The 121,896-nt window shown below is 46.1% G+C and overlaps 1 protein-coding gene and 2 long non-coding RNA genes across 4 annotated transcripts; 2 read left to right on the plus strand and 1 right to left on the minus strand.

Moving 5' to 3' along the window:
- Window positions 1–27,460: 27,460 nt before the first annotated feature.
- Window positions 27,461–28,707, minus strand: LOC119087852. The gene is made up of 2 exons (XR_005091343.1): window positions 28,620–28,707; window positions 27,461–27,871 (listed from the first exon to the last, which is right to left on the minus strand). It is a non-coding gene; the product is annotated as an uncharacterized LOC119087852 (long non-coding RNA).
- Window positions 28,708–39,635: 10,928 nt separating this feature from the next.
- LOC119087853 lies at window positions 39,636–44,315 on the plus strand. Of its 2 annotated transcripts, none has more exons than XR_005091344.1 (5): window positions 39,636–39,905; window positions 40,064–40,208; window positions 40,322–40,426; window positions 43,716–43,897; window positions 44,033–44,315. It is a non-coding gene; the product is annotated as an uncharacterized LOC119087853 (long non-coding RNA). The 2 variants fall into 2 exon arrangements; XR_005091345.1 differs by having other exon boundaries at window positions 40,333–40,426.
- A 365-nt stretch (window positions 44,316–44,680) lies between these two features.
- Itga6 (integrin subunit alpha 6) lies at window positions 44,681–115,393 on the plus strand. The gene is given in 26 exon segments (XM_028885729.2): window positions 44,681–44,912; window positions 76,061–76,185; window positions 77,830–77,909; window positions 79,020–79,275; window positions 81,432–81,563; window positions 84,398–84,608; window positions 85,243–85,436; window positions 85,560–85,648; window positions 86,590–86,708; window positions 92,686–92,784; window positions 93,028–93,089; window positions 97,163–97,323; window positions 97,488–97,512; window positions 97,515–97,630; window positions 98,636–98,751; window positions 98,860–99,049; window positions 99,145–99,228; window positions 99,336–99,415; window positions 99,569–99,646; window positions 99,733–99,835; window positions 101,096–101,269; window positions 103,672–103,770; window positions 103,865–103,975; window positions 104,063–104,161; window positions 107,332–107,457; window positions 112,812–115,393. Coding segments are annotated over 26 exon segments (3,276 nt in total). The 5' UTR covers window positions 44,681–44,730; the 3' UTR covers window positions 112,977–115,393.
- Window positions 115,394–121,896: the final 6,503 nt, after the last annotated feature.

A 121,896-nucleotide genomic window follows, 5' to 3' on the forward strand; every position in this document is an offset into this window, starting at 1 on the left:
AAACAACAAACCAATAACTACAAAAGATTAGTAGATGCAAATAGATAGTTCACTAAATCCCTGAGGCCCTCCCCAGGACAGGACTGTGTCCACTGCCTGGCAGAGTCAGCGTTTCTATTTAGAGGCAAACCCTAGACAAAGAGACGTTTGCCATAAACTGTTCCAGCAATGTGACACGACTTTTCTGTCACAGAGGTCACACTGCCATTGGTCTCTCACTTCCTCTTCAGCCGCCTGGATTTCAGCAATCTTTGTGATGCGGAAACCCACCCCCACCCCCTACCCACCCCCGCGCGCGCGCGCGCGCGCCGTTCCTCACTCTAAATGACAAGGATGGTTGTGATCCGTCCCATCTTCTCACGGTTATAATCTGGATTTTAGAAGGTACCCCAAGTCCTCTAATCCTCCTAGGTCTTCCCAGGTTCTTTCTTTTCTTTTTAGAGGGGCGCATTAGGAGCTCAGACACAGGACTCACTCCCAGTGTGGGAGCTTGTAGGTCACAGTGACATCCAACGGATTCATTAACATAGCAATCGGACGAGAGAATGGAAGGCCCGGCTTCCGGTGAATGCCAAGCTTTGTTTTAAATCCTCGTCGAATCTTAATGGGACCGGGAGGGAGCCGGGGATCTGAGACCCTCTTTTGCAAAGCGGGGAGGCACCAAGCCTAGGGACGGAGCTGCAAGGGTGGATGGAAAACCTCGCCTTGCAAAGCCCGTGGCTAAGGAGCGAGCGAGCGCTGCAGAGGTGGGGGTGGAGGTAAGGGGGTGTTCACCCCAAATCGCAGCACTAGAGACTGGCTTCCCAAGCTCCAGCTTCACTGCAGCCGGCAAAAGCATCTCACTTTCCCTTTCTTACTTCCTTTTTATTTTTCTGGAGGTAAGACCTCACTAAGTATCCATGGCTGGCCTGGAACTCATTATATAGAGCAGACTGGCCTCAAACTCACAGAGGTTCACCTGTCCGCTAGCACCTCGCTTGTTTTTTTTTTTTTTTTAATGAGGTTAGCTGGTGGTTCTCCTGGGCTTTATTCTGTTAGAACACAGCGCCTTTCTCCTTCCCTGTTTTCCAGAGCCAAGGGGTGTCCCTGTAACTTACAGGTACTCCCATAGATTTTGGCTTTGGTTTTGAGACGCAGGAAAGTCAGTTGTACACAAATTCTGTGAAGCAAGCGTGAGGGGACCTAATACCTTCGCATCTGTTTCTTCTTCCGATGTAGCTTTCTGGATGCCTCTTGTAGGTTTTGACCCCAGCATCCTCGGACAACAGAAAGCCTCCACATGCAGGGTCTGAGTCATGGGCCATCTTGAACACATGACCACAGTGGGGGAACAAAACTTATATGTAGAGTTTAAGAAATTCAAATTTTAGCCAAAGGACAATGGCAGGAATCTTCGAGGTTCAGGAGATGAGGGGTCCTTCTTTTTCCCCCATGTACTTTTTGTCTAGAAGTTCTAGGAAATCTGTAAAATTGCTTATTCTAGAAGTCTCAACTGAAAGACAATCCTGAACTATCTCCCCCTATACTATGCACTGTGGCTAGCCAACTTTCTACTGTCATAAAGGGGTGCCTGCTATGAATACAGAACTTGGGACTTAAGGGCTCAACCAGCAAATGAGCTTGCCATTCTCTGACTACAGATCATCAAACCGGGTAGGAGGTTGCACATTTGCTTTCGAAGCGACCCTGCTGTCTTTCCTAGGCAGTTTATTTCGGTGATGGTGAGTGTTACAGAAAACTGCTATGGGTGCATCCCCCTCAACACCCTCCTCTACTTCTTTTGATCAAAGAGAAAAACCAGATCCCAAGGGAAGAAAGGAGTGGAAATCACGGTCACTGATGCTTCCTTAGGAGACTCTAAGATGTATGCTTCCTAATCACGATGGGGGAGAGGGGTGTCCCTCTTGGGCTGTTAAGGGACTGGGGAACCAAGAGTAAGTAGGGTAGTTTGGTGATGTCTGAGAAGGGCCAGCTTGGGAATACTTCTCCGAAGCACATCGAGGATGGCACAGCTAACTGGCAGATGCAGGAGCTGGTGAGGTATAGACTGCCTGGGAATCTGCAGCTCTGGAAGAAGCATGCATTCCTGCCACTGGGCCTTCTAAAGAGCCGCCAGGAAGGGCTGCCATGTCCGACTCCAGACCCACTCACTCTGGGTCTTGTGTAATTCTGCACACTGAGTCTGCCTATCCCAGCCCCAGCCCAAGGGCAATACTTACCTCCTCCTGCACTTGGCCTGCCTTTTGTCAGTCACGCAGCCAACTGTGGGCAGAGCAGTGGGTCTGTGAAGGTCAAGAGATGTCCAGGGTGAGAAGCAGACTCTTCGTGGTTTTGCCGCATATGAAACATCAGGCAGAACAGCCCATTGCCCCAATACAGGCTGATAACCAAAGAAGAAGTGTGCGCTTTTGAAATCTGAACTTTTAAACTCTACATCTTGGAGATTTTCCACTAGACCTTCCCTGCTCGTAGGCGTCTCTCTACGTGGTCCAAGTCCGTGCGTGTGATGTCAAGGGTAATAGTTCACCTTCTAGGACCGGTTGGCTCATCAGACCTGGAGGTTCTTTCAGGCTGCATCATGTGTTGGTGGCCGACACAAGAATCGATACGAAATCTCATCAGAGCCCAGAATGGAGGATGCGTGGTTCTTGCAGAACAGGAAATGGTTTAGCAACTGGGACCATGCAGAACTTCTCCATGGCTTATTTTGTTATTCCCCTTGAGTGACAATTTTGTCTCTCCCTCATTAGAGGGTCTCACCTTTCTTTGTCTTCTCCCAGCATCCCCCCACCAGCAGTGGAACAGTCTATCTCCCATGCTTTTGTTTTGTTTTTTTCGTTTTTCCTGTCAGTGACTCCAGTGCAGGGACGCTCATGCCTCCTGTTCACTCACATCTTTGCTCTATGTGGGGAATCTCAGGGCCCCCTGCCAGTCGCCATTCTTCTACTTTATATGAAACTCTCTACGAGGTCCTGTTTTGATGTGGACAATTGTCTAAATGTCACGCAGAGTCTCTTGCCAACCTGTAGATTCCCTGCTTGGGTGACCCTTAGGAAGGTTTAAGGATAATCTCAGATAAGCGTGGGCTGGTCTTACTTGATGACTCCCTCTAGGACACATGACGAAGTAAAACAAGGCTGGAGTGATAACTCAGTAAAATGTTTTGCCTTGCAAGCAGGAGGACCTGAGTTCGATCCCCCAGAACCCACGTGGGGGGTGGGGGGAGCACTATCTGGTGGTGTGAGTTTGTAATCTCAGTTTTGGAGAAGCAGAGCCAGCCTAGCCTACTTGGCCAGTTCTAGGCCAAGTGAGAGACCCTGTCTCAGTGCCAGAGGGATGACAGCCAAGATTGTCCTCTGGCCGCTAGGTGCATGCACGTACCTGTGCACACGCACATGCACCTGCCCATGTACACAGATAATACCCCCTCCTCCAAAAAAAAAAAGTATAAAAAGAGAGAAAATAAAATTTTATACTACTCCACAAAAACCTAAAAGTGCCACAGATTTGTAGCATCCTGGGAGCCACCTCTTAGCACGGTCCCTATCACACTACGACAACAGCAGGATCTGCAGCTTGCTGGCCTGAAAGCAACAGCCAGCTACTCACTGTCTGCTGTCATTTTGTTAAAAAAAAAAAACAAAAAAAAAACAAAAAAACTTTGCTCTAGACCATGAATACTAAAATTCACTGAAGGAAGTGGAGGGAGGGAGCCGCATTATTTAAACTCTTTCAAACTTGCCTGAATGAAGTGCTTCACCCAGCCCCGCAGAGAACAGGCTGGTGCTGACCCTCGGGGCATCCATAAGATGACCTCAGAGCTTTATTCGCCTAGTCTGTTTTCTATGAAGGAGAAAGGCTGGAGCTGAACCAATGAAACAAAGAAGTGAGTTCATCCCCTCTCCCGCCCCAAGCCCTTTAATCTTCGGTGGAGTCCTGATTCCAGATCATTTCCACCAGAGAAGTTTTCAAAGCATCCGCACGTAATGTCACCGTAAAATATGATAAGATCATCCTCTGCCTTTAAAGGCAAAACTCATTTCCTAGAGCTTTTTTGAGTTTCCATTTCTTCTTCCGTAATTACTACCTATGTCATCAGGAATGGGCTCTAAATATTCCGCGCCCCCCCCCATTCCCTCCGGTGCCTCAAAATGCCCCCCACCGTCTGGCAGTCAAGCGGAGCAAGCACAGTGTTTCCTTGCAGGCCGCTGGCAGCCCCTGTGATCAAGTGAGGGTTGTTCGCTCTTTGGGATCCAAGTAATGACCTGTCAGCGTCTCAGGCAACAGGCAGAATCCAGAGAAGTAACAGTACAAGGAAACGGGCATCTTCTGCAGGACGGTGGCTTCGCCGTCTTCCCTTTGGCCATTTATTCTTTCTTTAGAAAGCAGATAAGGAGGTCTTATTTGTTGAGAAGGAGTGTGTGCATTAGCTGCCATGGTAACGTATGTTACTATTGGCACTGTCCAGGCCAATTAAGTTCGGTTCAGATTGCTCGTGTTCTTTCTCTGGTCTGAAAAAGCCACTCAAGTCAGAGCCTGATAAGTATCTTGAGAGCACTAAAGCGTCAGGCTCGGATGTCCCTCCGCTGACTCTCTGGGAAACCTTACCATATGCAGTGTGTTCCCACTCCTCTCCCCTAAGACTCTGGGAGAAGCCTGAGCCTCAAACTCTGCCCTGCTCTGGATAGGGGTGAGCTTGCCATACTGTCTGTGTCTGTACCTGCCCTGTACACTCTGCGGTTACATTCCGAGCCTCCTGTTTGCTTCTTTAAAAATCTCTTTTTCCAGGCTTTTGCTCAGGTCTGTGGTCCCAGGTCTCCTATCCCTTCAGTGCCAAAGTTGTCTGTCTGTGTGATCTCTTCATTTACCCCTCAGTCCCTGTTCTATCCCTCCATCCTGCAGGCTGTCTTTGGTTCAGGGATACTGTCCTTAAGGCACTTACACTTCTCGTTAATTTATTTGGAAGAGGGCAGGCTTTGTGATAGGAGATAATTTGTTCCCTTTTTCCACTATATCCCACCAGCGTATCAAACTCAGATTATCAGGCTTGACGGGCAGCACCTGTATGTCTTGAGCCATCTTGCCAGCCCAGGAACTGATATTTTAATGGATAAGATTGTAGTGGGTAGCCATTCCAGCTTGGATCTGGAAGTAATTGAGACTCTGGCACTGTCACGCCTACGAGGCGGAGCGAGGGGAGGCGCCGGGGACCCGAGAGCTGGATGGGTCAGCGCTCTCTCTGGGCGCTCTCTCGGTGCCGGGACGCTGACCGGTGCAGATTGACTGTGCAGAGCTCCGGAGAACACCGCTGGACTGCGTTACACCTTCCCCAGACCCTGCGACCTACCCATTACTTAATTTGTGAGTTACGCCATTAAATAAATATCTTTTAACTACGTGAGTGGCAAAATAATTTTCCAATATAAGATAGACAAATTTTAAAAGGCCACCAGTTTTATAAATGGGTCCTATAAAATTGACAGATGAGGCCTTCACATAAAACATTCCATTCCTGTTCCTGGGGTGCAGATCTCTGGGTTCCCCCTATTCCTTCAACAAATAGTACAATTCCCCCAAGGATGTGTTATAGGATATTTGTACACTGTATGACTGGTGTAGTAAAAAGCTGAAGGTCAACATCTAGGCAGGAGAGAATAGGCAGGACTAAGGGCAAAGAGAGGATTCTGGGAAGAAGAAAGGCGGAGTCTCCAGCCAGATGTGGAGGAAGCAGGATGGGCAATACGGAGATGAGATAACGAGACATGTGGAAGAATGGAGATTAAAAAATATGGGTTAATTTAAGTTATAACAACTAGTTAGGAACAAGCCTAAGCTAAGGCCGAGCATTCATAATTAATACTAAGTCTCCATGTCATTATTTGCGGGCTGGCGGTCCCGATGAGAAAGTACAACTACAAGGATAAGGGCATGTTCCTACCTGAGGATCCCAGTTGGAGTGGGTATACTGCAGATGGCATTGAGTGTTGGGACTCTCTCCTTCGATTCATCATTTCCTGGAAGCATCTGCTACTTTACGGTGGGTTCTGAGTAAGATTCCTTTGGAAGTAACCCACAGACTAGAGAGATGGTTGAAAACTTATCCAGGTTTTCTGGGGCACAGTAACTACTGCGTTGTCGCTTCTGTGGGTTTGAGGGGCGATGCTTGGGGAAAAGGGCGCTTAATCCAGTCTTGGGGGTGTGGCATGGCTCTGGAAAGGTTTTCCATACAAAGTGACTTCTGAGTAAGTGTAAGGTGGCACGTGGTGATTGTGTGTCTTCTAGGCAGAGGCCCCAGTGTGTGGAAAGCCCCCAGAAGAAAGCAAAGAAAATCTGGTTCCTTCAGAGAAGTGACAAGGCAGCACAGTGGAACTCCCCAAGATGGCGGTTGCTTGGCTCAGAAGAGAGTCACTCAAGGCAGTCATAAGCTGTCAAATGGTTATATTCTCTGCTGGGGGAGAGCCCTTTGTCCCCAGTTGCCTACTCAGGCACAGTCAGTCAGTTGGGAGCCAGCATGAATCTGTATCAGTGTCTTCTCACAGTGAAGGGAATTCTTAAAAGCCACGAGCTCAAGGTACTTAAGTTTTCATCCTATTTTTATTCACTGTGAAAATGGAAGGGAGGTGTTGTTGTTGATGCTATTGCTAAAGTATCATTATAGGATTCAAAGAAAAAAGGCAAAGGCTGAGTAATTGTTTATGTGATTATTTATGGCTTCTTATCTAAGATCAAAAACTTTTAGGCCCCCTGAAGGAAAAGGGAAGTGGTTGTTTCCTGTACATAAACTTGCTTCGTCACAATTGACAATTTGAAGACCATAATAAGCAGTATAGGATGTGATGGCTTTTCCCCTTGGAAAGGGGTAACTCTTTTAAAAAGACCTCTGGCAGAGCTATTTGGTTTTGATGGGGCCCAGGTTCCCTCCCTGTGACCATCTTGGTGCTGAAATCTCTTAACGGAAGGGAAGCTTCGCTTGTGTTTGATGCTGGTGGAGGTTCAGTCCTTAGTACAGGAAAACGGGGTCTTAGGAATCTGGGAGGCTGATGAGAAAGAGCAGATTGCTGTGAAGCAAATGTCAGCGTGACTCCACATCCAGTCTCTCAGGCTGGGTCTTGTGGGAACTGCGTTCTGAGACAGTGGTGAGGGTTAAAGTTCAGCAGTGCAACATGGACTGGGTTTGAAGTTCAAGGGTTTGGGAGGCAAGCTCCCCCTCCCCTCACCCTCCCCTCACCCCACCCCCAGATCCAGAGCTGTGGTGGAAGGATGAGAATGTGAAGGATGAGAGGGGACAGGAAGTCCTACATGACCTTAGCTCACCTCTTCAGGCTGCTTTTCTGCTCAGCTCTCTGGCCATAGGCAACTGGGCACAAAAGGCTCTCCCTCTGCAGAGGATTTAACCATGTGACAGTGGGTGACTGTGGTGAGTGACTCTCCTCTGAGCCAAGCATCCACCATCTTGGGGCGTTCCACTGCGCTGCCTTGCTAACAATCATCCCAGCCAGGCTGGTTGACACCTCAGCCTGTAGGTGCAGAGTAGGAAGGGATGAGATTTTCTCCTGAGTGTCCAGCTACTCTCTGCTGCTTGCCCAGGCCGCATGTGCCCTGGCGGGTTATCGGTAGGGGACCAGGGATGATTCCATCTCTGTGGCTACAGAGATGCCCTCATCTCTGTGTGATTCAGCCTGTGGGGTTGGGGGGGGGGAGGCCCCCACTCCTGTAATCCCTCACCTAGACTATGTAAGAAAGCTCAATAAACTCATTGGTTCTCCAGAATGACCTTTGACAGAATTGTGCCTCAGTTTACCTTTGGAACTTTGAAGTGGGGGCAGATGTTGCTCTGTTTCCCCCAGGGAAGGAATTTTAGCAACAATGATGGAATAGAACCCTCTCAACTATGAGAAGTCTTTGGATTAAAACACACTGTCCAACATGAGCAGTAGCTCCAATGATTTCATTTTGAATATTTAAACTTCCACATCTCTCCAAGCCATACAAACCTGCTATTGTCTTTTGTGTGTCTTTTCTTATTTTAAATTTTAGCCAGGCATGGTGGTCTATGCCTTTGATCAGCACTCGGGAGGCAGAGGCAGGCAGATCTCTGTCTAGGTGAGTTCTAAGATAACCAGTGAATATATAGAGAGACACTGTCTGAAAACAAAACAAAACAAAACAAAAAGAATTTTAAATATTTTGGGTTGATTTGTTCTATTTTATGTGTTTGAACATTTTGTTTGTTTGTTTGTTTGTTTTTGTTTTTTTGAGACAGGATCTGTCTGTGTAGACTTGGCTGTCCTGGAATTCACTCTGTAGACCAGGATGGCCTCAAACTAGACCAGATGTCCTCCTGCCTCTGCTTCCTGAGTGCTGGGATTAAAGGTGTACGCCACCACTGCCCAGCTGTGTATGAGCATTTTACCTGCATATATGCATACACCTAATATTCATGGAGGCCAGAAGAGGACATTGGATCCTATTGTTGGTTTTTTTACTCTTTGGGGGCCCACCATCCAGCTCCCAAATAAATCCCTGGAAACTTATTCTTACTTATAAATGCCCAGACTTAGCTTGGCTTATTTCTAGCCAGCTTTTCTTAAATTATCCCATCTATCTTTTGCCTCTGGGCTTTTACCTTTCTCTATTCTACATATCTTTCTTTCCTTCTTACTCTGTGGCTGGCTGTATGGCTGGGTGGCTGGGTAGCTGGGTGGCTGTATGGCTGGGTGGCTGGCCCCTGGCCTCCTCCTCTCCTTCTCATTTTCTCCCTCCTCCCTCCTCTCTCTTCTTTCTTCTTCTCTTGAGCCTAGATTTCTCCTTCTATTTATTCTCTCTGTCTGGCAGCTCCACCTATTTCTCTCATCCTGTCTAGCTAGCCTTTCTGCTTTACTAGACCAATCAGGTGTTTTAGACAGACCAAATAGCACAGCTTCACAGAGTTAAGTAAATGCAACATAAAAGAATGCAGCACATCTTTGCGTCATTAAACAAATATTCCACAGCATAAACAAATGTAACACATCTTAAACTAATATTCTACAACAGGATCCCTTGGAACTGGAGATATAGACAACTGTGAGCTGACATGTCGTTGCTGGGAACTGAATCCAGGTCCTCTGCAAGAGCAGTAAGTGCTATTAACCCCACACTCTGTATATCTTAAGCTGGTTTATTCTACATAGCTTTCCTGTGGGAAGTAAGGACCAAAAACATGAGCTGTCAATGTGAGGGATAAATATTTGTCATGTAAGTACTGATAGATATAGACAGTTGTGTTTGGGGAAAAAAAGAGTCATTTTATCATGGAGAATAATAGAGATTACTATTAAAAGAAGAAAAGAAGTCGGGTGGTGGTGGTGGCACATGTCTTTAATTCCAGCCCTGGGAGGCAGAGGCAGGTGGATCTCTGTGAGTTCAAGGCCAGCCTGGTCTACACAAAGAAACCATGTCTCGAAAAAAAAAAAAAAAAAAAAACAAAAAGAAGAAAAGAATTTTATGTATTTGAATAATTCAAAATAGTTGCCTTAATATTTGGCATCATTTACATACACTTATAATATTTATAACTTCAGAAATATATATTTGCAATTTAAATGTTATGGTATTGTCAAATGTGCTGTGTAGTAAAGCTTATTTTACAAATGCATCAAGGTACAAGGCTCAATTCTGGAGGGCCTTTGTGAAACCACCTTATATTGTTCAGTTGGGTTAGCTGACCATATTGTTCAGTTGGGTTAGCTGGCCTATATTGTTTAGTTGGGTTAGCTGATCCATATTGTTCAGTTGGGTTAGCTGACCCATATTGTTTAGCTGGGTTAGCTGACCATATTGTTCAGTTGGGTTAGCTGACCCATATTGTTGTTGGTAGCTGGGTTAGCTGACCATATTGTTTAGTTCTGCTGGTTCAGTTTTAGCTGACCATATTGTTCAGTTGGGTTAGCTGACCCATATTGTTCAGTTGAACAACAGAAGGAGGAGTTCCGTCCTGATTGACAGGAGCCTGCTCCCCTGGATCCTTTTAAGACATAAGAAGCAGCTCTCATGAAAAGAGCCATACAGTGAGAGGCACAAGATGTCCATTTAGCTGTGTCCGGCTACGTAATAGGTTTCTAATTCCTGGAAATTCACGTCAACTCTTTTCCTCCTGTACAAAATAGAAATAATGGTAATACCTGGTCATCCATCTAACAAAATGAGCTAATGAGCAGGAAGAACTATTACACACAACACACACACACACACACACACACACACACACACACACACAAACAAATGAGGATGCTCTGTTTCATTCTACTATCCCATTCCATGAATGGTAACTACTCATCATGGCTTCAGGAAGGAAAAAAGAGCTAAAGAACTGATACAGGACTCAGAAGGATAAGAAGGTAAACAAAATATAAATTAAACACCCTAGAGCTGGCTATGGTGGAACATGCCTTTAATCCCAGCACTCAGGAGGCAGGGGCAGGCAGATCTCTGTGGTTAGAGGCCAGCCTGGTCTACAGAGTGAGTTCCAGGACAGCCAGGGCTACACAGAGAAACTCTGTCTAAAAAAAAAAAAACCCAAACCGAAATGAAACAAGACACCCTAGACAACACATACAGTCAGATTTAAACCCAATGACATGGAATTTGGATTAGCAATAAAATTTTTCTTTTTCTTTTTCTCTAAAAATTTGTTAAAACATCAAAAATGGGGTTGGCAGGATGGCTCAGCAGGTAAGGGTGTTTACAAGCCCAAGGCCCAGATTCAATCCCCGGAACTCCCATGGTGGAAGGAACCACTCCAGAAGCTGCCCTCTGATTTCCATGCAAGTGCTGTGCCCCCTCCCACCATAAATAAATGTCAAAACAATTTTTAGTTGCTGAAATGGCCAATAAAGGAAGGCTCTGGTTCCTCTCTGGGAGCCTTAAAAACAAGAATGGTGCTACCTTATAGCATGTCGTCCTCAGTGCGGTATGAACAACACAGAGCCAAAGGATAAGAAATACATGGACGATGCTTGGTGCAACTTGAAGCATTCCTTCCGGGGACCACAGAATCCTGAGACTCACATTGGAGCCCCACTCACCCTCTGGATACATTAGACGGAAAAGACATCTCTTCACCGTTTTCTTGTTCCTTCGTAAGTTCAGGTGTTTTGTGGCATTTCTGCCCAGGCTGAGGACCATGGAAGTCATTTGCTTCGGGACTAGCCAAACATACAACTATGTTCTCAAAAACACATGGGTGCATGTAGATCTCGTCCATTTCTCCGTGTCTTTTTTTGGGGTCCCGTTTTCCAGGTAGCCTCACTGGTGATGTGAGTAGCAGTCCAGTCATCCTTGTTCCACATCTAGCATCTTCCTATGAGTGAGTACATACCATATTTGTCTTTCTGAGTCTGGGTTACCTCACTCAGGATGATTTTTTCTAGATCCATCCATTTGCCTGCAAACCGTATGATGTCATTGTTTTTCTCTGCTGAGTAGTATTCCATTGTGTATATGTGCCACAATTTATTTATCCATTCTTCAGTTGAAGGGCATCTAGGTTGTTTCCAGGTTTTGGCTATTACAAACAATGCTGATATGAACATAGCTGAGCAAGTGCTCTTGTGGTATGATTGAGCATTTCTTGGGTATATGCCCAGGAGTGGTATAGCTGGATCTTGGGGAGATTGATTCCCAATTTTCTAAGAAAGCACCATATTGATTTCCAAAGTGGTTGTACAAGCTTGCATTCCCACCAGCAGTGGAGGAGAGTTCCCCTAGTTCCACATCCTCTCCAGCAAGGGCGACGGTCGAGGGAAAGAGAGTGGGAGATCCTAGCTGGATCAAGAAAAGAGAGGGAGAACAAGGAATAGGAGACCATGGTAAATGAAGACCACATGAGAAGGTGAGAAGGGGAGGAAGCAGAGAGCTAGGGAGGCCCACAGAGATCCACAAAGATACCCCCGCAAAAGACTGCTGGCAATGGTCGCGAGACGGCAGGAACTGACCTACTCTGGTGATGGGATGGCCAGACACCCTGATAGTTGTGCCATAATCCCCATCCAAGGACTGAGGAATCTGAATGCAGACATCCACGGCTGGGCCCCTGGTGGAGCACTGGGAGTCTAATTAGTGAGAAAGAAGAGGGTTTATATGAGCTAGAATTGTTGAAGCCAAGGTTGGATAAAGCACCGGGACAAATAACCAAATGAATGGAAGCACAGGATCTATGAACCAAAGGCTGAGGGGCCCCCAATTGGATCAGGCCCCCTGAATGCGTGAGACAGTCATTTGGCTTGATCTGTTTGGGAGGCAGCTGTGCATTGGTGCTGGGTCCTGGGCTCGTTGCATGAGTTGGCTGTTTGAATCCTGGGACTTATGCAGGGACACTTGGCTCGGTCTGGGAGGGGGGGAATGGACCTGCCTGGACTGAGTCTACCAGGTCGACCCCGGTCCTCGTGGGAGACCTTGATCTGGAGGAGGTGGGAATGGGGGGTGGGCTGGGGGGAGGGGGGCGAGAGGGGGAGAACAGGGGAATCTGAGGCTATTATGTTGAACTGAATGGTGTTGTAAAATAATAATAATAATTAAAAAAAAAAAAACCATGGGTGCTCCATTCCTGCTGTGGTCAACGATTCCATCCCAGCACCATCTAGAGTGTTATATGGGCCCAGGGAACACATCTAGAAGTTAAAGTCTTTATGTCAGTGGGGTGTGGCTTGGAGATTCCTGGGACATGTTTGGCATGAAACCCGAAACACTGAAACATAAGGATAACACTTAACTTGGTTGTCTTCCAGATCCCGGAAAACGTGAACAGGCCCTTCAAAATGGCCAAATGCAGACCCTGTCCAGGAAGACAAAGAATGGTCTTCCCAAAGGGCCCTACCTGCTGCAGCTGTTCTGGAATGTGCCTGAATAGACACCATGCATTAAACCTAGTTTCCATTCACAAGAGAGCTGAGAGTCTGCGGCTGGGCACAGACCTACGGCAGGCTTGCCAATCTGGCTGTCAGTCAGCCTGCCTTACTGTTACTGTTGTTGCCTTATCCTCCTTTGGCTGTGGGAAGCCGAGTCCAGGCCCAGAGAATGCACTGGTGGACCTTGTAGTTTCCAATGGTAATCCTTGAGTCAGACCCATTCCTGAAACGGCACTGCTATTTCTTAGATTTCTTTCCCATCTGGTGATACCGTAGCTTGGAGCATGTACTATTTTTCCAGCCTTCTTCGTTGGCGAGTCTGTCTTTGTGTGGAGCCAGCAGGGAACATGGCAGGCGTAGGAGGGAGTTTCTGTTGTAACTGTCTATTTTTAGTGGCTCATAAACTCAGTATTCCTTGGCCTGAAGCGGCACACGCTTGGTGTCAGCCCAAAGGGGAAGTCACTTTGGAAAGTTTGAGAAAAATCCTCTCCATGATTGCTTGGGCTGGGGAAGGGAGACAGAAATAAGTGGACTTTGGGAAAACCAGGTCTGTAACTTTGTGTCCGTGTGGAAGTGGCTTCTGGAACCATACGGAGGATCTTCTATCAGAACCCAGGTAGAGGAGAAGCCACTGGACTGAACATGTAGGATGCTCTTTAATAGGCTACCTTCTAGCTGGGCATGATGTCACATGTCTTTAATCCCAGGACTCAGGGAGGTAGAGGCAGGCAGATCTCTGTGAGCTCAAATCCAGCCTGGTCTATAGAAGGAGGTTCCAGGACAGCCAGGGCTACACAGAAAAACCCTGTCTTGAAAAACAAAAAAACAAAACAAAAAGGCTGTCTTTTGGTCCCAGGAAAGAGGCAGCACAGAGTTGGAGGTGGGAGATGATACCTGGGCTGTCAACCGGCTACCTGTGATTAAAAAAAAAAGACAAAGAACTGGATCCAAACGCAAGCAGCTTAAGCTCTTCCTAATTGTGTGACCTCCGCGGCAGAGCCGATCCTTCCCGGGGTTCTGTCGGTGTCTCTGTCAAATGAAGCAATGCTTCTCTAGCTCAAATTCAGGCTTCAGATGAAAGTACTTGGATAATTTGGGGAAATTGTGTTCGTGTTTTATAGACGTTGCTGGCGAGTGGTCCCAGAGACCCAAGCACAGGTTCTTCTTGAAGTCCTTATGTGGGAGAACAGAAAAGTGCAGTTTGAGAGTGCAGATATATGGAGGAGTTCATGTTTCTGAAGGTTGGAGAAGCAGGAGCCATTGAAACAAAAATGAGTTTCAGCAGCAGGTCCATGTCGGTTTCCAGAAGGGAAGCTACGTGTCTATTAAAGCAAAGGAAAACCAAGCTGAATCCTGTCTTCCCTAAGTGAACAAGAAGTCATTTGTTTACTTATTCATCTATTTATTTCTCCAACTAATATTTATTGAGTACCCACAAGCGGACAGGTTTCCTCCTTGGAATGGAAAAGGATACGCCTGGGGAAAGGCAGACGTGAAGAGAGACCGCTGGTGGGCTGTCTTCTCACAGAAGGCCCTAGAGCATGGAGGAGCAGAGTGACCCGGGAGGATGCCAGGATGGAGACTGAAACAGCTGGCCGGGTGCCACCCCACCTACACCATTCTGTCCTCTGTTCCCATGGGAAGCTCTGCGTTCCCACACGGCCTCAGCCAGGAAGGTCAGTGTGGACACATCTGTGTGTGGCAGGGTGTGGCTGATAAGCGCCAGCTGCAGGACCCTGCTTGGCCCGAAGTACAACCTCCTCCATATCAGCTACAGATATCAGCAAAATGGCAGACTGTCCCTGAACCTGACCGGGGCCAGCTCCTGAGAAGGAGAGAAGAGAAGAGTGACCAGGTTTCGTGGCACCCAGGCTCCCCAGACCTGGTGTCAGGAACAGTGCAGCTCGAAGTAGTGGAGGAGAGGCTTGGCCCCAGCAGGGAGGGATATCTATTCCTTCTTCTTTTTCAAACTATAATTATCAACACATCTTAGTTATATAAATGAGATGGACTCACTGTCACACACACACACACACACACACACACACACACACACACACACACTACACTACACTGCACATCACTCACTATGATAGTCCAACATGCACATCTGTCACACATCCATCATGTTCTTCCTCCTTCCAGCCTTCCTCCTTCCCATCCCCCTACCCCCCTCCCTTTCCCATTCCCTGGTAATCTCTCTTTTTGAGGTCATCTTTTTGAGGGCTGGAAGAACTACCTATATTTTCACTAAACAGAGGAAACAATAACAAAACTTTGGTGTGTGTGTGTGTGTAAAATCAGTACATATTAGAATTCCCCTTTTCCCTCAGAGTTTCTCTGAGGTGGTGCTCAAGCAGCTGGTCCATGAACAACACTTTGAATAACTAGGTTTTACTTTAGTCTTTCCTGGGAATGAAAGTTATCATGAAACAAGCTGGAGCAAGGGTACATCTCAGTGCAGACAGCAAAAGAAGGTCATGTGCCCCTAGGGAGTTTTGTTTTGTTTGTTTGTTTGTTTTGTTTTTTTATCCTCTGCCCCCACTCCCATAGACTAGGGAGCAGGTTTGAAACAAAGAATCAAGACCCGGCAGGTCTATCCTCTATTCACTAATGTGTAGGTCAGAGTCACCACAATGCTTCCGCTCATGGGGACTGGTCTAAGATGCAGCAGGTCCGTGGGAGGTGGAACAGAGGACATTGATCGTGCTTAGGGATTGCTTCTTGTGGTCTCTAAGGGCAGCTCTACCTGACCCTTCTGGAGCTTTTTTCTTTTGGGAAAGCAAATGACGCTTCATTGCTTAAACCAGTGGTTTTCAGTCTGGTTGGCCACTGGAGTCTGATACAGGTGCGCCTTAGGTATGGACTTTGATTGGGCGGTCCAAGGTTGGACTCAGATTTAGGTCACCTTTAAAGGTCCCTGGGTGGTCCTGATATGCTGCTGAGATGGACTCCTGTTGACTTAAGCTCATTCGAGCTAGCAGTCCATCATGAGGACAAGGAGGCCATGAGGCGGTCCTCAGTGAGTTCTCAGGAACCATTTACGTGGGAGAGAGGCAGCCTGGGTAGGAGGCTGGGGTGGAGGAGAGTTGGGGGACAGTGATCCAGCTTCAGCAACTTCCGCTCCCAACAACCAGTCATCAGATGGTGACCTCTGAATTATGGGCAGTGCTCTGTCTTGTTTCGGTTTTTTAGTTGAGGTTGTAAGTTAAGGTTAGTTCTTATTCCAGACTATGTGTTCCTTATGGGTAGGGCTGGATCCGATACCTCTTTCATTTCTTCCAAAGTACCAGCCACTGTGTGTGTGCTTCTGCTGGCATCCCAAGATGCAAGTGATTGATGGGCATCCAAGCATGTGCCACAGTGGGTTGGCCTCGTCTTTCAGATCTGTCTTTGCTCCTCCCTCCCAGCTGATAAAAGAATCTTTAAGGCAGTTAGTTCACTGGGTTCTCAGCATGTGTTTGGGAGGAGGGGAAAGATGATCCACCAACTGCTTATTTTATAGTTCAGACCCACTTCTTAGTCAAGGATGCGTGGAATGTGCCAAGAGGGGGGATCTAGGGGTTCACGAACTCTCTTGCCACTTCAGGGTTAACAGCTTGTTCTCATGAAAGAGAAATAACTGCTAGTTATTTTTTTTTCCCCTCAAGTTCAGGCCCTTTCTCAGAAATGCAGTTGCCTGTGGAAAACTGACACTCCCTCACAGGTCCTCAACAGCTGTCAGCCCCAGAGCAATAATAATTACCCTCAGCTTTCTTGCCGAAATTCCAGTGATGGTCCCTGCCAGGGGCAGGGAACAGATGCGATGATGCGCCAGGAGCCTCCCCACACTCTCTGGGTGGTATCCTCTCCCTGTCCCTCAGGAGGACAGGCCCTGGGCCGCTTCCAGGCAGACCTTCTGCAGTGAGTATGTGTGAGGCATCCCGTGGGGTAGGTGGGTGTAGATAGATAGAGCCCAAGGCGAGTCACGGGGTGGCTTTCCCAGAGCGCAGAGAGACTCAAGCACAATAAAGAGCGGATTGATGGTCAATAGACATTTGCTTTGTCAGGAGAAATATGTACCTGGGAGTTCATTAAGATACAGAAAATCTGCACAAGCACAAAATGCTTTCATTGTGTGTGTGTGTGTGTGTGTGTGTGTGTGGCCAGGGTGGGCGCTATAGCATACTAAGAGGTTGTCTGTGACAAGCAAGGAATCCAGAGTTTCACCATGGTCTTCCAAACTTAGGTTGCTGCTATATGTAATCTGGGACAACTCAGTTGGCTTCTTTGGGCCTTACATTTCCCATGACTGGGTACCTACCTTCCTCTAGCAATATTTTTACAGTCCACCCAATTATTCATTAGTGAAGGTCAGTAACCCTCAAGTGACATTGTGTGGGGAACTAATTACAGTGATTGGAAAAAATGGTAGGGGGCACTTTCCAAGTGACTTGAACCTACGCAGATGCCAATTCTTTTATTTCATGGAGATTTGGCAGAAAGAAAAGGCTAATTGGGAAGAAATCGTGGCCTCCTAGGTGTAAGCTTGGCATATGAAATGACTTTCCCCTTGGCTTAGTGAGATTAGTGAGATAGAGAATTCATTTCCTAACTCATTGGGGAGTTTCTGTTCCTACCCCTGTTTTTCCCTGATCCAGAGGTCACAGGGACAGAGATGGACCAGTCAAGCCCAGAGGGTGCTTATTGCACTAGGTACATAGACATGCCTGGCCAGAATGTCCCTCCCGGGTCATTCCAGAGAGGAAGGATCTAGCCAGTTCTCCCCAGCTGGCTCTGAAATCCGTTGCCTCGGTGATTGATTTTGCCATCTGACTCCAGTGGACATGCATGCCAGGAGTAATAGAGACATCTTTCAAGAGTGTGATAATCCCACTTCCTGGAAGGGTTTCCAAACACCCCTCTTCACACTTGTACACTTGGCTATAGATCCTTGTGTTAATAGTCTGAAAACATCCCTCAGTGTTATAATAACATGGGCTTCTACATTTTTCTAGAATGTGAAGGATCTAGAAACCATGGTTTATATATACCTTGCTTCCACAGTATTGAGATTTGTATATACCTCTCTGTTGCCATGTATCATTTTATATATATATGTATTTGTGTATGTATATACATATATATATATATATATGATTTCTTTTAGTTCTTGAGATTATAATTACGTCATTTCACCCTTCCCTTTCCTCCCTCCAAACCTTCCCATATTCCCTCCTTGCTATCTTTCCAGTTCATGGCATCTTTTTCATTAATTGTTTTACACACACACACACACACACACACACACACACACACACACACACACACACAAATAGTTAGCCCTGAAAACATACATACAGGTAACAATATATAGCCTGAACAGGTTTGACTTGTGTATATAGTATACATTTTAAAAATTATTGTATTTTAATTATGTATATATGTGTGGGTATGTGCAGGTGAGTGCAGGCACCTATGGAGGCCAGAAGAGCGAGTCAGATTCCTCAAGCTGGAGTTACAGGTGGTTGTGCACCATCTGACATGGGTGATGGGAACCAGTGTGGGTCCTCTGAAACAGCAGTGTGCTCTCTTATATGGCCCCATATAGTTCAATAGCAGGTAGTCCCTAACTTCCAGTGGTTCAACTGATCTTCAACTGTAAGACAGTATGAAGGTATACCCATATCATTCTACTTTCACTGTTAATACAGTATTTAATAAATTATATTAGATATTCAAAACCTTATCATACAACAGACTTTGTATGGGACAATTTTGTCCAACTGTAGACTCAATGTTCTAAGGCTAAGCTAGGCGAGGCTAAACAATCTTCTAGTAGGTTAAGTGTATTGGATGCAATTTTGACTTAAAGATGGCTCAACTTAATGATGATTTTACTGGCACACATCTCCATCATAAGTGGAGGAACATCTGTTTGTATTTGTGTTCTTCTCACTTAGTAACTATCAGAAGGGCCAGAACAGCGCCTTACTTAGCCTGATGCACTTGGCCCTTAACAGTGGGAAGTTCTTAGCATGCTGCAAGTATGTTGTTGGAATGGTCGCTTGCATGGACAACATCACAGACTTTTAGTCATTTTCCAGGAAAAGTGAGACCACTGAGAGTCAAAATATAAAGAACTGTGAGGTTAATAACTTAAGACAGCAATAAGGGACAAATATTTGACTGCATCCTTAGAGCTGGAGTTAACTTTTGTTGCTAGAATAATAACAATTTTGATGAAATTAGCTTTGTGTCTTACAAATAAGTTTTCAAAGCTTTCTGTGTTGAAGTAATCTTACAATATGTAAACTGTGTGTGCACTATCTACTATAAATATTTAATAAAAAAACAAGTTTCATAATAAATAGAGTAAATGTAAATACCTTTTAACTTTTTGAATTTTATTATATCAAACCAAGCTGTGTCTTTTTTTTTTGTTTTTGTTTTTTGTTTTTGGGTTTTCAAGACAGGCTTTCTCTGTGTAGCTTTGGAGCCTGTCTTGGAATTCACTCTGTAAACCAGGCTGGCCTCGAACTCACAGAGATCTGCCTGCCTCTGCCTCCCAAGTGCTGAGATTAAAGGCATGTGCCACCACCACCTGGCAAGCTGTGTCTTTTAATGAGTTAACACACACACCATGTAGCACATGAATGTTAGCATTTTTATTTTTCCATATAGATGACAGTGGTATTCAGCATATATCACAGAAAATTCAAGAAGCCCTCCACCTTCTCCTAAATCAAATGTGAATAAAAACCAATTTGTGAAAACTTATCTAATTAAATATACAGGAAATTTTCTTGTACCTAAAACCTTTGTAGTCTTTAAAAAAAAAAAAACTGTGAATGATACTTTAGTCATTTTGTTTATAATTGAAACTCTGGGAATTCAGAACTAATGTCCTTGTTTGTGGGATTCTTACACACATCAGAAACCATTTTGGCCTTTGTGAGCAGTGTTGTTTCTTGGTGCTCTGTCTAAACCAACCTTTATGAGCTAGCTGGCTGAGGTCCAATTTCACAAGGATCCTCTTACCTACAATTTCACTTGGGAAGACCAAATTCTCAAGGATGGGCTCATGTACAGCAGTCAGGGTGCTCCTTCTGATCATTTTTGCCTATTTTTCATACTGCTTTTTCAAGTTGGCTTAGGTAGAAATCACCTCAGAGCAAAGCAATAACATCTACATGCTTCCCAATGAACTTTTTTTTTTTTTCAGTTCCCGCACTAGCTAGACCTAGATTTTTCTGGAAAGATTCTAGCTGGTACAAAAATTGCGATCACTTCCAGATCACCACCAACGTCAGTTCGCTTGGTCGCAGTGATGCCGAGCTCCCGTAGGCTGTTTCATGGTCTTTAAATAATTCCTTGACATAGTAAGGTAAGAAGCAAGGGCTGTTGAGGTGACTCAGTGCATAAAGATGCTTCCCACTGACCCCGCCGAGTTACAGCCCTAGAACCCCCAGGGGGGATGTGTCCTCTCTACTGAGTTAAAACAGAGCAAGCAACAGTACCTAGCGTAAGATCAAAACCCAGCGAGGGAGCAGATAGGGTTCCTGTCTGCTGCTCCAGGGTGTGCAAATGTCTTGAAGCTCTGGAATGCTTCCCGCCTTAATTCACATGTGTAATGGATTGTGGACAGGGCATGCCTGCAGACGTATTCTCCCCTGACTTGGAAGGGCTGCTCCCTCTTCTATTAGCCTGTGGGGGTGGCACTACCTGGCACCTCACATCTCCTGGCTCAGTTCTTTACAAGTGGATTGATTCATGTCGGTCTCCCCCCAGAACCTTGAGTTTCTTCATGCAGGGATGTTGCCCTGCTGTTTCTCCCTAGTATGAAGCAGGTGCCTGGCCTGGACTTGCCCAATAAATGGAATAAAAGAAGAAATTAGGCAATGTTTTTGGCTCAGGTAAAATATTTCTAGAAGACACTTTTTTTTTTTTACAGTGTTTTTGTTAGCATGAACTTTGTGCCAGAAATTCCTTAATAAGCCAAAACTGAATGCTCTCTGTGAAAGCTAACTAGCCCCGTCTTACAATATTTCTATTTGTGAGAGTCCGGCATATATAGGATCTGGCCATATAAGGGAGTCTTTAGTCACTGAGCAGAACGCCTGTCACTTGAAACCATTATTTTGGTGGCTGAAAGCTTTTGTTGACTCCATCGGGACCTTTTGGACAGACTTCAGCCCAAGCGAAAAGGAGAATTAGCTCACAGAGCAGGGAAATCCAGGAGCCCTTCATTTTTCCCCGGATGGAGTCAATAATTGATGGGGCGCACAACGACCTGCTTTGCAAGCCAGGTAAAGAATGCTTCTGCAGCAACTGCCCCTGAGGACAGCTGACTGCTGGGCTGTGAGTGCATCACAGGCCTGAAGGGACGAGGGGACCTCCAGCAGGCCCAGTCACCATCCTGCACTGGGGGCATAAAAAAGAAAAGAAAGAGTCGCATGCACCTGGCCTGTGTATTCTGCCTTTACCCCAGGAGAGAAAGGCTCCCTCCTGGAAGAATGCAGCAAGCTCTGGGGGTGAAGAGGGCCATCCGTTCCCACTGTATTGTTCTGCTGCCCTGGACAGCAATCAATCTCCCTAAGTCATCTTCACATATCACTCATGAGCACATCCCTGGAGTAGTTTCTGTTGTCCAAACTGTAGGAAATCTTTCCTGGGGCAATCTGCTTTCTTAGTTCTCACCCTCTCCTGGGCTTGCTTTTCCTTAGTTACTAGTCTCTCCCTTTTCATCCTTGACTCCCTTGCTGGTTTTCATCACCCACGGTGTGTGTTGGACTCCTGGGTAGTAGCAGCATCATTGTGCGTGCGTGCGTGCGTGCGTGCGTGCGTGCGTGCGTGCGTGCGTGCGTGTGTGTGTGTGTGTGTGTGTGTGTGTTATTTTGAGCAGTGGCTATCTTCACTAGTCACTTCTGTGGGGCCTGCTTCTGATAAGCCCCCGATGCACGTGACCTGGGTGTTTCCTAGGGGTGTCTGGCCAAGGAAAGCCACGTCCCTAGGATGTGTCCAGGGCTTTCAAATCACTGAGCATCTGCCTCTGCTGCTGTCTCTGTCCGAAAGGCCTTTGTCTTTCCAGGTTCTACTTGCCCACTTGCCCCGAGTGTCTCACCAGGCCTCACTGCCTCCAGCTAGCTCCCTTGTCTTGCACTGGCTTAGAGACAGTACAGCCATTTATGGGGCTGTGAGTCCGGAGGGAGTCAGGTCCAGCTGCACAGTGGACAGTCATGAGTGTCACCTGTGCTTTGAACCCCCCTCTGAGCCCTATTGTATCCAAATGAATACCTGTTGGCCACTGACCCGGTTTTTGTTTTTGTTTTTTTAATCACGCACCTGCTAGCTTTGTTGCTATCCTCCTAATGAGGAGACTGCTAGAAAAGAAGGATCTTTTCAGCTCTCTTCCCAGTGTCTGGGACATAGGCTGCCTCTAGGGGAGTGTCCCTTGAGCTTATCCTCAGGTCCTGCTGTCCCCAGCACACGTATCTTTTAGTGCCCCATTGCTATCTGTGGGTACCCCTCACTTCCTCTTTACATTGTGAAGTTCCTGTAGTGACTGACTGTGCTTTTATTAATTCCTGTTACCAGTCACCTAATCCAATGCCTGGCAGATGCAGTTGGCGCTCACTACGTGTATAGAAGACCTGTACACTTACACCTCTTTAAAAGTCTTTTGAGTGGAAGCTTATTACACGCCCCATTGTTTGTATCTCCCGAAGAGCTGGGCTTTTCTAATATTAATGAAAGCCACATGACCTTAGTCAACACTTGGCCTGGATGTTCCTTAAATATCCTCGGGTTCCAGACGATTAAGTAGCACAACTGAACTTCCTGCTCTTAAGATTAGGAGAACACACCCAGAGTGGATGAACACAGTCTGGGTGTCCCCAGTATCCCCCAGTCCTGTTATATCCTGAGTTATGTCTTGCTGGAGACTGGAAAGAGACTCTGAGCCCAAACCTCTGAGTGGTGATACCTGTGAATGGCAGGCAACATGTTTGATCCAGGAATGGGAATACAGTGGCATCAGGTCCACACTGGTGAAGAGCTAGAAATGGGAACCCAAGAGGAGGATCCAGAAGAGAGAAGAAACCAGAGAGTGCCCTGGAAGGGGATGCTAGAAAGGTCACTGCATACAAGGGATGCTGAGAGAGCCTTGTCACTGACTCTCGCCGTCACCTGAGTTGTGGGAGTGGGGAGATCGTCTGGGACAGAAAGTAGCTTGCCCTCTTAGCTACCTGCAGCGGCAGGCAGAGGACATCCTCAGACACACCGCAGGTGACCGAGGACTGGTGTGCTCTCTACACCCTTGGCTGCCCTCAGGGCTGTCTTTGTAGGACAAGATGGAGGTTGACACTGTCCTGCTCTCAACAGCAGAGACTCCTCCTCACTTGGGATGAGGTTGAATCCGTTTCACACACTCTGGCGAAACATGTCACTTGCAGTGCTGCTAAGGGTCCCAGCTCGCACAAGCTCTAGTCACCTGGCAGCCATCCCTGCCCACGAAGTGGCTAGCACTCATAACCTGGCCTGTTATAGAGAGGACTGGATTGAACTCGTGCAAGGAAGAAACGTGTCTAGGCCTCGACTTATTTCTCAAGTAGAAGTTGTAAGTATGGGGAGAGCAGACTCAGGCCACCTTCCTCTCGGAAGGGGATGCTTTCATTTCCAGGCAGCTTACGTCAGCATAGAAGATGAGGCTTTGATAAAACAATGTCTTTATTTCCTATGTATATTTCTTTGTTCCAAAAAGAGCGCTAATGTGTTTTCATGTCAGGTTCAAAGAAGAGATTGTCCTGGAAAAACCGCAGCTCCTTTGGAAGGGCAACCAGGACATGAAACTCTTCCACCAAGTTATCTCTCTGCTAAGCTAAGAACAGGGCTTCCTGAGCCAGGGCAAGCTCTCTGGCTCAGGTGGTTTTTAATTAAAGCAATTTCTATTCAAAGAATGTGCACACAGGCCCAACCAAAATCAATGAAGTCAAAAGAGGAAACAGAAATGAAAATGTAACCAAGAGGCATTTACATGGAAGGGCAAAATAATTTTTAAAATTTAGTTCTTGTTTAAAACATTTGTGTACGCAGTATCATTTTTTTGGTCCAAATGTGAACTAGATTACACATTGTTTATAATGCCTACCTCCCCAGTACTCTTTGCCTACAAAATATTATTTTTCTTATATTTAAATTAGTGTGCAGTCTGAGTGCCTAAGAGAACACAAAGTTATCTGCAACCCAATGGGAACAGGGTATTAATAGGATCCCCCAGCTCCCCCACTCCCTGAAAAAGTGCCTTCGTCTGGGCATTTCCATGCAGTTTGCTGGCATATAAATATAACCCCACATTCTTTTATGAAATACATAAATGCAATAAAATAGTTGCTTTGGTTCTTTTCTGGAGGCAGAAGGAGAAAAAAAAATGTCAAGTTCTCATTGTTCAGTGTTCCTAACAAGCCCCTTTTGTATGACTGGTATGACTTTCCCGCACAAAGTTCTTAAGTGCAGATAATAGCTTAAAAGGCTATCTGAACTCATTCTGTTATGCAGATGAAAGAAAGTCTTTAAAATTAATCTATGGCATCTCTGAAGAAAAAAGAAGGCAGTCATCCAACTCATTTCCTTGGGCCAAAGCAGTGAGCAAAGAGAACAAAAATGCCTGCGTTCCAGAGCCCCACACACCAAGGGTTTGACAGGGCACCAGCAGGGATTAGTGACCAGATTTCCCACTCTGACCTGTCACTGTTTGGAGAGGGGCACGGCCCACTGTCATTCAACGTCATCACCGAACAAAAAGTTAATGATGACATTTGATGAAACCAACACAAGTGTAATGCTTGACAAACAATTGTGTTGCTGTTAGGTAACACATTATTTTATGTGATACAAATTTTTTTTTTTTTTTTTTTTTTTTTTTTTTTTGAACAGGTTTCTCTGTGTAGCTTTGCCTTTCCTGAACTCACTTGTAGCCAGCTGGCTCGAACTCACAAAGATCCACTGCTCTGCCTCCCGAGTGCTGGGATTAAAGGCGTGCGCCACCACCACCCGGCATGATACAAATATTTAAGGGAAATAAAATAATTCCATCTTTAAAAAAAATACCGTTAGAGTGTCTACACCAAGGGAAGCAACCGAGAAGCTATGTGGGTCACATGAGGATGAGTGTCCTGCGATAAAGGCAGGCATGACACTCTAAGGTATCGACGTCACCTGTCAGAGTGCATCTCCAGATATTTATATTATGACAATTATTACGCTAAGAAAATTGAGTGCATGTATTACTAAAATAAGTGAGTTAAAAACTTTCTTAGCAAATGACATCATTTAAAATGGCTCTGTCCACTAATGGCGTTTGAGTGAAAAGGACTATCAGTACCCAGTTCCCAGAACGAATAAGCATCCGGAGGGATCAGTTATGCAATAATTATGCAAATCAATACTGTTTCTATATGAAGAAATAAAGTATAACAAAATAAAGATCCATCCATAGAATATCTCTCTCTCTCTCTCTCTCTCTCTCTCTCTCTCTCTCTCTCTCTCTCTCCATACTTATTCAGTGTTATGCCCCAATTTGATAGGGTTAGGGCTGAGAGCCAGGGCACGATGATTCCAGCCTCATGAAAGGGATTAGTGGCCTTAGAAAAGAGACCCCAGGGAACCCATTGGTGCTTTCTACTCTGGGAGGAGGCACTGCCTGGGAGTGACAAGTTCTCACCAGATGTTGAACTTGCTAATGCCTTGGTCTGGAATTTCTAGCTTCTAGAAAAAGAAATTTCTGTTGTATGTAAGCCACCTGGTCTACAGTATTTTTACAGTATGTTTGTTTCAGAACTCTAAATGAGACCAAGACTAAGGAATGGATATGCTAAGCCTAGATGTGGGTAAAACAATTATTTTGTTCCTTATTCTGTTACTTATTTCTGCTTTTTTTTTGGGGGGTGCTGTAATAGGAAATTTAAATACATGGGAAAATGCATACTATGTTTGCACGTGTAAGGCTGTAATACTACTAAGTCAACTTCTCAAGTTAAGCTTTCATTGTTTTGTTGTTTGTCTTTTAGACAGGGTCTCACTATGTAATCTTGGCTGCCCTGGAACTCACAGAGACCCACATGACTCTGCCTTCTGAGTACAGGGATGGAAAGCCTGTGTCAGCATGCCCAGCTAAGCTTTGATTTTTAACACCTTGCTAATAAAAAAGCCCATAAGATTTTAGGAAGAACATTCTAGCATGCATCTGTAAACAAAGTCCATATCTAAGAAAGTGCTGAGACGAAATGGAATCGCTCATGCAGGAGGCCCCCAGGTTTAAAATGCACTGTAACATTACTTTGTTTTCAATACCCTGATGTTCTCTCTCTTTTACTACTTATCTGTTTTTATGTATACAAGTGATTTGCCTGCATGTATGTCTATGCACCACACGCATGCCTGGCGCACAGGTCCTCTGGGAGAGCACCAGTGCTCTTAACTGCTGAGCCATCTCTCCAGCCCCCCTCAACACGAGTCTCTTACAGAAGTAGATTAATTGGATGCTACCCCTAACATCTGCACTGTGCCTAGAATGTAAACAGCAAGTGCTTAATGTTTGCTGAGTAACTAAATGAATATATGAAATGTGTGCATTTAAAAAGAGAACTGATATTAGGACAATCTATAAGCTTTAAATCTCTGTTTGAAAGTCATTGAGGAGACTCCGAAAGACAAGTACTGCATGTTCTATCCCACATGCAGTTCCCAGCTTCTGATTGTTATAGATGCGGATTTATGTGGGTGTGAGTGTGAGCAGAGGCCAAGAAACTAGAAAGGGCCTATGAAATAAGGGGGAAATCTTAAAGAGAGAGGGGTGGGGAGGATAATAGAACACATGTGATAGAAAAATGAAAGAGAAAATGCTGGGACCCAGGGGTGTAATGAGGGGAGGTGGCCAGGAAGGTTGGCGAGAATCAACCAAAACGCCCAACCACTGAACTAGTTTGCAACTGCCCCTGCTAGGAAACTGGTTACTCTGTTTAGTAATGAAAAATAAATTTTAGGTGACTGAGGAGAAGGCCTAGAGGTTAAAACACTTGGCAAGGGTGAGGACCTGAGTTCAGATCCCCAGAACCCACAGAAAATACTGGGTGGGCTTGGCAGCCTTCTTATCATCAGAGCTTCCAAGGCAGAGACAGAGGATCCCCAGAACAAGTTGGCTGGACTATCCACATCTGTATGGTGAGCTCTGGGTTTGGGAGACCTTGCCTCAGAGAATAAGCTAGAAGAGTGTCCAAAATGTTTCCTGACATCAACCTCGAGTTTCCATATGCATGCACATGCAAATACACTCAAAGGAGTGTGCCCACACACATGCAGAATGCACACACACACACACACACACACACACACACACACACGTAGATTAATAAAAATACATATATTTTAAATTTGCTGAGTTATGCCTCTAACCCAGCTACTTAGGAAGAAAATACCTTTAAGTAGTTAACATCTCTTAAATAGAATCAAATCCCAGCTAATGTTCCTCAGTGTTCCTCAGGTTTGATCAATTTATAGAATGCTTTTAATGAAAAAAAAAATCTGATTAGCCCACATAACAATTCAAATTGTTTTATGGACAACATTATTTAAATATAAACATAAAACTGGTTACATATCTCTTGGTTTTTGACTCTTGGATACAATACCAAAATCTCTCTTAAATATTCCTAACTTTAGGATCAGTAGATTGAATGAGCAACACCTAACTGTGAAGCATGGTTCTGTGTAATCTAAGTTGCTGGTGTGGGGCTGAACAATAGGAAGTTGTGTCCGCTCTGCATTTCAGCTGGCAATTCGAGTCTTTTGATCTGGAATATGATGGGCCATTACTGCACCCTTCCTTGTTGTCAAGGCTGATGTTCTGTTTTTATCTACTGATGGGCTGTGTTCGTTGTCTGGTCGATTTAGCATGTCCGGTATACAACGCTGTGTACAATGTGGCATCAACGGTTTAACACAATCTCCTTTGAAACACAAATGTGGATAATGAACTCCAGGCAGCATATGGTTACAAGCTGGTCATCCCGATGGCCTAGAATGTTCGTGGATTACTTTTCTTAGATCACCATCCAAAGGAAAGCCCCAGGTTTACTTTTTTTTTTTCTCATTCATTCAGAATGTATTCATCTCAGTTTGAGAAATGCCACTCTGCCTTATTTGAAGTCGTAATTGTTTGTTGGTTTTTGTTTAAATATAGTAGCAGAAACTAGGGAACCTTTTGTAGTTGTTCCAAACGAGACTTGGAGATGTGATCTGTATTTCAGTACCAGTCCTTGGCACTGCTGGTCCTGTTGGGACAGGCACTGCCGACACTATTCTATAGGAGTGTCTACTGAGGTGACAGACAGCAGTACCTCAGGGCATCGTGACAGTGCTGACGGAATTCAGGTCAGAGGTCAAAACTGTGCCCAAGATGGTGAATTAGTAAAATAACTGAAGCTGGTCAGCCTTTAATTTGCTAACTGTCCTTTTGACTTTAACCTTTTTCTTTTCTCTTTTCTTTTCTTCTTCTATTGGGCAGGACCAAACTCATTCCTATCTTGGGCCACAGTGAGAAGAGGGTCATCTGGGACTTGTGCTAAATGCGCTCTCTCTGCACCTTACCTCCACATGCCCTATTCAACTGCAGGGGTCTAAAGAGAAACTGATAATGGGAGATGAAGAGAGCCAAGCCCTCTTCTAATTACAGGCCCACAAGAGGCAAATGCTTACCGTGGGAAGCTTCTGGTCTTTCCCGAGTACAGCTGTCCCTCAGCGGCCTGTGGAGCCCTGCAGATAAACAGCACCTGGGGATACATTGCCTCAGCTGTGGCATGTGGAGGCACAACCCTCAGGTATCTGGGTGGGAACTCGTCTTAGTCAGAGAGAGACTGGCGAGATTGTTTTTTCAGATCACACCGAGTTCTAGCCACCTCCCTAAATAGCAAGAAAACATCGCCTTAGCCATAGTTACAATTCTAACCAAAGGAAGAATACAGGCCACCAGAGAGGCTGTGCAAAATCAACTGGTGAGTGTTAAATAAGATAATAAAGAGTACTAAATATATACGCTTCCCCCGTGCGTAAGGCTCTTCGGCAACTCAGCAGACAGGAACCGGCAAAACATTTTCACGGCTCTTACTGGTAACATGGCCAAGAGCTAGAGGCCTGCTTTTACATGATCAGGTTGGAGCTGTCTGCAGGCCGGGCTGGCTTACCTGCAGAGAAGCCTCGCCACTTCCTCCTCTTCCTGTACTTATTGCTTGTGTTTTTAGGCTTCCCAAAGTGGGGTTTAATATACGGTAAGGGAGAAGTTTGACTTACCATGTCTAGCAAGGAGTCTTTTGATATTAGTCAAAGCTGGAAAGCCAAATATTTATAAATATGTCCTGACATGCACAAAAGGGAGGGTGTAAACCTAAACTGCCAACGATGCTTATCTCAAGGAAGTCGTACTGGACAGAGTAGAAAATGTCACTTTCTGTTTTATATACTTCTATTGTCCAGGTTTCTTTGTTTAATAATGAATATGTGACTCATACCTTACAAAGCAACATGGGTTTCCTTTAAAGTAATTTTATTTCCTTATAAAAAACTAAACTGGGTCCACACTCATACCATCAGTAGATAAGACTCAAGGAACATTAGAATAAGTTGATTTGAGTTGATGGATGTTAGGAGGGACCAGAGGAAACAGATTATGCAACCCAGGTAAACTCTGTCTACAAACAGGAAGGCTGATTTTTTTATGTTCCTTTTCATCTGACCCCCTGGGTTGAGAAGTATTATAGTACATTACCTGGTAAGGCACTCGGTCGCTGTGCCCTGTGGAAGCAGGTAATTCAGCGTTAGTGACGAGGCCCCAAACGCTGGCCAGGAGTTGCTTACCCTTCACCAAGCATCGGCTCTGCAGCTTTCTGGTTTCTGTGCTGAGGCGTCCATGGTGGTGGTCGACTGCAGACCCAATGGGCTCTAGGGGTTGGGTTGCCGTTGACAAGCTGGCAGCTACTTCCATCGTGACTGGGTTTTCTGGGGGAGACATCTGCTGAGATGAAGGAGATGGACTGTCTGATCCTCAGTCTGCTCATCATTCTTTATGGGCCTCAGTTTCCTCAAGGCAACACACTCAACACTGAGCTTTGTGTTATCTCTACAGCCTCTTGAAGCATAAAACCCCTCTGACCTCTAGAATCCCTAAGTCAAAAGTTTTAGGCTGTATCATACAATTCCTTTGTCATCCAAACAAACAAACAAACAAAACCCAAACAAACAAACAAAAACAAATTAGATACAATAACTCAGGGAGATGGATAGTTACAGGTATCTATCTTATGTATAGCATGATATACAGGGATGGATATGGGAGAGCTGACAGACGTGGCGTACTTCGAGTTTCTCCTGAAACACAGACTTTGGTACAGGTTTCTGCTTCCTGCTTCATCCTGGAGACAAGGCTGCCACTAGGTCTCTCTTCACTAGCAATAGTTGAGAAGTAAGGATCCAGCCACTCAATTTCCCTCAAATTACACCTCAGCTGTATGTGACCTCCAGGACTTCTGAACTGTGTGACTTGAGGGACTTTTAAACTCCTGATACCCCCCAATCCTTGAGACCACCAATAATAGTACAGTATATAGTACAGGACATTGTGAAGGTTTTAAAATCCATTAATTTACAATGTAAAGTTTTGAACAGAATCTACTATGCAGAAAATACCCCACAGATATTTGTGTTTATTGTCATAGTTGATTTCAAATCTTTTTCTTTTCTGTAGAGATGGGACTCAAACCCAGGGCTGTGTGTGATCAGCATGCACTCTACCACTGAGTTCCAGTCATATTGCTTAAACTAGTTTAGGTGGGATTCTGTGAATTTGATAATAGAGTGTTCTTTGTTGAGAAAATACAGATGGATTGCTTGTGCTATTAAAAAAAAAAGGAGGGGGGGGGTCTCATTATAAAGTTTGGGCTCAAAGTCTTAACCCGACTGTCTCAGTCTCCTAGGTGTTGGGTTTAAAAAATGGACCGCCACATCTGCTCTCTTGCACTACCTTCTGTGTGTGCTATATACCTGTGCATTCAAGTGTGTGCATGTGCATGTATGCTATGTACCTATGTACTCCCACGTGTGAATGTGCATGTGTGCGATGTACTCATGTGTTCCCACATGTGCGTGTGCACGTGGAAGTCAATGGCAGGTGTCTTCCTCGACTGTTGTCCACCTTAATTTTTGAAACATGGTCTCTCACTGAATCTGGAGCCAACCGAATTGGTGAGAACAGCTGGCCAGTAAGCTCCCGGGATCCTCCTGTCTCTGCCTCGCCAGAGCTAGAACTGCAGGTGCATGGGACCGTGCCCAGGTTCTATGTGGGTTCCAGGGATCTGCAGTTAGGTCATCACGCTTGTGGGGCAAGCCCTTTGTCAACCGAGACGTCTCCCCATTCCTCCCGCGTCACTTTCCTCCAATCTCTGTGACCCTTGTTCTATTATGAAAAGAAATTAGACCAGCTCTTATGCCAAGGTCTCTCCAGAACCACACTGATAATTTCCGTCAGATTCATATATCTATTTGCGACTTTCCTGCTATGAATATTTGCAACTGCCTGGGATCACATTGGGAGCAATGGCGTGGGTTTTTGTTGCCTTCCAGAGTAGTTAGAGACTTAATTTAATTTATTCCAGCTCAAATGTCCTTAATTCAATATGAAATATTTTACAAAGCCAATGTTTTGAATCTCGTAGTGATTTCATTTTTTGTACACACAAACACACACACACACACACACACACACACACACACACTCATTACTTTTAGATACAGTGACTTGAAGCTGTCAGGTTAGTTTATTGGTGGGAAAGTCTGTGCCAAAATAGATACAACATGAATTCTTGGATTCAAGTTCACCGGCTGTCGACAGTCTACTCAACAATGAAATGTGGTGTGTCTAGTGGTCAACTTGGGCTCAGCTGTAAAAGTGCTGCTCCCCGATTCTGCCCCACTGAGTATATTCGTCTTACAGAGGACACCCAGCAGATTCCCCGTTGATACTCAGGCAGCCAGTCTGAACTAGTGATAAACATTTTGATTAGCGAGAAATGTTTTCACATTTGCTTATTTCAAGGACACGTGCTTCCCCCTTCTCATGGAACAACAACAACAATAAAGGCAAGGCAAATATTATCAGCCCCACTCACTTGTACTTGTGGCTTCAGCTAGTGCACAGGGCCAGAACATGTCCTAAATTAACACAGCATTCTAAGTGCATTGCCCGGTGCCAGGGAGTGACGGGAAATTGGCATTCCTGGTGGAACTGTGGTGAATATTCATTCATTTTTCCACTTGGAAGCTAAGCATGTGCAATTCAAGAGACTGAAAACGAGAGGAACTCCAGCACTGCAGCCTCCTTGACTTTCCTGTCTTGAGAGAGTGAAATTCATATTTTAAACTGGGTGCTTTTGTAGATGCATGTAAGTGAAAAATAGAACTGAGAGTAAGTCCACTTTTCCGTGATAATCTGGGTAACACATTACAGACAAACAGCTCATCCCTTTGTGAGTAGACGATCCTGGATTGTACTTCCATCACTATTTTAGGGGCTGTAGGAATTTGGGTAAGTTCTTTGTTCATTTCTTCTTAGTATGCCAATTTCAAAATGATTGCCGGGATCTCCTTAGAAATACAGAGTATTGGGGAAATAGAAGGAAATTGAGTAACCTAAAGAGGCACTTTCTCATGATAAAATGCTGAAGTTGGAGCTTGGACAGTAACACAGCCTCCCCCCCCCCCCCCCCCGGGGGACCAGCAGCTCATTCCTCTGGTAGAGTTGCTCCCTGGAAGTGAATGGGCTTGGCTTTATATATCCAACTGTTCCGCACAAATGAACCAAACTGGGAATCAGTTGGAGTCAGTGAAGCTGAACACAACTCCAGCTATTGTCTCCATGGCTCCCACGGAACCCTTGTGCCAAACTGATTAGATTTACAGTTCATTCGATAAACTGGTCTGCTCATGGCACAGAAGGCGGAGAACCCTTTCACAAAATGAAGCTAGGGCTGGAGAGGGGAAAACACACAATTCATTTAATGAAGACCGAGACTTCGGTGGGGATCATTGAGGTTTTTTGAAAGGCTGTCCCATGCTGGGAATCCTTGGTTTCTGTGACGAAATGCCATGGGAGGATTTGCCTTTTTGTTTACTACTAAGTCTGCAATGGCAATTTAATACTTTGTAATCATATGTGTGCATGCATAGGCGTGTGTGTGTGTGTGTGTGTGTGTGTGTGTGTGCTGCATGCCTGTGTTTGTGTGAGTACAAATGTGTGTGAATGCATGTGGAGAACAGAGTTAGAAGTTAACTGTTTTCCTTTGGCCATCCTGGAACTCATGAGGTAGCCCAGGCTGGCCGTAACTCACAGAGATCCACTTGCCTTTGCCTCAGAAGCATGGGGATTAAAGGTGTGAACCACCACACCCAGTTTGTCCATCTTACTTGTCCAGACAGGGTTTTTCACTGGACCCTGAGTTAGGCTGGTAATGGACTTCAGGGATCTACCTGTCAACAGTCTGCTTTGGCACTAGGGTTACAGATATATGCCATAATACCCAGATTTTATGGGAGTACTGGGAATTCAAAATAAGGGCTGTATGTTTGTGCAGCAAGAGCTTTACCGGATGAACCATCTTGCCAGCATGTCATCATGGGTGTGTTTGACTTGGATACAACCAAGGACAAGAAGGGACCCTTTGAAAATGAAGCGGGTTGGGTAGCACTGGGTGGGTCTGTGGAAGCCATCACCAACCACACAACGAGGCACACAGTTGCATTTGTCTCCAGCTCTCTCACCCAACCTTATGCTAGAGACTGAGGGAGACTGAATAAGACCTACCCCACTGGCACAGGCTTTGGATCTATTAGTCAGGCAGCCATGACATCACCACCCCAAAACTCTTTCTAGTCACTTTTTATAAATGATGTCATTTCTCAGAGAGTATAGTTCAACAGCTCAGTCTCCTAGCCTAGCACTGTGGACTTAATCCCTCCGTGAAGAAGGCAGAGGAAATGGCCAGTGGAGCAGAGGCTGAGACCCTCCCACAGAGAAGAGGCCCGGATGGGAACATTGCACACATCTGTTTTGGTTATCCACCGAAACGACAATAATTTTATTAATACCTGTAATTCTGTGGGTCTGAGATTCAGATAGGGTCTGGCTGGGTAATTCATCTGCTCCATTTAGTGTCAGCCATGGTTACTCAGTGGTATTTAGCTGGTAGCTAGGCAAGCTTGTGGGGTCCAAGATAGCTCCAATTCACTGCCAGGATCCTGGCATGAACAAGTGGTTGGCTGTGCTCAGTGGCCCTCTCTCTTTCCATATAGTTCACATCTGCTCAACCATGGCAAGCAGACCTCTTAGCTGATGGCTCCGAGTATGAGTCAGTGTTCCAGAAGTGCTGGGAGTGAGTTATAAGGCCTTTTACAATGTAAAGTCTTTTCCAGGAGCCGGGTGTAATGGTGCATGCCTTTTATCTCAGCACTCAGGAGGCTGAGGCAGGTACATCTCTATGAGTTTGAGGCCACCCTGGTCTACATAGTAAGTTCCATAACAGCCAGAGCTACATAGTGAGACCCTGTCTTGAAAACAAGAAACAAAAACAAAAAGATAATCTCCTTCACATTCGCTTCTACTGGCCAAGAAAATAACCAATGCCAGTTCAGGTTAAAGAACAGAGTTAGAACTCAGAAGAAGAATGAATAAATATAATCTATGTCTACTTGATTGCTACAAATCTCTTCTTGTGTCCTGAGAAAAAGAATTCAGGACTTTTTTAATCTCTTACCCATTAATGGGAAAAAGACAGAAGGAAATTCCTAAGAATCCTTTACATAGCCCCAAGGGAAAAAGGCATGCTTCTTTTTTCAAAAGATTCTATATTCCTTGCCAGGCTTGGTTTAAGTTTCTCTGGGAACAAAAGCTCTAAATTTGGCTCTGTTGAGGCCCCTCTCCTGACATCATGGCTTTTAATCCCGATAAACACTAAGTACTTAATAATATTTAGTAACATTTGCAAGATCCATTAAGAATACATGACTCAGAGTAACCACACGGCTTTCTAATAGATAACACCCGCTTGGAATTGTTACTATTGGCCTTGAGTAAATCACCAAGAAAATTGAGTTTGGATTCAACGCTGGGACTAACACATTGCCTGCTCTTGTTACCCTTTTGTTTTTGTTTTTGCTTTTTTGTTTTTTCCTTTTTGGTTTTATCAAGACAGGGTTTCTTTGGTGCCTGTCCTGGATCTCACTCTGTAGCCCAGGCTGGCCTCAAACTCACAGAGATCCACCTGGCTCTGCCTCCCGAGTGCTGGGATTAAAGGCGTGTGTGCCACCATTGCCCGGCTCTTGTCACCCTTTTCCTCATGGTATACCATCTTATTCCTGTGACCACACTACGGTTTCTCACGACATGGGTCCCCAGAGTTCTGTGTAGACTACAGTTGTGGCTTTGAACATCATATCACCCTGCAGGTGTGAACGGAAGTCCCTTCAGTCTGTCACTGCAGTAGGAAGTCTGGTCTGTAGTGTTCTTCAAGTTCACCAGCTCAGCCGTATAGTTCTGAGACTCATAGCACATCTCTCCCAGGAAGCCCTTCCCAGCTTCCTTCCATTTGGGCCTGTGCAGTGGTGATAGGGACGGGGCAGGATGCAGGGACAGGCCTGGTATTTACTGTTGGGTATGGCAATCAGTGAGGGGATGTCTACGGAGTCTATCATTTGAACCATTTCCTTCCTACATGGTGTCTCTACGTCTTCTCTTTGGCTGCTGAGGAGAGAATGCCATACGCCGCACTGGAGCTGGCAGCTTTGTGGGCACTCTGGGGCAGCAGACTCAAGACTGAAACACTGGCCCTCCCAAGATCCTGCTGCTTTGTTCAGCTCTGGATTTGCAGACACAGTGACCCCTTCTCAAGCACCCTCACCTTCTCCACTCCTTCCAAACTCTCCAAACTCTGTGCTAAGAGTGTCCACTCCAGATTAGAGGTCCACTTCCACTTTTTCTAGGCATCTCTGAATTGCTGGCTGGAGGATAGCTTCAGAGACCAAGTCCCTAACGGTGCCCAGCTAACGGGCTGACTTGATGCAGGGGCTTTCCACTTCTCTGGGAATTACTGACCTGGGAAGGGACACTATGCCCTTTGGATACAGTTGGTGATGTTCCATTTTAAGTATATAATACAATGGTGATGCATTTCCTGAAACCAGACAACTCCGCCACCAACTTCAAAGAAGTTTTAGTGTAAAAATGACCCGTGAAAACTCTTAAGTACCATAGTCACTCATTTTTAAAAAAGTCTTGTGTGTTATGTGTATGTACACATGATGTGTGTGGGGACATTCCTGTCACAGAGTGTGTGTGGAGGCCAAAAGACAACTTTGGGGACTCAGTTCTTTCTTTCTACCTTCCTGCTGGGGTCCAGGGACCAAATCCTCAGGTCATCTTGTTTTTGTAGCAAGCACTTTTACGAGTGGAGCCTATCTTCTTGCCTATCTCATAGGCAGTCATTTTTAGACATAATTTCTATGTTCTAGCTCAGTGTTGGGCACTGTGGATACAAAAGTGACTTATGGGGTCCCTAGTCCCCCCAAAGTGACGTTTTTATAGCATGAAGCCACATTAATAGATAAGTCACACCACTCAATAAGAGGTATCCAGCTTGTCTATGATGGCCTGTCCAAGAATGAAGAGTCTGGAGAGATGACCTGCTTATTACAGACTTTTCTCTTTGAATTTTTATCTAGGTGGAAAATAACCGGAACACACACGTGCCCCATATCCATACGTGCACAGAATATTGAAGCAACTTGAATTTTGGAATGTATTTATAAAATAATATATAACAGCGTTTCCTGAATTTTAATTATTTTAAAAATTATCAATGGAGCCTGGGCGTGGTGACAACACTCTTGTAATCTCGGCACTGGGAAGGTTCAGGAGGATCATCAACTCAGGGTTAACCTGGGCTATACAGTGAGACCCTGTCTCAAAACACCAACAAAGCAAACCCAGATGGAAATTGCTTATGACCGCTAGACCTATCACCGGCTTACTGTAGCCAGCACCTTACCAAAAACTCAGAGAAACAGATGGCATCTGGATTTCTTACAGAGTAGAAATAAGTAAATTCTAAAAGCCCTTCAAACTCAAAGAGGCAACTGTCTCTGTCTCCAGTACTTTACCCCCATGTCAACAGATGAGTCATTGATCTAACGTTCCTGCAACGGACAGCAACCCAGGGTGGGGTGCTTACTTGAGGGAGGGAAGGTTCTAGAACAGCAGAGGGGAAGCTCTCTCTCCTAGGACAGCCCGAGACCGAAAAAGTTCCCTCTTCTAGGATGGTGCACATCCTGTGTGGGCTTCCTCAGTTTATATCCTTCTCTGAGCAGGAAGATAGATGGAAGAGCATGTGTTTATATGCAAACATCCCAATATACCCTGCTGCTGGTGGCCTTTTTTCCCTGTCAGAAAGCACACTGGATGGAAATCACACTTGGGAAGCGGGTACAATTCCATGTTTGGAAGCAGGAAGTGGGGTCTCAGTGGACTCTTCGCCTGCCAAGGCTGAAGAGGGGCCTGGGGGAGGGGTCTGGGTTATGAAATCAGAACTCAGGAAATCCTGACTCTTAGTTTGGTCAGACCCAGGCAGCGTCTCAACGAACGTTCCAGTTTCAATGTCTCTAGACATAAACTGAGGATGGTCGCTTTTGCCTTGAGGAGATGCACCAACTTCGGGGTTTCTATAGATTTTTGTTTGCTTTTGAGACCGTCTCACGTAGCCTAGGCTACCTTGTTATATAGCCAAGGATGACCTTGAATTCCTGATCCCCCTGCCTCTACCTTCTAGGAGCTAGGATTACAGGCATGCACCACCACGCCCTGACTTCTACAGATTTTTAAATCTAAAATGTGAAATAAGCATCAGTGAGCCACATTCTCTCCTTTGTCACCAGGGGATGCCCAGAAATGCATCATCTAATATAGAAACGTTTGGCCCTTTGCTTTTGGTCATGTGGTCTAAGACAGCAAAGCCATTGTTATAGGGACATTCTTAGCTAGTCAGTGGCTCAGCTTTCTGCATTCTTCCCTCTTCTCTTTGTTATTTGTTCTGTGGCATCCACAGTACAGACTCCATTGAGTTGACTTTGAATGTTTTGTTAATGTGCCTGTAGAAGAGGTCTGTTAAGTACCTACTGAGAACTCAATTACTCACAAGCAAGTGGCTTGCTTTCCAGATTCAATTTGTTTTGTTTTGTTTTTTTTTTTTTTAATTTCTGATTTTGAGAGAGGTTTTTTTTTTTTGTTTTTTTTTTTTTGTCCAAGAGACCTCACACTATGCACTGAGGCCAGCCTCGAACCCCTGTTCTTCCTGTCTCGGCCGCATGAGTGCTAAGATTTAAGGCCTCTGTCTTTAAGCCCAGCTTCAGATTCAAAGGTTTTGAAGAAACGTTAAGTGTAAGGTCTGATTTCTCTACCTACCCAATAGCATGTTCTTTTAGTAACGTAGGCTTCTTCGACTATCTGCAACAATACGTTATTAGTAACATAAATCTCCAATGAAAATATCGATTTTTCAATTATCCACGAACAATGCATTGCATAAACTCTTCCCCTGACCGACCAGACTGTGAAAAGAGGAAGACCCGGGAGCTGCTTAGAGAAATCCTTCTGCTTTCGCCTCTTTCTCCCACCAGGCCTCCTAGCCAGCTGGTCCCCCGAGCCCTTCGTCTCTCCTGCAGCTATGAAGCGAGTTCAGTGTGCCTTGTTGCTTCTTCAAACACTGGCAAGATGGAAGCTGTCCAGAACCAGACAGAAACACAAGCTCGTTGCTACTCAACCTCAGGCGCTGAGAAACGATGCTTTGACGGGTCTGTGTGCAAGCTCTAACCACAACGGATGGTTTCTACTTAGAGAAAGTTAATGTGGGTTTCAGTGATCTCATGTCTATATTCTCTGTGTTTAACGCCTGCAGCTGAAGAATCTCCTTTTGCTTCCTAGGGTGCTTTGTGCGCCTTCATTTTCACACTGCTGCTGTATTCAGTCAGCATTTAAGAGTAGATGCTGGGCTACACATCTCCCATACACAATCTCATTTAATTGTCCCACTGTGCGGTAAGGGAAGCATTCTGAACATTTTACAGATTAGAATCCTGAGTCCTAGGGGGCCGGAGGGGTGGGGCAAGGGTTAGCTCTTCCTGCTCTTGTGAAGACTGGGGTTTGGGTCTGAGCACCCACATCAGGTGGTTCACAACCACCTGTAACTCCAGTTCCAGGAGATCTGATGTTCCTTTCTGGACTCCACAGGCACCTCCACACGTGTGGTGCATGTATACTTAAATAAATATAAAGTAAACCTAAACATTTTCTCAAAAAGAAAAGAAAACTGGGGCTGAGAGATGGCTCAGCAGTTAAGGACACTGGCTGCTCTTCCAGAAGCCCTGGGTTCAACTCCTAGCACCCACAGGGCAGCTCACACCTGTCTTTAACTCCAGTTCCAGGGCTTCTGACACCCTCACACAGACATACATGCAATCAAAACACCAATGAATATAAAATAAAAATAAATTATAAAAAAAGAAAGGAGGAAAGAGAGAGAGAAAGAAAGAAAGGAAAAGAAAAGAAAAGAAAAGAAAAAGAAAAGAAAAGAAAAGAAAAGAAAAGAAAAGAAAAGAAAAGAAAAGAAAAGAAAAGAAAAGAAAAGAAAAGAAAAGAAAAGAAAACTGAGGCTAAAGAAGTCATCCATCCCAGGCTCTCAGGTGGGCAGTGGTGAGGCTGAGCTGCCCTCCCGGAACTAACACCCACCACAGAGATTGCTGCTTTAAGACTTAACTCACAACCAACCTGTCTTTTACTTTTTTTTCACGGAGCACATTTTTGTAGAAAGAACGTGTTGGCTTGGCTCCGACCCCAACCCAGAGGCTCACATGTTCGAAGGCTTGTACCCGAGCTGATTCGGTCACTGAGAGGTGAGGGGGTCCTGAGGGTCTGACTTAGTCACTGGGTTAATCCACTGACGGATTCATTATTTGACGGAGTTCTTTGGAGGTGATGGAATCCCGTGGGGGTGGGGCCCGCACAGAAGTAGGTCCCTGGGGACTTGTCCTTGGCGCTCTTTCCTATTCAGGACCCTTCTCTGTCCCACTTCCTGGTCGTCATGAAGTCAAAAGCCCTGCTCCCCGCACCCTTCACCATCACGCTCTGCCTCATCAGAGCCCAGAAACAATGAGGCCAAAAGACTGCGGACTGAAGCCTCTGAACAGTGAACCAAGGTAAGTCCTTCCTTCTCAAGCTGTTTGCTCCAGTTTCTCACAGAGTCAAAAAGCTGACTGACACAGCAATTATTGCCCTCAATGAATTTAATTTTAAAATAACTCATTTTTAGCTTTTTTCCAGACTTACATTATATGTGACGTGAAATGTGTTTCTTTCTAATAATGTCTGGACTGAAGAACCAAGTTTGCCACGTGGAGATCTCATCTCAGAGTTGGTAACTCACTGTTGCATTGAATGTGATTCATTTAAGGCTTAAATTTGTTCCTGGCGGGCAAATTGTGACTTCCTGGCTTAGAAAAATTCTCTGGGGTGGGGAAAAAAGAATCTCCTCCTAAAATGGCACCATGAAATAGTCTACAATCTACAACATTTTAATGACCTCATTGTAAGTGAATTAGAAACATTCAAATACAATTTACTTTAAAATAGATCTGGGTGTTAAAATAAGGGACAGCTGGCCGTTGGGATTCTTCTGACTTCAACCAACCAGAGATATTTGCCCCAGTAAGATACAATGTAATTTAGAAAAATAAAACAACTTAAAAACATTACAGTTCTGTATGAGAGACAAAACCTCATAACACTTACATCAAGAGAAAAAAGGCACCAAGGGAAAACTGTCTTTTTCACAAACAAACATCTATCATTGAGAATAGCCTCACTTGAAACCGTTAAATGTCTGTTTTGTATTTACAAAGCTATAAGATGGGTCTGAATGTCTGACTAACTCCTGAAAGGCGTCACATCAGAAAACCTGAGCCTGAGTGGAGGTTGGCTCTAGGGCAACATTATGGACATATTATGTCTCATCAACTCTGTTAACCCCTACTATTAACAACGCAAGTGTGAGGCAGTTCATTCCTACTGGACAGCTGGGAAAAGGAAGAGATGAAGGGCCATAAGGCAGAGGCAGGTTGTGAGGCAAGGACAAGGTCCCACGGTGCTAACCTCTGACTTATGGCCTCTCCTTGAGGAGCTCCCAGGAAATGTAAGCCTGGGTTAAAATATTTCACCAAAATGCAAGGGTTTCTATGTTGCATAAAAGCAGCAAATTGGATATTCTCTGATAGCAAAATGATGCAGGTTCCCAGGAAGTAGAAACAATATTGCATATGGCACAGATTCCCCATGCTTCTCTATGGGTGACCAGTGCTTTAAAATATTTGAAAATTCCTCTACTGTAGTTTTAAAAGAAAATGGCTCCTAGTAGTGATATTATTAGGAGGTGCGGCCTTGTTAGAGGAAGTGTGTCACTGTGGGGGCGGGCTTTGAGGTCTCTTTTGCTCAAACTTCCCTCAGTGTGACTGTTAGTCGACGTCCTGTTGCCCACAAGACATAGCTCTCTCAGCTCCAGCACCACATCTGCCTGCACGCCGCCATGCTCCCGGTCCTGATGATAATGGACTGAACCTCTGAAACTATAAATGAGCCACCCCAATTAAATGTTTTCTTTATAAGAGTTGCCATGGTCATGGTGTCTCTTCACAGCAATAAAAACCTAAGACGCCTACTAACTGTGAGATATTAAATAAACAAAATTTTTATTTGGCAAGTATATGGGTAAAACCAAGGTACCAGTAAAACTAAGAATTCCAAAACCCTCATTGGAGTGAACATCTCTACTAATAGCGTTCATTGCCTTTCCAGGGAAGGTTTGCATTTTGTAAAATTTTCTTCTGAGATATTATAATTAGATTCTCATATTTCTTTTGGTTTTCTATGCCTTTTTGGAGGTGAGGAGGGGTTGAGGCAGGCTCATGCTATGTAACCCAGGCTGTCTTCCAACTCATGGGAATCCTTCTGCCTCAGCCTCTTGAGTGCTGGGATTACAGGTGTATTACCATCATACTCAATTTTTTTTGAGCCTTCATTTAAACAAAGTAGTTTTACCAGGCGACTGGATTTACAGAGCCCCTTCTTGCAATGTGCACATCTTATTTTCTGTAGACATGTACACACACACACACACACACACACACACACACACACACACACACACTGACCTGGATAGTTAGTAAGCCTTTATCACCAGGTTTGCATTCTCACCCTTCTCCTCAAGCCCTGCTTATCTTTCTGTCTCTTTCCCTCAGCCAGCTCTCTTATATAACACAGGGCTACCTGCCTAGGGAATGGTAGCCCCCACAGTGGGCTGGGTATTCCCACATCAATGAACAATCTGTGACAGACCTTCCTGTCTCAACTTTTTCCCACTAAAACTGTGTGCTTCCTTCCTTATGTTTTTACCTCATAATTTTTAAGGGTCTCGGTTACTTTCATTCCTTTGACCCCAGAGACTGCAATATCCTCAGAGGGTACAGAACAACCTTTTAACCTCCACTTCATAGTACACTTCTGTAAAATATCCAACTCAGGTTTTGAATGGAAATAATAACTGAGTCTCAAACTGACTGAAAACCTGGGAATAAGCCAGGCAGTGGTGGCGCACACCTTTAATCCACTTGGGAGGCAGAGGCAGGGGGATCTCTGAGTTTGAGGCCAGCCTGGTCTACAGGGTGAGTTCCAGGACAGCCAGGGCTACACAGAGAAACTCTGTCTTAAAAAAAAACAAAAAACAACACAATCACATTGTTGATACTTCCCACTTTACTAGATGGTTATTTCCAACAATTGCTCAGTCTCATCCAGATGTGTCTGTTCAGACTGTGTGATCTTCAAGACCATCTGTACTTGGATCCATTACCCCCCACTGTGGGCTAGATTTGACTGGAGTTACAGATTGGCAGGAAGTGTACATCTACTGGGCCACTCACTCCGGCAGCTGCTGCCACCATGAAGACCCCAGATGGGGTTCACACAGCTTTCTAAGCAACCCCCCCACCTCCAATGCCTGGGTGTTGGGTTCGGAGAAAAGGCCACTATCCTGCTTCAGGAGTGTCCAGCCCATTGTGAATGTTACCCTGCCTTGGACAGTTGGTCCTGCCTTGTATCTGGCTCAACACAGCCAGAAGGAGCACACCAGTAAGCAGCTTTCATCCTCGGTCTCTGCTCCAGGTTCCTGTCTGGAGTTCCCTCAGTGATGGACCTGGAAATAGAGGATAAAATAAACCTTTTCCTCCTCAAGTTGCTTTGGGTTAGAGTATTTTACGACAGCAACAGGAAGCAGAGTAGAACCAAGCACCTTCAGCAAATTACTGAAAATCAAGACCCAATGCATAACATGTACGTTTTAAAGAAGAAAACAGATTATATTAAAATACCTCAAAAAGTTCACATTTTTTTTTTTTTGCTACAGTAATATATCACTTCTTTATTGACATACATCAAGATCTAGCAGAGGGGCTACATGATAACAACTGTAATTCGAGACACCTGCAACAACCAAATGTCCGGGAGGAAACGATATTTTCTATTGATGATTGAATTGTTGATACATATTCTCCTGCCTTGGTGGTTTACTGTCTACATTCATAATGAAACAAATGCTAAATGTCAGAGGGTAATAAAAAAACGGGGCACTAACATGTACATTATTTCGTTTTCAGTAAAGTCCTGCCTGAGTGTCCCTGAAACAAGTTTTTCCCTACTAAAAAAAGAATGCCTCAAAAGTCAACACCTTTCTGGAAGCTCCACCCTACGCCCGGGAGGCACAAGCCTTCAAGCCACCCACGTGGACCTCAGAGCTGTCTCTAGGCGGTTCTCCTTCTAACGAGGCCAGGAAACTTGGGTAAGAAAAGGGGACAACAGCCGAACTCCAGGTCCCCAAATCTGAGGACTCAGAGTCAGCAAGGCTGAGTTTCCTATTCCCCCCGCCCCTCCCCAACCCCCACTATTCATCTGCAAAGAGAATCCCACTTCCTAGGATTGAACGTGATGGACGACTGTGTTTAAGTAATAGAGCACTGTCAAAGTGTGCTAGTGCAACGTCTTCAACACTTGGGGGTCCCTGGGGAGCTAGCGAGTATACAAGCATCAATCCATCCGCCAGAGCTGAGCACGGTTAGGCGCGTCTTGAACTCCTGGAGAATGGATGAGCCAAGTAAGACTTTGCACATCGGCCCACAGCTCGGGGAACTACCGGCTTCAGGGGCCTTGGACCGCACTTCGGGGTTGGCGGGGGAAGGACAGGTAGGAAGACGCCTGGGGCTCCGGGACGCAGGGGGCGCTTCCGGGCAGGTGGCGAGACGGTGGGAGGGCGGCCGCGGGGTTTGGCGCTGCGGGACGGGGCGGGGCGGGGCCGGTTCGGGAAGGTGCCCATGGCGGGCGGGGCCTCGGGCGGGGCGGGGCGGGGCGGGGCCGGCGCCCTCGTCACTTGATAAAACGCCTGAGAGTCTCTAGAGAACAACGGGCTCATTGAGCGGCTGCTGCGAGCTGCGGGCGTGGGGGAGCCGCCGGAGCGGAGAGCGCGAGCCGGCCGGGGGTGGGGCCGCGCGCAGGGGCGACCGAGGCGAAGTGGCCGCAGCGGCGCGCCAGGCAGCCCGGCCCCGGCCCCGAGCCCGCGCGCACTGCGGCCGCTGCAGCTCCTCGCGTCCCTCCCTCCCTTCCCCGCCGCGCGCGCCCATGGCGGTCGCCGGCCAGCTGTGCCTGCTCTACCTGTCCGCGGGGCTTCTGGCCCGTCTGGGCGCAGCCTTCAACCTGGACACCCGCGAGGAGAACGTGATCCGGAAATCGGGGGATCCCGGGAGCCTCTTCGGCTTCTCGCTCGCCATGCACTGGCAGCTGAAGCCGGAGGACAAGCGCCTGTGAGTTGCCCGACTCTTCCCACCCCCACCGGGGCGCCGCGCTGCGCCAGGGGGAGCGAGGGCGCGCCCTGCTGCCTCCCGTCCGTCCCGCGTGCCCAGAGCCCATCCGCGGGCCAGCCCTGCCCGGCTCTGCCCTGCCCTGCCCGGCCCTGCCCTGCCCGCCTGCACTTCTCCGGCCCAAGACTTGCGGGGCTGGGCTAGCCGCGCCCTCCGCGCCCCTGCGCTCTGCGCCTCCGAGGAACGAGGAGAGAGCCATGGGGGAGACCCCAGGCCGGGCCCCGGGAAACTCCTCCCCCCTTCTCCCCCGAAGTGCTGCTTTCCGCGGTCCTCCTCTCCGGGCATATTTTTGCACAGACCCCGGCAGGTGGCACGCTTTGCTGAGCCTCACGTGTGCGCCAGGGACGGTGGTGGGACGTTGGGTTGCGGGAAGTCTTCTGGGGGACCCAGGCCTTTCTCAAACTCTCCGATCGTCCTGTCCCGCCTGCCTGGCTCGCGCGCCCCGCGGAAGTTGGGAAGCCACTTTCTCGCTGTCCTGTGTGACTCTCTCTTTGCAGAGTGAGCTCTCCTACTTGCACAGGCTTTTTAAAAAGCACCTGTTCCGCGGGACTCGATCAGCTGTGAAAATAAGCTGCTTAGAAGAGCGGTGTGCTAGCTCCCCCTCCCAGCTCCCTGATGGCTCCGCAACACCCAAGAATCCATGGGTCCCAGTGCCGGGTGGGCCCCACCGAGGAGTTAGACCACGGTGACCCACCCGAGCTGGGACTTAGCAAAGAAGGTTCGGAAGTGACAGTCGTCCCCCACAAGGGCTGCTTCCACGAGAAAGCGCCTGCCTCTGCCTTTTAAACAGTGTTGGCTCCCACATGACCCAGTTCTTTTGACTGGGGAAGATTTTCGGGAGCTTAGTTGCCTGAGTCGCAGTGGGGCTGCATTCTTGATCCCTGCTCCCGAAGCTTGATTCTGACGACAAAAGATCCTCCGCCCCCTCCCAGGTCTTGAGTTGAACCCAGGTCCTTCCAGGACCAGCAGAGCGGAGAGAGCAGAGTGCAGTCAAGGGGGAGGAAGGAGAGGCCAATATGGTTTTAAACCGGAGAAGGCCCCGGTTTCAGCTAGTTAACAGGGAAATGTGTGGACTTCAGAATCCTAAGGCCAGATTTTTCTGATAACACCTGCTGGGTGAAGCAGAGAAATCTACTGCGGGTAGAGTGGTTCCAGACAGGGACGGGGGTCTGAGTCTTGCAGACCGGGCCAGCCTCTGCTTTCTCTGGAAAATAATTGCTGGTAAGCTGCAACTCTGAAGTGAAAGTTTTTGTTTTTTTTTTTTCTTTTTTCTTTTGGTTAGCTCAATGGATGGCATTTCATGTCTCCAAACACTGTGCGGCAGACACACATTCCCCACCTGGAGGACTTGAACTTGTTGGTATAGGAGTGATTGTGGGTTGACAGAGGGAAAAGCATTCATTCCCTTTGGCATTTTCTCTGTATCAGAGGACACAGAGACTGGCTTCCTGGACAGACATGTCCAAGCAGACATTGTAATGGGGAATAAGTGGAACAAGAAATGTCCTTGGGATGGAGATTGCAAATCGTGCCTTTAGCCAGGAATCTCTGTTGTCATTAAGGCGAGCAGCCTCAGGCCTGCTGGAACTTGTCACTGCCTCGGGGCTTCTCTGCTATTACAGCTGCTGCAGGTCCTCCTGAGACTGAGGAGGCTGTGAGCTGTGTCTAGTACCTCTCACCCTGTCCTGAAGTATCCCGGGGTCAAGAGTAGCAGAACTGCTCAAAGGAGTCAGCATACACAGCCCATATCACCCTCAGTCTGCTTTTCTGTAAAAGGATGTGGGTGTAGAAGACAGAGCCAGTGAGACTGATGGGACCCTGGGCCCAGCTTCCAACATCAATGGGAACATCTCAGGGAACTGTCTGGTGGGTGGGTGGTGGTGGTGGTAGGGGTGTGGACGAAAGCTGGATTTAGGTTTCTTCTTGGCCATTTATGCTGCCAGTCATCTGCTTGAAGGTGTGGTTTCTTCTTCACCTGTAGAGTGGAGATGTTTCTGCTTCATTGGGTGGTTGTGGAAATGGAAAGAACATGCAGACTGCTCAGTGTGTTTCCCTGCCCTGGACACCTGCTGGTTAGATGGGCAACAGTGATGGGGATGCATTTAAAAGTAGAAACTGTGGGCCTACTATGTTAGGTGTGGGGTGCTGGAGAGCGTTTTGTGATTCTTAGACTGACTCACATTAAAACCGAAGGCTCTTGCTTGGGTAATTAAATATCCCAAACTCTTCGGTCACATTTATGAACTCCAGAGCAACTTAGCTTACCTCAGGCTTAGCATCATTGCAGAAGCAAACTTCCTGCCTGAACAGTGACTTTGAAACAGAGGGTTATGTGAGACTATTAGATAAATGCACAGTTACAGAAAGCCTGCCGTAAGTTTTTTTTTCCTCCTCTGTAACTTAAACTTTGTATGGTGCCATCTGTATATTCAGAAACACCTTTAGTTAAGATTTTTAGAGGGAATACCACTGTGTCTGAAAGCCGCCAAACACCTTGGGTATTGCTGCTGAGCTTTGGGGGCGCTCGGATTGGATTAGGCGCTTTAAGCATTGGATTAGGCGCTTTAAGCATCATCTAGGTCTCGGAGATAAATTACGGTAGACTCCCAGAGGTGATTAAGCAGAGAGCTGAGTGCCTGGGGTTGGGTATGAATCTTTCCTGGGTAGGTGGTGTTGAGTCACCTCTAGAGGTGGAAGATACATGGCGAGGACTGGGTAAATCCATCCCGTGACTCACTCAACTCTTCTGGGAAGGTGTGGATCTGTGTATGCTCCCAAGGTGGAGCCTGGGAAGAGGTGGGCTCCTGGAGAGAGTCCACTTCACGCCTAATCTTCATTTTCTTCTTCTGGGTTGGTCTTTTGGTCATTGGCTCTCCTTGCTATTTTCCAGAAGCTTCCCAGGGCGCCTGTTACTTCTGTTCTCGCTGGGTGTTGGTTGTTGGTTTTGCTCGATCGTATTTTCTGAGCTGGAGGTCATCTAGTCCATTTGTCCCCTTTATAGGTGAAGAAACAGGTTGTGAAATGTCTTACCCAGGGTCTTAGAGCTGTGTGAGCAGAATCTTAATCAAAACCTGGATTTGAAGGTGGTATTTCTGGCTTGTGTTTATGCTGTCCGTAAGAGGATAAATCAGAGATGTCCTTCAGATGTAGAGAAACTGGCAAGCTGCTGACTTCTGGAAATGCATTCTAGTGTGTTGATTCATTGAATGGCTTCCCATGTAGGTCAGGGCTGTCTATTTAAGTATCAGTACGTGGACTCTCTTCCTATTCACCCTTATTGCAGCTGGCTGTGGACCAGTGGTGTGACCGTCTCTACCAGGGCTCTGAGGATGTGCACCCCAACACTGGCGTCCTTGTAGTCATTCCCTCCAACAGAGTGCCGGGTGGCTCAGGGCCATCTTCTGAGAACTGCTGTGTCACCTTGAGGCCGGAGATTCAGGAGAAGCAACCACAGTAGGGCAAGGAGACGTAGAGGAAATATTGGGAACAATACATCACTGTTTAATAAGTCTTTACAGTTGGGAAGTACTGGAAGTCTATGGTCTGTGGATTTAAAGACCTGGATTGAACATATTTCTGTGACCAATACGGCTTATGAATTCTGCATCTTAATTAGAGACAGTGGGGCTAAAACAAAAAAATACTGTTATTTGTTTACCAGGTATGCATGAAACACTGGTTTGTGCTGAGTCAGCCCATCTTAGAAAAAAAAAATCAGATCCCAAGAAATATCCTACCCTAGAGCAATTTCTTTATCCCTTGAATGTGGGCAGCACATGTCTGGCAGTTCTGAGGTTTAAAGCTTTATTCATCTTCAGGGGATGATGTAATCTCTAACTGGGTTCTAGGTCCTGTGAAGGCAGGGACCTCAGGCTCCTCTTTGCCAGAGAACACCTAGCTACGCCTTCAGATACAAAGAGGTTTAACTTGTGAAATCAGCTCTTCCCACTGAAGGTATCGAGAGGGAGCAATCTGCTTTGCTCAGGGCTTGGGGTCTGCAGTCTCTGGGGAAAGGGAAGCTATAGGCTTGATGCAAAGAAATAGAAAAGTTCTTATTTTCCATTTTAATGGCCAGGTTCCAGCTAAGGGCTTTCAGGAGTCATTCCCGCCCCACCCCATCACGTTTGTCTTTTGCCCTGAAGGCAGATTTTAGAATTTAACCTCCAAAGACCAGCTCCTCTGAGCTGCTGCAGTGGGTGGGTGCACAGGGTTTTTTGCTAAGTTGCCTGTTGTTTGAGTCTAGCCAGCCAGACAACTAGAATCAACCCCCTGAAAGCACCTGGAGACCAAATGGGAATGCCCATGAGGGCACTTGGGAATTAATATCGAGGACAGTGAGTGGTGTTGTGTATGTTTAACTCCCTAGGCGCACTGTTGACTACCTGCTCATCCCTTTAGGGGCCCGAGAGCCAGAGAATGGGAGTCTTGGGTTGGTTGACACTGACTTCAGGCTCTGGGGAGGACTGAGTGCTGTGAGAGGGGGAGGCGGCCAGCCCCAGTTGGGTTCGGGTGCAGCCCTAGAATCAGATAACTTTAAACCTAGAAGGCACGTAGGGGCTCTTACATGTCTGATCATCAGGGTAACTCGTGGGGGCTCTTCTTTACAATGCAGTCTCCTGGGATTGTCCCAGATTGATGACATCAGTTCCCGTATGTGTGACCCTAGATTCTGCTCCCCCAGAACTCTGGGTTTGCACTAGAGATGCCTCCCTTCTTTATTTGGAGGTAGCTTGTGAAGTAGAGAAGAACAGAGCTTAGGGCTAGCTGGAATCACATGTCCTTTGCTCTCTATGGCCGTGTGTAGGATTTTTAACCTCTGTCCCTTTTCTCTCCTGTTATAGTAGCAAGTCTAATCTTGGCCGCCTTAGACCAGTTCTGGCCGGAGGAAACACTCTGTGCTTGTGAAATACACCTGGAAACCCAGGTTGTGAGAGGTGAGCATGGCGAGTCAGGTGGAGTTGGTCTTTAATTTCACACCTGGGACGAGCGTGCGTCCTTCTTTTCGGCTTTGATTTGGCTAGTGTTGGTGTGTTCATATTCCTTTTCCTTTCACCCAGTTACCTTTTCCTTCCAGTACCGTTACCTTGTCCTGGACTGTGCATCTCAGAAGAGCCCTCTCTTGTAGCTGGGAAGCAGTGGATACATCCTCTTGACGTCTCAGAATTCCTAGGAGATGAGCGGGCAGATGTGTGGGAAGGCATGAAGGGCTCCAGGGCGGCCAGGAGACTGCAGAGAACCCTTGGAGGGTGGATTGGGCAGCAAGAGGGGTGGCCTCATTAGGAAGGATTGCCCACCGTCTGAGGGCCAGGACTTGTCAAACCTCTGACTGTGACAGCCCCGTCCTCTATTTGGGGTGGGGATCCTGAGCCATTTACACTCTTCCTCGCCAGGGCTGATTTATGTTTCAGAGTCCTTCATTCATCATTAATGTTTGGTAGGAAGGAACTTGTGCAAAAAAAATGCATCTAATTGTTGTCATCCCAAGGTTGAAGGATGTGTGGGAAAGTGAGGAAGCAGCGTTCTCGGAGATTTGTGTTAACCTGGCATTCAGCCTTTAAGCAGTGATCTCTTAGAACTGACGTCAGAGGCTAATTGTGAATGAGTTACGAACTGGGGCAGGGAGATGGGTCTGGTGTCCAACTCAGTCTCCGGCAGCCTACTTGCAGGATGGGATCACCAGCATTTCATCTGCTGCTGTCTGGCTCTTCTGTTTAGATCAATAAGGCAAGATAAACCAGTCAACATGGTGATGCTGTCTGTGCTGACGTGGTCACAGGGCAGTGACTTTCATGGGAGCGGACCCTGCCGGCCGACTTCTTGCTGTGTACTCGTGTTTGAATCTCTGGTCGTGTTATTCAATTCCTAGTTGACAGGGCTGTTTCTAAACCTTCACACAGCAGAAAGATTGCTGAGAAAACTTTTTAAACCAGCTAATGAAGGAAGAAAACTGTTCTGAGTTCAAACACACACACACACACACACACACACACACACACACACACACAACCAAAAACAAACACACAACAAAAAAACCTCAAACCCATATTGGAGAAAATATAAGAAAAACACTTTAGAGAAATATGCCATCTAAGCCTAAGAGAGTGAAAGGAAAAATAATACTAGAAGTAATTTGAGAAGGTGACATAGGTTAGTAACATGGAGACTTGATAACTAAAGGAAGCCCAAGGCGTTGCCTATTTACCAAAAATCTACTTTGCTTACTGATATCCGGGTCACCATGGTTTCTTGTTGACAAGCCTGTTCATTGGTACTAAGATTGCCTTAACTATTTGTGTGCCTGAGTGTCAGGCGCATATGATAAGCACTTCAGGCCCAGAGGGTAGGATGTCACTAACCTTGAGACTCCCAAGCCAAGTCCCAACTGTGCTCTTTTCTTCAGGACACGCTGCCTTTGACTAAAATGAGTCTTCATGGCTCTTATAAATCATCATGCTAGAGGCCCCCAGTCAGGTGAACATAGGCAGAGCTGTGGACTGGGTCTGAGGAGGCGAGGCTCTTCTGTTTACCCTGTTGTTGAAGCCTGTCTGCTGTTAATGCATCTGTCAGATGTTGGCCTTAGCCTACGGCTTATAGGGAATGCGGTGCTTGTTTCTGTAGAGTGAAGGTGTTGAAGCAGTTTTTCAAAACTACCAAGAGACTGAAGATAGAGAGGAGAGAGAGGTTTGGGCCTGTGGGCATTTAAGATCCAAACTGTCCCAGTCAGGCTGATGAAGAGGCTACATGAACTTGGAATACAGAGATGGTTCTGAAGCCTTCTGGGCTCTTCTAGAGGCTCAGGAGCAGGGAGTCTGTTTCCAGGGAAGTTGTTTCTAGAAATAGATAGCCCAAAGGTCAGCAGAACACCTTTTAGGTATCTGAGAGGCGTCCTAATGCCAAGGACACAGTAAAGGCCATCTCAGATCCCTGTAAGATAAGGATGTTTAGAAAGAGAAGTCCTTTCAAATGCATGTACTGTGTTTAGAAAGGGCCTAGGGCTGCTGCTGAGAAAGAATTGTGGGCTTTGGAGAGGCATCCAGGGGATGTATCAGGGGATACTCCTAGGGGATACACACTCTCTCTCTCTCTCTCTCTCTCTCTCTCTCTCTCTCTCTCTCTCTCTCACACACACACACACACACACACACACACACATACATATACACACACACTTACTCACACTATATCTCTAGCTTAGCAGCAACCTCTGAAGACTGACTGAGGAAAAATTTTTTTCAATGCCACAGGATAAGAAAATGAGCTCTGTGAGGTCGGTGTGTGTGTGTGTGTGTGTGTGTGTGTGTGTGTGTGAGAGAGAGAGAGAGAGAGAGAGAGAGAGAGAGAGAGAGAGAGAGAGAGAGAGATTCTATACATAATGTTGATTCTCATTTGTTTTCTGATTCAGTCTAAAAGACAAGGATTTTATCCTCATTTGAACATGAGACTCGAATGTCCTCTGGACCTGTCAGAAAAATCATAGCCAACATATGTTGGTTTTCCTATAGCTGTGGTTCGTTCCACTGAAGACTTAGTGTGTATCAGGTACTGTTCTTCTGATGGAGATATTGCAGCAAATAAAATAGACAAACATCCCCGTGTATCTTCTGATGGAGAAGAGAAACAAACAACACGAATAGGTGTTTCGTAGGTGTAATAAATGATAAAGTAGAGAAAGGGGGTTAGGAGTGGGCACAGGGTGGGGTGATTGGCAGTGAGTCATCCAGGTGTAAGGTCACTGAGAAGTTGACACTACAGAGGAAGAGCCTCCAAGAGGGAGAGGGGAATGTGGGCAGAGGCAGAGGCACATGTCTGGCAAGTTCAGAGAAAGGAGGGGACCACTGGTCTCCTTGGAATCCTATCATAGGGGCCTTAGGGATCAGGTCACTCTTGTGAAGCAGGAAGCCATTTAGCATTCTGATACATATTTAAATTGGTTATCTCCGGCTGCTCCAGTGAGTATGCGCTAGGTGAAAGCCAGGCTAAAATAGTGATGCTGCAGGGTGCAGCTGCACACCCCTGTAATCCCAGCTCTCAGGAGCTTGAGGCACTACATAGAGAGACCCTGATTCAAGATGACAAAAACAAAACCAAACTCAGAAGCAAGAATACTAATTAGGAGGTGTCTGTCATAATGCATAAGAGGTGACAGCTGGGACCAGGGTGGGAGCAGCAGTGAAGACAGTAAGAAGACAGTTGGAGCTGAGCAGGGTGGCACATGCCTGTATTGCTAGTCTCAGCAGGCTGAGGCAGGAGGATTGCACGTTTGCAGCCAGATGGGGCTGCACAGCAAGACAAAAACAACCAACCAAGTCGGTGGATTCTGACTGTGAGTTGAAAGTAGAGTCAGCAGGATCTCACGTGGACAGTGTGTGAGTGAGAGACACAGAGATTAGGAGAGACTGTGTCCCAGATTTGTGAGCAGGAACCTGGAAGATGAGGTCGTAGGATGGTGTGGGGAGGATGGAGGGATGGACGGCTTTGAGGAGCAGAACAGGAGTCCAGTTCGGACATGTCAGGCTTGAGACTTTCTAGAAACACACTTGCAGTTACCGGGAGGCAGTTGGATGACTCCCAAGCTCAGGTGGGAGGTTGGGATGGTAGCTGGCTGGAGATGAGGAGCGGAGCTGGAGACCCCAGTTTTGTACAGGAGAGCAGAGCCCAGCGGCCTCCAGGAAATGGCATCGCAGGGGTTGTTTGTGTGTTTGTTTTTGTTTTTTCAGGTTTGTTGAGGATGATGGACAGAAAAAAGGGGGGTTAATGCAGGGAGGGCAGCTTGCTGGTGTGATGTCTGCTACTACCAGGGGATCACGCTGGTGGGGGGATTGGGGGAGGGGGTGGGGGTTGGCCTTGTATTTGGAGCACCAGTGGCAAGAATGGAAAATAGAGTGAGAGGCCCAGGGGCAGGTCGGAGGAGGACTTGGATAGCCCAGCACGTATTCGTTCATGAGCCTGCTTAGGCAGTACTTGCGTGGATGGTTTTTGTCAACTCGACACCAACCTGCACAGATCTGGGAAGAAGAAATCTCAGTTGAGAAATTGTCTCCATCTGACTGGCCTGTAGGCAAATCTGTAGGACATTTACTTGATTGATGAGGGAGGGTCCAGCTCACTGTGGGCTGTGCCACCTGTGGCCAGGTGGTCCTGATTTGATTAAGAAAGCAGGCTGAGCAAGCCACAGGGGAGCAAGCCAATGAGCGTTGTTCTCCATGGCTTCTGCTCCAGTTCCTGCCCTGTCTTGTGTACTACAACCATAAGCTGAAACAAACCGTTCCTCCCTAAGTTGCTTTTGGCCATGGTCTTTATCACAACCAAAAAAGGCAAATTGGGATACTGGTGAGAGTAAGACCACGTTGTACAGGCTGATGGACACGTTGGTATCTGTTGACCTGTCGTCAGTCATTTGTATCGAGAGTCACCTGCCTCTAGGGTTGTGAGTCCTGGAGCTCTTTATAAAGTGCCTGTCCTGTGCCGTGAACAGCAGCCTTCTTGTGCTTCCCCTAAAGTGTGGATGGAGTCCCTCTAGAGGACTTGGGGAATCAGGTTGAAGGTTATCCGTCGCCCTGGGTAGGGCTAGAGGTGGGAGGAGTTTACAGGCAGATGGGAACCATCACGTTGTCTGCATGAAGGGATGATGGGACTTGAAAGACGGAAAAAAAAATAGGAACACATTAAAAATGTTTGCAGGTCTTCATTTCCGTAGGCTATGTTTGAACCACAGAGAGCCACAGCTTTTATTGAGTTGAATTCCTACAAGACTCATTTGAGGGGTAGCGAGTACCTGCATGGAGGTAGCGGCAGCCACAGCGTCTGGCAGTCTGATGGTTTCTTTAGGCTTAGGGTGTACCCAGGGTGTACCCAGGGTGTACGATGGTGGGCACATGCCGTGCACATTGTAAAGTGGGTATGGTGACCCTGTGAGGCCAGGCCAGGCCAGGCCTCGCTTCCTGAGGTAACCAATTTAACCAGCACTCATCACTGCCCAGCATCTTGAAAGCCTCCCTGTCCTGGTGTGAGCAACTGCGCTCATACTGTTCTTTTCAAATGACTTGTGACCTGGCTGAGGTGTCAGAGAGGTGGAAAACGAGGACAAACCAGCACGTTGGGTTCTGTCCTTCCGCCATTTGCTTTTCTTTTTTTCAAGACAGGGTTTCTCTGTGCAGCCCTGGCTGTCCTGGAACTCACTCTGTAGACCAGGCTGGCCTTGAACTCACAGAGATCCACCTGCCTCTGCCTCCCGAGTGCTGGGATTAAAGGCGTGCATCACCACACCCTGCCTCCTACTGTCATTTTTCAATCTCTTCATTGAAATAAATGGCATGGGCCTTTAGTAATTTAAAAAGAAATAATAACTTCAAATTACATGAATAATCAGGATGTTGGCATCTGTCACCCTGGGTATGACACAAATAAAATATGGACCATCTTCCAGAAGTGACATAGTGTTTCACTGGTTTTATTTTTTAAAGCCTTTGTCATTATAGTGCAGAATGGAATATGTGAATTTTTAAATGGGAAACATGAAGCTTTTTAGTGGCATTTTCAGCTTCTGACGGCCACTTGGCTGTCAGCCATTCATGTTCACCTGTCTTCATCATTAAGTCATTGAGTGTTTTTATGAAATGACTGAGAAGCATTGTCCGGTCTAACCTTTGTCTGAAGACAGAAGGTCTTCAGAGGTAGTTGTAATGAGCCCTGAAGTCGGATGCCTGGGACCTCATCTGCCTGGCCCACCGCCATAGTCACCCGTCTGCCTTCTGACGGAAAAGCCAGTCTTTAGGTCTCAACTGAGGCTCTGTAATCATGTCTGAAGAATAATATCTTCGTTCTTAAAATGTCCCCACATGGTGGCCTAGAAGAGAGAGTGCAGGCACACAGGCAGCATCTCCCTTCCCCTGCTGATGGGCCGAATTCCGCGTGATCGCAGCACTTTGCTCTGCTGAGTGGCGGAATTCCTCAGGTTCACACTGGCCGGCTCTGCTCTGTGCAGTGTTTGCTCAGAACAGAACATGGCTTGCTTGCCTTGCCTGAAACCCTTCTACATGAAAAGTGCTCTGAAAATGTCTTCTGGATAGATACGGCCACTCTTAGTTTGTGAGCCTCAGAAGAGCAAGGCTTGTTGTTGATTTTGGGTTCAAATCTAATAATATAGCCTCAACTAGGTATTTCTAGGGCCGTTTGAGTTGATTTAATTTCTCATATACATCTCTGACTCCTAGAAAATGGGCTGACCAGATCTTTAACCTGATACTTATACCCCAGTTAAAAGAAGGATACAATGAACCATAAGACAAAAAGGTTTTCACCTTCACTATTTCTGAGTGTGCAGTTTGCTAGTGTCAAGTATGTTCACACGGTTGTAACCTTCATGTGGCACGCATACATGGTGCCTGTGCATGTTATGGGTAGAGAAAAGAAGTTGATGTGAGTGACTTCTGTCCCTTTACACCTTATGTTTTGGGTCAAGGTCTTACTGAACCCAGAGTTCGCCATTTAATCCAGACTAGCAAGCCACCAGGGTCCGTCTGTTTCCACCCCGCTGCCGCTGCTGGTGTTACTGGAACACACAGCTCCTGGCATTTATGTGAGTGCTGGGGATCAGAACTCAGGTCCTCATGATTGGGCTGCAAGCCCTTTACCCACTGAGCTCTCTCCTAGCTCCCCGACCCGGTACCGTGTGGGATGTTTAGAGGTGACGGATGACCATCACATAATGGCAGAGCTAAACTTTAAATCAGTAGAGGGCATTGAATTACCTATTATCTGCTACAGCGTCTAATGCAGTGGCAGGAAAATTAAGCTTAGTACATTTATGGTAGAAGTTGGAATTCAGTCTCATCCTTTCCAACCGGTTCTGCCAAGTTGATAAAGGCTGAAGTCGACAGCTGTCACCTGGTCCCACCTGTGGAGGACCCCAGCATCCTTGGAGAAATTAGAAGCCTTCGTCTTAACAAGTTTTTTATTGTGTTAAAGAGAAAACCGCCTTGATAAAAAAGTCTGGCCGTCTTGGCTGGTTGCTCATACTCTGATACTACACCTTCCTAGCTCTCGGTGGCTGGCTTTAAAATGAAACCGAAATGTACCTTTGATTGCACACTGAATGCCTAAGCTGGGGTTCAATGCAGCAGTGACACATTCAGGGGTCAAATGTCAAGAGAAAGTCCCTACCTGTTCAGGGGTCGCCAATTGTACCAGCAGCTGTCCCTCAGCACATCCATCCTTAGACGGCTAGGCTCTTACTCACCAGCCCCACCCCGCTTCCTTTAGACTGTGCTAATACATTAACCGGGAAGCCGCCCCCCCCCCCTCTTTTGTCCATTGGTTCTCAAGGGCTGATTTCTCAGAAGTTGTTTGGGATCTGTCAGGAAAAAGCATTGAGGGTTCCCAAATGGGAGGCCTCTGAAGACCGGCGGGGAGCTCGGGCTTTTCTGTGTTTTCTTAGAACCTTACCTTGGAGCTTGATACTTCAGAAATGAAAATGTAGCTTAAGACACGTGCTGCAGCCCAAGGTGCAAGGCTCAGGTGTCCTGTGTGTTGAGCAGGCATTTTCCAGCACTGTTGCCCAGCTTTGGGGGAGTTTCCTTATCATTAGAACGATCTATCTCCTGCCCAGGTAGTGGGTGCAGTGGGGGCCTGCTCTGAAACGGCACCTCCACCCTTGTTTGATAGACGAAGAAACGGGGGCCTTGAAAGTTCTCCAGGCCATCAGTCTAGCTCCCGACAGCCCCAACTGTTCCCACAATCCCCTTCACATTGAAAGGCTTCTACCCTTCTTCCCAGTCAGGCCCCGGCCCCACCTCACTCCCCAGCAGAGGCACACTTAGCCTCTGTGCCCTGTCCTTATAAAACGCCACCGTCCACACCCCAATCAGCTTCTGTCTCCTTGAGAGTCGTGGAGATGACGGGCACTTCTTACTTAGGGGCTAGGCTTGGGTTTGTCTTATGATGAGAAATGCAGACGTCCCAAGCGGGTCCTGTTGGTCGGTCACACACATGCTCTCTCTTACCTTTCTGATCAGGGAGTCCTCCCCTCCTCACCTTGCTTTGGAGCAGATGAAAGGTGGGTGGGTGCGGCCTCTGACTCAGCCGGTGACTCAGCTCCTCTGGGAAGTGATGACACAGTCAGCCCAGGCAGTGTCCATGGTTTCCAGAGACAGCTTTGGGACTCCACACAAGTACTTGCTATGCTCTGGCTCCCCAAACGGGGACTCCCTGAATTGTCTGGACTGCCCTAGAAGGGGGAGGTGCGGGAAGGGGCATTTGTGTTGAGTGTTTATCCGCACTTGAGCTGCTCTCCGGGTGTGTGTTGGGGGCGGGGGCTCAGACTTTGGGGAATTCTCTCTTCCATGCTGGATTGAGCTGCACCTCACCTGGCTGCGGGACGCCATCAGGACGCCCGCCCCTTAAAGCATGGACATTTGTTTTCTCAGTGTCTTCCAAGCCGTGCTTTACATGTGCACGTCACTGTTAGGACCAGGTTGTCAGCACAGCGCCTGTGTCGAGCAGGTATGTGTTCATGTGTTCTTAGCTGGTTGTCATGCCTCTAGGATGGGCCGTAAAAATTAATCTTTGACTTTCCTGCCTGCAGTTGACTCTACAGAGATAGCATGTGTAAGCTTGTCTTATGCAATTACAAGGTGTAACCTCTGTGAACTGTGCCATTTTCTTTGCAAGATTTCCAGCGACTCCTTTGTCTGTCCACAGACAGTATATTTTAATTACATTCTTAACTTATTATAGTTGTATGGTACAAAGAGTTTGTAAAGCGAAAGTCATACTTCTGTGCTCGGGGTCTAGTCCACCCTGCTGGTCCTAGAGGAAGCCATTGTTTCACTCACCAGTTCTTGTAAAACATGGCTTGGCTGTGGTTTGACCCCCAAGGGTACTTGTATGGAAAATGTGGTCCTCTGCAGAGTGATGAGACCGTTTCAGATAACCCGTGATGGTACTTAGCGGACAGTGCACACGCTCCTGGAACCCCCTTGTGTTAGTGCCCAGCGGACAGTGCACACGCTCCTGGAACCCCCTTGTTTTAGTGCCAAGCGGACAGTGCACACGCTCCTGGAACCCCTTGTGTTAGTGCCCAGCGCTGACACGTGTTGTGCGCGGACAGTGCACACGCTCCTGGAACCCCTTGTGTTAGTGCCCAGCGGACAGTGCACACGCTCCTGGAACCCCCTTGGTATTTTTGATTATGGTCTTGCTCTACCTGGCTGTTATGGCGCAGATGCCAAGGTGCAGGTTTTCTGGGAATGGTAGCTGTTACAGTCATGTACCACATTATCTCAGTAATAACAGGCCCACAGACAACTTAACCCAGGAAGTATGAGTGAGTAGTACTAGGTGTGAAAATGCGGGACCGTTTCCATTCTAGTAAATATTGCCCCAACAGCCCGACTCCCCCTCCGCATTGCTCTGTCCACTCTTTGCATAGTAAATCCTGACTCCTATCCCCTAGATCCCCCAGCAGCCCAGCCACTAAAAGGGAAATGACTCTCTGCAATAGGTAACTCTGGGCTGCTGAACTGGTTCTTAAACCACTCTGGTTCCTAACCCATCCCAGTGCAGTAGAGTAGTAAGTAATGTAATAAAAAAAAAAAAAAAAAAAAGGAAGAAGAGGAAGTTTTAAGCCAGGCAGTGGTGGCGCACGCCTTTAATTCCAGCACTCAGGAGGCAGAGGCAGGCGGATCTCTGTGAGTTTGAGGCCAGCCTGGTCTACAGAGAGAGTTCCAGGACAGCCAGGGCTACACAGAGAAACCCTGTCTCGGAAAAACAAATAAAGTATTTAATTATTTAGATGCTTTGTTTTTTTGTCACGTTTTTGTAGAGTTTAAATTTCTCTTTACAGTATTCTTCTAAATCTAGGTTTACGAGAAATAAGGCCCAGCTGGGGACATAGAGTGGTAGAGCATTTGCCTACTGTGTGCCAAGGCCTGATGCCCAGCATAGCAAAAAAGAAAAATCTGGAACACCCTCTCTGGATTGGTGTTTTGCTCGGTGCCTTCCTGGGTCTTCAGTGCTGGGACTCACTGTCCTCTAATCGTTCCACCTTTGGGCCTCAGCCTTGTTAATCCAAGATGGCAGCATGCATATTCTGGCCAGGAGGTTGAGAGGGGTGAAGAACAGAGCAAGGGGCACATGCCCACTCTCCCGCCTCTTAAGGAAGGCCCTCAGAAGCAGCGTGGACTTCTCATTCGGCAGGACCCAGTGTGGCATGTCCAGTGGGAGGGGGGGCTTGGAGCAGTTGTGTCCTCAGGGCACCGTGTTATGCCCAGCAAAAAAGCCTTTTACCGTGGGAAAAAAAGGAATCTGTACTTGGCCCGGGCCAGCGGCCTCTGGCACAGCTGTGAACCCTGTTGCTTTAGTTATCGCAGTTAGAAAATAAGCTATGTGATCCTATTAATTTCCTTTTTAAAACACTGAAAAATTTGGATTTCCTAAGCTTCTGGAAGGTATTAGAGTAGGCACGACACTCAGCCGGGCGTGAGCTTGTTACATAGACTTTATCTCTTCCTGGTTTTTATTAAAAACATTTTACTGAAAAATGATGGGACTTCGTTATTTCTTCCTTTGCCAATGAAATATGAGCTCTTTGCTAACATCTGCTAAGAAAGCTAACGCTGATTATATTGCTGCTATGTTTTGGCATATATAAAAATGTCCTGGTTGTGATGTACTTGAATATAAAATATTAAAAATGGTGAGTAATTATAATGTAAATATTCCTTTGGTAGATGTTTGCTAGGCAGCCACACATGTATCAAGTGTGAAGGTCACAGGTCCAGTGTATACGGCTTTCCAGTCTGCTTCCTTGAAAGGAAAATTCAGAGGCTGGACTGGTGTAAAGGACAAATGTGATTTGTGAGCTGAGAAGTCAGGTGTCCGATCTCTAGGACATGATTAAATTCCACATTTGACAAGCTCTGGCAGCCACTTTGTGAATGAAATCCCAGGGTTGCTTGGAGACAGTCCTTACAACTGGGGACTTTCCTGGTTTCCCCTTCCTGACTCCAGAAGACAGCATTTTCATTGCAGACCCAGGACGGGGCGTCTTGTTATTCCGAGTTGAAGAACACTTTTCAGCGAATCAATTTTTTTTTTTTAATGAACTGGTTTTATATTTATACATACACTTTTAGGTTTGTGTTGAGTCAAAGTGGAATTCTTGACCACTTTAAATATGGCCAGTGGATATTCTGATGGTATTCCTTTTCCTAGAGATAACCTAAGAAGCAAGTGTTGGTGGTCCAGGGTCACATCAGAAACAGATGCAGGGGTAGAACTCGAACTCTGTCGCTCCCCCCGCCTCCCAGCCCCTTTAATTGTGAGGCGTCAGCGGTTGTGATCTGACTTCATTCCCACCCGGTGTGCAGTCGGGACTTCTGAGCAGGGCGTTGTAGGGAAGTGAAACACATTTGACCTTGGATGACCCTCCGTACCGAGCTCCATTGATTGCTGTTACTCAGAGACACGCCCGTAGGAAACAGCACAGGTCAGGTAGGAACCGGAACCCACAGGCTTAGCTGGCACACGTGTCTCGTGGTCACTGGCACCAGGGGCTTGTTCCGCCGTGTTCTTTCAGGAAGACAGAGGAAGGGCTCTTAGGAATTTTTGGAAAGGCCACAACAAAATTACTGGTCTGGTGATGTAAAGACAGGTCATGTCTTGGGGCTCCTGGTGTGTCGGTCACTAGCACTTAGTAGGCCTTAATTATCATCACCTCTTGTAAAGAAATATTCCTTTAAAAGGTTAGTTGGGGTTTTGAGTGATGCTGTCAAACCAAGCTAAAAGCAGTCTGGGGATTTAGTGGTTCAGCGTGAGCTCTGACGTCGCGGGAGTACTGGGCACAGCTCCGTGATGTCGTCTGTCCGGCACGTGACTGGGTGGGTTCTTGCCCTCTTTAAACTCGGGTCCACAATAGGGAAGCGGGAGGTGATAAAACCCGAGGCGCTGAGGTCTGTTGGGTTCAGAGCAGAGCACTGCCCCGCCTGCATGGCAAGAACTCGGGAGCAGGGCCGCTTGTGTTATTAGTGCAGTCACAGCTCGTTTGCCCTGAGCTGGAGGTGGGCATGTGTTCTCGGTGGGAGGGTCTAGTGTTTGGAAATGGGAGGCTGTGGCTTCACTCCGTTATCGGCTTCTGCGTAAACATGAAAACACGCTAGGGCTAGACAGATCTGCCCGACCGCAAGTTTTCGCTCATACTTGTCCAACCAGATCAGCCAGTTAATGTAGTTTAAAAGGTTGTTGTGTTTTTTTTTAATTGTTGTTGTTGGCCCTGGAGGTTATTAAAAACCAAGACCAGATTCCTGCCCTCAAGGAGGTGATGGTGAGTTAGGGTGCGGTGGGAGAGATGAGGGTGGGGTGTGGAAGGCAGACTCACAGGTGAGGCCAGTAGCTGCAGCCTGGGGATGGTTGGAAGAGGCAACGCCTCTGTGTGTGTGTGTGTGTGTGTGTGTGTGTGTGTGTGTGTGTGTGTGTGTGTGTGTTAGGGCCGGTGGATAACAGGAAACAAGCAGAGACGCCACTGCCAGGGTGTGCCTAGGAATTGAAGAGAGCAGGGTTCCCCGGGGTAGATGGCAAGGTGTGGCTCCATCATGGAGGGATTGTTCCCAGTTGTAGCAGGAAGAGTGTGGCTCAGCAGGAAGGGCCTTGAGCCTGCAGGCCTACCCATGTCGGGAATGTCTGCTTGGGTTCTTTATCTGTAAGATGGAGATGGCTACCCTCCGGCATCTCAGAGATAAGAGTGTCTGTGAACGTTTGTAGTGGTCCAGTGTTCTGCAGATGTGGGTAGTCTGTACATTATTTGGGCTTTCTGCCAGCCATACCCAGAAAAATATAGGGGTGCATAAGCAACGTGGACCTGCATTCATTCCAGATGCCAAGGAATGAATGTACCTCAGGGCCACTCGAGGTACTGTATTCAGGGGATAAGAGTCCCTGCATCGTGGAACTGAGAGCACTGAGAACACTCGAGTGGATAGCATCGTCCCGGGTACTGGTAAAGATGGGATGATTATTCACAGGAAGATGTGGGGGGAGACTGTGGCCAGAGCCATGGAGGAAGGATCCTCTGAGGAGGGGTCACTTGAGATGTCCTGAGGTATCCAAAGCGGGACAGAAGGACACAATGCAGCTCTCAAATCTAAGGCAAGAATGTTCTCAGACTGCAGTGCATCTGAGGCCGGTGGCTTCCTGGACAGGGAAGGTCTGCAGGGAAGGTCTGCTTGCCTCAGGCCCTTGGAGCTGGAAGGGCAGGTGAGGACTGCTTGCTTACAGCCTTCTGGAGGCCACTGTGGAGAGCCTTTGGAGGGCTGTGAACAGAGAGGGCGGTGGCATTACTTGGCTGTAGGTGCAGGAAGAACAGGGCTTCTCGTGGGTGTAGAGCTGGGGTGGGGCAAAGCTGGAGACAACCTGACCAGTTCAAATCATTCTGTCAGGTATGAGTCGGTGGCAGCTTGGATCCTCGTCACAGCAAAGCGACCACCGAGAAGGGGCCAGATACCGAGTAAAACGCAGACTGTACTGATTGGAGGGGAGCAAGTCAAAGCTGGCCCCTGGCTTTTGTCCCGAGGCTTGGGTAGATAGTATGCCTTTATCAGCACAGGAAGGACCCATAGAGACCTGGCTTGAGGAGAAGCCTGGCTTCTGTTTTGGACATTGAGGGGTGCAAAATGGGGGTAATAGGTTTCTGAGTGTCCGAGTATGGGTGTTTGAGAGGAGAGGTCTGGGGTGCAAAGTGTAGAAGTGGAGAGGAGCATGGGTGAATGGTTAGCCACAAGAAGGGCCCTAGGAAAAGGCTGTACAATGGAGAGGGTCTGCCAGTGCCAGGCAGGGTGAGGCCCATCTGCAAGTATTTAACATGCACACCAGCGCTGATATCCTTCCTCTATCACCCAGTCTAGCTCTTTTTTTTTTTTTAAAGATTTTCAAGTTCAACTTTTTTTTTTTTTTTAAATGTATGTATATGATCGATCTGTCTGCACATACATCTTTATTCCAGAAGAGGGCACAAGGTCTCATTACAGATGGTTGTGAGCCACCATGTGGCTGCTGGGAAGCGAACTCAGGACCTCTGGAAGAGCAGCCAGTGCTCTTAACCTCTGAGCCATCTCTCCAGCCCCTGGTCTAGTTCTTAATTGAATTGGATTGTGAGGTCCAATTAAACTCCATAGGGAAGGCCAGAACAGACCTGCAGGTCTCCTGACTCTCCAGCATGGGCTAAACCTTCTCACGGGGCACGGTGGGATGATCAAAGTGGACAGGGTGTCCCCATGACAGCTAGTCGGACTTCGCCTTGGAGAAGGGACAGGGTAGAAAAGGTACTGTCTGTGCGGTACTGTGTGCCACCGCTTGAAATACCCGCGGTGAAGCCACACCCTGACACTTGTTCTCAATGCCATCGTCAGCCCAGCTTACCACTGCTCCACTGCTTCGTGTGTGTTTCGGGGGGGGGGGGGGCTTAGTACTGCCCTGAGCTCAGCAAATGCCCAGTATGCTGACATCTTCTTTTCTTTTTTAGAGATACATTTTTGATTTGATTTTGTACATAAATTATGCAAATGCCTTTCTGTAAGTAAAAGGCAGCATTTTAGATACAGAGAATTAACTTGGCATAGTTAAAACCAAAAACAGAGAGTAGGCATTGCTTCTTTGCCTGGACACTGCCTGTAGCAGGCCAGCTTTGCCCCATTCTGAGGCAGTGAAGGGCACCCCCTCCCCCCAGCATTTGAACGTATTCGCATAACCAGTTAGATAGTCTAGACATAAAGTCAGTAGGTTTCGAGGTGGGATTTCCATCCTTGTGAAAAGAGGGACATTCTGGTAAAGATTTCTCAGAATTTTAAATCTGTGAATTATTAAAACGACTTTAAAAAAAATTGTATAACTTAATTGGTTTGGTGTGTTCCTCATTGAATGTCCTTTGTGTACCAGACACTCAGCTGCGTGCCGGGGACACAGGAGTGAAGAGCATGTGTGTCCCGTGGAGGTGGCCTTCTGGGCAGGGGGGAGGGGACGGTGGGCAAGCGCTGTCTCCGGCCACTGCAGGGAAGGGAAGGGAAATGAGAAATAAGAGGCAGGCACAGGAAGGCTGTGTGCAAAGAGCTGCAGGATGCGGGAGGATCCTGGAGAAAGAGGAGCCAGTGCAAAGGTCCTGGGCCAGTAGGGAACTGACAGCTGCAGTCTGAGGCAGGCCCACTGTGGTGGGAGGGGAGAGACTGAGGGCAGGGCCAGCCTGAAGCATGGCCTTTCGAAGGACTGAACCTAAAGCGTTTTCCATTCAGGTCATCATCAGAACTCAAGTTCTTGGTACCAGAGTGAAACCAATGTGAATCTGAGAAAGGGGCCATTTTAGAGCTTTAGAAAGGGTAGAGTGACTCCCAAGTGCCCGCATCCTGACTCCCCAAGATTGTGAATGTGCTCAGTTAGATGCTGTCAGATTCGCTGCCTTCCATTAGGACAGTGACCCAGAAGGGCTCAGTGATTACAGGGAAGGACCTTCATGGTGGGGAAAAGGGGCAGACGAGACTTGAAACTGTGCTGCCGGCCTGCAGATGGAGGGGCCACGAGGCTGGGGTGGGGGGCTTAGGAAATGGGAAGGACGAGATAGTGTGTTTTAAGCCACTTAGCTGCGGGCAGTGTGTTACAGCCCCACAGAAGACAAACGCAGTGTCTCTTTGAATGTGCATGGTAACCTGACTCCTGCCAAGAGCAGCGAGTGGTAGGTCCGGGTCTGTGTGCCACGTCTCACAGTGGTCACTACGCCATAGTTGAGCAGCAATGACTTTTCCCTAGAGGAAAACTCGAGCTTTGCCAATATGTATGTGCATTTTAGCTCGCTTTAAGTTGTTTTGAAATGATTTCCTCGGACTGATGAAACAAGACAAACTAAATGGAATCATGCTTGCTGGGGCACAGCCCTGTGCTGTTGGATTATCTTCTGTGAGTGCAGAGTTCCCACATGTAATCTCAGACCTCCACATAGACAGTTACCAACATGGGGGCAGTCATGGTTTTTAGCCCCTTTAAAAATAAGAAATGTGGAATCTAGATTAAAAACATGAATATGTACATGTATACAGATGAATGTGTGTATATATGTGTGTATATGCACACTTGCACAATTATATAAAAGCAGGAAGGGGGACTGTTTTGGAGGAGGAAAGGGACCCAGGAATAGATAGGGAAGTGTGGATGGGAAATATGACAAGGTAAAAAGACGTATGTATGAAAATGTTAGCATGAAACATTAAAGTTCAAAATAATTCAAAAGTAAAAGTTTAATTAAAATATGTGCTGGGAAGCCTAATGCGTATGGCTTGGTGTGGGCAAGCTCGAGTGGCTTCTTTACTTCCCCCTAGGTGAGAAAGAATTTTGGGTGTGTGTGAAGTAAATTAATTTTAGAAAAGGGAGTAAAGGCAGAATTTTCCATGAGTCTGACTAGGCTAGTGGTTATGCATACAGACTGTGGCCAGGAGTTGGTGAAGAGGTAGGGTCATTCTTGATAGCCACTGGTCCTTCTGTTGCTGGATTCCTGAAGAGCCTCAGCTGTGGGGAAGGGGGGGTATGTGTAAGCTCGGTGGAGCTTTGGTGACTAGATAAATTACCCTTGGGTATTCGATCATGAAGAAGCCTGGCCTGAGGGCTCCTGGCAAAGCGCCGCCAGTGCCTATGAACCCACAGCCAAACTCCACCACACGGTGTGACTTGGGTATGGTGCTCACTATAGAATAGATATTGCATGCGGCCCGTGCCACAGCCAGCTTTATGTCTGAGGCTGGACTGACCTGATCATCACTAGTCTTCAACCTGGGACTTTTTTGAGTGGGGGAAAAAAAGGGGGGGGGGGTTATTGAGCTTTCAGGCCATAGGTGTAATCAAGGCTTGCCCTGGAACAGAACTATTTCATGGGACAGTTCGGTGACCCCAAATGAACGCAGTACAAATGCAGCCTATGTGGAAGGGTATAGTGCCCCCCCCCCCCCCCCCCGCTCTTCCTAACATGCCTCTCCACACATGGAGAGCTCATAGAAGGGCCTTGGAAAGATGTCTTCCTTTTGCCCTTGAATAGCATGCAGAATTTATATTTTACTCCCAAATTATTTCTCTGCTCTAGCCCTTACAAAAATGTTCTTTTAGGAGAATTGCTCAGGCTGACCCCCAAATCATAATTTAAGATCTCCTGCCTCAGCTTCATGAGTGAGTGCTGGAATTCTTTTTCTGTAGATTGACTGTCATCTGGATTACTTCCCTTTGAATCACAAAGTTCTGTTCGTAATGAACGTGTTAGCCCCTGAACACCTCAGCCATTCTTAATTGTGTATAGATCTTACTTAATAGAGGCTAACTTTTAAAACATTTTAAATAAAAATAAATGCCCCAGATTGACTCAGAGGAGGAGGAGGCCCACGTTCAGACTTAGCTGCAGTAAGTACTAATTCCAAGGTTTTGACACTGTGATTATAAATCTTGGATATAAACTATTCTAGGAAATTGGGCTATATGGTATTCTCTGAAGTGATGTCAAAGAAGCTTATGGATACCGAATAAAACTAATTTATATGATACAAATAAAAGTGTCGGGGGCTGGAGAGATGGCTCATTGGTTAAGAGCACTGGCTGTTCTTCTAGAGGTCCTGAGTTCAATTCCCAGCAACCACATGGTGACTCACAACCATTTGTAATGAGATCTGGTGCCCTCTTCTGGCAGGCAGAGCACTGTATACACAATAAATAAATAAATCTTTTTTTTAAAAAAAAGATACAAATAAAAGTGTCAATAAATGAATGTGGTTTTAAATGTTTAAGTTGAATGACCAATCAGATGGTCTCAATTGACTATTTTATTTACATCCATAGGAGCTTAATATAGATGTTGGCCAAGATGCCTTTCTTGGTATTTTTTTTCTGCCTTGGCATTCATTTAGATGTTTGATATGCACTCACTGTGAGAAAGACACTGACCTTTAACCTTGAGGAAAAAGGCTGATGATCAAAGTCCTTACAATATGAGTGTATTATTAATTGCCTGTGGTCCTGGATAGCTGTTTGTCCAGGTTTGTCCCAGGCTCCTCAAACCCTGCAGAGGCTACAAAATACTAAAAAGGCAGAAGCAGGTGGGATCTGGTACCTTAATAGGGAGGAACCTGGTTAATTTGGACCCTTGGAACAGGGCCTGGTTAGAGGAAGAGCGTGGTCTGCTCTGTAATGACCTTGCTCCCAAACCGGAAATGATGCCATAAGAGAGGGGCTGGGAGTGAGGAGTCAGACTCCATGGGTACCAGAAAAAGCCGCTATAACTTTGCTAGCTAGGAGTGGGTGCAGCAGGAGAGATTCGCCTGTGTGTCCCACCAAGGTCGCCTCTTCATTTTCTTTGCTGCCCACTGGCGTTAGTGGCTGATGGCCAGCTAGGCTGTTCTTCCCATCACGGCTTTGTGGGTCCTAGAGGAAGTGTGAGCAACATCAGCAAAGCGTCACTGCACATCGAGAGCACCTCTAGCTCCTCGACACAGTCAGCTGCACCTTCTGGAAGCTACTGTGCATGCAGCGTGAGCTTTGTTTTCTTGTTGCTCCCAGGACCAGGACTGAGCATGAGGATCTGACCCCGAGTCTTCTTGCATCCTATGGGCAGTACCATAGGATGTACTACCAGGACTGAGCATGAGGATCTGACCCTGAGTCTTCTTGCATCCTATGGGTGGTACCATAGGATGTACTACCATACTTAATTTTGATGTGTCAGTCTGACTGGTGCCAGATGAACTTCTGGGTCCTCCATTTGTTGCTGCTCAGTTTCATGAGAATCTGGGGGTTAGCCATTGGTGCAACAGGGGCCATCTGGAGCCTACATGAGTGTGGGTGGCCAGTGACTGATACTGCCAAAAAAGTGCTCTTAGGTAAGAAAGGCCAAATACCAATACCAACAAAACCTCCGTGCTCTCATGCTGCACAGGATGAGAGCTAGCCGCTTAAAAAGCAGGGGGTGGAAGGGAGCAATGGAAAGGGTGAAGAAGCCTTCTGGAAGTGCAAAGGGAGCTTCAGGACAACTTGCAGATAAAACACACAGAATTTTGAGGACGTACCAAACGCACAAAAAAAAAATGGTTAAGTAAAAAGTACACTTCAAAGAGAGGGGCCTAACAGGGGTTACAGACAGGACTGCAGAAATCTAAGATGCCAGCAGAATCTCTGGAAGTTCCCACTGAGAAGAATGTGCGGAAATATGGTTGATTACTCCAGATGTCGAGCACCTAAGTAGCAGGGATTCCAGAAGGAGGATGGGACGGGATTCGTGCACGGTAGGAGGCATGTCCTGAGAGTGCATGTGTTGTCCACAGTGTGAGTGAGGCTGTATAGAACTTAGATATTGATAAAGGCTTTTATACAGATTACTGCATTCCAGGATGCCTGGGGTTAAGTGGGGAGCTGAAAAGCCACCCTCAAAGGAAAGCAGCTCTGGATGTCAGCACTGCCATCAAGGTTCTCGAGAGATGAGTCCTATGCCCTGACTCCCGTCTGAGGTGAGAGCCAATAAAGACAGTTTGTATCCGTAGGCTTGGCTTGTCCATCACACTGTTAGAACAGTAAGAAAATCCAACTAAGGGAAAAGCATGGGATCCCAGGTCAGAGTGTGTCACCCCAGGTTGACAGTGAAGGGGGGGGGTGTCTAGCATTTCCTGTAGAGCACAGGACAGGTAAACAGGAAGAGGAGTCTGAGCAAGGACATGGACTTGATTTAATACAAAGCATGATTGGGAATTTAAGAGATCCAGACTCCAGTAAAGGTGAATGAGGTCAGAAACAAGAGAGGCACCGAGCAACGCCAAGGGAATCAGAAGTTGCGGTCTAAACCTGAAGCACACCACACTGACAGAACGGGAGAAAAGCGGGTCTGCTTGACCTCAGTGTTAGCTACAACTCCCTTTGAGGAAACTGACGTCTGGTTCCAGTACTGGTCCTCCATCCATTTATAGTTTGGTCCAGCACTGGATAATACTTACCTGGCTATGTAAAAAAGAGGCGAGTGAATTGAGGTTACAAGGTGACTTAGCTCTGACTGTGTGTGAAAGGCAGCGGGTGGTAGGACTTGGGAAATCAGGAGGAGTGTTGGGGAGGAAGGGCCAGGATGTTAGTAGCCTCGTCTTACTAACTGGAGGAATTGAGATTTTTATCCAATGTTGAAAAGAAAATAGAAGCCCAAGAATGTGAAACTTAGCAAATAGAACCAGAAGTAGCGACAGGCTTATTAGCTTCCCTTTCTGATTATAAGGCCAACATTGCCCAGAACTGATTAATCAAGAAGGCAGCCTCATAATCTATATTTAAGGAGGAGCTAAATCTAGAAGAAAAGTAAGAGACTCCCAGTTTTGGGGACTTGAGATGACTTTAGAATCTGTTACGACCCTAAGTTCTTTATTTTTTTTTTTATTTCTTACCATTGCCACTTACTACTTTACTAAAAATTTGACATTGAATTTAAAGATGGCTGACATGTCGGTGACGCAGTTCCCTGGGTAATGCTGTCTCCTGATTTTTCAGGCCTTCATAGAAATGAACCGAGAAGGCTGTGTTTTAAATTAAGCAATAATAGTGCCCTTGTTCTAATGAAGCATTGGTTCACATTTCCCGAGACAGAGTCGCGTAGCTAGAGGCACAACCTTTAATCCTTAAGGAAATGAATTATTGCCAAGGACAATGAAGCAAAGCTGCTATTGTCCTTCAGTTTAAAGAGAACCCCAGTGTTTGGAGCACTTTATTGAAGTAGATACACAGAAGTAGACCAGAGGTCGTTGGGGGAGATGTGAAAATCCAAGTGGCTGTGTGGCTCGCTTGGTAGACTGTAGACCTGCTCGTTCACACCATGGTAGTGGGTCCAGAGTCCTTAGCCTGTAATCACGATCTCCTTTGAGACCTCAATTTATGTCTTATTCTGAGTTAGGACCATACTTTTTGACATTGCCTTTCACTATGACAAAGTTTGTTTCTTCCTGTTAAAGATGATGCTGTGGTTTTGTGTCTTCAGATGTTTTTTATTTTAGTTAATTTTTATGTGTATGAATGTAGATGTAATGGTCTTATTAAATAAGAAACACAGAGCCAAATGCGGAGTTAAAAGCCCAAGAGGTCAGAGCAGTAGCCAAAAGATGAGACTTAAAACCACCTTCTTACCACCCGCTGCCGTTGCCGTCCTTCCCCTGAGAAAGAGACCTACTTCCTGTGTGTCTGTCTTTTTATTGACTTTCTGTTCTGCCTTCTCATTGGTTGTAAACCCAACCACATGACCTCCTCATCACTGCCTGTCTATACAGACCTCCAGGTCTTCTATGGTTGGTATTGAGATTAAAGGCGTGTGTCTCCATGCGGGCTGTATCCTTGAACACACAGAGATCTGCCTGCCATGTGATCGGGATTAAGGGCGTGTGCTACCACTGCCAGACTTCTGTTATGGCTTGCTATTAGCTCTGACCCCCAGGTGTAGCTAGAGTTTTCCTGCCTTACCCACAGTCAGGACAAATCTCTGTCACCCGCCAGTCCCACAGCCGCTCAGACCCAACCAAGTAAACACAGAGACTTATATTGCTTACAAACTGTATGGCCGTGGCAGGTTTCTTGCTAACTGTTCTTATATCTTAAATTAATCCATTTTCATAAATCTATACCTTGCCACGTGGCTTGTGGCTTACCGGCGTCTTCACATGCTTCTTGTCATGGTGGTGGCTGGCAGTGACTCCTTCCGCCTTCCTGTTCTTTCTTTTCTCCTCTCTGTTAGTTCCGCCTATACTTCCTGCCTAGCCACTGGCCAATCAGTGTTTTATTTATTAACCAATCAGAGCAATTTGACATACAGACCATCCCACAGCACCCAGGCACTTTTATTTTTTTACATACAAATAAAATCACATTTCAGCATAAATAAAATATCACCATATTTGAGTGTTTTGTTTGCATGTATAAAATGCCCTGTGTGTGTGCCTGGTATCTTTGGGTGTTAGAAGAGGGCGTTGGATCCCCTGGAACTGGAGTTATGGCTCGTTGTCAGCCAACAGTGTGGGTCCTGGGAACCAAACGTGGGTCCTCTGGAAGAGCAGCCCGTGCGATTAACCACTGCGCCATCTCTCTCCTTGAGTCTCGCCCTTAAATGTTTTGCAGTATGTTGAAATCTTCAGGGAGCTATTTCAGCATGACTTTGGAACTCGGTGGAAGGTGACCATGGTGGTTCAAGTCTAGTCAGGCCCTGGGAGGCTGAGGGGAGATGGTAAATTAGACGACAGTTCTGTCTCAAATCCTGCCCCGCCCCCAGAAAAGGGGAGGCTAATAAAACTCAGTAGAAGTAGCTGTCTCCTGGCTCCGAGGCAAGCAGTTCAAGGAGCGACTTTTCCTGGTGCCAAACTAGACGCTTGCACCAGGTTCCTAGTTTTCCTTCTTTGGACCTGATAGAGGAATAGACTTTTGGATGCTGTTCTGTTCATTTCCAGCACTTCCCTCCCTACAAGGCTGACTCACTTCCCCACCCCAGCCCCCACCCTCAGCCTGTCTGAATTCAGGGCTGTCTCTTCTGCTTAAGAGAGGGTCTGAGCCACCTGACACCTGCAGCCCTGGCCCTTGGAGTTGACCTGGTCATCGGCATGGTGTCCACAGAGCACACGTCCCTCTCATTGAATCATCTGGGCAGCCTGGGGCCCAGCCCTTACTGGGAGGAACCGGGAGGAAGCTGGGATTAATGCAAAAGCCAGATTTTGGCATGTTTTGAGGGGCTGATTGGAACGGGCTGTCCCAACACCTGCAGGCACCTGGCAGCTCAAGAATCAACATGTGCTTGGCATTTCACCCACACCGTGGCCTAAAATGACTTAGACTAGAAGTAGACGGCTGTCCCCTAATGTCATTGTTTGCATACTGGTCTAGATTCGTTCATTTATTTGTTCTTCACAGACATAGCCTCGGCTAATAGACCGTGACCTTCTACGTTTCAGGCTGATTCCAAGTGGGATTAAGATTAGCCTTTTTTTGCTAATTTCCGAACCGAGCAGGGCACCTGTGAGAATGAAGCCTCCACCAGTTGCTGAGTGTTGGGGTGACTTTACTGACACGTTTCTGGGATCCACCTGGTAAAGGATTAGTGCGGTGCAGCCTTGGAATGCGAACGGTGCGGAGGGCGCCCTCTGCTGGCGAGTGCTCCTCCCTGCAACCTCCCAGGGATCCACTGAAGGCCTCCCAGGGCACCTCTCTTCCATCCCTTCCAGAATGCATCCGAAATGAGGATAGAATGCTTAAGGACCCGTGCAGGCAGAGCCCGGAGCAGGCACTGTTTCGGGTGGCAATAGTCTCCGTAGATACGTGTCTCTTACCTTGTGGTTTCTCTTCAGGTTTGTCTCTGTCACCCAACAGCCCTGCTCCTTCCTTCCTTCATCCTATGCAGTCCCCTTCCAGGGATGAAGGAGAGAAGGGCTGGAGAACGCCCATGGCTGAAGGCCGGCTGCTGTGCATGGGGCAGCCTCCACAGTGTGTTGGTTTGTGTGTGTGTGTGTGTGTTGTGTGTGTGTGTGTCTGTCTGTCTGTCTGTCTGTCTGTCGTGTGTGTGTGTGTGTGTGTGTGTGTGTGTGTGTATGCCTCGTGTGCAGGTGTCCATGGAGGCCAGAGAAGGGCTTGGGATCCCCTGGAGCTGAATTGCAGGTAGTCTGGCTGGGGGTCACCACGACACGAGGGACAAGGTTGAGAACCACTGGTCCAGCTCCTTCCCCGGAAGCAAAGCCAGCTCGCCTGTCCCGGGCTGCCTCCCCCATGTCCGCTCCGCTGTCATTTCCTGGTGACACCCCTTCCTCAGAGCACCTGGCCTCTTGATGCCTCCGCCTCCGAGTCCTTTTAGGAGCTGCTTGTGGTTGAGGCACACCCACACCTGAGTGTGAGAGGTGGATGGTGACCTGGGAGGACTGAAGGAGTGGGGTAAACAGGAAGCAGCCTTCCTGCCACACTCAGCAGCCTCCTTGGGTGTGTGTAAGAGGAAGTGGTTAGAGAGGAGGAGAAAACAGTGTGGGTCGTCTGAGCGCTCTTCGGGACCTCTTCGGGCAGTTGGTTACCTTTACCCGCTGGCTACGGTTGGGCCTGCGTTCTCTCTCTCCCCTCAGCCTGGTGGGACTCGGCCTTAGGTCTGTCAATATGCAGGGCAGTTTTTATTTCAGTGTGCCGTTGGTATAAGTCGGCTCTTTCAGCCCAGTTTTAAACTTTCCAGGTGTCGAGTTTTGTTTTCTGAAGGATCGGAAACATGGCTGGTGATTTTGGTCCTGGCTGGCACCTAGCTGTGAGACCCAAAGGCTTCATAATTGACCTCTGCCTAGGCCTCTGATTTCCTCTCAGATCAGAGGGTGCGGCCTCCTTAGCCTCATTTGTGCCCGTGGTTCAGCTCCTTGATTGCGTCTCCTGCTCCCCAGCTCGGGATCCATCCTGTCTGGCAAGCATCTCACCTGTTCACCTCACAGTCTAGGCCGCTCATCTCTCAGGTCTTCGTGGGAGCTCCCAGGAGCAGGGGCAGCGTTACTCAGACAGATCCATGGTGGTCTTTGCAGACCTGCAACTTGGCCTTCCCTGTCCTCCCTGTTGATTGAGAAATTTGAGGACCGGGGCACAGTTCCTAAGTCTCTGCCTCAGTTCTCTGCCTTGGTGTGTGCTGTTTGCCTTTTCCGATGTAGGATAGACTTGGAAGTGGAAGCTGGCAGTGCCAACCGCCTGGGCTATGGGAGGAAGGGCAGCCAGTGGTCCTCACGGAAGCCACCATTATTCTCCTGGGTGGATGTAATGCTCTCCACTGGTTGCACCTGCAGCAGTGTGTGTCTGCTGGTACAGTGACTCCCTTTCTGGGACCCATCCCAGCGAGGAAGAGGTCGTGTGGGGGGGGGTAGGGGGTGGGAGGGGGTGGGGGGGTGGGGGGCGGTCAGATGGGCTTTGTGTGTTCCTTCTGCACCTGACTCTGAGGGCTTCTTGTGGCCTAGTGTGGCTTGCTCTCTCTCTCTCTAAACAGGGTGGCTTGCTCTCTCTCCACAGGGTGGCTTGCTCTCTCTCCACAGGGTGGCTTGCTCTCTCTAAACAGGGTGCTTTCTCTCTCTCTCTCTCTCTCCACAGGGTGGCTTGCTCTCTCTCCACAGGGTGGCTTGCTCTCTCTAAACAGGGTCTGTTGTTTGCATTGGCTTCTGTTCCCAGCTGCTTTTCCACTTCCAGCCTCATACCCCCAAACGCTGGCCTCTACTTCACTGTGTGATGTGTCAGGTGTGTGTCCTTCTCTTTGCCCCTTCATCAAGCAGACCCCAGAGGTTGTAAGCCATCTGGCGCGTCAGCCCTCCTGGGGGTGAAGTAACAGAACTGAGGATCGTGAGCCCGGCTTAGGAGCTGCTCCTCGGGAAATCTGGGGTGGGAGGGAAGAGGAGTGGATTTCACCCGAAGCTGTCATTTCATCCCACGTCGTCTACAGGAGACTGGGTGATAGGGCAGAGCTCGTAGCAGGTACCAGTGAGGCAAGACGTCAAGTGTTGCCCTTTAAATGAAGACAGTTTCTACTTGTCAGTTATATCCTCGGGAAAGCTGAAGAAGAAAAACGGGGGAAGAGACGGGCTGTATGAGCCGTTGAGTTACGCCCCGGCAAGAGTTGGGTTCTAAATCTGTAGATAACCTGCTGCAAAGCCGGGTGTAGTCAAAGCTACGTCAGGGGGCTCCAGTGTGGGAACCAAGGTGTGTACTTGCTGGATGGAACATGATGGCTGCTTGCCACCCAGAGCTGGGAGTGGGAATGCTTCCGTTGCGTTCCACAGTCTGCGCTTGTTAGTGTCCTCCAGCGCAAGGGTCGCACCCAGCTACTGCTGCCGGTTCTGGGAGGACGGGCTGGCCTTCTGTGTTTGATGTGGGCGTTACTGTCCTCCGTGAGGCGTATCTGCCCCTGCTACAAGAGCGTTTGCTGTCCCCAACTCCTCAATTACGGACTGCATGACAGAGAATAGTGCCCGTGGCTCTGGGTTCTGGCTCAGTGTTCAAAGTATATTAAAAACAAAAACAAACAAAAAACCCCAGTATATTCCATGGAAGTCCCTAAACGCCTTCTCTTTCATCTCCAGGTTGCTGGTGGGGGCACCTCGGGCAGAAGCACTTCCGCTACAGAGGGCGAACAGGACAGGGGGCCTGTACAGCTGTGACATCACCTCCCGGGGACCTTGCACACGGATTGAGTTTGATAATGATGGTGTGTGTGTGTTCTGCTCTCACTTGTTCATTTGGTCAGCCTGTCTGTACCACGCTTTGCTTGTTGTGAGCCACAGGGACAGGAATCATAAGCATTTAATCTTGCAGAAAGGACCACTTTTAATTGTGTCAGTCTTGACGGTTTTATTGGCCCTGAAAATACTTTTTTTCTGAACAGTGTTTTTTTTCTAAAACACACTGAAGTGGGTTAATCTGCTACCTTTGTTTAATCCGGTATAACTAAAATGGTGTGTTTATGTTGCCACCTAGTGGTATGTTGAGACTATTGCAAAACTGAATTCATAGCTGTGAAGAAAATTAAATGTGCCTGCCATATATTTAAGCAGGCAAAACATTACCTGCTGTTAAAATATTTGAGGGAAAGACTATTTTGTCTGTCTTTATTATTTATTTTATTCGTGTGTTTATTTTGTTTTTGTGATGTCCGGGAATCTAGCCCAGCGCCTGTGTATCCTAAGCGAGTACTCTACCACCCAGCTGCACCTCTGGTCCTGAAAAACCTTTAACTATGAGAGTACTCTGAAATGAGAACTGATCTGCTTGAATAAAGTCTTCCCTAAAATTGAGATACATTATTTGATGAGATAGGGTACAGTCAAATTAATTTTCGAAGAGCTTCAGGAGCGGCCAGTATTGGAAATCGAAATACTTATTACATGCAATGTGATGATTTTCCCCATGGGATGTTGACAGTGTTACCTGTTCTGCTGTTGAGTCCCATACACTGTCACCGCTCTACAAAAGGGTCTTTTAAACATCAGGCTCTTACCCAGCTAAAACGGGTCACTCTGAAAGACAGCCTTCTTTCCTTCTTATTTTAATATCCCATTTTAGAAGCCTCTGCGTAGCTGGAAGATGCCATAATGGAGTCCAGATGTGTCACAGCTAATTTACCTGGTTTCCTGTAGATCGAACAGAGCCATTAGTGTTCTGAGAAGCTTCTAAGAAACCCAGTTTGATGATTGGCCTACGTAGACATGCAGGCTCATGCTTGCATTCCCGTCTGTGTCCTTTAGGAGTAACGTGCTGTCCTTATGGTTAGGAGATATTACATGTTAATTGCAGAAAACGTAAAAAGACGCAGATACAGAAAGAGAAAAGCCCAAATGTCACTGGTAGTCTTGGTGTCTAGACAATCCCCCCAGCATATTGATTCTTGTTTAGAAAGGCAAAAATGCGGGGTCATAGAGTAGATTGAAATTGATACTAAAATGAGTACATGGTGATATTTCTGTGCATTCGCTCTCCCCCCTCCCTCTTTCCAGCTAAGAAGAGAATAGTTTGCACTGTTCCATGCAGAACTAGGGAGTGAGCAGAGAAGGACCCACTCTCTGTTTAGATGTCGTAGTTTACATTACTGCGCCAGAGGGCAGCTGTTGGGCGGCTCCCTCTCAGTTACACAGTTACAGAATTTTTATGAAAGATTCACTCAACTCTTTCTTTCCTTGAGATAAGAAACTGTTCTGGATTAATTGAATTTCCTGAGTAGCTAGGCTTGGAGTCCAGACAGTTTGAAAACCGCTTCTTAGGTTTGTTTGTTTGTTTTTTATTAGTGTCTTGGTTTGGAAGCCTGTCAGTCACTTGGACGCACTAACTGTCTGCCTAACCACGTTACTTCCCACAGCCGATCCCATGTCAGAAAGCAAGGAAGATCAGTGGATGGGGGTCACTGTCCAGAGTCAGGGTCCCGGAGGCAAAGTGGTGGTAAGTGTGGAAAAGCGCGCCCTCCTCAGTGTTGGCTGGTGATAACACAGAACTCCTGCCTCAGTTTACCTTTGAGCAACAAACACCCTGCTCTAACGTAGGTCCTGATGCCGAGACAAGCCAAAGCATCACTTCCCCCACGATGCCTGCTAGCCTGTGAGTTGGTCCAGCAACCTGTGTGTCTTTAAAACGTCCAGAGCCAAAGAACTTAATAAATAAACATGTTTTGAATATCCCTAAGACTAGCTGCTCTTCAGACAAAAAGAACAAAGCCAAGTAGACAGTTTCTGCCCTGGGAACTCTTTGGTTTTTCTAGACAAAATTATTGCAAACCATAGGATTCAGTGGTGGACAGTAACACCAATTTTATTCTCATTCACCCCTGACCTCTTCAGGTAGGGGCGGCTTGTTAGGTGGACTGGTCTGGGGCACTTATAGTTGGAACATGGTGATCTCTTTTTGTCTCTCTTGTACAGTCTAGTTGCTATAACAGCGTTTATATAGAGACTTAGGAAAGATGGAAATCTTGGTGACCACTGATTCTTACACAGGGACAGTATGTGTAATGGACTTGGAGGTACTGACTTCAGACGCTAGACTGGGTTACATGGAAGGTAGCATAAAGACTCTGTAGAAACAGAGAGTATTCTGTCTCTTTTGACCGGTCATTCCTTCTGCCTTGTAGAGATAGGAAATAGTCCGAGAGCAGAGGATGTAAGCTAGGGCTCATGGCAAGGAGATGATGGTACCAGTGGAAAGGAACTGTCTTTGTTTCTCTGTGTTTATCTCCTAAGAGCAAGTGGTCCATGCTTCTGTCTAGAACAGTTATTTACAGCCACTAAAAGCCAATTAAATCAAGAAAGTGCGCCGAGGTGGTGGAGTCTTCGTTTATGTGACAGGTGAATTTACAGACGAGTCTCCAGTGGGTACGAACTGGTGTCTTAATATTTGGAATGGGGCTTTGTTCTCTGAGAGTAAGGCAGAAGCCCTGGGTCCTTTGTGGCGCTGATGGCCTCTGAGTGAGGCATTTGACAGTTTGCTTTGGGAGCCTGGTTGACGAAGCGCCTCGGTTCTGTGAAGTCTGAAATAACAAGGCGGTACCGTTTGCAGACGTGTGCACACCGTTACGAAAAGCGTCAGCACGTGAACACAAAGCAGGAGTCGCGAGACATCTTCGGAAGGTGTTACGTCCTCAGTCAGAATCTCAAGATCGAAGACGATATGGATGGGGGAGACTGGAGTTTCTGTGATGGCCGGTTGAGAGGCCATGAAAAGTTTGGCTCTTGCCAGCAAGGGGTAGCAGCCACCTTCACTAAAGACTTCCATTACATTGTGTTCGGAGCCCCGGGTACTTACAACTGGAAAGGTATGACCTCCGTACTTACAGAAACACATTAAAAGAGACAATAAAATTCCTCTCATATGCCCCATGATTTAGTACATTTTAAATGGGCTATAAGGTGTTCATAAAAGTGGGTGGGATATTCAAAGCTCTACTGTGAATTTTAACGGTAATGCAAATGCTTTAGGGTTGAGTTTTTCTCTAATATGATAATTACTAGGGTCCTTTTGCTGTTTTATATTTGTTACTTGAAGAACTGTTCATTTTAAGTCAGCGATGTGAACACGGAGTTGGAGTAAATGGTATACACAAAGAACTCTGTTAACATGGGCATTCCATTGCGTATTATCTTAGAAGGTCATGTTCTACCAATAACATAGTAAGCTAAAAGAGCAGACGGCTGGCAGATGGGGGGCTTGAGACAAAAATTAGAGGCAATTTGAGGTAAGGTTGCTCGGCAGGATTGTGAGAAAAGGAGAAACTGGGAAGGACAAGGAAAATGACCCATTTTGTGATGAGTCTGGTCGATTCCTTTAGTGAACGTAAGTTTCTCTGAAAAATTAGTGAGGTATACGGCAAACTGCTGTATCATAAGGTAACCTAGCTCGAATCCATGGTGAAGAGAATCCATGATCATTTGGAAATAAATTTTTTTGAGATATGAAAATTAATCGTATTTCCATAGCCAGGAAAAGATTACTACTTGGAAGGTTGAGGCATGAAAACCAAAAATTCAAGGCTAGCCTTGACACTTGATGAAGAGCCTCTGTCTCAGGGTAAAGCACCGGGGTGGGGGTGGGGTGGGAGTGAAGAGACGGCCCAGTGCTTAAGAGCAAGTACCTGTCTCAAGTTTGGTTCCCAGCACCCACATTGGGCAGCTCACAACTGCCTGTAACTCCACCTGCAGGGATCCAGTGCTCTCTTCTGGACTCTATTGGCGCGCGTGCGTGTGTGTGTGTGTGTGTGTGTGTGTGTGTGTGTGTGTGTGTGTGTGTGTAAGTGTAAGAATTCTTTTAAATCAAATTTAATTTTGAAAAGAGCAGGGGTGTAGCCCAGTGTATAGCGTTTGCATAATGTATGTGAGGTCCTGGGCTCAGTCCCTTTCCAGTGTCTGTCTGTCTGTCTGTCTGTCTCTCTCTCTCTCTCTTTCTCCCACACCCACACACACACACAAATTCTAGTTTCAACTGTTATTAGAAAAGGTTCTTGAGACCCCTCTGGATGTCGTTCCTCTGACACTGGGAAGTTATTTCCTTCGTGCCCACTCTGTCTCTGACAGTCTTTCATATAACCAAACGTATCAGGCTATTTTGACCTCATTGAAGGAACATTTTGTATTTAGAAATGGTTTTATTTTGGCAAGAGCAGATGACTTTATACTGTAAAACAGAACAATAAAAACACCCACTAGTTAGGTCCATTTTAATTTCTTGGAAAATTTATCTTCTGACTTAGCAACACTGACTTAAAATGTCATGGGTTTTGTTGTCCCACCCCACCCCCACCCCACCTCACTCAGGGTTTCTCTGTATTAACAGCCCTGGCTGTCCTGGAACTCGATTTGTAGACCAGACTGACCTCACAGAGATCCGCCTGCCTCTACCTTCTGAGTGCTGGGATTAAAGGCGTGCACCACCATCGCCCAGCAAAATGTCACTTTTAAAATGTTATATTGTGATTTTTGTTTTAATGTACTGAAATATTATTAGGAATTATGCAATTCTCCTAGAGAAGATGAAATTTTGGTTAAAGCAGTTTGAAGAGCAGATGGATATATTAATTTCACTTTACGTTACAGAAGAGGAAATTATATAGAGGATTAAAGAAAACAAAATAATCATTTATTTCAAGTTCATGTCATTCATATTTAGGTTTTTGCAGATTTTTGTTGACTAAGCAAACATTCCATTTTCCATCTAGCTTCTTGGTGTTATAAAGATATTTCATTAAAATGCATGGGTCACTCTTAAGACTCCGAGCACAGATTTTCTTTCACATACAAACATGCATGACCGTGTTGAACAATCTTAACATCACCTCTTCCATCTCTGTCTGTCCCTCTTCCAGGCGTCTATTCTTGATAACACGAGCGATGTTTATTAGGAACCATCTATTTTATTTTGTTTCATCTTTATTTTTTTTTGTTGTTGTTGTTTTTGTTTTCCATTTCATTCCTTTAGGGATTGTCCGCGTAGAGCAAAAGAATAACACTTTTTTTGACATGAACATCTTTGAAGATGGGCCCTATGAAGTTGGTGGAGAGACTGACCATGACGAAAGTCTTGTGCCCGTTCCTGCCAACAGTTATCTAGGTAGGACCAAGCAGAGGTACCATACCTGCCCTCTCAGACACTGTGTGACTCCCCCTCTGAGGGCCCACAGCTGAGAGGAGGCCAGGTGGGACCCAGGGGCCTCGCCGCCTGCTTCAGTCTGACCCTGGTGATGGGAAAGCACACGGCCTGCCGACCGACTGGCCTGAGCTTCCGCAAAGTCAGGGAGAGTCTGCCGTCACTCGGAAATCATCCCCTCGGGAAGGCAGCTGTGTCTCCTGAACTGATGGCAGCCTGTGTAGCTTCGTGAAGCAGTGAGGAAATGCTCGGGTGTTCAGTGTAGACTAAGTGGTCCTTCCTTTCCCTTCAGGACCTCTTTTAGACACACACTTAAGAGCTCCACTTACAAAGTTACTCTTAAGTGGCGGGTCAGGACTCTCCGGTCCGTCCTTGGTGATTGCCATTTTGTAAGGCCTGGCCCTGCGACTGCATTGGGGCTCCATGTCAGAGGGCCCAGCGGGTGGCACAGGGCTCCCCAGATCAGGCCAACCAGGACTGCTAACGCAGCTTGGAGGACACCCAGATTGTGCCTAAGTGCCAGTTCCTTAACTCCTGAGGCTTGTTTGCATTACTAATGGTGTCCTAAATTATTCCTGCGCATTATGGTAATTACACAAAGGCTTTTAAAAGCTTTAATTCTTGGTGGGAGTTGACATAAAGAATAATTACTGTACATTTCTTGGAAAAATGTAAAAAATCTTCTAAACCTACATAGTAACCTATTTTTAAAGATGATGTGGGAGCAAAACATGCATGTACTAGAAAGATATTACTGGAACAATGGAAGGTTAAAAAAAGGGGGAAAAAGCAGATATGGATAAGTAAATAATTCTAAATAGTATGCTAGAGTACACGTAAGGTATTCTAATTGTGTCAATACACGTGAACAGTACTGCTTATTAAAAAAAGAAGCCCTTTCCAATTCATATACCATTCCCACCCCCTGGACAAACTTGATAAGACAGAATCAAACAGAACATTTATAGCAGCTGCTTATTAAACACCTGTCGTGTGTGAGTCAGGTATTATGTTCATTGCTTTATGTAGCTACAGTGCTGTTAAAACTGGTCACCCCTCCCTGTGTTTACTGAAGGAGCTTAATTTTCTAGGGTCATACCTTTAATAATTCTCAAGGTCATACCATTAATAATTCTCCAACCAAGAGAGAAATATTCATGAAATGATGGGTCTGGACAGTGGCTGGGTGCGTGAGGTCTGTTAGTGGATTTGTAGGACAAGAAAGGATCTCTGACAAGGAAAATAGCAACAAGCCAATATTTTCCTTGGACATATACTAGCCAACAACCTCAGGTTTTCATGTGCCATGTAGGGATTGTTTTGTGATGGGCTGTATTTATTATTCATTGTTCTGGCTAAGAAGCCAGTAGTTTGGTCTTTCAGATGCTCCTGGGGTTTATAAACACAGCTACTGGTCGGGAGATGTGAAGGGTTTTATTTCCTCAAACAACTTAACCTCTTTTCAGCATGGGTTTCCTCAAAAGTAGACGTCTGGGAAAGAAGTCAAATGTGTGTTGTGACATTTTTGCTGGTCTGTGCTGTGAGGGTCTCATTTAAGAGATCAGTGAGTGTCGGGTCTGCCCGTGGGCTAGCAAGGAGCTCGGCCCTGCCTCTTCCCAGGCATAATTGTCTTTCTCCCCTCTCTCCTGTCCCGCACATGCGTACAGGCCTGCTGTTTTTGACCAGCATTTCCTACACAGATCCCGATCAGTTTGTTTATAAAACACGGCCTCCCAGGGAGCGGCCAGACACATCCCCTGATGTGAGGATGAATAGCTACCTAGGTTTGTGACCTCTGAGATGACAAATAAATTGCCTTGGTCATGGTCATTTTAAAAATTTTTTTTTGATCCATACAGAGCATAAATCTTATTTTCTATTTCATTTCCAATGAAACACATACAAAAAAGCATGCCATGGTCGAGCTCAGCTGCCCCATGGTTTCCACCACTGGGTTCAATTGTATCTCCTTGCTCTAAACTTGGGGCTCATCATATTTTCGGTTCACCTCACAATTTGAGAACTGCAACAGTAGTGGTGATGCCTCTTATAAATAAACCCCAATAAAAAGGGTGAACTTTATGCTGTTAGTCTGCCTCTGCTACTTTTATAGAGAGAGACGGGGTTAATTTGAAGAGTTTGGGCACTGGATAAACTTCTATTGGTTTTTCTAGCAAATCTCAGTGTGTAACCCAAAGGGCTACTTCATGCGTGATAATTGGACATTCCAACGTTGTCTACCATTTGAACAGTATGTCACCGATCCGAGTGACAGTTGACTCACCTCCATTGTTGATGTGAGGTTCTCAAATAACTGTGAACCACCATGCATGTTTTTGTTTTGTTTTTTGCATGCTTGTGTCTGAGAACTGAGCTGGTCCAAAGTAATGAGATGCCACCTAGGGTATGTGAGCAGCATTAACGTTTGTTCTCACCTGACCACCAACTAGACTGACAAGTGTAGGTGCTGTTCATGTCAACCCCTGGCCAGCACAGAACCCTGTAGTACCTTGCACTCAGTCGTGAGCATGTGATCCAGCATTCCCAGGTGACTTCCGTAGCCAGCTTGCTCTTCCTTTGTCCCGGTTTGAATCATAGTTCCAGCTATCCAGTCCTAAAAGTCTTAATAATAGCTGTAGAAAGCGGCCCCATAGCTGGGGCCCTTTGTCGTTCCCTCAGTCCCTGAGCGCCAGGACTCCGGTAGTAAATGTGAAGGTAGGAGGGCCAGGAGGAGAGCTGGGTGGGTGTCCCTCCTGAAATACAGGATTGATGGGAGAGACTGTGTTTTCTTTTTCTAGGCTTTTCATTGGACTCAGGGAAGGGTATTGTTTCTAAAGATGACATCACTTTTGTTTCTGGTGCTCCAAGAGCCAATCACAGCGGGGCTGTAGTTCTGCTAAAAAGAGACATGAAGTCCGCCCACCTTCTCCCTGAGTATATATTCGATGGAGAAGGCCTGGCTTCCTCGTTTGGCTATGATGTGGCGGTGGTGGACCTCAACGCAGATGGGTAAGCATGTCTTTGGTTATCATGTGCGGCTTACGTTGCTGTTGACTGGCTTCTTCTGTATGTCTAGGGAAGAAGTACAGGTGAGTTGATTGAAAAGTTTGCCATCCTGTCTCGTCTCGATGACCGCTATTACCCTCCCAATAGCACAGTGTCACCTTCTAAGTGTTATGTCTTTGCTTGGGTTTGGGGATCACAGTTTCTTGCGAATTTAAATTTGAAAAAAAAAAAAAATCACTCAGAAAATGGCATTAGCTACATTGACTGTTCTGTGGTTTCTTGAGGGTGGGGGCTGTTAGAGCTTCCAGGATGTCTTAGAGGATGTCGGAAGTGGTGACCACGTCAGTGTGTAGAGGACTCAAAGGTCTGGGTGCCAGCTGGAGATAGTAATGGACTAGCAGGTCCTCGCTGGCAGTCCTCCTGTGCTGTGGCTTGGACTTGAGAAACTGCCTTTAAATTGCTACTTTCGCTATTTTCCTTGGCGTAGTACAGATCTTCTGTTAAGTATCTTAATTGATGAGATGTAAGTTCTTGATTTGGGGACCTTTGTATTGTGTTTGTATTGTGTGTTCTTGGAGCCTAGACTGTTGGCATTTTAGGCAATGGTTCCTAGCTCTTCCCTTCATTATGTTTTTAGGTGGCAAGACATAGTTATTGGAGCTCCACAGTACTTTGACAGGGGTGGTGAAGTTGGAGGTGCCGTGTATGTCTACATTAACCAGCAAGGCAGATGGAGTAACGTGAAGCCCATTCGTCTTAATGGGACCAAAGATTCTATGTTTGGAATTTCAGTAAAAAATATCGGCGATATTAATCAAGATGGCTATCCAGGTGGGTAGTAGATCGTGACATGGTTACCATCACAGATCGGTTGGTTGGGTAATGAGTGTTTGTGGCATCTTTGAGACATTGGAGTATTTTTTAAATGATGTTTTTTAAATGTGATGTCAACAGATATTGCTGTTGGAGCGCCCTATGATGATCTGGGGAAGGTTTTTATCTATCATGGATCCCCAACTGGCATAAATACCAAACCAACACAGGTAACCAGATCTGTCTCTACCATAGTGTCAGCTTTTTGCCTAGTGGTATACTATGTAGGTTTAAGTAAATTGTCACACATATTTCAGTTCCAAGTACACAGTAGTATGGATTTTTAATAATGTAATTATTTTTATTTTGTGTGCATTGGTGTTTTGTCTGCATGTATGTCTGTGTGAAGGTGTCAGATCCTCTGGAACTGAAGTTACAGACAGCTGTGAGCTGCCATGTGGGTGCTGGAATTGAACCTGGGTCCTCTGGGAGAACAGTCCATGCTCTTAACCACTGAGCCATCTTTCCAGCCCAGTATGAGTTGCAGAGTATCCCCGGAAGGTGGCTTTGACACACTCACACAGATGCAGTGACCTGCTTGTTTTAACCGTAAGGTATCTTAGCTAGTTAGGAAATCAGTGTGACCCAACGTGAAGACTGTTCTAAGCGGGGAGTGGGAGGGGGTGGCCTGTCCTCGGTTTCCCTTAGCCGCACACTTAATAGACTCGAAACTGGGCAGAGTAGAAGGCCGTAATTACCTGGAGAATTGGGACACCAAAAGTTCTAACTGGTTTTTAAAATAAGGCTGGGAGAGGGGTGGGCACTTAGATTTGGTTTTAAACTACACAGATTAATTTAGTAAATAAAATAGACTTTTATCCTTTGGAAACACTGTGTGAATCAGATGGCTTTTTATGAATTATATGAAGTAATAGATATTGTACATTTATAAATAATATAAATTTTTTATAAGAGAACTGAGACTCTGGTTTCCTATTTTCCCTTGCTTTATTTCCTTTTCCTCTGTGGTTTCAGAGATAGCGCCCCCGTCTTGTCCGTGCTGGGGAAGCGCTTTATCACTGAGCTTCGTTCCTTTTGCGTCTTTCTCAGTGTGTGGATGGCCAGCTCATTTCGTGGCTCAGAATGCATTCTAATGCCCTGTGTATTTCAGGTTCTTGAGGGCACGTCGCCTTACTTTGGCTACTCGATCGCTGGGAACATGGACCTGGATAGGAATTCCTACCCTGATGTGGCTGTTGGCTCCCTCTCAGACTCAGTGACTATTTTCAGGTGTGTGTGTCTTTGACTTCAGTTAAGCAAGCTCCAAAATGATCTTACACTAATATTTTGACTCTTGGAGGCAAAGGGTTGTATGAATTTGAAGATTTTTCTTTTGGTGGGTTATATGATAAAAATTGTGTAAGATCTCGCTAATGTTGCACTAATTCAGAGTAAAGATGTGTCAGAATTAATGGAAGGTTTGGCTTCTCTGTGTGTCTTTGGAGCCTTTTGTGAGAGAGGCTTGGGAGACAGATGGCTGAAGGCGCCACAGTGCTGGCCAGGTGTGATGACCCTCCTGTCATCCCAGCCTGGGAAGGGATCCTGAAGCCAGCTAGCCAGTGAGACTAGCCTCAGGTAGCTCTGGGTTTAATCCAAGACCCTGCCTCTGGGAGTGAGGTGAAAGAGTGATCGAGGACTCGCTTGAGTCCTCAGAGTGAGCCTTGGTCCTCCGCATGCACAAACACTTACACACGTGCAACACACACACACACACACACACACACACACACGTAAAAAGCAAAAACACATAAAGAAGAAAATCTCTTGTTATTACCGTATTTTCCCCTTTTGTTTCAGTCAGTTTCACCATCCAGTCTTCAACTCTAAAAGATGGATTTTTAGTGTTTCTGGTCTTCCACATCCCATGTTCATACATAAATACTCCATGATGCACATAGTGTTTGCAACCTGCTTTCGACCCTGTGTGGCCTTAGGAGGCCTGTGCCTGCCACTGAGTCCTTAGCTGTGGATAAATGGGTTTGTGCTTTATCTAACCAGCTGCAGTATTTTAAAAACAGCTGGAAGGAGTCACACCTTACAACAGGGCCCACGTAAGGAGGTTTATTGAGGGGAGGGGAGAGAAGGAGCAGAGAAGGGGGCAGGGACCGGTCCCTGGTCCCTGGGAAGAGAAAGGAGGAGACTAGAGGTGAGTAAGGCCCGCCTTTTATAAGGAAATGTAGCAGAAGCAGCTGAGGTCTATCCCTGTCGGGACCCTAAGGGCAGCCCGGTACAGATGCCTAAATGCTAACATTGTCATTGGTAAAGTACCTCCTTCCCTCCAACCCCTGGTTCAGAAAGCAGTGGTAAACACTCTCTGGTAGGTCATTTCCTGACCGCAAGTTTCTGTAGCATGTCCTCCTGGTGTGTGCCGCCCAGCCAGCTCCTTCCACCGGGTCTCTGAAAGGGAAATCGTGTGCATCTGAATTGATTTGATCTAGGTTCATGCAGACACACTCCCCAGCTCTGCCTGCCCAAAGGTTGTGGCCATGCTGAACAGGCTGCTGGGAGGTGGGGCCGGGCTTGGAGTCTCCTTTCCCTGTTTCCAGCACTCCTGGCAGTCACCATTTTTATAAAGTTTGATTTTTAAGCAGAAGGTTCTTGGGGTTTTGTCTTGGGGTTTTTACTGACAGCATTAATTCGTTTGTAAAACATCAAGTTCCTAAATAACCAGATCTCCCTTTGAACAGCTTGACAGGTTTGAGCAGAGCGGTTTTAGGATCAGTAAAAGACCACAGGCGATGCCCGGCTCTAATCTGGTTTGTAAAAATTTCATGTCTAGCCAGGCGCGGCGGCTCATGCCTGTAATCCCAAGACTTGGGAGGTTGAGGCCAGCCTGATTTACATAATAAATTCCAGGCCAATGAGGGTACAAGTTTTTTTTTTTTTTTTTTTTTTTTTTTTGGTTTTTTCGAGACAGGGTTTCTCTGCGTAGCTTTGCACCTTTCCTGGAGCTCACTTGGTAGCCCAGGCTGGCCTCGAACTCACAGAGATCCGCCTGGCTCTGCCTCCCGAGTGCTGGGATTAAAGGCGTGCGCCACCACCGCCCGGCCCAAGGGTACAAGTTTTTAAAAAAATAATATATATAAAAATTAGGCCAGCAAGCTGGCTCAGTGGGCCAAGGCATTCGTCACCAAGCCTGGCAGCTGGGGTCCATCCCTGGGTAGAAGAGAGAGTCAATCCCTATAAGTTGTCCTCTGACTTCCACGTGTAGAGGTCTACATGTGACCTCCGCATGTGCCGCAGTGTGACTTAATAGTAGCCTGTTAGAAACATGCTGAGTTAGTTCTTAAAACTCATAGAAAATGTAGATAGTGTCTGATTTTTATTTAAAGAAATGTGATGTGGAACATTGTATATGTCCTTCCCTATATGATGTTTTTAAGAGAAAAGTTAAAAGTTCATGGGATACAGGCTAGCAAACATTTGCATTAATACATATATTTTCGGAAAAGTTGTATTAGTTTATATTCATTGAAAGATTATTTTCTCACAGACTTATCAGTACTAAATATGATGACCTAATTTTTCTAGATAAGTGATCTTACCTTTTGATTTAATTTATATTTCTTTGAAAGTGAACCATTTGAAAGCCAGGTGTGGTGGCACAGGTTTTTAATCTCAGTGCTCAGGAAGCAGAGGCAGGCAGATCTTTTAAGTCCTAGGCTTCCTTCCACTGAGTCATGATAGCCCTTCGGAGTAGTTAGTAAAAGGCAAGTTTAACCATGAGGCAGATCAGCCGGTAAATGTTGCCTTGTGCGTGAGAAGACATTTTCCATCATGCTTAATACTGTGTCCCTTTGTGTGTTAAGTGTTGAAAAGTAGACATTGAAGCAGACTTACAGCCAAGTGTGTTCAAATATTTTGAAATGTATATATTAACAAATTAATACTGTGATTGTAAAACCTTATATGGCAACTTATTTTAAAATACATAAATAAGTACAATAAGTAAAAAGATACAAATTTTTAACCTTTCGGGTATACCGTCAAAAGTCAAGATAAAAATGTGTCTAGTTAGTGTCCCAGAAATCCACAGCTGTCTAACTGAACCTTAGAAACGGAAGGCTAAAAAGTCAGTCAGGAAAGTGAAGAAGGGGAGTGTGGGGGTATTTACCCTGTTACTGTGCCTGCCTTCCCCATGAATGGGCGCATATCCTCTCCAGCTACCAGTAGATTGATTCCAGAAGGTTGAGCTAGCTGGCTGGGCTTTGGAAGACATGTTCCTATTAAAAACACGTTCTCCAGGATGTCGGTGTTTACCACAAGCTCACCAAAGTCCTGACTGGATCCTCATGGTCCTGAAACCGTATACCCACTCTCAGTTCTGGAGAGGAGCAGTAGAGGTAAGAGGTGAGCCAGGATCTCCCCATCATGTTCCCCCAGCTCCCCAGGCACACAGCCACCACATCCTGGTGTTCCTTGTGGCTATGACAGGCTCAGGCCAGAGGCCTCTGGTGTCTTCTTTGTCTGCCCCAGAGCCAGGGAACACATAAGAGGAGAAAAGATGTTTTCACGTAATGAGCAGAGCCAAAGGGGGAGGACTGAGAATATTGTTTGTGGGCTTGGAGCACATCAGATGGGGAATGAATGGTTAAGGGTTCAAGTTTCTACTTACAGAGATACTGTAGGGCAAAAGGAAAAAAAAAAAGTTTTACTATGTGCCCAGGATGGCTTCAAACTCATGATCTTCCCGCCTCAGCCTCCCAATTGCTAAGATACCAAATGTGTGCCACCGTACCCAGATGTATGCCTATTCTTAAGGTTGGGAGTGAAAGATTCTAGTAGATAAAGAGGGGCAAATGTTTGTGAGACACAGACTAAATAATTCAGGATTGCCCAGTGGTCATAGCACACCTTTAATCCAGCACTTGGGAGGCAGAGGCAGGCAGATCTCTGAGTTCGAGGCCAGCCTGGTCTACAGAGCGAGTTCCAGGACTGTCAAGGTTACACAGAGAAACCCTGCCTCAAAAAAACAAAAACAAACAAGTTCAGGATTGGCAGTCTTACTAAAATTAGCATACAGGGAAGACACCTGGTAGCCAAGTGTTATGTGTCTCTTGGTATAAATCTTTGGAGGTTATTAAAATTATTTATCGTTAAAATATTTATAATTAAAAATGCATATATTACCGTAGCCTAGTAAAAATAGCTTTTACCAGAAAGACAGAGGTAATGAGTGCTGGCTAGGATATAGAGAGAAGGGAATGCTTATTATGCTGGTGGGAATTTAAATTAGTCCAGCCATCTTGGGAAGCACCCTGGAGGTCGTTCCTTAAAAAGTACAAGAACTGCCCTATGACCCAGCAGATGCATTCGCTAAGGAAATGAAGTGAATGCTGTAAAAGGCATGCACGCTTGCATGTTTTTCGCAGCGTTATTAAACACAGCCGAAGCATCAGCTTATGGGAAGTGTACACATGCACGGTGGAACACAGTTCAGCGGTTAAATCAGATCCTGCCGTCTGTGACAGCATGGATGGAGTTGGGGATCGCCGTGTTAAGTGAAACAAGCCAGGCACACAGAACGACAAATGTCGCCTGATCTCGTTCATCCATGGAATCCAACATGATTGAACTCAGCAGCCGTCGAGGATAGAATGGTGGTTACCATTGGGGGTGGGGGCCTGGGAGGGAGAGGGGGGATCAGTGAGCACCGAGTTACAGTCAGGAGCTGCTGCACACTAGGGTAGCTGATTGGAACATCATGATGTCTCGGATATTTGAAAAAGGATTTTGAATATTGCCACCAGGAAAATTGATTTGTGTTGAAATAGCTATGTTTACCCTGATTTTGAACATTATACAATATATAAGTGTGTAGAAAATCGTAAGGTACCCCATAAACATGTACAGTTAAAACTGTGTAATTGGGGGGGGGGTAATTAGGGATTGAACCTAGGACCTCACGCATGCTAGGCAATCAGCTGTACCACCGAGCGACATGTCCAGCTGTGTGTGTGTGTGTGTGTGTGTGTGTGTGTGTGTGTGTGTGTGTGTGTTATTTTGAGACAGAGTCTCAGTAAACTGCTTGAACTTGATGTGAAACAAGCTTTAAGGTTGCAGTTTTCCTGCTGCATCCTGTTGAGCACTGGCTGGCCTTGAACTTACGGAAGTCCTCAAATGTGCAGCCCTCCTGCCTCAGCTTCTTAAGGGCGGGAATTCCAAACATGTGCCGTCATGCCTGGCTGTTTTGTGTACACACACACACACACACACACACACACACACACACACACACACACACAAGTTTCTAAAATGTAAGTAAAACAAAGTATATTTGTCTCTGTATTGAGGCAGGTTCTTGCTGTATGACCCCAGCCAACCTGGAACTCCATATATAGGCCAGACTAGCCTTCAGCTTACAGCAACCCTCCTGCATCTGCCTCCTGAAAACACTGCTTTGAAGGCTCTGAAGGCTCCGCTGCTGGGGACTGACCCTATGTAAACTTACATGTAAACATAGATTACTGTATGGCGGTGTCCCCGTGACTGCTGGTGGTGGTTGAGTGTATAGAGGCCGTTAGGTTGTTACGGTTCAGCATCACTACAGGTGAAGAAGGGTAATGAATCATATTTATGTGATAGGAGGAGCCCCCCCCCCAATGTTAGGGAATGAGACATACCTCCACAGAGAACAGTGAACATAAAATCTGCTGTTGAGTTGAAACTTTATTTTTATGTTTGACAGTAGGTGATATTTGTAACAGAAACAAATAACATATCTGAAAAGAACATGTAAGATTACTTGGATGTGAGTATTTTATAATGGAGAGAGAATTTGCTTGAAGACATTGCATGCATTAAGTCTTTTGGTTCTTTGGTTTGGTTTAGTTTTTGGTTTTTCAAGACAGGGTTTCTCTGTGTAGCCCTGGCTATCCTGGAACTCAGTAGATCTGCCTGCCTCTACCTCCTGAGTGCTGGGATTAAAAGCTGAGTGTGGGATTAAAGGCATGTGCCACCACCAAGCAAGCCTGTTGGTTTTTAAATATAGTACACTTTTCAATTTGTGTGATTTAAGTAGCGTAAGTTTATATCCATCAGCCGTTTGCTTTGTTCCAACAGTAGGGAAGAAATTGTACCTACACACAGTCATTTTCCTGCATTTTTAAAGCTGCTTTGGACTGCGGCAAATACTGCCTACTGTGTGACCGACCCATAGGTTTAAGATAGCAAAAGGCTTAGGTTCTTCAATCCTTTTGTCTTTCAGATCCCGGCCTGTGATTAACATCCTGAAAACCATCACAGTGACCCCTAACAGAATTGACCTCCGCCAGAAATCCCTGTGCGGGTCACCTAGCGGGATATGGTGAGTTCTTTTTTGTGGTTCCGGGAGCAGTCTCAGGTCTCTGCTTTGTGATGATGACTCACTTGACCTGATGGGCCACAGGGAAGGTGAAGGGTGTGCTGGACAGAGGGACAAGAGTCTGTTGAGTGAATGTATCATTTACTCATCAGTGGGCAGTGGGGACATTGGAAGGCTGGGGGGCGGGGTGGGAGTTTCCACTGCTACGGAGCATCTTTTAAGAAATATGTGTTTGATTTTATGCAGCCTCAAGGTTAAAGCCTGTTTTGAATATACTGCGAAGCCCTCTGGTTATAATCCTCCAATATGTAAGTTCCTAGTACATTTAAAAAACCACAAGTTTTTCTCTCTGCCAGGTTGAAAGTTTTGCATAAATAGCAGGAAAACAAAACTGCAGTGGCCAAAGTGAGCTCATAAATTCTTGTCTAGAGGATGAAGTTTATCCCTGGTCTCCCCTTTAATCAGGAGGGCACAGCATGGTGAGGGAAGGAACGTTCTCCACTTAGTCCCCATTTGAATTTTCCAGAGCAGATGGTTTGGGACAGAAAGCCTTGGAAAAGCACTTATCTGCTGTCACAACAGCCTCTTCCTGTTCTGTCTTTGAAAAGCACTGTGGAAAATTGGCCGTGCGGTTCTGCGGTGGTGGGTGGCGGGTGTGGGAAGCTGGCTGTGGGAGCCAGAGCACAGCTGCAGCTGCCATGCCTGCCAGGTTAACTAGCCTCACTGCCCCTCCCCCAGAGGCTCCGGCCCCATCACTCAGACCCTGAGCATCTGAAGCCTTGTCCAGAGAGCAGAGGCCTGGCTGCTGCTCCTGGCTTCAGCATAACTCTAGTTGACCTACAGCAAAGGACAAGACCGTAGCCTTTGAGTTTACTTTTCCTGTCTGATAAAACAGTGCCTCTAAGTCATTGTCTAGGGTTGTGAAGCTGATGAATGACAAAACCAGATAGATGGCACTTGGCCTTTTAATTCTACTTCCTTTCTCTGGTACCCAAAGCAGGATAGTGTGTGTGTGTGTGTGTGTGTGTGTGTGTGTGTGTGTGTGTGTGTACATCCTTGTTAAAATGAGTGCGTGCACATGTGTATAAGTATGTATGCATATGTGTGTGGTGACCAGAAGTCAACTCCAGGTGCTCTCCTTAATTGCTGGCTGTCCTCCTTTGAGATAGGTCTCTTGTTGAAAATGAAGCTCATTGCTTTCGAAAAGCTGGTTGGCCCGTGAGCCCTAGGGCTAGGCTTATAAGCACAGGCTGCCATGCTTTCTCGGCTCTTCGTGTGGTTCTTGGAATCCAAACTCGTGTCCTTAGGATTGATTGTACAGTTGCAGCTTTATGGGCCGAGCGGAGTCCTCAGGTCTCCGCCTCTCTGGTGCTGGGATGGCAGACCTGTCGCCAGGCCTGGCTTTTTAAAATCAGCAGTCTGGAGACGGAACTCATCATCCCTCGTGTCTGCGTGGCGCTTGACAAACTGAGACATTTACCCAGCCCCTTGTCGCATGTTTTTTGTTTTGGCTTTTGTTTTTTTGAAACATGGTTTCTCTATGTAGTCCTATTTGTCCTGGAACTCAGAGATCCGCCCGCCCCTGCTGGGACTAAAGGCGTGCTCCATCACCACGGCTGTGGCATGGTCTTTAATGATGAGAGAACACACACCTTGCTCACTTGGATGCCAGCCCTTTTATCTGTATTTGTAATGACTTTGAGAATTGAGAATAAACTGGATTCTTGGGCAGGGAGAAGAAACGAGAAAACATTTGGTGCTATCTGAATTGTTTAGGTAGATGTCAGGTCTCACTGGTGTGCTCCTGCCCCCCACTGCCCTTAAGACAGAGAATGACAAGCTTCTTCTCCTAGCTTTAACCCAACTTCTGATGCTCTGTGCTTCTCCTCTATAGTATGTAACTACTCCATTCCTCAGGTGTTCATGGATGGCCTTTGGTGGGTGGACCTCTTCACCTGGAAGAACTCTTTCACTGTTTGTACTTCCATAGTACTGGGAACTTTAAAATGAAATAAAACAGAATTTTCCACAAAACTGCCCCAGTTTAATGCTTTGAGAATCCTTTCCAGTATCCCACAGGCGAGCTTACCGTTGGCCAGGATGCTTTAACGCGTCAGTCCCCGCTTGCCGTATTGCATACACATGGGTATTTATAATGGAGCCTTAATGAGTATTCTTGGCTTGCCCCTCAGAAGGTCAGCAAAGGTGACCTGCGAGGATTTTAAGATGATGTGAGTTGTCTGGGGGGTTACAGGAGGTTAGCGTGGGTTTGGTAGATAAACGGTTTTAATGTACCCACACCCTCCTGTACCTTTTGCCATGAGGGGCACTCAGCATGGGCGCCTTCATCTGAATCATTGTGAAGTTAGAAGCAGGTCACTGGTAAGTGGATGATGTCAAAGCCGCAGAAGGCCAAAAATGAACGTTCCGTCTGGCAGCTCTGACATTTAAGAATATTTCAGATGGACAGAGAAATCGCTATAGAAAGTGCCAGGGCTTCTAAATTTTGGTCTTTGATCTGAATATCTGCCATTTCCATGTAATAATTACATCACACGGTGTGTACACATGCACGTACATCGCGCTGTGCACCCAGCGGCATGGAGCCGGTGGCTCCGTTCCGCTCGTCTGTCAAGTGTTGTGGTAGTTCCTAGGGATACAGTCTTTGTCCTTAGTTCCTCTACACTGTGGAAGCCAGTCAAGTCCCAGTGCTGTGGCCTCCGAGGGTTTGGAGACAGAATTTTCTCAGTGGCTCAGGAGGAACCAGGACAGGCTTTCTGGATAAAGTGATGTCTGGATAGAGGAGCAGAGCTGGGGAGGACAGAAGAGGAAGAGAGGGACCAGTGCGGAGGGGAGGGGCAGTGAGACCTGGCATCCACGCCAGTGTATAAAGCAGCCAGCTCTTGTATTTCAGGGAGTCTTAGAACTGTTGATACCTCTGTCTGTCCCTTGCTGTATACATGATTCTGAACCTCCTTGATTTACAGAGAGCATTAGAACAAACATTCTCCTGGCTAGGGGTGTAGGTCGCTCAGTTAGTAGAGTGCTTGCCGAATATGCACAAAGTCCTGGTCCAATCCCAGAGCTGTGTAATTATAAAGTACTGGTTCAATTATAGCACCGTATAAAACCAGGTAATGTGGCGCATGCCTGTAACCTTAGCACTCAGGAAGTGGAGGCAGGAGGATCCATTCAGGTCATCTCTACTTCATAGCCAGTCCCAGGCAACCTGGGCTACATGAAATCTGTCTCAAACAAACAACAAACTCTCAGAAGGATTTCTTTCACCGAAGCTTGAATAATAAATTGTTTTCTACGTTTTCTGGAACGGAGGTTTTTTTTCCCTGGAGGCTATTTTCTCTGACTCTCTGTACATGGTCCTTTGCTTTCTTTCCTCTCTGATGGTCTCAGCGAGTGCTTAATGAATGTAAGTAATTTAAATATTGGCCCATGAAAAGCATAGTTAGCAGCCTCATCCAGTGACCCATTGAAGAATGCCAGAAGTGAGCTTCTGGTGGTCCAGATCCTGGCCTACCTCCAAGCTGCATTAGCAGAGGTGGTCAACAGCAGGCCACCTCTGCTGCAGCTGGAGACTTACCTAGGAAAGCTGTTAGTTAGGCTTACAAACTGGTTTCCAGCTATGGAGAGAAATGTCAATCAAGTATCTCTCTCTCTCTCTCTCTCTCTCTCTCTCTCTCTCTCTCTCTCTCTCTCATCCATCATCCATCCATCCATCCATCCATCATTTCAGACAGACTCACACTGTAGCCGAAACTAGCCTTGAATTCATGGCTGTCCTTCTTCCCTTTGCTCCCAAGTGCTGGGGTGTGTGTGTCTCTCTGATCCTACTCTCAAGGACTTTATCTTTAATGTGTGTCCGTCCCCCTGCCCTGCGCCCCCCCACACACACACACCTTGCTTATCAGCACTAAAATGCAAATGCCAGTTCAGCTGCAGGAAACTGCTTTCCCAGACACCTTTTCAAAAAGCAAAGACCCCTGGTCACAAAGCACGGACTGAGAGTCCTGAGGCAAGCGCATTGGGTGTTTCCGGTTGTCTTTAGTGTTCTGTGGGTTCCTGAAATTCAGCCAGAAACGGATTCCTAGCTGCTGCAGAAGGCTCTAGCTTGTTCTTGAGCTCCCCCAGGTGGTCTAGTGAAAATTTAACATAAAATAGTGACATCTGTGGGAAGAACAATTGGATCTAAAACTTCACAGTTGGCCGGAAGGTCCCCTGCCAGGACGTAAAGAGGAACAAAGGCCATGGGCTAAGTGCTACTGTGTGACATTTAAAATACTGTCGGAGAACTCATCCTTTTTGTAGCTCAGGAGGTGAGTAGATGCACCTTTAAGTTAATACAAGTTTGTTCATTTCAACCTAGCGATTCTGGGTATACTTGAAGCTGAAAAGGAAAGAAGAAAGTCTGGTCTGTCGTCACGGGTTCAGTTTCGAAACCAAGGTTCCGAGCCCAGGTATACTCAGGAGCTAACCCTGAACAGGCAGAATCAGCGGGCATGCATGGAGGAGACCCTTTGGCTACAGGTGAGCGAGCGTGTGCCAGTCTTCTCCACGGTGAAGAGGACAGAACTTGGGTGTCTGTCCCGGTGCTTAGGTTTCTGAACAGCAGCCCATCCCTCAGTGCGCTGCCATCATTTTGGAGGTCCACATTTTGACCACGCTCACCTCTGTCCCTCCGCACTTGGCAGGAAAACATCAGAGACAAGCTGCGCCCATTCCCATCACTGCTTCTGTGGAGATCCAGGAGACCAGCGCTCGCCGGCGGGTGAATTCACTTCCGGAAGTTCTTCCCATCTTGAACTCAAATGATGCCAAAACTGTCCAGGCAGATGTAAGCCTTCCTGGCTTCTGTTTTGCCAGTGTTTACCATATCTTAATGCAGAACCAAATGTCTCTGGAGGCAAATAGAAATAGGGATTTGTTTTACTTACTTACGGCCAGATGTGGTGGTGTCCTGTGTGCCTTTAATCCCAGCACCCAGGAAGCAGAGGCAGGCAGATCTCTGTGAGATCAAGGCCAGTCTGGTCTACACAGCAAGTTCCAGGCCAACCAGGGTTCATGATGAGACTCTATCTTTAAAAAAAAAAAAAAAAGCAACTTATTTTTGTATATGTAATTGGTCTATGAGATGGAATATAACAGTATTATCCTTGTCCCCTGGGCCTTCTTGAGACTAATTAACCAAACTTTGATTTCTCCTGCTGTTTCTTCCTATAGTTGACATACTTTATTTTACCACTGAGAACAGTACAATGTGCTAAATATATGTTATTAAAACTTTAAATTCATGGAATAGCCAAGGTTGGTAAAGCAAAAGAAAAATATTCACAATGAAATACCTTAGTGAAGAATGCAACTTTAGGTCATTATAGGAAGAACATGTATATTCTGTGGCCTGCTGGACATGTTATGTGAAGCAGACTCTGTGTGCTAGGCCAAAGTGGAGATTCGAGATGAGCCTAGAGAAGTATGACATCTTGATCTGGAATCATCATTATTATTATTTTGTTTGTTTTGTTTTTCGAGACAGGGTTTCTCTGTGTAGCCTGGATGCCTTGGAACTCACTCTGTAGACCAGGCTGGCCTTGAACTCAGCGATTTGCCTGCCTCTGCCTCCTCAGTGCTGGGATGAAAAGCATGCGCCGCCACCATCCAGCTATTATTTGATTACTGTTTTGGTGCTGGGAATTATATCCCGCTGCCTTGGCATGGTCAAAGTGTCTTGCTAGAGGACAGAGCAGGAGCCGGGTGTGTGGCACGGGAGGGTAAAATCCCACAGGGAAGTGAGCCGTGAAGAGCTTTAGGAACTGACCTCTCTGCGTTTGGTTGCTTACAGGTACACTTCCTGAAGGAGGGGTGTGGAGACGACAACGTCTGTAACAGCAACCTTAAGCTAGAGTATAAATTCTGTACCCGGGAAGGCAGTCAGGACAAATTCTCCTACCTTCCAATGTAAGCATCGCGGCAAGTAACTGACCTCCAGGCTTTGGTTAGAAGGAGAATTGCGTGCGTGCGTGTTGAGATCCCCCTTTTCTTCTTTCTTTCTTTCTCTTTTAATAGTCAGAAAGGCATCCCAGAATTAGTCCTGAAAGATCAAAAGGATATCGCTCTGGAAATAACAGTGACCAACGGCCCTTCCGATCCACGGAATCCCAGAAAAGACGGTGACGACGCTCACGAGGCCAAGCTCGTTGCCACGTTCCCAGACACTCTCACGTACTCGGCGTACAGAGAACTGAGGGCCTTCCCTGTAAGTGTCTCTGAGAAGCCAGCGGGGAGGGAAAGAAAGAACCAGACCGCACAGCCCATGACCGAACCCTGACCCCGGTGCCTTTTCTGCCCCAGGAGAAGCAGCTGAGCTGTGTCGCCAACCAGAACGGTTCCCAGGCTGACTGTGAGCTCGGGAATCCTTTCAAGAGAAATTCCAGTGTAGGTGATGCCTCCACGTGCTCTGCCCTACTGTTCTGAATACCGGGACAGTACCCAGAGGCCTGGCCCTTGGTAACAGCTGTTTGTGTGTGTTTTTTTTTTTCTAGGTTACTTTTTATCTGATTTTAAGTACAACCGAGGTCACCTTTGACACCACAGATCTGGATATTAATCTGAAGTTGGAAACGTAAGAGTTACTTCAGCCTTCCCATTCATACTTATTTTGTGAGAACCCTGGAGTCACTGAATTAGCACTGATCTAACTCATAAAAGAAATGTAATTGTAATGAGAAAACTGACTGTTCAAATAAAACCCCATTGTTTCCCCTTTCATTTTCAGAACAAGCAATCAAGATAATTTGGCTCCAATTACCGCGAAAGCAAAAGTGGTTATTGAACTGCTTTTATCGGTCTCCGGGTAAGTGTTGTGTTTGGCATAACAAATCAATGTTTGAAAGAACCATTTATAATTCTCACTAAAACGGGTGTTTTTTAATTTGACAGAGTTGCCAAACCTTCACAGGTGTATTTTGGAGGTACAGTTGTTGGTGAGCAAGCTATGAAATCGGAAGACGATGTAGGAAGTTTAATAGAGTATGAATTCAGGGTAAGTCGGAGCAATTTGGTCCAAGATGCAGTCTTGATAATGTCATTTTAACCAAGGATCAGTCACAGACATCTTCAGGACATACTCAGTTGAATGTGCTTGCTGGTTTTTAAACAGTGAAAACTGAAAACTTTATCTTCCCACGTAGAGAACAGCTGTCAGAGACTCAGCAGAGACTTTTGGTTTGGAATTGAGTCCTGCTTCCCCTTATTATGGAATTGTAATGTGTGTGTAGTGTAGACACAAAGAATACTTCATCTTTTGCTCAGTCTATAAAACAAAGAAAAAGTTCTGAGTAATTTGTAGTTGACCTTAGAATGTGTAATTCATTTCTTTCTCTGTTAGGAAGTCATTTTTCTGATGCTCTTGGCTGAAGGAATGTTCACATTTATCCCCCCTCACAAGCCCAACTTTGTGTTGGTGACAATAGCCTTGGTATATGCCAGCAAAGGAGGCCGAGGATGGGCTCACAGTGACTCGGGGTCCAGTTTAACAAACTTGAACACAGACTCTGATGTCTGCCAATGACGCATATAGATTTGGGTCTCCCTGGTGCAAACTGAGTTCCTAAAGTGCTGGTGAGCGTTAAGGTTAAACCCTGGGATGGCAAGAATGGACTTGGCCTCATCCAGCACACTAACGAGGCACGTTCTCTCAGGGAATGCCAGCTGGTCTGAGCGCTGTGCAGTGAGTCAGATGAGGTTCCGGAACTCTGCACTGTCGTACCACAGGCCGCTCCACCGTCTCACCCTGGGCCCTGCTGGACAAAGCCCCACCCACGGCTCCCAGTGCTCGCCCAGAGCTGTCCTGTGCTTCTCCACAGTCTCCCTGTGTACAGATGGCAGAGACTGCTTCCGTTTCACAGTAGGGAGGTTTTCCAGAGCAGGATACGGGTGCCACTGCCAAAGCAGAGGCTTTGTCGTCTGCCAGGCAGGATGCTCGCTGCGCAATGCACAATCCTTGTACTTTGGGGAACATGTCATACCTGCACTGTGGGTTTTGTTGTGTTGGTATTTAATCCTGGTTGAGCTAGCAATCCTTTGCCTTTTTGACCTTTTCTTTTTTCTTCTATTTTTTTTAATGACAAGAATCTCTTAAGCACAGCTGTCTATTTTGTACACCCTGTTCCTGGTCTGTTTTGGAGACTTGGGCTTCTGTTGTAGGATGATGCTGGGTATCTAGCCTATAGGCAATAAGAAATGCTCCTTAATTTTATCTTAAAAGGATTATGTTGTAGCAAAATGTGTTGTTTTCTGACAGGTGATTAACTTAGGTAAACCTCTTAAAAACCTCGGCACGGCGACCTTGAATATACAGTGGCCCAAGGAAATTAACAACGGCAAGTGGTTGCTTTATTTGGTGAAAGTGGAATCCAAAGGGTTGGAGCAGATCATCTGCGAGCCACACAGTGAAATAAACTACCTGAAGCTGAAGGTACGGTGATGCGTTTCCTGCCGCTTCCCAGGTGTGCGCTGCTGACCTTCGAGGGGTCAGCTTGACTCTGCTAGGGAAGCCACATTGCGGCGTGTAGACTTTTCCTCTGGCTGTCACGGGTTTCTCATTCATAACTGCGTAACCCTGCCTGGCTAAGGCATTTTTGCAGTTGAATGGCTGTTGTGGAACATCCACTTGTTGAGATGAAGGACATTTTCTTAAGTGTTACGACCCAATACAGTATGTAAGGCAAGCTGGGAGAATCTCCTGGGGATGAAGCAGCCAGCATAAACTGCGGGGAGCTTTAGGAGGGTCCCACCAAGGCTTTTGCACCTTAGCAGATGACCTGGAGCACTTTCGTTCTCGTTAATAGTAAATGCTCACTGAGTCCCTCACTTTGCCAGTACCAGACTAAGCACTTTGTGTCTTCTCCTGACAATTTTGTGAGATGATTTTTATTATCTGCCTCACCACAGATGAGTGAGTATACTGAGAATCAGAGACATGAAGTGACCTTCTCCAAGTGGCTCAGCTGTTAAGAGATGATAGATTCTGCATTTAAGCTCCCACTGATTTCCGAGCCCACCCCCTCTATTGCAGCATGCTTATGTAACTAGATGACTTGAGTTCCAGTGTGATGAATGGTTGCATTGCCCACGGATGGCTCTTTCATGTTATAAATTCCCGGGGTTTGGGCTGTTGTTGGTTGTTTGTTTGGCTGGTTTGTTTGACAGGGTTGCTCTGTGTCGTCTTGGCTGTCCTGGAACTCACTCTGTAGATCAGGCTGGCCTTGAACTCAGAGATCTGTCCCCCTCTGTCTCCTGAGTGCTGGATGAAAGACGTGTGTCACTGTGCCCAGCTTGGCTGTTTCTTTCTGAGGCAGATTGTATGTAGCCCAGGCTGGCCTTGAACTCTAGGGTAACCAGCAATGACCTTGAAGTCTTGACCCTCCAGCACTGCCTCCCGAGTGCTGCTATGGCAGCATCTGCTGCCTGCCATACATGGTGTATACTACGCAGCGCTAGGGCTCAGACCCAGGGCTTCATGCCTGCCAGGCAAGCATGCTACCAATTCAGCTGCACCCCAGCCTCCTTTGGTTTTAAGTTCCACAGTAACTGGGTATTCTGGGTGTTCACAGTCGGAGGCTTACAGCACGCTCCTTGACGCATCAACATTGGAAAGCATGATGGCCTCTTATTCCTACTCTTAATTTCAAGTTGACTGACTGTCCCTTTCCAACAACCCTAAATCCAAAATGTTCTAAACTCTTAAGCACTTTTCTAATAAGGGAGGCTCACCCCATATAAGGAAGGCACAGGTTAAAAGTTCATATGTGGCTCAGTTTTCAGTATTCCTCTTGGAGTTGATCATCCAAAGGGTCTTGTGCTTCCTTATGGTCCTTGCTGTCATTTTATTATTCCTGTGTCTGGCTGTCTCCTGTGAGTTAGACATGGAGCTGAGTGCTGGTGCAGATCTCAGGTCTCAGTAGATTGTTGGGTGCTGTGTCTGGCTGTCTCCTGTGAGTTAGACATGGAGCTGATGCTGGTGCAGATCTCAGGTCTCAGTAGATTGTGGGTGCTCTGTGCTGGTAATTCAGTGGAGACACAAGAACAAAGGTAGCTTTTTTTTTTTTTTTTTTTTTTGGTTTTTCCAGACAGGGTTTCTCTGTAGCTTTGCGCTTTCTGAATCATTGGTAGCCAGGCTGGCTCGAACTCACAGAGATCTGCCTGGCTCTGCTTCCCGAGTGCTGGGATTAAAGGCGTGCGCCACCACCGCCCGGAACAAAGGTAGCTTTTTCTTTCCCTGAGTTTCAGTGTCACACTAGGAATGAACTACTTAAATAAACAGACTTAGGATACCATCGGTGAACCTAAAATGGCCATAACCCTTGCTGGTTTTAGACTTGCTCTGCTTTTGCTGAGGGAAGATGTGATGGTTAATTATAGCCTTGGCAGAATTTGGCATCTCTGAGACTCTATGCACACCTAGAGGGATTATTTAGCCTCTAGCCATACCTGTGAAGGATCATTGTGATAAGGTTTCTTGAGGTAGGAAGACCCACACTCAGAGTAGGTGGCATCAATCCCTGGTTGGGATCTACCTGGAAAGGAGAAAGTGAGCTGAGTCCCAGCATTCCCTGCTCTCTGCTTCCTGACTGTGGCTGCCATGTGACCAGCTCCTTCACGTCCCCGCCATGGTGGAGTGTAACCTGGAACTGAACCCAAATCGGCCCTTTCTCCTGTGAGTTGCTGTGTCAGGGTGTGTTACCACAGGACAGGAAAAGCAGCCAAGACAAAGAGTGGATATTAATTGATGATGTAAATTTGGCTTTTATTTGTGGGGCTTATAGGGCAACGACAGAGATTTTCATAAAGTGGGTCTGTTTTGGATATCTCTTTTAGGAGTCTCACAACTCAAGAAAGAAACGGGAAATTCCTGAAAAGCAAATAGATGACAGCAGGAAGTTTTCTTTATTTTCTGAACGGAAATACCAGACCCTCGTGAGTATTTTTTTTCCGGGCTGCGAATGTGGTCTGTATAAACAAGGAATGGCTTCCCAGAACGATGGATTCTCACCACCGGTCTCCTCCTTAGAACTGCAGCGTCAACGTGAGGTGTGTGAACATCCGGTGTCCGCTGCGCGGGCTGGACAGTAAAGCCTCTCTGGTCCTGCGCTCCAGGCTGTGGAACAGTACGTTCCTAGAGGTATGGCTCTGCCACCCCCACCCCGGGAGAATTTGCTACCGCCAAGGACGTTCGTCGCTCTCCTAACACGTCTCTCGTTTTTCACAGGAGTATTCCAAGCTGAACTACTTGGACATTCTCGTGCGGGCTTCCATCGACGTGACAGCTGCCGCTCAGAATATCAAGCTGCCTCATGCAGGCACTCAGGTGAGATCTGGTTCCCTCAGACTCTTCGCTCGGCTGGCCTCTTCCTCTACACACAGCCCGCAACTGGGGTCACGGTCATTACTCATACCCCTTAGGTCCTGTTGTTCCTTAGAGGACAGTTTTAGATTCTGCCACATGAAGCTCTATTTGAATGGAGTTGTTGAAAATAAAGGTAAACCTGAGCCCCAGGCCTCGTAATGCAGGCCAGTTGGTATCCTAGCCACTCGGGAATCTGAAGCGGAAGGACCACTCACTGATTGAGTCTGTCTGGAGTGAGTTTTAAGGCCAGCCTAGGCTATCTTGGGAGGCCCTGTTCTGAAGTAGAAAGTTTAAAGGGCTGGTATGCAGCTCATGCTTCCTGCTACCGCACAAGGCCCCGGGTTCAGTCCCAAGTGCAGCACCCACACCGAGGAAAAGAAGCCAGGAGTCCTCCATTCAGCAGAGCAGTGCCAGGGTGAGAGGCCCCGCAGTGGGAGAAGAGCGTGCAGCCCAGCAGAAAGTGAGAGACGAGCCCATCCCTGACGCTGCAGTTATTCTCAGAATGCCCGTGCTGTGTGTGGCCCGTGGCAGTTTCTAGAGAAGCTATTTCTCTCTAGAAATCTGAAATGTATATGGGAGCCAAGCATGGCAGTTCACATCTGCAGTCCCAGCACCTGGGGGCTGAAGCAGGAGGATTGCCGCAAGTCTGAGGCAGTCTGAGCTACATCGTGAGCCCCAGGTTAAGATGGACCACAGTGAGACCCTATCTCAAAATCCCTGTGAATGAATGAATGAATGAATGAATGGTCAATCAATCCATTGGTCTAGAATTGAATTTTTTAAAATAAATCCCTGGTGTGTCCTTTGGAACAAACTTGACCATGCAGCATCCTTTCCAATGACAGTGAGAAATTGTCCTGTCTCCTTGGACACCTAACTGTCCCGTGACTCGGGTCTCAAGTTCTCTTCTTTTTCTGGAAGGTGGTAGAACTGAGAGGCCTGATAGCAGGTCTGGCTGCCTAGTCCCAGAGGACAATCCTTATCTCGGGCATTCTATCTTAACCAGACTCCGGGTGGAGATGGGGTCTCCGCCTGATCCTCCTTTGCTTAATCCTTCGTAGATTGGTGGATGATTTCTGCCTTTATCTAGAACCTGTTTCTTTGGAAAGTGGAGACACTTTCTTATTGCTAGTCTGCTGCTGCCTCCAGTTTTGGGTGATTTCTGGGCTACGATAGCTCAGCCCCGAGGCCGGCACTTCCCTGTGTAGCCGAAGGAAGGCTCAGGGTTCCAGCCTGAAGTCTGGAGCTTACTGTGAGCATTGGGATGCCTTCCTTCCTGGTCCCTCACTTACCGTGGGGTACATTTTCATCTTCTTCTCAGCTCCCCTTTCTAGTCTGAAGATCATTTTCTTTGGCAATAGACGTGAAATACATTGTGTAATTCAGTCTTTTTTTTTTTTTAACTCTAGTTCTGCTTTACAAAAAAAGAATTATGTTTATTTATTGCCCGATTTCAAGAGTTTAGTGTTTGCCACTCAGTAAGACATTTTTAATTTAGACAGTGTCAAACAGGTGAAAGCAGAAATCGCACAATTGTGCCAGGGAAGATGACTGTATTTTGACATCAGCTCATTTAAATCTGCGTGGCAAACAAGCACCTGTTAAAACACATGGGTGCCTCCCCCGTGCCACAGTGCTAGCAGCGAAGTCGAATGAAGTCGAGTGTCAAGAATTTCAGATTAATCCAAGAAAGAAGGGAGGAATGTGTATGTGCGTGCACGGGTCTCGTTTTATTCCTAAGCCTCAGGTAGGTAAATAGCCAAGTCTCTTGCCTTCTGAAGATAGAGATCGTAATGGGTAGAAGTAAGTGCCCCGTTCTTCAGGGCAGTGAGAGTTTCTCTCTGGGGGCCTCTAAATTCAGAGAACTTGAGATACGTGTGCTTTTAGAAGATGGGCTCGTATGTGCAGAGTGCTCACTGGGGCGGATGGCGCCTTTGATACCGAGTTTTGTAAAAGGTGTGACAGCCCCTTTGCTGGGTGATGTATAACCAGTAAGAGTGGGCTTATGATGCAGAGTGATTTGTGGCAGGTGTTTTGGCAGTTGGCAAGCTGATGTGGTCTCTGTGCTGGTCACTGGCGATGCAATTGAATGGACCAGTTGAGCGTGATCCCTTTCTGCCTTGGCACACAGTCAACGAGGTAGCTATGGAAAGGCACCTTTGGAAATGCATAAAGTTTAATGAAACCAAAAGGGAAAATTGGTCTTAGGGATTGTAAAGCTCTACAGACCTTTCTAGTGAGTTGTTATAAATTGCTGAGGCAAACTTTTTAGGATTTGGAGTAAATGCTTTGTGGTGGGTGTTTGCCAGCGATCACATGCTCACAGTTTAAGTCTCTCGGTTACAGCTTAAGCACTAGGCTATATCTGAAGGAACCTAATTTGTCCATACACATTCTTTTAGAGTATGGCAACAGGTCATTTCAGGAAATTGTATTGCTACGAGGGTCTTTAGTTTGATAGCCTAAGGAAAAAAAAAACGAAATGGTACCTGTTTATTATATAGCCCACCCCTATTTTACAGCTACTTTGGAATCTGAGGTTTGTGGAATAATTGTACCCAAACCAACCCTTTTCTTTCCATTGCTGAACATTGACTAAAAGCAAGTGGGATCGTTTTCAAAAGGCTGTAGGCTGAAGGCTGGAAGTGGAGCTTGGAGGTACAGTGTTTACTACACATGTGTAAGGCTCGACCCCCAACACAGCAAGATTAGAAAAACAAACAAAAGGAAACAAAAAATGAAGTAATTGCGGTGAAACACAGTTCTCTGCTCATAGCTGTTCAGACTTCAAAGGGCATGATGGGAACTCGATGATTCATTGTATAGTTTCTCTGCTTTTCTTTTAAAAAACAAAACAAAAAAAAACAAAAAAAACCCCATAATTTACGAGTTAAATTGGCAAGGAAACACAACCCAGACCTTTCCAGGTTCTGGATAAAGATCTTCAGGAAAAGCCTGTTGAAGGAATATTCTGTTATTGAGAAAGAGGGTCTCTCAGGAGAAAATGACTTGTCCATCCATACACTTTTTTATTTAAATGTGTTCAGGAGCAAAATTGAGCAGAACTGAAGCCATTTTGCCTGATGGCCCCTAGCATCTGGTTTATAGTGGCCTCTCTTTTGTGTCTGTAGGTTCGTGTGACGGTGTTTCCCTCAAAGACTGTAGCTCAGTATTCAGGGATAGCTTGGTGGATCATCCTCCTGGCTGTCCTCGCTGGGATTTTGATGCTGGCTCTGTTAGTGTTTTTACTGTGGAAGGTAAGTCACGTCTGTCACTTGAGTTTCTGGATGTAAACTTTACTTCGTGTTTTTAAAAAAAATGAGGATTGACATTAACACGTTTGTGGTTTCTTTTTTCATTGTTTCTCTTTTTTCCCCCAATACTTTATCATGAAACTTTTCCAATATATGGCAAGTCTTAAGAGAATTTTACAAGGAATATCTGTATATCTACCTAATAATTTATATTTAGAGATTCTTTATTTGCATGTAAGAAGTGTCTGAAAAAGTAATTTCGAGGTCTAATCTCTAATTCAGTGTGTTTGGTAAATAACAAATTTGCATTTTACTACTTTACTTAGCATTTTCTGTACCTAAATCTGTACATTTTCTGTACTTTAAATCTCAGGCAAATTGACAGATATGAGTTTAATCTGAATGTAAATTCCTGTGAATTTCCCCTTCTGTAAAGAAGCCTTCCTGACCACCCCTGAGAAGTCATTACCCTTATAGCTAGATTGGGAGCAGAAAAAGCATGACACTCCATCTCAAGGGTCCTTGGCCTGAAGCCAGTATGATGAACATCTGGGTTCGGTATAATGTTCATCGTTAGACTTTGGTCTTCTGACCATGCACAGTGTGTGATATCTTGCCCTGCCCCCTACCTATCGAGAGGCCGTGCCATCAAAAGACTATGAAGTAGATAGTTATGAACATCTGTCAACAGATGGCAACCTCTGTAGGTCTTATGTGAGCCCACGGAGCAGTGGTGGTCCACAGACTTTATCTGTAATCCCAGATTGCAAAGAACTCTGGAAATTGCAAGTTTGACTGACTTGGTAGAACTATGCTGTGAAGACATGGTATTTACAGTCTTGTTCTTTTATTTCATGAGTTTCATTGCAGAAATACTAGGATATTCTGACTTTCTAATTTTGAGCATGCTCCCACCCATTCTTCTGAATGACTTCCTTTGCCAGGCCGAGAGACTGGCGTTGAGGCTTAGTATCTGTCTGTACCAGCAGTCTTCCTGACATGCAGATTTTAGTCAGCTTTACTCAAGTGTATCACAAGCAGTAGGTTTATCTGGCAAAGACAGCCAATCACTATTAGAGCTCTCGCCATGATTATTTGATAGTGAAAAATTAATTTGGGGTTTTGATACTTGAGGATGATCTTGTATTCTCTGGAAGAGCTCCCAGGGTCAGTCTTTGCCCAGAGCAGATCTTCCTGGCAGTCCTGAGTCCTGTGTAGTCATGGCAGTAGATTGAGAGTTTCGATGCCTGAGCTGTGTATAATGTGGGGTGAATCATTTCACCTCCCTGGAACTCAGTTGTCTAATAATTGGATGAGACTAAATTATCTAACTGGGTTCTTTGACATTGTTAATTTTCAGAGTCTGAGGTGGATTCTAAACAGATCCTCAGACTCCACATGGAAGTCAGCCGTATTGCTTCATACTCTTCTTTATAAACGAGATTATTTGTATTTAAAAACCATGCAATTTTAGGATCAGAAAGAATTCTAGGGTTCTAAAGCTGCCGCCTTCTGGTATATATATGAGGCTCTGGATTCCGTCTCCAGCACTGTGGAAAGAGGGAGGATGGATGGATTCTAGTTCAGCAGTCTTTACATTGAGCTTTATCCATCTATATCAGTGTCAAAAGCTACAACAGAGGACTCCACCTTAACCAGAGGAGCCCTGGCTTTATCTGCTTTTTAAATACTGGCTTATGCACAGGAGTTCTTTTGGAAGTAAAGGAGAGGAGTCCTCAGACTCTTATTTAAGACTATTCATTTTTGGTTAACTTTTCTTCCTGCTCTGTTTACTTAGGACTGCAGCTGGGCTGTGTGCATTCAGTGTGTGGGAGGGACCCTGATAGCCACAAGTGCGTGAGAACCTCTGGGCTGTGTAAGTGCAGCCCAGTGGAGCGGTCCGTAATATGGAAATGTTCTGGAGTGCCACCATCCCATGATAGCCAGGAGTCACCTGTGACTAGTACAGTGGAAGAGTCGCATCTTCAATTTAAATTCGTCTAAACTTGAATATCCATGTGTAGTTGGTGGCTCCTAACCCTGTGACTGACGATCTAGATCTTCATGAGTTGCCAGACTAGGAGGCATAATTTCACTAGGAGATTGGTTTGACCAAATTTTATTTCAAAAGATAGTTCCTATGAAGTAGATGAAAGTAAGTAGGAAAAGGTCCCCATTGTTGAATGAAGAAAATAATAGCGGAGAGTAGAATTACACTTTTATATTCATTCAGGGTGACCTGCACTGAGGAGCATGGGTTCCTCCCATTTAAGGCTTGCATGGTGGTTCAGAATTCAGGGGAAATGGCGGCAAGTATTCATTCATTGGAATTTATTCTGTGATTCTCCTTACCAGTTGGTTCAGAGGCCTCCAGTAGAGAATATCGTTCCATAAAACTTACTGCAATAGCAAATAGATACACTATATCTATATTTTATTTTGACTTGTGCTGAATTTTACAGGATTTATATTCCATTCTTTTTCTCAGCAGACTGCAGAAGTGAATGTGTTGACTTTTAATTTAAGAGTATGTTGTGCAAGAAAAAAATTCACCCGAAGTTCTAGACAAATGTGCGTGCGTTTTCCTTTTAGGATGACCTGGAGACTTCTGCTGCAGATAGGAAAGTCAGTTAGCCAGTGTGTGTCACCTTTGTCTAGAGCCGCTGAGTGATGGACTGTTAAATGCTGGCACCACGTGACAGAGTAGTGACTGCTCACCTGGGTGAAAACCTGAGGTGTTCTTTTCTCTAGCTTTTAAACACAGAACTGTACAATTGACTGAATACCTTGCTTCCTCGTAGTGTGGTTTCTTCAAGAGAAATAAGAAAGATCATTACGATGCCACCTATCACAAGGCTGAGATCCATACTCAGCCGTCTGATAAAGAGAGGCTCACTTCCGATGCATAGTATTGATCTACTTCCGTAATTGGTAATTGATCAGTGTTTTTCATCGCTAGCTGTGGGACCTGCTGTGGTTGTGGTGGCTAACTTGAGAGCGACAGCTTGCTGTGTGTGTGTCCCATTAACAGATGTTCCCAAGTGTCCACACTGGCTTGCCTTGCTTGGATCTGTTTATTTATTTATCTATTTATTTGTCTGTTTATTTATTTGTTTATTTTGTGAAAGCTCCGTTGTCTTTTTGTTAATGCGCAGAGGCTTGTGTGCAGGTGAGTTATTTTGTGCTCTTGTTCAGCAATACCCACAGCAGTGAAGACAATCACGCTGCTGGTCTAATGAGGTGTTAAGAACTCCGTAGGAGCCCAGTGTGCCATGTGTTATGTCGCATCCCACTCGGAATTTTCAAAGGTGCATGAGAAATCAGCCCAGATTTCTTGTTCACTTTGGAATTTCCCAGGGATAGAAGCTTTGTGACTGCCTGCTTTACCTGTTGCATGTGGGAGATGACTTTGCGTTTCTCCTGGAGAGAGGCTACCGTCTACTTAGCATTTTGTTGTCCTTGCTCTGGAGCGCTGGGCCAGGCTCGGGTGCTTCCTCCTGTCGCTGGACGTGGTTTATGCTAGCTAAGCATGCAGCTCCCCCTTTGCTTTGTATCTCTCCTGGGCCAAAGCCCATTACAGCAAAGTGATTGTCAGCACAGTGGGCTTCCAGAGTGCTCCAGGAGGTGGTCCTCTGCCCAAGGGAAAATCTAGGACCAAAGTGTTGTGGGTAGTTTATACTTCAGTATGTTGTAATGGAGTTTGACCGTGTTTCACGTCCAGAGAGACTTTAGTCCACCTTGGTTCTCAGCTGAGTTTTAAGTTCACATTTTTTTCCCTACAATTTGTAGACCCATGGAAACAGGAATTGTTGGTGAGGGGCATACAGTTATTGCTCCAGTTCCTTTCTGTTGGTGTTGACACAGTGATCCCAATGTAGCCATTTTGATTTTACATTTCAAACTTCATTTCCTTCTGTTTTTGAATGGGGCAGACAGCAGTCATGTTTTATAATAAGCATGTTGGCTTTTCTGCGCAGAATTACAGACAAGTCTGCATAGTGATGACCTAAACAAAACTTGTTGGCCCATTTGGCTTTTTGACTTGTGATTTTGTCTTGCCTCCCGGCATTTTTATCACACAGCATCTTCAATGTGGACGTTCATTCCTGCTGCTGTCACAAAGTAAGGGCAGTGACCAGCCATTCCACACAGACCCCACTTCTAAGCTGCATTTTTAAACTTAAATACTCCTTTTTGAAAAAATAAGAAAGAAAAAAATGTGTCTTGCTTGTTTATAAGTATTTTTAATCTGGCTTGAAAATTTCCAGTATATTTTTAAAATATATTATAGTTCAGATTGATTTTTTTTTTAACTAAATAAGCTTTAATAATTTGGCTTCTCCCTCCCCTCCCCAAGCCTCTTCTTTCTTTCTTTCCTTTTCTGTTTTTAAAGGAAGAGGAGAAATTGGGGAGTACTCCAAAATTGAAAAGTACGGCGATGGCGCCCGCCCTTGAGTCCTGTGCGGTTCATGACTGACTGATTTTATTACACAGCACAGTTACTTTGTAACTCATTAACAGAGCAGCTCTCTTGGAAGCACCCCAGGAGTCTAGCCAGGGCAGGGATGTAAAGCCTCAAGGGGAGGGAACAATGGATGGAAAACTGACCCATAAGAACGTGGCATGCCAAACAGTATTTGTAAAATTACTTGTGATCTGATTACAGTTTATGAGTGGGAGAGGAATAGAAAGTAACTTTTTTTTTAAGCCTGTAGAGAAATGCTCTTCAGCCAGTGTGGTATGCACATGGCTATCATCCAGGGCTAGGGAGGTTCAGGTAGAAGGATGTTGAGTTTGAGGCCATCCTTGGCTTCGTAGCAAGTTCCTGTTTCTTTCTTTCCTTTTTTGTGGGGGAGGGGGTATTTCTCTGTGTAGTTTTGGTGCCTGTCCTGGATCTCGCTCTGTAGACCAGGCTGGCCTCGAACTCACAGAGATCCACCTGCCTCTGCTTCCCGAGTACTGGGATTAAAGGTGTGCGCCACCACAGCCCAGCCAAGTTCCCGTTTTTTCACACACACAGGTTCTTTTATAATGGTCTAGTAATATGAAAATTAGATCTTTTATTTATATGGTGATTTTTTTTTTTTTTACATAAAAGAACTGTTTTGCAAAATGCTTAAATTGTTAGTCCAGAAATAGCTAAAGCTGTAAAATGTGAAGAAGATGAAATTGACATGTCTTCCAGCCCCACATCCGTTGATCCCCACGGGCTGCTGTGTCTCTCAGGAAAACAGTGTCTGTGGTCAGTGGTGCAGAGGCAGAGCTAGCTGAACTGAACGCTGAGATGTTAGGTGTAGTGCCCCTGTCTTCAGATTGGCTAACTTCCGCCTTGTTCTCTTCTGTCCCCGCTTCTCCAGTGTGGATTCTTTAAGCGCTCCAGGTACGACGACAGCGTCCCCCGATACCATGCTGTCCGGATCCGGAAAGAAGAGCGCGAGATCAAAGATGAAAAACACATTGATAATAACCTCGAAAAAAAGCAGTGGATCACAAAGTGGAATGAAAATGAAAGTTACTCCTAGAGGGGCCAGGAAAGCGTCCCACTACCCCACATCCCGTTTATTTTTCCCAACTCAGAAATTCAGTGGGTCCGAAGGCTGCTCGGCACCCACAGTGTGGTTGCAGACCACCGACACCGTGTGGACCCACCGTTTCCGTGGTGGATATTGTTACACCCAAGGCTCCTGTTTTGCACAGCCAAATTTAAGACTTTTTGTGTGGATTTTTCTTTGACTGCCTTAATTTAACTTTCCAGATTGCCTTTGTTTTTGGTGTGACTGGCTTACATTACATATACTGGGGCAGGGTCTGCCCATCTGCACTCCTGGGGTGTTCTCTCCTCATAGCACAGGAGGAGGAAGCCCCCACCATCATCCGGGCTCATGAGTGGCCATCCCGGTCTGCCCCCCGCAAGCATCCTTCTCGTAAGATCGGAGAACCTGCAAGTCAATTGCCCCTTGGCTCAAGACTGCCATTGGATAGCTGTGTCTCTGTTGAAAGTTCTGTCCTAAGTGTGCAATAGAAGGTGATGTTGCCATCTTGCCTTCTCTCTCCATTTCCTAAATGAGGATCCTTGCTGATGCCAAGCGCACACAGGTTCCTTCTCCCTCGTCACTGAAGCACAGGTGTGACAGACTTGAGTGCTAGTTACACTTGTTGATATATATTTATTTTTCTTCTTCAAGCCATCTTGCTATTGACTAATAGGCCAAAGATGCTTCAGGTTGGTTTAAGCAATCAGAATGAAAACCTGGGAGGTCATTTGTTCTGACCTTGAGTATTTACCGAAAAAAGAAAGTTCTTTATAAACATGCAAGGGTTGTTTTAATCACTTAAACTTATCTGCAGATGATACCATCTCCTTTCTGGCAGGCTCTCCCTCAACCCAGAAAGTCTGACAAAGGGTCGAATGTAAGATGTTTCATCCTTACCCAGCATTTGTTCCATGGTTTTGAGCCCTGTGTGGAACTTGTGAACTTCGTGCTGTAACTTTCAGAACTCTTAGAGGAAGTGAGTTTGCTCCTTGAACTCTAGGGTCTGTGTGCTCACTGCTGTCAACACTGTATGTTCAGGACTTGAAGTGAGTGCGTGTGTGGATCCAGACCAATCCAGTGTGAGACTACTGAAGAGCATCTGTTGCCAAAACAGCTGTACCAGACAGATGGAGGGCCACGGCGCTTAGCTTCATAAATAACATCGGGACCATTCAACCAGGGAGTCCATGTTCAAGTTTGTTAAATTGTTCACCCCAATCTAAGTTCCTCCAGATGACTTGTGACTACTTTAACAAGACCTTTAAGCCTAAAGCAGGAGTTTTAGCTCGTTGCTAGAGTGCTTGCCTAGCATGCCCAGGCCTACTTGGTTTTTGTTTGCTAACGTGATAGGAGGGGGAAACAGTTATTTCTCTATATATTCAACAGAGATTGAATATATTATCAAAGCTGATTTTTTTTTAAAATTGTGCTTTAAAATAAGTTATATGGAAGCAGCAACAAAGAGGTGCTAATTTGTTTGGATATTGTATAAGCAGTTCTCTGTCTTTTTCAAAACTGGGTCTCAAGTAACCCAGGCCGGCCTTGAACTTCTTAAGTAGCTGGGGACAGCCTTGAACTTCTGATCCTCCTGCCTCTCCTCCTTGACCCCCACCCCCAGGGCTGGGATTGGAGGTGTTTGCCACCACACTCAGTTTTATGCAGTGCTTGAGATGCTGGCACTTTGTGCATGCTAGGCTAGCACTCTTCCAACTGAGCTATAATCCAAGTCATTTCTCAGTCTTTTAAAAGAACAAAACATTGCTAAATGTACCATTGTTGCTTTGGAGTTTTAATTCTTTTTTTTTTTTTTTTCTCTTTCATAAAACATTATACCCTTAAGATATTAAAAACTTTTATTCTGGTTCTACTTTGGCATTTTCACTCATAAAAATAATTTTACAAATGATACCTTGTTTACAAAAAGTTCTCTACCACGGGTCCTAATAGCGTTTAAAGTCTCAGTTTCTTGCTTGGGTAACTTGGAGCCAGACGTACTGGCTTTGGAGGACACGACGAAGAAGCTGGTATCTTGACAATGTCTGTAGACCTCTGTTATAGAAATGAATGTCCAGAAGAGGGTTGGGGGGGGGCAGGGGGAGGCAACAGCAGAGAAACAAGAATGTGATGTCGTTTAAATTTATAGTTGTTAAAAATGTCATCTCAAGTCAAGTCACTGGTCTGTTTGCATTTGATAGGTTTTTATACTAACTAGCATTGTAAAATTATTTCATAATTAGAAAATACCTGTGGATATTTGTATAAAAGTGTGAAATAAATTTTTTATGAAAGTGTTCATGCTTATTAACACAGCATTATGTATGTGAAGCAAACTCTAAATTATAAATGACAACCTGAGTTGCCTTTCTTTGTATCTTATCAAAGCCAAAGTAAAGTTTGCAATATTTTGTTAGTGTCCCATATAATTTCAGAACAGCCAAAGGTGCCTAAAGTGGTTACAATATATAAATGTGACGGAAGGCTTTTTAATTGATCTGTTTTAGTGTGTATGCTTGCATGTGTGTGAGTGTGCGTGTGCCACAGAGCCCTGCTGAGGTCAGGGACAGCTCCTGGGAGTTGCTTCTCTCTCTCTCTACCTTTCACTAGCCAGCCAGCCAGCCTGGGTTCTTGGGCTTAGCGGTAAGTACTTGCTGAACCGTCTCACTGGCCCCTGGAGTTGTTTGGGGGATGTTTTTGTTGTTGTTTTTAGCCTTCTTTTGAATCTCTTATTTAGCTGATGGCATGTCAGCTCTATCCGTCAGGAAATAGTCTTATAGGTGGTTTATTCACAATACCTACAAACTGGGAGCGGTCTCTTTTCAGTGATACTCTACTTTAAAGGCTTAAGCCTGGCAAGGTATTATTTTGCGATAACACTGTGGCTTAAAAACATAGATTCTTGTAGCCGAGTTGTTTCTTTCTTAGAATACAGTGTGAGTGTGAGACTAGTCCGGCACTGACGTGATGTTCAGTTCATCTCTAGGGCTGGTTTCCCAGAATCCACCAGTCAGAAAGGGCATTTCATCCAGGCTTAAGCAGTTTTCTAAAACTTCTAGATTATCACAATCAATACAGAAAAGAAAGTGCATGGATAGTGTCTTGACAAAGTAGCATACCCTGACCTGAATACATTTCCTAACTGTATGTTTGCCTACTCTGTTGACTTGACTTTTCATTATAATTGTTATGTATTGATGCCGGGCGGTGGTAGTGCACGCCTTTAATTCCAGCACTCGGGAGGCAGAGCCAGGCGGATTTCTGTGAGTTCAGGCAGCTGGCTACAAGTGAGTCAGGAAAGGCGCAAACTACACAGAGAAACTGTCTCGAAAAAAAAAAAACAAAAAAAAAACAATTGTTATGTATTGAGCCTTGCCCTTCTTGGTTCTTTGAAAACAAACAGGTGCTGCTGCCCAATGAAATACATAATTGGTACTTTGAATGATTTATGCCAGTGCCTATGACCTTTTCATAGCCCCAATTCACATTTCCGTGCTGTGGATCTGCCATGCTAAACCTTGACAGCAATCATTCTAGCCGTTGAGTCTATCATTAGCTGTGGTTTCACTAGAGCTGTGATACGGGTCACATGTCCTGGAGGTCCTGATGTCAGAAGTCACACCGGAATGCCCATGGACAACGATGGCATTGCTGGGTTCTCTGCCACAGAGGGAATGTTGCAAGCAGGGACACGTTATTCCTGTTGCAGATTGCTTGCCCAAATATCACAAAGAGTCACACACAGCCGCGGTTTATGATGATGTGCCCTGTGGCTAAGAATTAACATTCCAGGATGTGGAGAGGATCTAGGTAGCAGGTGCTTTCGACTCTCTCTAGACTAGGAAAGCAGGGCTGAGACCAAGCTTGTAAGTGACATGTCGTACTGAGACACACACAGAAGGACAGCTTGCAAAGACAGTGGGGAATTGAGAGAGTTATGGGTTTTCACTGAGGAAGAGAGAAAGGCTGGATGTGGTAAGTTTCCAGCTAGTGTGTTCTCAGGGCTGGTGATCTCAAACCAGTTCCTAAAGGCCAAAGGAGAGGGGCCACTGGGGAGGAAGAGACTGTTCCAAGAGTAGAGACCAGACTTCTGGTGGCTTCACAAGTGGCTCTGCAAAGCCAGTAGGGATCTGTTCTTCCCTCTGGTCCTGATTATGGTCAGGGACAAACAGCCCGCTTCCAGCTGCCTGAATGTAGGAGTGCGCCTTTTACTAATTTAATTTCTTATATTTACTTACTTATATGTGTGCGTATGTGTGAGGGGACATACGCGGGTCACAGCACAGGCGTGGAGATCAGAACAACTCAGGAGTTGGTTCTTTGCACCATGTGGGGCCTGGAAATGGAATTCAAGTGATCAGGCTTGGGGGCCAAGCGATTTTACTCCTGTGCTATCTGGCTGGTGTGTTGTGTGTGTGTGTGTGTGTGTGTGTGTGTGTGTGTGTGTGTGTGGTTACAGTTGGTATTAGCTGGGAATTAATCCCCACTTCATCTACAAGTGTCTGGCCCTTTTTTAAAAAAAATGTTTATTTGTAAGGAGTGTTCTTGATTAGGATTCGAGGCCAACTGTAGAGGTGTTGGCAGCAGACTTCATCTAGGAGGAAAATCATAAGGGGATGCATGGCTGAGTACTCTGAACATAGGCTGTTACAAACAAACAAAACCCAGACCAGGAAAGTTGGTTCAGTCTAGCTCCTCTGTGGGCCAGGTGCCCAAAGGGCAGAACTAACCAGGTAATGGGTCATGATTACTCAGGAATGGAGGAGTCAAGTGCAATTTGTAGTTGTGAGCAGAGCGTGAAGTGCCTCAATCTTGCTGCCCTGGCCTGATGCACCTTAGTCACACAACCTCTGAGCAGACGAGGGGAGGGCGGACACAATTTCTCACTCTTTATCCTTCTAGAACATCTGCCCTAGGGCCTCAATTGTAGGGTCAGAATGTACTGCTTTTGTTCTCAGAGCCTAGCTGGTAAGTGTTCAATTCACCAATAACCAGTAGATAGATGTAGGTGGGTGTTCTATTAAGGTACATCATTTGCCAGCTGAAAGTTTAAAAAAAAAAAAAATGTCTGGAGATGTTAAATTAGGTTCCGGGTTACACAGAGAAATAAAATTTGGTCTGGCCTTTCTAAAGGACTATTTCGTTTTTGTTTTTTGTTTTTTGTTTTTTTCTTTTTTTTTTTATTAACCTCCTACACACACACACACACACACACACACACACACACACACACACCTTTCTGATGGGATCTTACCATCTCAGACTCCTAAACTTAAGGGTTTTCTCTGACACTATAAGAAATAAAAGCTAAAACAGATGGTATTAGCCAGATATGGTGGCACATCCTTAATCCCAGCGCTCAAGAGAGGCAGGAGGATCTCTTGAGTTCGAGGCCAGCCTGGACTATTATATAGAAAGTTTCAAACTAGTCAGGACTACATAGGAAGATATTGTCTCAAAAAACAACAAAGTGCCGGGCGGTGGTGGCGCACGCCTTAATCCAGACTTGGAGCAGAGCAGGCTTATCTCTGTGAGTTCGAGGCAGCCTGGCTACCAAGTGAGTTCAGAAAGGCAAAGCTACAAGAGAAACTGTCTCGAAAAAAAAAAAAAAAAAAAAAAAAAAAAAAAAAAAAAAAACAGAGAAGGGCTGGAGATGGCTCAGCGATTAAGAACACTGGCTGCTTTTCCAGCGGTCCCGAGTTCAAGTCCCAGCAACCACATGGTGGCTCACAACCATCTGTAATGGAATCTTATGCCCTGTTAATGGTGTGCAAACGTTCAGACAGCACACATACATTAAAAAAACAAAACAACAAAAAAACAATGAGACAGCAAACAACAAAAAACAATGAGTGTGAGGGAACTGTCTTGCTTGTTTTTTGAGACCGTCTCATGGAACCAGGTTGACATGTAAATTAAAAATGGTAGCCAAGGATGACATGAACTTCTGATCATCTGACTCCACCTCCCTAGTGCTGGGATTACAGGCATATGCCCGCACACTCAGTTTTATTCAGTGTGGGGGTCTTCATGTACACTATGCAAGGACTCTATCAATTGTGCTTCAATATCAGCCCTGAACTAACTTTATAATTAGCAGAATTAAGGCTGAGGTGGAGGAAGACGCTGCCAGCCACCGCCATGAGTATCAACATGTAAGATACTGGTAAGCCATGAGCCATGGGACAAGGTATAGATTTATAGAAATGGGTTAATTTAAGATGGAAGAACTAGATAAGAAGCCTGCCATGGCCATACAGTTTATAAGTCTCTGTGTGTTTACTTGGTTGGGTCTGAGCAGCTGTTGGGACTGGCAGGTGAGAGAGATTTGTCCTGACCATGGGCCAGGCAGGACCAGGAAAACTCTAGCTACAAAATCCTGACAGTTGAATTGTATAAGGTTGATCTCTGAGCCTTTCTAGGTGAATCTTAATCTTGTCAGAGTAAAACCTTTCCTTTTTATTTAGACAAAAAGGGAGAATTGTTGCAGAATAGTCTTTGTACACTATGAAGATTTGTCACTTGGATTAGTTTAATAAAAAGCTGAACAGCCAATAGCTGGGTGGGATTTGGGGCACAGAGAGGACACTGGGAAGAAAAAGGGTGGAGTTTCGAGAAGCTATGAGATGCAGAGCAAGCAGGATGGGCAGTACTTAGATGAGGTAATCGAGCCTTGGGGCAGGACATAGATGAATAGAAATGGGTTATTTTGAGTTATAAGAGCTAACTAAAAACAAGCCTAAGCTATTGACCGAGCTTTTATAATTAATAAGAAATCTCCATGTCGTTAATTTGGGAGCTGGCTGGCAGGACAGAGAAGTCCACCTACACCCGGGAGGAATCTCATTCCAATAAGCTTTCTGAGTACAGCCACAGTGGGAACTTCCTTAAAGATCATCAAGTGGCCTGTGTCTCCATGCTCTGCCCATGGAATAAAAGTACCTCTTGTTTATGGTACTTCTGTGCCTGAATAAGCAGTCAGAGGTGCCATCCTCAATGCAGACAAGTAGGTGGTACCTAAGAGCACAAATCGGAGGTGATTCAGCTTCACCCCTTATATTATGACCCTGGGGCTGGGGAAGTAGTCATAGGTCTGGGCTGTAGTTCCTCCATCTGTAAAATTTGTAAGAGAATTCCTCTCAGAGGTCCGTACACGGAGGAAGTGTGACCATTTGGAAGTGCTTATTAGTGTTGCCTGATTTTTACTTACACTGTTTATTGTACAGAATTAAAATGTTCAAGTAGGAAGGAAGCGAGGAAGTGGAGATGTAATTTTTATTACTAGAACATTTTGTCTTACTCCCTTTGGATAAAAGTTATGTTTTAGCCAGGCAGTAGTGGTGCACTTGCCTTTAATCCCAGCACTCAGGAGGCAGAGGCAGGCAGATCTCTGTGAGTTTGAGATCAACCTGGCAGCAAACTACACAGAGAAACCCAGTCTCAAAAAAGAAACAAAAAAAGAAAGAAAAAGGAAGGAAGGAAGGAAGGAAGAAGGAAAAAAGAAAGAAAGAAAAGTTATGTTTTATGTCAATACCTTTGTTCTCCCTTGTAGAAGACAAAGGAAACCATATCTTTAAAAGCTATTCCTACTTTTAGGCAAAGACAGGGAAGGTAGACCGCCATGCTGTACCTTTTCCTTCCATTCAGCATTCCATCACTCCATCGTATTGTGGGGAAGCATGTTCTAGTCTTAGACTCTTTGATAGTTCAGAACTCAGCAGGAGATTGTTTGACCCTGTGGAGAAACATTCTAGTCTCACATTCACATCGACTCAAAGGAAGAGAGAAGGCCATGCCTTCTGAGTTAAGGTCTGAAAGGGCAGGCGTGTTCACCAGTGGAGGTTGGCAGGTGGATGCATGCTGAAAGGAAGAATGGGGAGATTGAAAGAAATAAGAAGGAAGCCCAGAGTGTCAGGGGCAGCATGCTTAGGATTGTGGTCGTTATCTGAAAAAGAGATAGAAAGGGAAAATTACTCTTTTTGAGTTAGAACTGAGAAAAGCAGACAGGCCTCACAGTGCTGTACGGCAGACGTTCCAGAAGCAGCTGCCTCATGGGAGAGGCTTCTAGAAAGTATGAGAACACTAGCTCTCTGAAGGGATGATTATTCCTCCCATCTCCTTAGCATGTCTTCAGGCATTAACTCCTGCCTCTGAGTTCCTGCCCTGATTCAGTTTCTGCCCGGATTCCTCTCCCTGACAGACTGTGATACAGATGTGTATGAGGAAATAAAACCCTTTCCTCCCCAAGTTGCTCATGGTCGTGCTGTTTATCACAGCAATAAAAACCCTAACCCAGTCAACCAGCTAACCACAACCCAACCCAGATAAACAGTAAGACAAAGCTCAGGCCTAGTTGATAGAAAAACTACCAATTAGCCTCTAGCTAGGTTCTTCCCACTGGAATGGACCAAATACGTCACTGTTGCAATTTAACCAGGATCTTCTCTATCTTCCTTTCCCTTCAGTCCCTTCTGTGGAACCCAGAGCCGCATGTACAATGGAGCAGTTCAGTTCGTAATTGTTACCTGCTCAAGTCAAACATTTACATTTTTAATGTGCCCAAGCTCATGGTTTATCCCTTTGTATTTTTTTCAATGAATTTATTTTTTTACCACTGTTATTTTTTTTTTTAAAGATTTATTTATTATGTATACAGCATGTATGACTTCAGGCCAGAAGAGGGCACCAGATCTCGCTACAGATAGTTGTGAGACACCATTTGGTTGCTGGGAATTGAACTCAGGACCTCTGGAGGAGCAGTCAGTGCTCTTAACCTCTGAGCCATCTCTCCAGCCCTACTTACTGTTATTTATTAAGCGGCGCTGTTTACCGTATGAGAGAAGCCACAAGGCACAGCAAAACCCACTATAAGAGTTTATTAAGGGAAGGGAACAGAAGAGTGTGCATAGCCTAT

This window comes from Peromyscus leucopus, chromosome 4, assembly GCF_004664715.2.
Source record: "Peromyscus leucopus breed LL Stock chromosome 4, UCI_PerLeu_2.1, whole genome shotgun sequence".
NCBI classification, from domain to species: Eukaryota; Metazoa; Chordata; class Mammalia; order Rodentia; family Cricetidae; genus Peromyscus; species Peromyscus leucopus.